The following is a 144,179-nucleotide window of genomic DNA, read 5'->3' on the forward strand; positions in this document are numbered from 1 at the left end:
GACTGCTCAAGGTAAAGCCGGCCCTAATAAAAAGGATGTGGTGCGCGCTAAGGTCGACGGTGAGCAACAGTGGACTTCTAGGCGCTTTATGACATGGTCCTCGCGAGAAGCTTATATATCTACAAGCTCGCTCACCCTACCTCCGGAGTTGGGATAATGAAGTTTATTTCACTGCGTCCTAACAGGGGGAAGTGTACTCCATACCGTCAGGTATGCGAGTGCATATATTGCGCCAACTTTCACGTGGCCCTAGTAGCCCTCGAAAATGCAATTGGACGTTCGTTTTCACATGAAACCATGCAGGATATTTACACATGTTCGCAGCCTACAGCCACGTGTTTTCTCAAAGGTTGTGATCGCTTCCCGAAAGCGGAAGACTTGACCTTGGATAAGCTCCATGTTGACATTTAAGAGGAGGTGGAAATGGCTTCCTGGGAATCTGGCGAGCTTGTTAAAAAAACAATGACCGCCCCAATATTCCTTGAAGAGCTCCAAAGATTGACCGAGAGAGAGAGAGAGAGATAAGACTTTATTTGATCCATGCCGTTCAGGTGGCGCTTGTAGCCGGTGGCATCCACCACTCACCGGCGACTGCCACAGCCCTATCGATTAAATGAACCTGAAGGTCCAGATCGGAGCTGCGGAGCGCGGCCTCCCAGTGCTCCTCAGAGGTGATAAGTGGGAATGTATTTTGTGGACATGCCCATATGATGTGAGAAAGGGTGGCGTGATCTCCGCACAGGCAACAGGCCGCGGTTGGATAGAGAGTTGGGTGTATGTGTGTCAGACGAGCTGGGTTGGGGAAGGTATTTGTTTGTAGTAAACGCCAAATGTGCTCTTTGTGGTTATCCAATTGCTGGTCCGCCGGTGGGTAGATCCGGCGGGAGAGGCGGTAGTGTGTTGTGATGTCATGAAATGTGACCAGGCGATCCCTCGCAGACCGCGCCCCGTGATAGGGATAGAGGTTAGGCCCTGCCCGGATCGTGAGCCCTCGAAAAATGGTTGCCACACAACTGCTAAAAATTAATCGGCGCTAAAACAGGGACGAGAGGAACACGTAACTCACAACACGGTGCCGAACCGTGTTGTGAGTTACGTGTTCCTCTCGTCCCTGTTTTAGCGCCGATTAATTTTTAGCAGTATGTACCAACTCGCCCACATCAAGCTTTTGCCACACAACTTCACGAGATATCTGCCAGCCAGACCAATACGGGATGCGAAGCAGAACTGCAAAAGGGGCGCGGTAGTGCTACACTTTGATTTTGCCGAGAACTGGACGATTTTGCCGCCCGACGAAGTACAAGGTTACCACTGGCACAAGAGGCAAATAAATGTACTCACTTGCGTTGTAACGTCGAGAAAGACGACGAAGAATTATGCCATCATCTGCGACAACATTATTCATGACTCTGCCCATGCATGCTTGGCCCTCGCCAAAATCAAGCAGCATCTCGAAGACAACGCACCAATATACGCTATGCTTACGTATGTAAGTGACGGTGCTGCCGCCCATTTTAGAAACAAATACCAGTTCCACGAGATGCGGAACAGTGAATCTAGGGAGACGAAGTGGATTTTCTCCGCAACTGGACATGACGAAAATGCGTGTAATGGCGTGGGTGGCCTTGCGAAGCGCCAAGCTACGGCGCAGAACTTGCGTTCAGCGACCGATGAAGCCATACAAAGCGCAAAGCAGTTCGTGGACACGCTTGTATGAAAAGTGAAAAATGTCGTCATGATGCATATCGACAGCGAACTTGCGAACGACAGCGAAATTGCCACATTCAGAGAGATGAAGAATGAGGACTGGAAGAATGTCAAGCCTCAAGTCGTCTCACATGTGGAAGAGTGAGAGTGTGTTTCGACACATTTCACTTTTCTTATTGACGAGTGCAGTCGTCTGCCATTCCGGAAACGTCAAAGAGTGCTTTTTGAAGGTGGCGTGGTGGTCTGTCCGCTTTCAGAACGACAGCGGTGTGGGCGTCGACGGCTTACTTGAACTCCTGGGGTCTCATCTCCAGTCTTCAATTGTGGAGTTCGAAGGAGCCTACTACCAGCAGAAGCAAGGAGTCTGCATTGGCTCTTGCCTAGCCCAGGCGCTCAGTGACATGTTGATGGCTCGTTTTGACCGGCGGTTGGAACACGAACTTGGCTACCTAGGTGTTGTGCGGGTGTTCCGGTTCGTGGACGACTACCTTGTTCTTTTCAAGTCGTCAGCCGGCACATCGGACAAAGACTCTGCTAGACGGGTTCTGGCAGTTTTTGAAGGGGCGCTTGACTGCCTCACACTGACCATGGAGCTGCCACTTGAGCGTCGCCTGAGGTTCCTCGACCTGGAGCTGACGTTCTTGAAGGACCAGGTTCGCTGGGTATACTCTCCCCGCTCCAAGAAAGCCTTGCTTCCATTCACCTCTGGTCACTTCAAGTTGGTCAAGCGGGGCATAGCGGTCGCTGCCTTGAGGAACGCCCTTGTAAGGTCCTGCCAGCACCAGATACAGGAGAGTTTTGTCTCGCAAGTCGGGAGATTGTTCCAGGCGGGCTTCCCTGCATCAATGCTTTGCGGCTTGCCGGGAAAGCTTTTAAATGAGCAGCCCGAAGGAACCAGCCAGTTGAACATCGGACAGAAGCAAAGGCAGAAGATTGCCGTCATCCCATACATACATGGGATATCGCATCGCGTAAAGAAAGATGCGGAGCGTGCCGGTGTGCGCGTGGTCTTCAGCGCTCCCAACCAACTCGGAACTATGTACCTAGGCCTCCTGTCTGCAGCAAGAAGCATGCCACTGCGTTTGTGGAGTGTTCAAAAAACGCAGTGTATCAGATCCCCTTGAAGTGCGGCCGCGTATACGTAGGACAAACGGGGCGCTGCCTCAACGACCGGTTCCGTGAGCATGCGGCGACGCTGAATACGGGAACAGGAAGCAATCTGGCGCTTCACTGTAAGACTGACTGCAAGCCAAGGGGCTGCAAACCAGTGTTTGAGAGGACCAGAGTGCTGCATTCATATCGCAAAAAAGAAGAACGGGAAGTGTTCGAGGCCTACGCCATAAAAAAGATGGGGGACCGATGTGTCAGCAAGCCTTCAGTTGACCTTCTTACGAGCGAGGTGGATTATCTGGATGATTAGTTAGGCGAGTGCGGCAGCCGTAATCGTTTTCACACGTGGTGCAGCTAGTATCACATGGTGTTTTTCGTGCCATTATAATCGCTTTCGGAGCGAATAAAGCTCAGTTGTTAGTGCGCTCCTTTGCTGTCTATTTTGCTTCCTACAGCTGTGCCTGGTGCTTAACCTGTTCCCATGATGTACTCCGAGTGTTCAGGGGACTTTGCACTTTGTCGTTGTTTGGCTGGTTTAATGGCACCCTTTCTTCTTTCTCGTCACCTCAAACAAAGGCGCAGTCTTTTACGAAGTTTACCGAAAGCCAAAGCCAACTTTGGCTTTTGACTTGGTCAGTGACCGCCACTGTTACGAACTCGCAATCGGACGGACATCCGCCTAACACTAACTACTTCGTTGAGCTAGGTACGGCGATTGATGTCATGGCCACCTGGTTCAGTGGTCCTACCTTATACTTTTCTTACGTGTCACCATATTTCAGAAGGTCTTCAGTCTTTCAGTGCGACCGCGAGGACTGACAATTCATAACAAGGGTTTTCTTGGTGCCTTCTGGATACGGCAGCGCCGCACTAACGGGAGAGTAGCGCCCGGCTCAGTGTGAACATTTTGTGGCGTGCTTTTCAGCGCCAAGAAAATGGAACAGACACAAAACAGAGATATATGGCCAGATTTAACGGTATATACTTCTTAAAGAGACACTAAACAGTGAAAAAAAAAGTTGGCCTGTATTGGTAGATTACGGTGCCGAGAATCAAAATACACCATTCTCGCCACCAGCAGATGTTTAATAAGGCAGAAAATGTCAGAAACGTGAAAAAAGGCGACGACCCCCAGTACGCTTTTCTGTGCTACGGTTTGCGACGTCACAAAAGCTGTGAACGGCGAGAGCTCAGTGGAGGAGCATCTATAGATGGTTTCTTCAAATAAACAGTCCCGAAGTGGTCGAGCATGTGAAATAAATCTAAATGACATCTTTCTGTGAGCACACCTTAATTTAAAAAAACACGGACTACAGCTTCTATTAATTTACGCAGGCTGCTTCCCTCACTATTGGTCCGCAATTAGCCAAGTGCATAACCTACGGCGGTGAACGCCCGAAATTCTGCAGGCATTATCGCCGGCAGGAAGCAGCTAAAGTTCCTCTATTAGAACTGGAAAGAGGAATAAGGTGCATTGCAGGTGGTTGAGCGACCCGCCCGAGCTTCCAGTCGCCCGTTCTACGCGCGCGGGTGTTGCTATCCGTAAAGCCTGCCAGCGCCAGGTTTGAACCTTACTTGAACCTTAAAGGATGCTGCGATGGCGTAGAGGTAGAGCATCCGCCTCGCGTGCAGAAGGACCGTGGCTCGAATCCCGGTGCCGGAAAATTCCCACCGGAGTAAAAAAAAAAAAGGGAAAAGGACCCGCGTATTGATAGAATTGCACAAAGGGGCTTGGGGTGAGGCCTGACCTCGGCGACCATTGCCGGTAGTGCACTCGCTCACCAGAGAAGGATTGGCCACCCTGGTGTAGTAACGGCCACAACCTCCCATGAATACGCGAATTAACCCTCGGCCCTCAGTCCCCAGCGGCTGCGAAGCAACTGACCACGGCGGCGGTCAGACCTGTGACGCAGCAGAGGGTGCTAAGAATCCCTGGATCCGGAAAGGCCGCCAATGGAATCTGAACCTGGCAACGCTTAACGCGCGAACCTTATCTAGCGAAGCGAGTCTAGAGGGGTTGTTCGAGGAATTAGAGGGCATTAAATGGTATGTGATAGGGCTTAGCGAGGCTAGGAGGGCAGGCGAGGCATCTACGGTGCTGAAACATGGACACGTCCTATGTTACCGGGGCCTAGAGGACAGAAGAGAACTGGGAGTGGGACTTCTAGTCAATAAAAGCATAGCTGGCAACACAGAAGAATACTATAGCATTAACAAAAGGGCAGCAGGTCTTGTAATTAGGCTCAATAAAAGGTACAAGCTCAAGGTGGGGCAGGGCTACGCGCCCACATCCAGCCACGACGACGAAGTAGTGGAATGCCTCTATGAAGATGTGGAATCGGCAATGGCCAAAGGAAAAACGCAGTATACCGTAGTTATGGGGGACCTCAATGCTAAAGTAGGCTAGAATCAGGCTGGAGACAAGGCAGTTGGGAACTATGGTCAGGGTTGTAGAAATAGCAGGGGGGACCTACTAATTGAGTTTGCAGAACGTAATAACCTACGCATAATGAATACTTTCTTCTGTAAACGGGAGAGTCGGAAGTGGACCTGGAGGAGCCCGAATGGGGAGCATAAAAATGAAATAGGCTTCATATTATGCGATAACCCTGGCGTCGTGCAGGATGTGGAAGTGCTCAGAAGGGTAAGGTGTAGTGGCCACAGCATGGTAAGATCTCGAATCAGGCTGGATTTGAGGAGGGAACTCAACAAGCTAGTACGAAAGAAGCCGATAAATGAGCTAACAGTAAGACGTAAAGCAGAAGAATTCAGGATCGCGCTGCAGAACCGATATTCAGCTCTTAACGATGAAGCCGAGCTTACGACACAGGAAGCCAGCGGCAACCTTACACTCATTATCACGGAGTATGCAGTAGAAGTCGGGGGCACTATGGCTAGACAGGATACTGGTAAACCTTCAGAGGAGACAAAAGATCTAATTAGGAAACGGCAAACCATGACAATCTCTACCGCAGCTCACAGAATAGAACTAGCGGAGCTTTCGAAGTTAATCAACAAGCGTAAGACAGCTGACATACGGAAGTATAATATGGAGAGGATCGAATACGCTGCAAAGAACGGAGGTAGCCTGAAAGCAGTGAAAAGGCGTCTTGGCGCGGTGAAAAATCAGATGCATGCACTTAAAGATAAGCAAGGCAATGTCATCACAAATAGGGAGAAAATAGTCACAGTGGCCGAGGAGTTCTATAGGGATCTGTACAGCAGCCGGGACATACAGGATAATGCCGAACGAGACAGTAATTCAGAGGAGATAGACATCCCACCAGTAACGACCGAAGAAGTAAGGAAGGCTTTGAAAGAAATGAAAGGGGGCAAAGCACCTGGTGAGGATCAGATAATAGCAGACCTCTTGAAGGATGGCGGAGAAATTGTACTTGAAAAACTGGCAAACCTGTATACGCAATGCCTAATGACCGCAATGGTACCGGAATCTTGGAAGAACGCGAACATCATCCTAATACATAAGAAAGGCGACATGAAGCACTTGAAAAATTACAGGCCGATCAGCTTACTGTCAGTCGTCTACAAGGTACTTACCAAGGTAATCGCTAACAGAATTTCTGCAACTTTAGATTTCAGTCAACCTAAAGAACAAGCAGGGTTCCGTAAAGGTTATTCAACAATGGACCATATCCACACGATCAATCAGGTGATAGAGAAGTGCGTTGAGTATACTGAACCCCTATATATACCCCTGATAGATTGTGAGAAAGCATTTGACTCGGTCGAAATCCTATCAGTCATTAAGGCATTACGGAACCAGCGGGTAGATGAGCATTATGTAAGAATACTAGAGGATATCTACAGTGGGTCCACAGCTACCATCATCCTCCATAACGAGAGCAGTAAAATACCTATAAGGAAGGGTGTCAGACAAGGAGACACAATCTCTCCCATGTTATTCACAGCATGTTTACAAGAAGTATTCAGAACGTTGGATTGGGAACAGGTGGGAGTAAGGGTTAATGGAGAATACCTCAGTAACCTCAGATTTTCTGATGACGTTGCCTTGCTAAGTAACTCGTGGGGGCGAATTGCAAAGCATGCTTTCCGCACTGGACGAACATAGTAGAACCGTGGGCCTGAAAATTAATATGCAGAAACTAAAGTAATGATCAATAGACTCGGGACAGCACAGCGGTTTGAGATAGGTGGCGAGGCTGTGGAAGTGGTAAGCGAATATATCTACTTAAGCCAAGTTGTGACCCCAGATCCAAACCATGAGGCAGAGATAATTAGAAGGTGTGGGCATATCCTATCCTATATTCTTACTTAATCCCTGCCATTAAGGAATAGAATAATAGAATAATAGAATAACGCGCCGTCGTTATTCTCACTTCTCTCGCGCAGCACCGAACTGCCCTGCCGAGAGACTCTGCCCACAACGGGTTCGAGAGCGAGCCACGACTCTCGCCGCGAGTGTACGTCGTCAGTCACTTCACATGGAAGCGATACATTTCATAGTACAGGGGTTTATTACGCGGGAAACCACGATACAAACGCTACACTGCACTACGCACCTAGCCCCTGGGGCATACAGCCGTCAGCGTGTGCCCAGCCCGTAGTCGGGCAGCAGTTAGCGTCCGCCGGCGTTGGCCGGCCGCAACGCTCGCTGACGTAGGGGAAGGGGGCTCTCTGTGGCCGCTACACATTTCCAGCCACTCGACCGGGCGGCATCGGCGCTCGTCCGCTGACCTTAGACGGCGCAAGCCGTCACATCGCGGACGCGGGGGCAACCCACCAATGAGTGTAATATGCCCGCTGAGACTCGCCGGGCATCCTAGATAAACGCACTGACGCAAATCGAGGCATGCGCTAATCGACACGGTGGGTGCCGTGACCCACGGAAGTGGGAAATGACGGCCAATGCAAGAAACGACCAGAAGTGGCCGAAAGGCATTTAAGGGGTATTTCTTTTGAGTCCGACAAGTCGGATCCAACATGTCGGGTCCGACTTGTCGGTCCGACACGCGAGTTTGTGTCGGGCGGCCGTTTTCTGTTGCGTTCGTCGTGCGATCGCTCCGCGTCCCAAGGGCGGTCTCCCCCGGGAGTCTCCTGCGCGCATCCCCGTCACCTCGTAGGGAGAGGAGGGAGGCGCGCGAGGATCGCCCTCACCCCACCAAGGAGGAGGACGTCGCTAGCGCCTCCTCGCCCCCATTAAAGGGGCTTGGCCCCCACAAAGGATAAGAATGGGGTGGGGTGCATATGGCAGACATTCTCAGATAATGAATGGCAGCCTACCATTGTCGCTGAAGAAGAAAGTGTATGACAGCTGCGTCTTACCGGTACTTACCTACGGGGCAGAAACCTGGATTCTCACTAAGAGGGTTCAACTTAAATTGAGAACGACTCAGTGTGCAATGGAGCGGAAAATGATAGGTGTAACATTAAGGGACAAGAAGAGAGCGGAGTGGGCCAGGGAACAAACTAGAGATTAAGAAAAAGAAATGGACGTGGGCAGGTCATGTAATGCGAAGGCAAGATAACCGCTGGTCATTAAGGGTAACAGAGTGGATCCCTAGAGAAGGCAAGCGTTGTAGGGGGCGGCAGAAAGTTAGATGGGCAGATGAGATCAAGAAGTTTGCGGGGATAAATTGGTCACAGTTGGCACAGGACCGAGGGAATAGGAGAATAATGGGAGAGGCCTTTGCCCTGCAGTGGGCGTAGATAAGCTGATGATGATGATGATGATGAACCTTAAAGGTGTACATACTTACTGCGGGTAGTTAGCTGACCGATCGGACCTTGCGGTTCTTCCTTTCGCCGCAAGCCGCCATTGACCATCTGTAAAGCGTGCGTCGCTCTGCCCTTGTTATGTTTGGGCCAAGGCGAGTGCGGGCAGCGACGACTGCTCGACACAGCTGCCGAGATTAGAGTGTTTATTTCATGCCAGGATCGCGCGAGAGAAGATACTATGAAACGGCTGTGATCGGCAAATCAGGGAGGTGAAGGCGCCCGCCTGAACCGCGCTTGCCGGGACGCCGCGCTTGATATTCGAAGCGGCGCTTGTCGTTTCCCAAGAAGTAAACATTTGTTTCGTAACCCATGTTCGGGTCCGCGCTCCATGAGGTAGAGATCAAACCGTGATCAAGAAGGGTTGTCCTCGACGAGGTCTCCTTGTCCAGGTGGGCAACCCAGGCTTGGTTTCGCTCGCAGTCGGCTCCATAGGGTCTGGGAGTCCGCTACAGGCGCGCATACTTGCCGACTGAGCATTTAAGGGCATTCCTTATTCCGTGGGTAAAAAATCGTGAGTCCAAGCCAGCTTCCTCGGCCATAGAAACGCTGTCGGCGTCGGCCATGGTTTGGAGACGTAAAAGGTGCCGTTGCCAGCGTGAGAGCGCCAAGACAGCACCGGTTCATACTCTGTGACGTAATGGCACGTCACTAAAAAATGAAAGGGAAACGAAAGAGAGAAATGCCAGCTTTATTTACCTATGTCTCAGCAAATACCGCTTGCTGCTAGTCGGACAAAAGCCGAGACGAAAGATGTGATCTTTAATTAAAAACAACATTTCATTGAGCCTTTAGTTTCCCTTAAGCGAGGAAGCGGAAATACAAGAAAGGGGCAAGAGGTGTGACCTTTTTATTAAAAAAAAAACAAATTCAGCTTGTGTCCGTTAACATCCTCGTGAGAGAGCCACTGTCGACCTTTTCCAGGTACACGGAGTGTGAGGCACAGCACCTTGCTTTAACCGCTCGCTTAAGTCAATAGTACTCTTTTTGGCCTGCACTACATATTTAGGCCATTGCCATAAGAGAAAAACGAGAAAACTGTTGTGTTGGTGACGACAGGTCCAACTTTGCGAGCTGCGGCTGTATATCCCAGACGAAAAAGACGACAAGAAAAATTTTTGTAGTTTGTCGCGTGTCGTACTGTCGTTTGTCGTATCGTGGTGTGTCTTATTCCTTTCTGTGGTGTGTCGTATTCCTTTCCTAAGTTTGATGTTTCTTCGGGCTGAATTTCTGTCTTGTCGTGATCCTGATGTTGCATCAGTAGTTGCACATTGGTTTGAATTTTATTGCCCGTTAAGAAGAGTAGCGTAAATGGCAGTTCTGTTGTGACTACAGGAATGTTTGTCGTTGAGAAAATTGACTTTGTCGTTACGACAGAAATGTTTGTCGTAGCAACAAATGGCTTTCTCGTAACAACAGGGCTTCTGTTGTCACAACAAAGTTTTTTGTCGTACGACAAAAAAATCTTGTTAGGCTTTTGCGGTATTTCTGTTGTGATTTTAGACTAGGATGCGCCAGTGATCGGTGTACCGCGAGAGTAAACAAAAGTCGAACAATGTAGCTCAATTGTGGCCGACATTAACTTTCTCTCGTGGGGTTTAGCCCTGTCCTGAAGAGACAAAAAATTGCACGCGGGCCCGCATTATGGAGGGGAAGAGGAAAAAGAACGAGGAAATGAATAGACGCACCACGCGTATAGTTTTGTAGCGTGAGCTACACTCGCCGAGGATGATCAGTTTCGCGTGGCTCCTGGAGAGCCGTGCTGTGCATGGATGCGCGAAGAGCAGTGACGTCAAACGGCGCACCGCTGGCGCGCCGGAGCCGCCACCGCCGCGCGCGCCTAGCCGGTCTGCGCATTCCAGAAGAGTGACGTCATAGCCGCTACCGACGCACTGGCACCGGCGCGTGCCCAGCTGTGCGCCTCCGTTGCGCAGTAGCCAAGTCTGACGCTGCGCCGAACCACCGAGCCGTCTTTGTTGCAATAGAAAAGCAACCAGACGTTGAGCAAAAGTAAATATACACGTGTCACATAATGCGTATACCGTGTGTGTGTGTCATTGAAGCAGCAGTAAGCATGATAATCAAGCTAATCCTATGACAACCAAGCTAATCCTATACAACCAGGAAAGCTAAGAATAACCAGCTGAACCTTAGCTCTCGGTACGTATATCCCGGCATAGCCGAGCTAAGCCACTACTAATGTTTTCCGTACTCGTGACTCCGTCGTTTTTGCTTGCTTCGCAGTTTTCTCTACGCAGTTGGCGAAAAATTAGACCGCGCACTATTGAGACGAGAAATTGCGGACAAACGAGCCGAGATTTTTGAGATCAACGCAAGTATACCACAGAATTTCCGCCCAGGACGAAACTCTGCTCCGTGGCGAGTGCACAGCGAAGTAATTGAAGACCAGTTGAAAGACAGCTTTCGTACAACCGGCGGTAATTACATGTTTTTTTCCTCTTTACTGACGACGGAGAGGTAGTTAAATTTGGCATTTGAATATAAGGAAACGAGAATAAAGGAAAGGCGGGCGGTTGTCCTCATGTACGGCCGTACGCATGTGCGACGGTCCCACGTGCCCGATTGTTTGGTCTTGGCGTGGTATATATGTGCTTTCGATTTCAATATAACTTTCAGTTGATAGTAAGCGCTGGAGTCGTTTCCCTTTCTCGTCCCTGTGTCAGTTTGCGCTTAAGCTTCACTCATGAATGTTCACCAACTAGCTTGTCTCTCCATTTTGCTTCTGCTAAAGGAAATTGCTTTTTCATTTCTTTAGATAAAACAGCCGCTGCGGCCGGAAATGGAACTCACGTCTTCGTGCTAAGCAGCGCAATGTTTCTGCCGCTGCTCCACAACGGCCGGTTGTGCACAAAAAGCGCTCACAATAGGAGCTGCATAACACAGTTGTAACTCAAGCCAACAGGCTTACGCGTTGAACATTGCTTAAAGCCGTACAACGGGGTAGGACGCCCTGCATGTGGTGCTGGTGCTCGACATGTCACCGATCAAGGTGTCCCTTCTTATGTGAACGTCCGATTAACTACAAAGAGCAATAATTACCAGAGGAAGCGACTGCGTAGAAATGAAACAAAAAAGCAAGCTATGGAAGTACGCGTACCTACAACACGGTGAAAAGGGTTCGCCAAGCTTAGTAATGGCGTTATGTCTAACGCGGCGAAAAACTGCGCTTCTGTACGGCACAAGAAATCGACCACTATATTTGGCACAATGCTACAACCAAGTTCCCTATTCTACGGTAATTCACTAGCGCCATTGAAGAATGACGCCTTAAAAATGTTTTCCCGCACAAAAATGAAACCTTTTCGCCTAATCCATTGTTGTGAGCAGTGCCCAGCCGCCCCCAGAATTCTTACAGTTTTGCAGCCACCGCTATTTCACCGTCCGTCGTTATAAACTTGATTATGGAGGAATTGAAACGCAGGACAGATTCCTGGGGCGGTATTCTCGAGTTTGTCCCTTTCGCGTCCCTTTCAAAAGTGTCCCTTTTGGCGAGCCCTGGTTGGCTTAAAGCAAACTACCGGAAGTGACGTAACGCAAGCGTGGCAAACCTACTGTTAGCGCCCATTGCTTAACCGGAAGTACGTCACGATGAAAGGGACTCAAAAGGGACGTTTTCAAAAGGGACAGTTACGAGAATACCGCCCCTGGTGTGCTAAACGCCACACAAGATTTGGCGGAAGTGGCGCTAATTTAAGGAGGTTCACAGACAGTGTTGCTGAATTTTTCGCAGCTATGGTGGCTGAATCTGGCTAAATGCCACGAACAATTTTTACTGCGCTACGTCATAGCTACGGGTGTGAGCAAGATAGCGGCGGTGGAGGCGGCGAGTACAGCTATATTTTCAAAGATGCCTCGCGCGAGAAATGACCCACCGGGCGTCAGGGGAAGTGGACAGAAAGAGCCAGGGTGACCCCAAGACATCGGCTTCCATCATCCCATCCCACGAATCTCTCAACTATACACTCACACTCGCCTACTACCGCACACAAAGAAAAACACTACCCCCACCCCACCACTCCCTGTCCCGCGCCGACGCCACGTCATGGCGGCAGCTCCAGGCACACGTCCCCAAACTTACACCACAAATACCTCTTCTATATACCCCACCCAATACGCTGGCAACTGCCCGGCTTTCCAGAGCCCCACTCCCACCCTCTACCACTCTGTATGGGAGTGTCCGCGTCCACCAGACGGGCTCACCCTTATACGCATCCCCACCCTCTCCTCTTGGGAGGCTGCTCTGTCCAGCACTGCCCCGCAAGACCAGCAACGGCTGATCGAGCGGGCCCGCCGGATAGCGTCCGCCATTGGAGTCCTGGACTGAGGAGCCCACTCACCGAGGCTGCTGTTCGACCAACAAATGAGTTCAATAAATGTTTTCACTACCATCACCTCACGGCGTCGGCAGGTTAACTTCGGCGTTCGCGTGCCCGATCGGCTGCCGTTTGAAACGGAAGTAGCGGTGGAGAGGGCGACGGAAGCAGAGGTGTACGGGAAGCGGAAGTGGGCTCCGTGCACGCCCTGACATGGCGGGAGCGGCTTCACGAAGAGCGACGCCAGGATATGTCCTCCGCTTATTTCTTTGTCGGAAGGCTTGCACGTCGGTGTCGGCGGCGGCATTCTGGACGGTAGTCAGTGTCACTACCAATGCTAGCACCCCCGCGGCGTCACGTTGCGAAGTAGATTGATACAGCGTGGCATTTCAATGGACAAAATGAATCTTGCATAAGATATCACAGCTCTCTCTGAGTCGACTAGACGGCAGTGTTGTGTATGCACTGTGGTACGCCATCGTCATTGGTCATTGCGTAGTTCACGTGGCCATTGGGGTAGCCTCGGATTTCTTGGGTGTTCTCTGGTGTCGGGGCTGGTTGATCCTTCAGCGAAAAAAAAAGTAACAAAACAAAAATGAAAATCAGGAAAATTCAATACCTTTGTTTTTCGACGTTGGCTGCGCCGCTATTATATAAAACTAAATATGCGGCATAGTTTTGAATACGGAACATGACTAAAAACTGAGAATGAATTGAGGGGGAGCACCCTGACGGAAGCAATACAAAAAAATGGCATTATATACGTGAAAAATGATAAAATGATTTAAATAAATTCGTCTCTTGCCGCGTGCTCAGACGGGAATAAGAAATATGGCAATTTGCAGTATCCTTGAGGAAGGATGTGTTTAAAAGTACGTAGAATGGGGCTAGTTGCTGATGCTTCATACTGAATTACGCTAACAATACACACAAATAGGACGCTAACAGGACTGGGACGAGGCGCAAACTTGCAACTGTTTATTTAAAAAGACTACAGAAACGGGGGACACCTGAATATACACACAAGAGCGACACTCTGCGCTTGCGCAGTAAAACCGATAAAACCTAAAACCAAAACATGAAGGTGCAGTAACAAATCTGCTCAGACGACCACGAAATACCAGAACACTGGCAGGAAAAAGTGGGAGTGTCTGCTCGCAATATGCTATCTTTCTTGTCATGTTATGTTATCTTTTGTGTTATCTTTTGTTATCTTTTGTGGCCGTCTGAGCAGATTTGTTTCTGCCCCCTCTTGTTTTGGTTTTAGGTTTTATCGGTTTTACTGCGCAAGCGCAGAGTGTCGCTCTTGTGTGTACATTTAGGTGTCCCCCATTTATGTCGTCTTTTTAAATAAACAGTTGCAAGTTTGCGTCTCGTCCCAGTTCTGTTAGCATGCTATTCGTGTGTATACTTAGCGCAATTCAGTATGAAGTATGATGTGTTTAAGCATGGACTGCCCAATGGACAGCAAGGCAGCGGTCAGCTGTGCTTGAGAAATTGTTCAGTCTGCTGGGTTTCACTGATCTCTAACAATCTGTCAGACGCAGTCAACAAAAGTCCTCCATAGAAATGGTGCAAATGCGGTGCTTTTGTGAGCTTGACAAAATAAACTCAGATATGAAAACTAAACCCCGAGGAAAAGACACGTTCGCTGGTACACCCCAGGGAGGTAGGATTTCTCTTGTACGGTGAGTTATCTTATCTTTACCTATCTCATAACAATAAGTTCACATTGTTACTATGCATCGGGAAATACTTGCGATATAGGAATACGTGCACGAAATGCCTAGCCTCGAGGAGGAGGAGCTTAGCGTGCCTTTTTATCACCGCTGCGTGTAACTCTGGCCATAGATGGGGCAGGCTGAAATTTATTGAGTGGTAGTCATACACCAATGACAGCAAGGTGTTCTCACAGAAGAATCAGTAATTGTTGAAAACGGGTCCTATAAGCAGAAAGCTCTTGCGCGGACTCGGCTGTACTATTTTCTTTCCAGTGGGAGTGAAGGCAAGTCCAGTTGGCATTGAAAACCAAAATTACTGCTCAATTTCCAATTTAAAGTTTGATGGAAACTTGAAACTCCACAAGGTCTACAGGGCCAGACGCTCCGCGAGCTGCCCCTGCCTAGTTGGCGCCATGACCTCCTTCTTTTTCCCCGCAACTGCCTTCAGTGTATCATGGTCCGGAAGATTAGCGCTGAAAGACGAGGCACGAGATAGGGATACACGGGACGAACGCTGGACATAAACGCTAGACAAAGGACGTACAGCGTTAGTCGCCTGTATTACTGTCATGTGTCCTGTCTTTCAGCGCAAACAGTATGTCTCCAGTATCACGTATCCCAATAGCGCAACTTTTCGCCATTACAGCGTCCTCCTGTAGCATCAGTGGTAGCGGGAAGTTCGAGTCTAGGAGAATTCATGAAAGCTACGAGCAGGACGGGAATTGAGGAGGGCCAATAACCCACTGCAACTTGGCCATAGGCACACAGCGCTACCGCGCACTGTGAAACGAATGCTATCGCGTTCAAAACAATCATATTTTCTTACACAACAGCCAGTCAGTCTGTGTACTTCCGTTTGTAATGCGGTAGTGTTTACTGCGAGTGTTTTAGTGGTTTTGTGCTGATACCATTCACTTTGAAAATTTTAAGTGCCTTCTGTCTTCAAACTTTCTTACTCCCCTCCCCTTCAATCTCATGGGCTTCAGCTAGCTGAAATTATTGCGAGCCTAGCATGAGGAAAGGGACCAAGAGTGTCCTAATTCCCCCCGCTCCTTCTTCCCAACGCAGCGGTCTTCCAGGTTGTCTCCCTTCCACAACGCCCCGTCTCTGGATTTACGTTGAGTAGATTGGGCAGGACGGCGGAGGGCCGAGGGCGCCTTGTTCTTCTCTGAGCATTTGCTTCCTCAAACCAGGCGGAAATGCTCTACAACATCGCCTCAGTTCTACAATGGACTACCACACATCCACATCATCATATCCAAGATTTGCCACCACCTTGCGTTGTTACTATACCCTCAAAAAGAAAGAGCGACCGAATACTGGAATAATAGTATGTGTCATCGCTCTGCCCAAACGTGGCACTGACACGTTTCCAGACATTAGAGAAGGAGATAAGGTGCATCCTCGCACGCACGCGCTCACAGACAGACAGACAGACAGACAGACAGACAGACAGACAGACAGACAGACAGACAGACAGACATACAGACTAATTGAAACAGCGCCAATAGATTACATCAGGAAATCAGGCATTGAATTTTTGACGAATGGAACCACTAGCTTCAGGTTAATACTTCACCGTTGCGGTAGCTTGTAGCATTATCGCAACATTCACTTCACTGACCTCTCGTCTCGTAGGCGCATAAGTGTGTTGCTTGTCGCATTCTTCTCTCTTTTTGTCGGCCTGCGTACTCTTGTAGATATTTCGCAGGACCGGTGCTACTAGGCTGGGCTCCACGTCGTCGGCGTTCTTCAGGCCTGAGTGCAAACAAAAAATTCCCGCATCTCCACGAAATAAATCATGTCGAGTAGGCGAAGCACTGGGGATCGTTGTTACCGGAAATCACCCGTGGCATTGCCCACTCGCGCATGTAAATAAGTGACAACGCGTTTGAACAGTACATACCACTCCAATCCAATCCAATCCCATACAATTTAATTTAATGCAATCCAATCCAATCCAATCCAGTTCAATCTAATACAATCCAATCCAATGCTCCTCGCGCATTCGCAACACTGTATACGTGGACGCCAAGCCCTGACAAAGCGACGTCTTCTTTTAAGGTGCTTCGCCCTTAAAAAAATTTCGCGGGTTTAATTAACCGCAGATGTGCGAACGATGGTGTAGCCGTGGCTTCTGGTAACGCGTAGGTCGTTGATGCGATGAAAATTGACATAACGCGCATCACATGACGGCTCGTAGGTGGCCTGCTAAGCTTTCTAAAACTCAAAGCAGAACTTAAGTGTGTGTGTGTGTGTGTGGGAAGGGGGGGGGGGGCAACTAGAAACGCACAACGCACTTCATATGTTCTGTCGTCTTGCTCGGTGTATGCGCTATTTTCAAGTTACGAAATCATGTGCCGTTTATCCCGCTTCTACACGGTTCTGCATTTGCTAGCTCTGTAGCTTTTGTGTTCATTCAATTTAACAAGTAATAGGTATTTTAAAACCTCACATGAGTTATATAAGGCATTGTGATCTCAGAATACTTAGACTATTTTGGCATTCTGGGCAACAATAAACGAAACCCGTGCACGAAACACACCAGAAAAATGCATCTTTTTCCGCAAACCTTAGGAACAGAACGCCGTAGACTTACATCTGTAGCCAGGCAGTAGTTGAGCGGAGTAACAACTTTCGTAGGTAACCATTAAAATAGCGAACACGACAGTGCAATATTACCAAACCTCATGGGAAGAATATCTTAGGGGTCATGAGCTGAGTGAATTATTTGTTTTGGTACTCTGTCCGTTATGATTCCTTGGAAAAGGGATTGATTGATTGTAGGGTTTAACGCGCCGACGCAACGCAGGCGATGAGGCGCGCCGTAGTGGAGGGTTCCGGATTAATTTTGACCAGCTGGGGATCTTTAACGTGCGCCGAAATCTCGTACACACGGGCGTTTTTGCTTTTCGCCTCCATCAGAAAAGCGGCCGCCGCGGCCGGGAATCGAACCCGCGACCTCGTGCTCAGTAGCGCAATCCTTGGGAAATCCATGCATTCCTCGTGACTTTAAGTGGATCATATGGGTCACCCGCCTGCCTGCACAACTTGCGGTGCATGCTTGCTGGTAACGCGTGCGGCCATTTTGCAATATTCTGCTGGCACTTCTCGTGTCCCGGAAGGCCTCTTGTCCGACTCCTCCAAATGAAGCGAACACACGGGATGCGCGAACTGCAGGACATGACCGTCCTTTGTGTTACCGCAACGATCATAATATTAAGTCCCCAAAGCGCCGAACCAAGTGTGCCGCGCAGCTGGGAAACTTCGGGAGTTCTGTCCATCCACGCGTTGAAACCAACTTCCGGACAACACGGACGCGCACGTGACAATGGACGTAAAGAGTAGCTTTAGGTGCGTTGACATCGTCATCAGTATCGGTGTTGTCAACTGCATAACAGGGTCCAAGTAGCACCATTAGAAATGGTTGCACTGGCGTCAGGGCGACATGTGTTGGGACAAAAGCACGCGTGGCCTTTCTGTTGGCCTTGATACCAGCCAGCACACCCAGCATGCATTAACGTTCTGCTCCACGTTTCGCGGTCACCAAAAACGTCCATGTATTGCGTGACCATGTTTGTGGGCCTGGATGCCCAGAAGGCTGCGGCGGCAATGGTCTTAATAGTGTTGCATCACGGCGGCCGTGGGAGAGGTCATTGGTGATTTCACCCAATCGGCCGAACCGATTCTCCTCACTGACTAGCCAGAGTCACTGTTAATTATTGATATGACGCTGGCTAGTCGGTGAGCGGGAGCGGTTTTGCCGGTTGGGTAAAAATCAAGAAAGACTGCTCCCATCCAGTACAGCAATCCTCGCTGGTGTCGTTTCGCAACTGCAAGTATTAGTCTGTCTTGATTTTACCCAGCAGGACTAACCGCTTCCGCTCACGGACTAGCAAGCGTCAATATCAATAATTAACAGTGATTCTGGCTAGTCAGTGATTTGTCACGATTTAGCCCCGCGTTCGTGAACCTGGGAGGGTAGGGGTACCCTCCAGCCGAGAGACGACATGCAGCGTGCTGGTGGTGACGGTGACTGACCGCGAGCGCTGTGCTCGGCGGTGTTTATTTGCCAGCCACACACAATGTTGCCCACCGAGCCTGGTGGGGCCACTGGACCTAGCGGCCAACGAATATCAGGGTTGGGGGGCGGCACACACTTGTCAGATGAGTGGAAGCGGTTAGTCCGGCTGGGTAAAATCAACTATCACTGCTCCCACAGCGGCCATGATGGAACACTAATTAGACCATTACAGGCTGCGGCAACGTTTTTCAGCGATTTTGTTGGCGTGTGTTCACGCGCTCTTCGGACGCATCGGCGGCGGGACCGATACTCGCAGAGAGCAGCGCTCTGTCCGCTGGCTTTACTGCGTCTCGTCACAGGAGCGGCGGCTCCCACGGGGCACAAGCGCTGCATTCGGCCACGGAGCTACAGCACCAGCGGCATCTGCTTGAAAAGCCACGAGAGAGGCAAATAAAGCTTCGCTTTAAAAGGACGTGGATATATATGTTCACACGAGCCCCCGGTGACGCAGTGAGTTGCTGGCCCCTGTGGGACACGGAATGTGAATAAGCTTCCGGGCGTTCTATCAGGCTACTTTAGCGTTCGGCAGCAAACCCAAACTTCCTGTAGCAGCAGGATGGTCCCCAGTTCAGGCTGGCGTTAATGGCACACAAGAACCGTTTACCCTGGCACAATTTATTGTCGCCGTCGACCACTTAATGCTGCGCGCACCTCGAGGACCACGTTGTGTCACATATGAGGTGTGCAAGAAGAAGGTCCTGCTCTCCAGTGGCCAATTGACTCACCCAATGCCATCTGAGCCTCTGTAGAGCCCCCAGCTTCCTGGAAACATGCGGAGGTATATACCAAACCAGGCAAGCCTGAATACCTTTAAGTCAGCCACATTGACATTAAATGCACCCCCTGCAATCCTCAGAAAAGCATGCTCCTCACTCACTCGAGCAGAGAATTTGCGCTTACTATGCGCTCATCCGGCCGAAATAGGCTTCTGCTCAGACCTCGGAATAGATCGCTCAGAACGTCTTTGGAATATGGTGCGTATAGGCGGCACACGCTGTAGCATTCAAAATCACTAAGTCTTGGATGTCCAAGAGAATTGTGACCATGCAGTCACTCGGCCAGCATTTCTATCTTACTTCGGCTGAAAAGTCCCAAGCACCTGACACCCACTTCCGGACCGTCTAGATGGCCAAAAGCGTCACCGAGGCCGAAGGATCCTTGGGCGTCGTATAACGATGAAGGTGGTTTGAACGATCACACGTTTCTCTTTCCTACCACCATCTGGAGATTAATAAAGTTTAGTGCTAGTAGTACTACTGAAAGCAGCACTAATGCAGCGTCTTTAAATTATATCGAACAATTTTTTATACATATCGCATTCTTTCATAATCGAAGAAGAGTAAATTGTGATGACAAAAAACAATAAATACTTGAACGTTCATTGGTCGATCAGAACATCGGCGTGACCATCTGGTCCCTCTCTCAGGGGACTTCGCTCGACGTGCGCGCCGTTCTCCGGCTATTGCTTGTATTCACTGACGAGGCGCGCATACAGGCAACCGTGTAAGTGCGCCGTCACTGGTTACGTCGGGCTCCGCGGGATGGCGGTACTTGTCCGTGCTAAGTACATGACTGTGTCGCACGTTACAAATTCTACCTCACCGAACGCAAAGTATTGCCTCGAGTCCACTGTGAGTGCGATTAATAGCATCTCTGTTGACACCACCGTTGATAATCTGCTTGAAACGGAGCAGACGACGCACGCCAGTGTTTTTTTTTCTTCGGCGTGCGGGCGCAGTGGCCCAAGCCGCGCCATCTCCGTGGCGCATCGGCCATGTCTGTGGCCGTTTCCAGTGTTGCCAAGCAAAGAAATTGACAGCTAAACTTTTCAACGAATACCACCTATAGCAGTCCACTGTGCGCCGCGCCAACCGTGCCTAGCGCTGTAACCAGCTCAGGGGTCACGTCTGTTCTCTTTAGTAGCGGATTTGGCTGCCTGGCGCTCCATCTGTAGTCCAAGAGTTTCGGAATATTGTCGCCCTCATTGCCAACTCATTCACCTTTTGCCGCCCACACGGCTGCACACTCGATTTTAGAACGCGCGCCAGAAGTGGCGGGAGTCGCAACACTCGTCAAGGCATCCGGCGAGCCGCGCTTCGGCTTTTCAATGGAAACGTGCCAGCGTTGCAAAGGCAGCTCTCTCCACTCTGTTATTCTGTGATCGTCTTTCGCTCGCTTTGTTGACAGAGTGACGAGAAAACAAATAGAGCGTCGTATAACGTTTGACGACATGCCCCGTCTACTGCTCACGCAATGAAACTGCATCTCGCGCGTAGTGACTAATCGGCTGTTCAGCTGCGCGCCAACTTCCGTGGGAGCGAAGAAGATTGTTACAGTGTTCGTGTTCACATTGAAGAACTCCTTCGCATAGCGATGCTACCACAGTGCCGACTGAGCGGGCATTCGAGAGAATCCTTCGCGTTGGCATGTCATGAACCGATGGTCTGTCCAAGTTATGTTCCTTGTTGTTTTTTTAGGGGCGAAGCACCTCAGGGGCTCGGGCTGTCGGCGTCTCTTGTCGCCTCATGTAGTCACGGTACTAAAACACCAGGACACTCGTTTTACAACGCCTCGCGCTAGAACGTTTCATCTCCATGGGCAAGAACGCGTATTAACAAAACACACCGGGACATTCGTTTTCCAACGCCTCGCGCTAAAACGTTTCATGTCCGTCGGCCAAAATGCGTACTAAAAGAACACACCGGGGCACTCGTTTTCGAACCCCTCGAGCTAGAACGCATACTGCGGCGTGTGACATGAAGACAACTTACGGCTAGCCTGTCTCTCATTTGATTGCTTATATCCGGTTCAATGCAAGAGAGGGCGCCACCGCTTCAGCAAGCGCGCGATTGCTCCTCCCACCGGCACTTCTTCAGCGCCCAATCAGCGCGCCGTGTGACAAGAGAGAGATTTACAATCTTTTAATACACTTCTACACTGCATGCTCCGCCCCTCCCCAGGTTTCACGTTAGTTGAGATAGCCAGGGACATTTTGGTGAGCTTCTCAGTCACCCTTAAGCCTCTTGTATACTAGACTGCCACACGACCGAGAAGCTCCCCATACAGCACGGCATAATGTTGTATGGGTCAGGATGGAAACACTCACCGAGCAAGAGCGTGATTACTACAGCGAGGAGGAAGGTGGCCAAGAAGCTGATGACAGGGATCCACAGGTACGATATGTGGTACAGCTCCAGTACTCCTCTGGAAACGTATGTAAGAAATCACATCGCCCACGTTACAGTCCATTAGTGGGGAGGATTAATACGAACGCGAAAGGTAATACGTGTGCGTGCAGGAAAAAAACAGGCACAGATCGTATATATATAACGATATTTATTCTGTGCCCCGAATCGATGACACCCTCGACGCATTAAATGGCGCAGAGTACTTTTCGAGCCTTGATATTCGGTCGGTATATTGGCAGATACTCATGAACGAAGCCGATGAAGAAAATACAGCGTTCGCCACACAGGACGGCCTTTACGAATTTAACGTCATGCCGTTAAAATTGTGCAAAGCTCCGGCCACCTTTGAGCGCGTGATTGATACTGTCCTTCGTGGTTTGAAATGGGATACCTCTCTTTATTATCTTGATTACAATGTTATTTTTCTTCTACTTTCACTGAACATCTTCAACGTTTGGACGAAGTATTGACCTGTGTAGTTCAAGCCGGTTAAACACCAAAAAATGCAATTTCGCCAGTACCTGAGTCAAAGCCTTGGGCCGTGTTGTTAGCAAGGAAGGAATGCGCCCCGACCCTGAGAAGATCGTTCGAAGAGTAATTTTCACCGGCCTTTTAGTCAAAAAAAAAAAACAAAAAAACTGCAGTTTCCCTGGATTGGCTTCCTACTCTCGACGCTTCATATAGCTTCGCCACTTAACGAACTGGTCATATCCGGAACCAAAGTCCTCTGGACTGAAGACTGCGAAACAGCTTTCAAAACCCTAAAACAAGCACTCACTTCTGGATCTGCACTATAGCATTTTGACGAGTCCGCACCCACGATTATTTATACGGACGCCAGTGGGCATAGCCTTGGTGCTGTCCTTCTACAGAGTACCGTGTCCTCATCAGAATGTGTTGTCGCCTACGCGAGCCGCAATTTGTCCCCCGCTGAAAGAACTATACCATAACCGAGAAAGAGTGCCTTGCCGTTGTCTGGGCTGTGCAAAAAGTTCGGCATTATTTGTACGGGCGCCATTTCTCGGCTGTAACGGGCCATCACGCCACTTAAAAACGTATAGGGACGTCTTGGCCGCTGGATTCTGCGCTTGCAGGAGTATGACTTCTCTGTGACCTACAAAGTCGGGCAGAACCCACAAGGATGCTGACGCTCCTTGTGTCATCACCACCAGATACTTTGTCGTCTTAAGGTTCGGCTGCAGCGGCGCCTATGGCACCTCTGCCCATAACCGGACAAGATCTCCCTTCTAACATTGTATTTTTACAACGACGTTCTGCCGACAACTAATGAACCAACTGGAAGGTTCTGCACCGCCACCTGATGGACGTTCCCGCAGGCAAGCCAATTTCGTCTTCTGAATGGTGGAGCTGTTTACCGTCTCCATTATCATCCAACCGGCCACAGATGGATTCCAATCATCCCTCGCTGCCTTCGGAACCAGATCTTTGAAGTTTTTCATGGCGAGCCGACCGCTCGACACCTTTGTTTCCACAAAACGTACGACCGAATCAAATGCCGGTTCTTTTGGCCGGGCCTTTCTGCCAGCGTCGCTAAATATGGTGCGTCATGCCCTTTGTGCCAGTTTCGTAAACGCCCAACCTCGGCCTCTGCAGGGATGCTACGACCTTTTCCCTGTCCTCCTGCTCCATTTAACGTTGTTGTCATTGACCTGAATGGACGTCTGCCTTCAACGCCGTCTGGTCATCGGTGGATTGTGCCCGCTGTAGACCACTTGACGAGGTTTGCGGAAACTGACCCTCTCCGTACGGGTTGCGCTTCCGAGGTTGCAGATTTTTTCCTACAAGCTCACATTTTGCGCCATGGATCTCCTCGCACTCTTATTAGTGATTGTGACAGAACATTCGTGTCGTCAGTCGTTGCGGAAATCCTTCGATCGGCCAGTACTGTCCACAAACAACTCGAAGCTATCACCCTCAGACGAATGGACTGACAGAACGCTTCCACCGTACCCTCTCCGATATGATTTCCTCCTATATCAACCGCGGCCAGAAGAATTGGGACGTTGTCCTTTCTTTTCTAACATACGCCTACAATACCGCCGTTCAGAGTACCACCGGATTTTCACTGTTTTTTCTTGTTATGACCGCCACGAGCCTTCTTTTTGGAGTCCTCTTTCTTTTCCTGCCCGGTATCTACAACGGACAACGTGCCGGCTCAACTAGTTTCCCGGCTAGCAAATCGTCGGAACCTCGCCCTACTCAACACCGAGTCTTACCAGAACAACCGGAAATCTTGCTATGACGTAGCTTACCGAGATGGCTCCTTTCGACCTGGAGATGATGTGTTGCTTTCGACGCCTCTGCGTGCACAAGCGACGTTTCCATACCGATCGCTACAGGGTTCATTCTCCCCACTCATAACATTCAGAAACACTGCCGTCAACAGCATCATCTTCTTTCACGCGCCACCGGCTGTCAGCCTAACATCCCGTGCCTCGCGCGACCGTCATCTTCGTCGGAGGCTCTGCTGGTTGCTCCTTTCGCAAAGCCGGAATTAATGGTCTGTGCTTCCACGTACCTGAAGAAAGGAAGTACTCTTCTTGTTGAAACGTCAGTACACTTTTATTCTTTTAATGTTTTCACGTGTGTCTCTGCATCTACCTACCTTATATATATATATATATATATATATATATATATATATATATATATATATATATATATATATATATATATATATATATATATATATATATATATATATATATATATATATATATATATATATAGGGAGTAGTAGAACTTTGAAGATGGTAGAGAACACAAGAGAAGAAAAACTTCGAACAAGGTAAAAGCACGATTGTGGCCTACGTTTCAGCAAAGAGAACTTGCTTTCCTCAGGGCGGAAAGCAAGTTCATATATATATATATATATAAAGCAAATATATATATATATATATATATATATATATATATATAATAAAAAATAATAATGTAACGTCACTAACGGTAAAAAATTGGTCTAACCATTCCCCTATGCCTTCTTTGGCGTTGTAGACTGCCGGCATTTCTTTCTGTATTTCCTAACGAGCCCCTCATTTCCAAACCCTATTATCGTGCGAAAGCTTAGCGAGGGCCTCGGTTCTGGCAGCCTTGATGCCAAGGTAGCATAAGAGGGGTTCCCGCCAGTTACCCGCTTATGACAGGCTGTAGACGTTCGCGTCACGCCCCGGGGGTTGAAAAAGAACGTCCCCTTCTCCCCGTGTAGTCTGAGTGGCGCTGGCTACCACCCTCAAGCGTCAGATACAGTTGTAGTAAATATAAATACCCCAGAAAGTGAAGGAGAACACAGTCGCCCAGATAGCCGAATTGGTAAGGAATTCGAGATCTAATCGAAAGGCGTGGGTTCGGTCCTTACTCTGGGCGCGTGTTTTTCTTACTTTCTCACGTAAGTAATAAAAAATAATCATGTAACGTCACTAACGGTAAAAAAATAGTCTAACCATTCCCCTATGCCTTCTTTGGCGTTGTAGACTTCCGGCATTTCTTTCTGTATATATATATTGGTAGACGACGATTCAGGGCAGCCTGTTATTTGGGCGGTCAGGCCGCAGACCGCCAAATCACACGAGGATGACGATAATCTACACAAATGAAGAAGTGGCTGTGAGGCCACTGTGTGATGCTCGGCTTTGACTGTATTTCTAAAAGGAGTGAACTCGCTATCGACCCCCTAGTTCAGTAAGTTGTGCAGCTAACTTCATGCCTTGCCCTTTCCCTCCTGCCATACTACCCAGGGACGCCGCCGATGTAGACACACAATGCGTGCATGTGGGAGCCCTCCTCACCCCGAGTAGTAGGTGCGCGGTGGTGGCGCCCTGGAGGTGTAGTTGTAGGAGCACATCTCCAGACTTGTGCGAGCGCCGACTGGCCGGCCGGGGTAGATGATGCCTCCGATGGCCACCCAGAAGGCCAGCCCCAGGCCCGCGCACATGGACAGCAGCACAGTCTGCACGCAGAAGCAGAAGAGGTTAGGTTAACGCAGCGGGTCCGGCTGATTGTTGATGAGGGCCGCAGAGAGTGGCTTGAACAATAGCTGGTGTCAGTGACATCTCCTTGGGAGAGATCAGCGAGGTTCGAAAATGGTCTTTTCGGAGTAACATTAATTTGAGTGTACGTGCGCAAAGCAGTACGGAACTCGGCATTCGCGATGCCATCAAGTTTCAGACGCTTGTGACTTTCTTAGAATTTGGAATGAAACGTATAGCGTTCCATCAGTCTCTTATGCCTTGCCGTTAGTGACGCAAGCGTCAGTGACACATCAGTGCCACATATCAGTGACACAGTGAACTGGTTCCAGCATGCAATTTGCTTTTAAACGGTTTGCTAAAAAATGTGCCGAGCCTGAACTTCTCTTTCTTTGAGTTACATAAACAGAACATGCCAACAGAATGTCTGAAGGAAACTAAAACCAGTACCGAGAAACGAAAAAAAGAACCATATCTTTTCGACAAGGCCCGCCTGCGCCTTGTCGACCGCAGGCTGGGTCGCCAGTAGACATTAAGGTCTCCCATTGCTCTCTAAAAGAGGGGGGGTTTCTGAACTGAACTCGTACACCCCAGGTATGTGGCAGAGTGGCGCGGCTTTTTACATTAAACCGCCGCCATTTTTGCATATTACATTTTTTGCATATAAAATTTACATTCGGAAGCGTCTGCTGCGGGAACATGCGGGTGAACTATTGTTGGGTTGAAGAAGGATCCAGATTCAATGAGGCGTAGGACTGTCTGTTGCTCTCTAGAGGGGCTGGCATAAGGTGGATGCAGTGTCTTTCTTTCAAGCCGAAAGAGGTGCGTGATTTCCCTGAAAGTGATGAGCTCAACTCAGCTCAGCTAGCACTCGATAGGCGTGGCTGGAAATCTTTAGGAGAGGCTTTCGTCCTGCAGTGTACACACAGAGGCTTATGACTATGATGATGAGCTCCACGACTTCCTCCTCCACATGGGGTGCGAGTGTGATGCCTCGTTGGTGGGCGAACTGTTTTCCCTTCATGGAGGTGTGAGCGGGAGTCCACGCTAATTTTGTTTTGTATTTGGCGTTTTGTTTTGGAGCAATCTCAGGGTCGCTGGAGGCACCCGACCCGACTGATAGCTTCGATATACTTGCTGAAGAGAGGGTGCGAGCACTCGCGCAGAAATTGCCCATACGCGAAGCCATCATGTCTACTAAAGTACCACAATACCATTACCATTATGGCTACGCCCTCGCGGCACTGAACAGCGCGGGTAGTCTGCTTGTTACCGCTCTAACCACGCGGGCCACCTCCGGGGCAGCGGCGGCGGAGGAGGCAGTAATAGCGCTCGCGTTAACAACCCGACTGTCTGCAACAGTGATAATTAATTATTCTAAAACGGCCATTCAAAACTTTGCCCGTGGGTGCGGTTCCCTCGTGGCACCCTGAATTCTCTTCAAAAATCCCCCGACTTATCTGGTTGGGCTCTATTACGATCCCGTCGCACACTGGTGTGGGAGGGAACCAGACGGCCCATGATGTGCTCGAGATATCACTACCCGTACCAGAGCTAGCCTCATACCCTCCCACGGTGCCCGATCCACTAGGAACCGACTGATAACCCATAATGGCATCGTAATGCATTACCGACTCGCCCGCCACCACTGGCCTTCCCGCCCATCCAGGTTTTACCAACTAGGAGGAATGCCTTTTTCAAACTCCTTCAAACCAATACCCTGATTTGCCCTGCAGTGCCGCACCTATATATCCATCACCCGATTGCCTCCTTCGGGTGACACGGCCACACTTGTTGTTTACTCTGCGTGGGCATGCCCTCAAGCTGCCTTCTATGTGTAAGTTGTGACAAGCAGATGCAGGCTGAGTTGGGCAGCTCTGACTTGGAAGTCCGAGCCCTCCTGGTCACTCGGGCTGCAATCATCGCCGCCAAACAGAAATCAGCGGCCACTATGCACGACTGACCCACAGAACGGAGTAAATGTCTTTCTGCCTCTTTCATCGTCGAAATCTCTCGCAACCTAAGCTGCTCATCTAATTATGCAGAAGATGCAACGTATGAAAATCAAGCTAATTTTGGCGCCATTTAGATGCTCTTGCATCCTATATAGCAACACCGAGGTACCCATGGTCTGCTGACCGAAACCTGTGGTAAACCTCTGGGGCCTACTTGTAATCTCGCGGGTCGGTGAGCCCGTGCCTTACTACTGCGTGTCAAAATTTGAGCCTCTTTCTTCGCACTGCCGAAATACCACCGAAACACACTCAGGCATCTTGGTGTGTGATTTGTATGTGCATTGTCAGGCAGTGTAGAACAAAGGGACGTTCTTTTTGAAATGATGGTTGTTGTGGCGCACTTGTGCTCTGCTATAAACAAACACCAACAAATGTACGCGCCGAAGAAGCAGTCAACGGGGTGATATCGCACAGTCGAGGGTTGGGGAATGCAATGCCGTGGCGTTTGTCCTGCGAGCATTTATCTCTCAGCGCTATTCTTTCCGGAACCATCGAATTAGATCGGGAACAACATTGCCGATCAAACAAGAACGATGCGGGCAAGTGACGACGGGGTGAAGCCTTGTAGCCCCTTTCAAGCAACATTGCACGGCGCTGAGTACGACAAAACAAGCAGGTGCGCGCTCACCTCGAAAAGCATGAAATAGCCGGGTGCGGCCATGCGCTGGCAACAAACTATAAGCAAACACATGTAACGGGGCAATGTATATATAAATATGTATGCAGTACACTTTTAATTTCGGAGACATCAAAAACAACTGATTCGTAAGACCCCTGCTAGAATAGTGATCGATGCGAAAATTGTAGGGCTTCGCTGTATGCTGTGATGGCGACGCACCAAACTGGGAGCCATCAGGCCTTGCGCCAGGCAGCCGTGGCCAGAGTTACCTTGATATAGGAATTGCGAAACTCCCCATAGGCTCCATGCATCAAAAAGTTTTTTTGATGCGGGCCGTTTTTTTTTTTTATGCGGAGTTTCGCAACTCCTTACATCGAAGAGCTGTGGCCCTGGCAGAGACAAAGGGATATCCGCCTAAGCTGGAATGCCTCAGTTCATTCAGGGCTGGCCGTGTTCCGCGCTCACCTTGCTCCCGCACCACGGGAAGAGAACACCGAGGAAGAACACGGCCCCAGATGCGCCGTCGAAAGAGCCGCTCATGACGAAGGACGCCTGCGAAGAGAAAGCGGGAACCGGCTTTGAGACTCGGGCACCTTAAAATTAAACACGAACGTTCTGCAGGCATGGTAAGAAATGGATGTAAGTTCGAGCCCTCATACGCTAGAACTGCGCACGCGGAATATTTTAGCGGTGGGAACTTGAATGGCGTTAATCCTACAGTTTAGAAAAAATTAGCGTAGCCCTTTTCCTGGAAATCTACCTACCAGGCTTGGCAAGATGTGGTTCCAAGAGTTGTACTGCGGCCAGCCTAAGATGGCTTCCTTTAGATGGCCTTCGGGTGTGGGTGCTGAAGCATACGAGGTTTTAACCACCACCCACAATGAAATAACTCCAGAAATCAAACCCGCGTGCTTTTTGCCGATGAAAAGGAAGTGACACGTATCTGAAGCCTTGGGGACCGTGATGTGGCAACCACGTCGGCTTCATCATTGAAGACACGGGAACAAAGCACAGGCAACGTTCACATCTAACGTATTTCTCATCGGCCCAACGACGGATCCTGCGAAATTAACTCCGAATTCTGATCGCCCTCCCCCATTTTTTGTAAAATCTTCTTAAATGCCCCCAAGGCACTGGTAAGGCAAGGAGTTATCCATAATAGGCGCGCCATCAACAACGCGTTATAAAGAAGCGGCCAAACTACTGCTATTTTGTAGAGCTTATTTCGATCCCTTGGCCGAAGTTGCTTGGCTGAAAGATTAAAAAAAACTTCAGACGAAAAGCGATCGAATCACTCGACCAACTATACAGTTTGCCACCCTCGTACAGATATTCTCTTTTAACGATTGAGTGCCTATTATCATCGAAGAAATTAGACTCACACGTTTCACGTATCGATGCTGAACTCGACCAAAGAGTCGTGTCTTACACGGCGGCTCCGCGAACAGCTAAGCTAACTGCTAGTTGCACGTGCAAGCTATCGCCCGGGCTATATATCCGGCATTTCGCCTCAACCAAAAACTGGTTCTTTAGCTGACCGTTTTTGATGGCCCGCTCCAGTACCGGAGGCCCGCTCAGCGCAACCGAAGCTACAGCCGTTCGCGGCCAAGACCACCACGCATGCGCAATGGCGAACCCGTTTGCTATCGGAACGGAGCGGCCCCGTGAAAAATTCCCCGCATTTCCCCGAGGGGAAGAATGTGAAAGTGCGAATGCAGGAGTTGAATTTGCGCGGTTCGGTAATGTTCGCGAAAGAGAGATCACACACACACACACAACTACAAAGAAAGAAAGATGCATTTATTCACAGACACCTATTTGTGTTGTCGTTGTACTTGATTGCTAGAGCAGATCTCAGCTTTGAAATTTCGTGTCAGTACTCCTTTGAGCGGGTGCATTAGCCCTTCTCACGCCCGATTCCTGGCCAATCCCCCACGTGGGTATGTGCCATGCACAGACACCTATTTGTGTTGTCGTTGTACTTGATTGCTAGAGCGGATCTCAGCTTTGAAATTTTGTGTCAGTACTCCTTTAAGCGGGTGCATTAGCCCTTCTCACGCCCGATTCCTGGCCAATCCCCCACGTGGGTATGTGCCATGTCAGCGGCCAGGCAGCGCGCGCCCATCTCCCCCCGTTGCCAAGGAAGACGAGGAGATTCCTGGCCAATCTCCCACGTGGGTATGTGCCATCTCCCCCCGTTGCCAAGGAAGACGAGGAGCGCGCGCACCCGCAGCTGTTGCTATGTGGACGGACGGCGGTCAACGGAATTCAGGGTCGCTTATAAAGCGCATTCGCACTTAAAACGTTGAGCTAGAACTCGGCAATACCTCACTGACACATTTTAACTATTCCCCACTTCAGAGCCCATGGAAGCTGCAACCGGTAAAGAACCCTGCCGCTACGTAATGCGCAGCTCAGTAACCATGAGCGCCTCTTAGACATGGCCTGCTCGGATGGCAACCAGCCGCCACTTTATAGAGCTCCCTTACCTCCATAAATAGCCGGCAGGTTTATCCTAAATAGGCCAGTTTGCACAATCACTATGACATTACGAGCCATCGGCCAACACTGACGTGTTTCCGTTCGAAACGATGATCGATGTTGTCATTTAAGGCTAGGGAAACAGTGCTAGGGTGTGTCAAGCATCTGGAGCACGGACATCGCCGGGCTGCGCCAAGCTAGCTTTGTTTATACGTTCCCTGCTAATTCATTTCACTGCATGACACTGGCGTCACCAGCAACGGCGTCAGCCATACAGCTTCTCACAATATACAAACTGGCGTCTATGCGGCTCACACCAAGCGCGTCTGTGTGGTCATGGGCCGCCATCAAACCGTACGCTGGCCTTAGTTTCATGATTGGCTTGGATTGGAACATTTTAGTGGCCGTAAATATATATAGAGTGCCACAAAAACGCCAAGAAGGCGGTGCAATTGTATGAGTACGCTGGTTTAAACCTAAAGAAATGGTAAGTAAATGTTTTCCTTTTACTGAGAGTCTGCCGGAACGGTAGCGTGCCTGCTATTCTGCAGATCAAGCTGGTAGTCAACAATAACGCAAAAATTTGGGTGAAGACTTATTAAAGATTTTTATTTTGCCAATATTTCAATAAAATACTGTTTTAAAATCTCAGAAAGGTTTTCTGCGCGTACCTGTAAAAACATTGCCTTCGCGGTAAACTGGTGCACAGACCGTCTGCTACACTTTCGCGGCAACTAATTACCCGCTCAGTCAAGATGTGCGGGCGCTGTTAACATATGTATTGATACTGCAAAAAGGGAACCAGGAAATGAACTCACCTTACCAAAAACTATACCGTATCTCCATTGTGGGTTCGTACTTACGTAAATATGTACCGATGGTCGCTCGCCGCCATTACAGTCCTCCCACTTGCTTATAATGAAGCACAGCGGTCTTCGCATGAGCCAACAGAGCGAACTTCCAGTTTCCAAGGAAATCGAGAGAAGCGAAGCGAGTTTCGACCATTTCGGCTACTTCGTAGACATACATAAGCATAGTGAAGAAAGCAAACCCAAGAAGACGCTTAAGAATCCGATAGACATGCCAAGCCAGCTGCACTGACCCTCCCATAACCCCCCCTCCCCCCCCCCCCCCCCCCCCCGACATGGATTCCCAGGCGCAGTTTCCTCTCTAGTATACGTACTAAGAAACTCTGTTTATGGCGTTATCAGGAGTGACGCCGCAACGGGAAGCTTTGTTAAGACGCCAGTGGTGACGCCAGTGGTATTCATGAAACCGTTTCCTTGCTCTGGAGGTCCCGCAGAAGGCGAGGCGCCTACCAGAAATGCGCACCAGTGTTCGACGACGTCGGGCAATTATCTAAAGAACAGCCGCAGCATCCGGCAACCAATTCTTCCATATCTACAGCAGAGCCCATTTAGAGGAGCACGCCTTCAAGGTGCGTACAAAAGAACGTTGACAGATGATGACTCGTGCTGTTTGCCTTTGCCGACACCTGGCTCTGCGGATGGTTACAAAAAAAATGTTAAGCTTTGTGACATGTGTACTTACTTGCATGATTGAGGGCAGGCTGCCGGCGAGGAACGCAATGACTATGGTGAGAAGTCCATATCCAGCAGCTGAAACATGGTACGAATCGCGTTTTCCCGACCGTCACAATCAGCAGGAAGAAACAACAGGGAAATCGAGCTTTCGAAACTTGAGCGAGCATTTATAGGGGAATAACGCAGTTTGAACCAGTGAAAGGGTGAGCTGCCGTTAATATTGAGGGCATTTGAATAGGTAGCCTTTGGAGCTTACTGGTGACCACCGCTCAAGTATTATAAAAACATTTGTACTCCTTAGAATCTGATAAATGTTTAACAAGATAATGACTCATCGCGTTCGTTAAAAGTTCATAAAAAGACCCATAAAGAGTGTGTTCTCTGAGACAGATGTCTGCTAAAAACAATACTCGTTGAAAGGTCCTAACATCAATTACATGTTGAATGTCATTCCACTGAGGCGGCAATTTTCCTTAGTCTGAATTCCGTTGGGCAAGATTTAATTTTGCAGTGCAAAAACAGTCTTAAAGAAACCATAAACGCAACATAAATTCGTTATTTGTATGAAACATGTTTTGATAACTTTTTAAACTTCATTCTGGGCTCCAAGAATGTTTTTGCCACAAAAAGATTTAATATTGACAAACTTTAAATTTTCCCACAACACCGCGCCAGGACTGACGCCATTGGGACGGCACCAATACAGATGAGCCGACGAGCTCTATGCTGGCATTAAAGCAGAGCGATGACGCGGAACCAGAGTTCCACTGCGTAACACAACCGTGTTTATTTGCGGTTAGTTTGCTCGGAGGAAGTGCGTGAAAGTGGGGGGCGACGAATCGCCCTTGCATCCTGTTTATTACTATCTAGCTTAATTGTAAAAATTGATTAAAAATTTCCACGCTCATTACTCCGGCATGTCAAGCTTTCGGATGAACCCAACTATTGTTTTGTCTTCGCGATCCACTCAACAAATACGAATACCGCAAATCAGCCCACATATCAACAACGTAAACACCTTCACAGAAATTGGGGAAAAATGTTTTTCATCTTCCTACGTCTATCACCAGGCGAAATTGTTCCTGTCGGTAGTGATGACGTTGCATATTTTGGTACAGTGGGGTGTGATTGTGAACACTCACCAAGGCCTTTTGTCACCCACATGACACCCGCGGGCGAAAGGTTGAGCCTCGGCTCTAGGAAGTCCTCCCAAGTTATGCCAGCCAGTGCGTTATAGCCGGAGGACATCGTGCTAAGGTGGAGAGGGAAAAATAGAGGTGGAATAGAAAGGATATTTGTTAACAGTTTTCCCTGTCACAACTTACTTTAGCACTACGTCACCTTTTTCCCTTCAGCTTAGCAAACAGTATGACTCTACAGGTAAAAGAAGTTATCAAACGTCTAAATATTAAATAAATCTGGGCGCATGATTCAAAATGAAGTAGGTGAACCATAGACCTCTTTTAGTGGTGAAGCATCTTAGGACCTCGCTCTGTCCGGGGCTTGGCGTCCGCGTACAGAGTGTTGCGCATGCGCGAGGAGCATTGGATTGGATTGGACTGGATTGGATTTGATTGAATTTGCATTGGATTGGATTTGGATTGAAATGAATTGGATTGGATTGGATTAAATTGAATTGTATCGGATTGGATTGCATTGAAATTGTATATACTGTATGTTGAATCCCCCGCTGGGGTATGCTTCCACATTATCGTCATCATGTACATAATCAGGTCATTAAAGCACAGAACCCTGCTCCGGTCAGCCATGACACCTAACCCCGCTGCCTGTCTCCTCTTGCCGTAACATTTGGTGACGACAAGCCCGGGAAGAAAACCAGGGACCGACGGGGACAGCAGGGATGCCAGTGGCTGCAGGCAACTGAGCCCCAGAATCGCTCACCGCCAACTCACCCTTAGCCACCTGGCACCATGGGTGACAGTGACCGTATTCCGAACACGGACTCCCTCGAAGGCACCCACGCCAACAGTGGTGTTCCTTCCACCAGCCTCGAGGGACGGGAGACAATCCAGACTCGACCGACACCGGGCGTGGCAACCCCCGGTGCACCGACGAAAACCGGCCGCAAATGGCCAACCGACGCAGAGAAGCCCCGTCCCGTCCAGCCCTCCATGCTTAGCACGAACGCTACAACTACCGAGATGCAAGCTGGTGAGCTGGATGCTCTGCGTCCGTTGCGGAACCATATCCGTACCGACTTTAAGAGAATTTTGTCCAGTATCGACCGACTGTTAATTTCAGAATCTTGCGACGTGATGAAGCTGAAGGCTAACTTGGAAAACCTGCATTAAATCAGAAAAGATCTTATCGAATTGGATTCTGATATAGTCGCGAACCATGCATTGGGTTTGTTTATTTATGTTTTGCTTTTACCGCCCGGCTGCGCCGGTCTGTGTTATCTGTGTACCAAGGAAAGGGCGTGTTCCATTCTTTCTTTCTGTGCCGCATGTGTTAGCTCTTCTGATAGGGAGAGCGTTCCGAACTATCGTGAACAGCCTAGAATAATCCTCTTTGTTATGGAGGTAAATCGACTGTTCGAGAAACGGTCGCGCCTAGAGATAAAAAGCCTGCAGAGCAGACGCCGCGGCATTCCATTCCACTCTCCGACGCTCGCCGACGCACGTCAAATTGTTGACTGCTGCTTCGCCACCTGTGTACTTTTTGAGTTGTTAGGGGAGCGCAAGTTCGCTTCAATAGACTTGTTTTCCTTGAAGACAACTGCGTCGTCTTTGGCCACGTGACAATATATTTCATCTGATTGAAGAGGAAATTGAACAGGAGACTGAGGAGCAAGATGGATACACTCTCTGCTTCTTTAGAGCAAACGCTTATCTCAAACATTGGTTACAGTGCCTCAAAACCAAGGAACCTTTAAACATGAAATCGACATCATTTTCCGAAATGGCCGCATTTCTCAAAACGCCCAGAGACTTGTACTCCTCCACCGAAAGCCTTCCAAAGGCTGCCAAAAAGGACAACCAGAACTTATCTGCCGTGGAGGTTGGAGAAACTCAAACGGTTGCTATCGAATTGAACGTAGCGCAAGCTTCTGAAAAAACGTGCATTGAGCCGGTACCAGACAGTTTGAGTACCTCTTACTTCATGTATGGCGCCTGAATATCTCGAAGCCGTACCTACGCACGCATGCGACTACTCGCCAGCTCCTTTTGCGTTTCAAGAAGGTCGGCTTGATAGCGTAGGCCCAGAAGCCGTGGCATGCGTAAAGGCTGTCCACACAGACATGGTTACCTCTAGGCAAGAATAGTATAGGAGAAAGCTTCGTCGACGTGTAACCTTCAGTCAGTAGAATGTTGCCAACACCTAGACGGTGCCAAAAGGTGATTACAAGAGTAAAACGCAGAGATCGAGAACCGTGAACTGCGGATACAGCCGACGTTTACCACTGAAGATAACCTACCGTACACTCAGGTTCAAGACTCAGAGGAAATTTCGGAAAACAGCATTTGCTCCTGCCAGAGACGTGCATCATCAGCGCCGACCTCGAGGAAATGTGCAGTCTGGCCTTTTGAACGCCAATACAAACCGTCTGTTGTTCGTGTCATCGTTACAACACTCAGCGCTGCTGAAGCTGCGACGACGGTTAAAGCACCGCTGGAAGCGGAACAGGCGCCCAGACTTGAGACCGCAAGAAAGGATCTACATTACATACTGAAAACCAGACGTTAGGACTGCGGATTCATTGCTTGTCTATTGGTGATTTCGCGGGCGGGAGAAAAGGAAGCCGTTTCGAGCCGTTTCGAACTGAAGAAGAATTTAGCGGCCTCTCGGTACCACGAAGAGCATCAGCAGAGACACGCGTGCTGGTTTACCGACACCAGTCCCATGCATTGCTTGCAACACTTTTGATCGAGCCGCGGCGCACCCGAGAAAAGGGTCAACTACGGCAGGTTCCTTGGCATCGTGTGTTTGGTGCCTCAAGTCTCCAGCGGCAGACGTGCGAACTGCGGCAGCGGGAGGATGTTGAATACCCCGCTGGAGTATGCTCCCGCATTATCATCATCGCGTACATAATCGTGTCAATAAAGCTGAGAACCCCCTTCCGGTCAGCCATGCCACCGAACCCTGCTGTCTGCCTTCTCTGGCCTTAACACTCTACACACGCGTTGTCACTCGTTTACATGCGCGAGTGGGCAATGCCAGGGGTGATTTACGGTAAGAACGATCCCCAGGGCTGCGCCCACTCGTCTTGATTCACTTCGTGGAGATGCGTGAATTTTTTTCACGAGATCTGAGTAGACTGTTACTTATTGCGACTCGGTTATTGCTGACTACAATTATGTGGGTTCACCAGCAACGTGGGATGGTTTATTTATTTATTTTTTTATTTATTTAGTACCCATAGCGCTTTGCGGCATTACAGGGGGGGGGGGGGGTGTACAAAAAGGCAGTCACAAGAAGTACTTATCAGCAAGCAAGAAAGCAAGTTATAAGAGAACGCATATATACATTTCAAATAGCTGAAGACATGCCACGAAAGAATACTGCATTATTACAATAATTCATAAAAAGGCACTCACAAGTACTTTACACAAGCGGGAATCGAAGGTTCAAAAAACGACAAAGCAATGGAAAGGGCATATAACATTTTCGATAGCCCTCAGACACACCACGTGAAAAGACAGCATTGGTACGATAATTGAAAAAACAGTGCGTTCGGCGAGGCTGCAAAAATGCAATTCATGTATTAAAAGAAGCAATTGCAGAACAGTGAGCGGACAGGTGATTTGAGGAAACAGCAAAACCTGCGCTGTAGCAAACACATGACAATGTTAGTTTAGGCCTTCGGGTGACGTAACTGTGGACAGGAACGTGTTACTAGAATGGTGTACAAACACAGAAGAAGGTAATCTGTTCCACTGACGAATGGTTTTAGGAAAAAATGAGTGAAGGAACGCACTAGATTTACAATCTCTCACGAACTTTATAAATATGGTCTATGCGGGCGGATATGTGATGAGGCAGGAAAATATACGATTCGCGCGGCATACCATTCTGTGAAAAATAAACTTAATAAAATAATTTTAAGCGAAATACAGTTCTGCGATGCTCAAGTGATTCCCAATTTAGTAAGTTCAAGCGGGTATTTTCTAAAACTTGTCTCTTTTGTCAACTTTCCTAACACATACCTGGTTGCGAGGCTTTGAAGTTTTTCCAATTTAGCTTTATCAAGCAGGGTTGGCGGGTCCCATACCGTGCAAGCATATTCGAGTATAGGCCGTATGTTTGTTTTGTACAATCTTTCTCTGGCAGTTTGCGGAAAGGTTCTTGTGTTGCGGCGCAGAAAACCTAATGTCCGTGAAGCCTTACGGGTAATATAATCGATGTGTCTGTGCCAGCATAGTGTTGATGTAAACTCCTAAGTATTTAAATAATGAGCAATCTGTTATTTTATAAGTTGGGTAGTGGACATTTTCTTTTCGGGTAAACATGATAAAGACAGTTTTTTCCAGGTTTATTGACATGCCCCATTTTTCGCACCAAGTATTAATCTTGTTCAGATCATTTTGAATTACGTGGGTATCACTTTCACAAGAAATTTTCCTGTACAGCACACAATCGTCAGCGAAGAGCCTTATTGATGATGTAATGTTATCACTGATATCATTTATGTAAAGCAGAAACAACAAAGGCCCCAAGACCGATCCCTGGGGCACCCCTGACGACACAGCTGAGGTATGAGAGGCTGCACCATTGATAGACAACATATTGTTGTCTACCGGTAATGTACGCTGAAAGTCATGACAAAGTCTTAGGGGTGATACCATAGAAGGACAGTTTTTCAATAACAGTTTATGTGGTACTACATCAAATGCTTTTCTAAAATCTAAGAAAATGCAATCAACAGATTCACGACCATCGAGTGTTAGTGCGATATCATGCGTGAACTGTATTAGTTTAGTGACGCAAGATAAACCCTTCCGGAATCCATGCTGCGATGGGTTAAACAAAGGGTTATTTTCAATGTGTTTTACAATGTTGCTATACAAAATATGTTCTAGGACCTTGCAGCACACACTAATAAGAGAGATGGGGCGGTAATTTGATACAGCAGAACGTGGGCCGGTCTTGTGAATTGAAGTAACACTCGCTATTTTCCATTCGTGTGGAAGGACACCCTCTTGGAAAGATTTTTCAAAAACTATTCTTAAATATGGTGCAACAGAAGACGCGCAAGGCCTTAGCAGTGCATTTGGTAATTGGTCTGGGCCAGGTGCTTTTGAAACATTTAAGTTCTCCAGCAGTTGTTCGATTCCGCGTGTGTCAAAAAGTACATCTTCCATTGGTTTTTGAACAACGAGGGTACATATGCTATGTTGATCAGTTGGCGATAACGCCGATCGAAATACAGAACTAAAATAGCGATTGAAACATTGCGCTTTTTCGAAAGCTTCCTCCGTAACACTGTGACATTCAACTATAGGTGGAATCGAGATGCTGTCTTTTTTGCTACTTTTCATGTATTTCCAAATTTATTTATTTATTTATTTATTTATTTATTTATTTGTATCTGTTTTTGTTTACCGTTTCTGAATTTCGTACCTGAGCGATCCGCTGTACACCGCGGTGACGAACAGCCCTGTCAAACCAGGCAGGTGGCCCAGGGTGTCCATGACAAAGTAGGGCATTAGCTGCATTTCAAAGCACACACATCTTTGGACAGCCCGAATCAAGTGATTATATTAAGGCGAAAAGCTTACATGACTGGTCGTTCACTCGACTTTGAACTTGTTTGGTGTTTATACTCATCGCATAAAAAAGAAAAGCCGTTGCTATGGAACGGTTTGTTCTGTGGAATCCTTTGAACGCCTCGCGCTTCCCCGCGGACGCTGACATGCACACCTTGCTGCACCGAGATTTCTTTTGAAAACGCTCGAAAACGCACAAAAGGACCTCCGGCGATGACAAAGGTCAAGGCACGGAGTGTAATTAGGATTATTACAACAACACAAAAGTCCCTACAGTTCCTTTCGATGACTGACTCTCGCGCTCTGCATAAACTACCCGAAGAGTTAGGGCGGCTGGCGGTTCAAAGACGCGTGAACCCTCTGGACGCCTTCAACAAAATAGGGGGATGACCAGACAAATTAGCCAACTAACTTGGGCTAATATATGAATAGCTAACTCATGTGGAAATTCAGATGGCTAATTAGAGGGGGGATGTGCATGGCAGGATGAGCTTGCGTGGACGTCAATATTTATTTATTTATTCAAAAATACCCCTAAAGGCTTCACTAGGAGGGTATTACATAGAGGGCGGGATACATTGCAAACGAATAAAAAAGAGTGCTAACAGCACGTTAATAAGCAAACAAGTAAATACAAGGGGGTGTGAGGCAAAAAAGAAAAAGAAAGCAAGAAAGAAGGTAAACAAACAAAAAATCTGAAAAGGACTGAAACAAACTTACAAAAGCACTTTTTAGTAAAGTTAACATACAAAATGGGTGCGTAAAAGTTCTTGGAATTTGGTCAGATCTGTTGCATTTACAATGTGAGATGGTAGGGCGTTTCAATGCACAATTGTGAGAGGTATGAAGGATTGTGAATATTTAGAAGTGTGGCATTTCACACGTGTCATTTTTAAGGCATGGTCCCGCCGGGGAAAGATGGTCGGTGTCGAAGAAAAGAAATCAGGATGCTGTACAGTTATGAAACGATGGTACAGTTTATGAAACGATGATAAACGTGATAGCTTACGGCGATGTGATAGGATAGGTAAAGATGCGCGAAGTTTTAGAGCCATGACGCTGGTATGACGTGAATAATCTGAAAAGATGAAACGAACAGCGCGACTTTGAAGGAATTCAATTTGGTCAACTAAGTATGCTTTGTCAGGGTCCCAAATGGCAGATGCGTATTCAATTTTAGGTCTTATGACAGTTGTGTATGCAAGTTTGCGGAGGTTTGATGGAGCATGTTTGAATCTGAGCTTTAAAAAACCCAGTGAGCGGTTGGCGGATGCAAGAATGATGATATATGATGATTCCATGTCAGGTCAGAGTGCAGGTTAAGTCCCAGATACTTGCAAGTGTCTGATAGCTCAACAGTTGTGTTATTTAAAGAACAGGAAGTTTAAATGCGAGATGCGTGGTTTGTAAAGACATAAGTTTAGTTTTAGAATTATTCAGCGAGATTAACCACGTGGAACACCAAGTAGATATTTAGTCAAAGTCAGTTTGGATGGCCAGTTGGTCAGTAAAGCAGCTTATTTTACGCTAAATAACAAAGTAATCGGCAAACAGCCTGATCCTCGAAGAAACGCAATTTGGTAAGTCATTCATAAAAATTAGAAAAAGTAAAGGGGTCGGGACACTGCCTTGTGGAACACCAGAGTGTACTTGACCAAAAAAAGAATTAACGTTATTAGCAGATATGAATTGAACCCTTGACGACAGAAAATCTTTAACCCATGCAATTACAAGAGGGTGGATATTAAGCTGTGTAAGTTTGATTAGCAATCTGTGGTGGGGTACCCGGTCGAAAGCTTTGGAAAAATCTAGAAATATTGAGTCGATTTGAAGCCCAGCGTCAATGGACGAGTGATTGCCGTTAGTGAAGCCAGCAAGATGAGTGTCACAGGAGTACCATTTCCTAAACCCGTGTTGCTATTTAAAGATGATTTAAAGATACCTTTACGTGTGCTTTCGTAACTTCCACTGTTTGTCCCGCCATTCTTACTGATATAAAAAGAATGTGCCCTAAATTTAAGCGCAAATAGCTCGTTCGGAAAGTTCTGCCTAATTGGAGTTTGCTTTTTCCGGCCTCCGCCAATCGCAGAGCTGGCTGGTATGACGTCATAGGTTCTGTTGCGGGAAATGAGCTAGTGGGTTCCATGGCCATTCCCTTTTTTTCCTCATTATACAGCTTATTCGGGCAAAGTTTACGTTAAAAGTGGTGTCAGCACGATTCTAACGAGGCAATCTTTTGAATAAACCAAACTTGTATTTTGTCTTCATGGTCCCTTTAAAGCACTGCCCAATATTGCTAAAAAAGAGGTAAATGTGGCTAGAAAAGGCTCATAAATGTATGTAAGCGGCTTATTAAGGCTACTAAATATTACTTGATGATGATGGTTGGATGTTTATGGCGCAAGGCCAACTGGGGCAAAGAGCGCCAAAACAATAGTCATATATGAGGGGTGAAACCTTAAACACTAAGTAAAGTCAGCAAAAACAAAAGTACAATCATAAAACGACAATGAGCATAGCTGGTGTATAGGGCCAGATTTCATTATGCGTGATGGAAATGAGGTTTAAAAACTTGACGTCTGACAAATACTCAAACACACGTTTCACGGAAACAACGGCATCGTCACCTAGAGAAAACGATGGCTGTAGGGGAATATGTTGTCTGTAGAGTTCTCTGAAGTGTTTGTGTCGTGTTGTGTGAAGTGCCTTGCATGTGATCAGTATGTGCACTACGGATAGGGCCTCTCCGCACCTGCTGCACTGGGGTCTAGAAGATCCCGTCAGCAGATACGAGTGCGTTGCATGCGTGTGCCCCATCCGCAGCCTACCCAATGCGACTTCCGTGTGTCTGTTGTGTGAATCAGTTGTGTATCGTCCCAAGTGTGGCTTTATTACATGTAGTTTGTTGTCTGTCTGTTCATTCCACTGTGCTTGCCATTTCCTACGAAGGTATTGTCGAATTTGTGGCTTAAGGTCACTCTGTGGTAGTATTGGTATATCTACTGTGTCCCTGAGTGCAGCAGCTGCGGCCTTCTGATCCGCAACCTCATTGCCAGCAATCCCAGCATGGCCTGGAACCCAACACAACACCAGAACAAGTTTTTGGGCATATATAAACATGATAGTGTTGAAAACCATATGGACAATTCTGTTTTTGCATGGCTTGTATGATGCCAATGCGCGCACAACGCTCAAGGAATCTGTATATATGATGGACTTCGAGATTTTGTGTTCAAGAATGTGTTGTGCAATGAGTAAGATGCCATATGCTTCAGCTGAGTAAATTGTGGTGTATGTGCTCCTGGTTCTGCATGCATCAAAGTTTGGTCCATGAGCAGCGCAAGACACTATGGTTGCAGTTTTTGATGCGTCACTATAAAACTCTGCACATTGATACTTGTACTGCAGGGAGAAGAAGTGCTGCAAAATTGCAGTTTGTGGTACCCTGGTTTTATCAATATTCATGAAAGACAAGTCACAACACACAGGTTGAAGCTGCCAGGGTGGTAAAACGTCAGTAAAAGAAGATGTGTAAATGTCTGAAAAGGAGATGTTGAAATCCGAAGCTTCCTGTCTCACTCTAAGTGAGAATGGCAAAGGAACGGATGGGCGATTTACAAACACTGGTGCTGTGGATGCATCATTAAAAACAGGTTTAAAAGGATGGTTATTTATCGATGAAATTTTGAAAGCGTAGAGCAAATCCATGTACGTTCGTTGGTCCTCAAGGCACCATTTGTTACATTCAACGTATAGACTCTTTGCCGGGCTAGTGCGGAACGCACCCGACGAAAGGCGGAGGCCCAAGTGGAGTACTGGGTCAAGCATTTTTAGTGCGGTTTTTGATGTCGACCCATACACGACAATTCCGTAGTCTAACTGAGACCCGACTAAGGCGGTAAAAACCCGGATAAGTAGTTCTTTGTCTGCACCATAGGATTGGTGGGAGAGGACCTTGAGAATGTTTAGTGTTTTGAGGCATTTATGTTTAAGTGCTTTGATGTGAGGTATGAACGTGAGCTTGTTATCAAATATGACACCTAAAAACTTGTGCTCTCTTTTAACAGGAATAGACGCACGGCCAAGAGCAATCTCAGGGTCCGCATTAAGCTCGCGCTTGCGGGAGAACAGAACACAAGTACTTTTGCCCGGGTTCAGTTTAAAACCGTTAAGGTCCGCCCATCCAGCAAGCTTCTTAACACCGAGCTGTACTTGACGTTCGCAAATTGACAGGTTACAGGATTTAAAAGATATTTGAACATCGTCTACATAGATGGAACAGGAAATGGTTGGTGGCAATGCCTTTCGGAGGGAGTTCATCTTAACTATAAACAATGTGCAGCTAAGAACTCCTCCTTGCGGCACACCATTTTCCTGCACATGTATCCCCGACAGGGATGACCCAACCTTAACACGAAATGTCCTCGTAGACATGTAGCTAGAAATGGTATTTAACATGTTACCTGACACACCAAAGGACTTCAGGTCGCTAAGGATGCCATATCGCCAGGCTGTGTCGTAAGCCTTTTCAAGATCAAAGAATACCGTAAGGCAGAACTGCTTATGAGCAAATGCATCTTTTATGAAGGATTCCAACGCAACAAGTTGATCGTTGGTAGATCGCCCCACCCTAAAGCCTGCCTGGCAGCTCTCGAGAAGACCGCTGTACTCAAGGAAGTACACGAGCCTGCGATTTATCATCTTCTCGAGCAGCTTGCACAGGCAGCTTGTTAGAGCGATGGGACGATAACTGGCGGGAGAGGAAGGGTCCTTCCCTTCCTTCAGGAACGCCACTACTATGGCCTCCCTCCGAGAGTGCGGAATCTACCCAGAAAGCCATATTTTATTGTATAGGTGTAGGAGTGTTTCAAGAGTGTCTGGGTGTAGGTGTTGTTTCATGGTGTATGTAATTTTATCTGCCCCTGGAGCTGAAGGTTTACATGTGCTCAGCGCAACCCTCAACTCATAGAGTGTAAATTCAGAATTGTAACCAGATTTTGACCTGTTATTGTCATGTAGGGACTTTTTTTCACAAGCGATTTTATGTATCAGGAAAGTGTTTGTGTAGTGTGCAGAGCTGGAAACGTGTTGGAAGTGTTGTGCAAGTGTGTTAGCCTGATCTTCTAGTGTGTCCCCTGTTGTACTGACCAGGGCCAGGCTGTGTGTCTGTTGTCCTTTTAGTTTTCGTATTCGTGTCCAGACTTTGCGTGTGTCTGTGTAAGAGTTTATGGATGTCAAGACGGTGTGCCAACTCTCTCTTTTTGCCTCACGGCGCACACGTTTTCCTAACGCCTTGGCCCGTTTGAACAAGAGGAGGTTTCCCGACGTGGGGTACCGACGAAGGATACGCCACGCCTTGTTCTGGGCCTCTCGCGCCCGCCTATAGTCCTCATTCCACCACGGCCTCCGGTGGTTGCGCGGGGCACCAGAGGCGTGGGGAATGGACTTTTCGGCGGCGTCGAGGATGTGCGCCATGAGGAATTGGGTAGCTTCTTCATCGTGTAGGTGTCCTATGGATGTGTGGTGTAGTTTCGATGTCTCTGTAAATATGTTCCAGTTAGCTAGTGCCTCATTAAACCTATTATGAGAAGATGAACTGCTTGGGCCTTTACCTATATATGTCAGTGAAGTGGGGAAATGGTCACTGCCATATGGGTCGGTGCCCACACCCCACTCAAGACATGGAAAGAGAATTGCCGAACCAATAGCCAAGTCAAGATTTGAGTATGTGTTGTGTCCTATGTTATGGTATGTAGGCTGTTTATTGTTGAAAAGGCATGCTCCAGAGGATGTAAGAAACTTCTCTATCAGGCGACCCCGGGCATCCGTACGAGAAGAGCCCCAAAGAGAATTGTGAGCATTAAGGTCGCCTGTTAGAATGTATGGTTCGGGCAGCTGGTCCACCAGCGCCTCGAAGTCAGAGCTCAACAGTGTAATATCAGGGGGAATGTATAGGGAGCATACCGTTATCAACCTATTAAATATTATTAAGCGTATTGCTACAGCCTCAAGGATAGTGTTTAAAGTGACAGGGTGGCATGCTAAGGATTTCGGGACGATTATGGCCACACCGCCAGAAGAGTGTGTGCAGCCATCCCTGTCTTTCCTGTATACCAGGTAACTATTCAAGAAATTTGTGTGTTTAGAATTCAAATGTGTTTCCTGAACACACATTACACTTGGCTGATTGGTATGCGGAATCTCATACACGTCGTCAAGATTATTCAGAAGGCCTCTGCCTCAGAAGGCCATTGAACAATATTTTTTCTTCCCATTATTTAGTGTAAGAGCTACTGGAGTGTGTATGTTTATGTGTCGTCTTTCGGGGCTGTGACTCTGGGATTTGGCTTTTTGGGCGGCCTGTCTGTAGGCTTGGACGTCGGAGGCCGATCCTTGCGCTGCGTTGCAGGAAAGAATGGCACGACGTCCGTCTCGTCGTCCGATGTCTTGGGTGTGCCCTTCGAACCAGGCCCCCCGGACTTGGCCCCCCTTCGGGGGCCCTTCGTTTGACCCGCCACCGCCGCAGGTATCGGAGGCACCAGAAGTGGCACTGGCGGTGCGGTGGCGGTGGGAGCCGGTGCGGAGCCCGTGGTGTCCATGGCACCCTCCAACGCACTGGAGGATGCGGAGGCAGGGACGGGAGCGGCACCGGTCCCGACGGAAGAGGTTGCCACCACAACCGCTGCTGGCTCAGCGAGTGGTGCGGAGGCGGGTTGGGCTGCCAGAGGCAACCCAGGGGGGGGGGGGGGGGGGCAGGGGCAGGACCAAGTCCGACTCGCGGTACTGGGTCCCCGCCGAAACCAGACGCCGCTCCGCCCCCCGTCGAGCTGCGTCGGCGTAACTCCCCAGGGGGAAACAGGCAAACCTCTTTCGCGCCTCTGGGAAGGTGATGTTTTCAGTGACCTTGATGTTGATTATTTTCTTTTCTAATTGAAACTTTTCACATTTTCTGGAGTACGCCGCGTGTGGGCCCTGACAGTTTACGAAAAGAAATTGTTGAACGTTACAGTTGTCGGACGGGTGGTCGTGCTGGGCGCATTTTGCGCAGGTAAGTCGGCCGCGACAGGAGTTTGTGCCGTGCCCGAACCGTTGGCACTTGAAACAGCGCTGCGGGTTCGGGATGTACGGCCGGACTGAACATCGGATGTAACCAGAGTTGATGAATTCTGGAAGGGTGGACTTGTCAAAGGTTGGGATGAGGTGCTTTGTCGGTATTTGTTTATCGTCTCTGCGGATGGTTATGCGCCTGACCACTGTTACGCCCTGACTACGAAGGCCCTCCAGCAGGTCAGCTTCAGATTCATTTAGTAGGTCATACTCGGAAATCACGCCCTGGGAGCTGTTTAGGCTGCGGTGGGGCGTGACTCGGATTGGCAGATCGGCGATGCTGGTTTGTGCAAGAAGTTTATTGGCCTGGTCCTGGCTACTGACCTCGACAGGAATTTCACCGGTTCGATGTTTTTTGGCCTTATACAACCCTCCAACCATACCGTCAAGAAACTTTGAAATAAGAAATACCGACTGCGAAGCAAGAGGTTGTGATTGGTCTACATATTCCATCACGATGAAGCGAGGATAGTTGTTCGGTTTCGGAGGCCTCAAGTCAGGAAGTGGTGGAAAAGAAACTTCGGTGCGGCCCCTTTTCGGGGGCCGATCACGTCTGGGGGGGGGGGGGGGGTTGAAAATGCCATATAGCATAGTATAAAAGCAGGGAGACGGGGGTACTTTCTTCTTTGACCTTACCCTGGTAGCCAAAGAAGTCCCGGATTTCCCTGCCTGGTAGACAGGCAGGGAGCCCATCGGCCGGAGCTTGACCAAGGCTCCGACGGCCACCGTCACGGCTTCTAACCCTTCACCTTTCAACTTCTAGCCACGGTAGGTAACAACTTAAGTATGGGGGGATCGCGGTACGCGGTGTCGCCACTCACCGTCACCAAGATTGCTCAAGCTGCCCCGTGCGGGAACTAAATATTTAGTCCCCGTGCGGGGACTAAATTACTTTACAATACTTGCACTTCCTTACATTTTAAATACAATCCGTGTAAACAATGTCTCGTGCGGTAATTTTCCATCCGGAAAATCCTGCCTCGCGGTATGCAACGGCCTTTTTCTCTTTGCACACTCCCTCCTGCTTAATTTAGTAGCACGCATACCTCGTGGGCAATCACATTGCGCTTGTTTGATTAGTTAAATAGTCCAGGTTTACTACCGTATTCTACTGCACTCACCTCGTCGTACTTTTTGATCACAGACGCCTTGACGGGGTCGCACTGATGGTAGAGTGCGAAGAGCGCCAGACCGCAGTAGGCCGCAGTCGTCAGCGTTACTCCAATGCCCAGCATATTGATGTACAGTGACCTGCAAACGAGAATTTTTAATTGCGAGCAACACTTCGCGTGCAAGTACGACAGGGGTAACCCATAGATAATGTTCCCTGCACGGCCTAGAGAAAAGAGAGATTGGAAAAAAGATATTCAACCGCCTTTCTTTATGCAGCTGCCCCCGCCGGTAATCGCTTCGTCGTGACGTTTTGTCACTCTGCAATCTCAATTGCGTCACATGGTAAATTGAGTAGCAATGAGTAAGAGTATTTGCGACAAATAAATTGTGCAACGCAGCAATTTCCATAATAATAATTGTGCGTCTAGGTTCTCCTGATTCTCAGGCTACTGCGTCCGGAAAAGATCAGAACCATTGCACAAGGCCCGAGCTGGCTGGTTGTCTCGTTCTGAGGGCCAGGAAGGGAACAGGTGTGTTTGAATGAATTTTCGAACCCCTACTCTTATGGTCAAACTTTTGTGTGGGGATTGTCTAGGCGGGTTTTTGAGAAACATAAATATAAATATGAATCCCTCTGGACTTTCCTGCGAATATGCACGCAGTACTAAAAAGAAATTCACATTGTTTAACGTCATTTAAGATTTTTTATTAATTAGACCGGACATGATACGAGGGCCGTTGAGCATTGTACCGTGCCGATTGGGAGCACTAAGAAGCATACCGCGATTGCTAAATAATTTTAAATGCTTAGAACTAGGCCTTCCTGAATTTAACAAATTACATAATTTCCGTACACTTTATTTATTGCATTTTACGGGCATTTCGTATACTCTAATCCAATTTTCTGTAGCGGTATTTTCTAGGAGAATGCTTACTAATATGCTTGATAGGAACTTATTCTCTTAGTCGCGGGCCCGTTAACATGCCTGCGGCCGTCGACAAGCTTATAATCGTTTCAAACTGTCTCACGCTTGCTAAACTGTGCAACAGAATGAATGGACACGAACAATCACGCACTACCCTTGTTCCATTACGTGTATTGTGTATGTTTATTTATAAATATATCACTAAGGCGTAGTGCGTCCTTTTTCTTGTTGACAGATATATTTTAAAGGTTGAAAATAAAGAAAGGAACAAAGGAAGTGGAGAAAAAGACGTCTGCCGGGTGTGACCCGAACCCACGAACTTCGAAACACCAGTGCGATGCCATACCAATTAGGATACCGGGGAAGCTACGCTCCCCTTCACTTTCTTTGGAATTTTTGTCAGTGTGTTTTTGTCCTACGTGCACTTGTCTTGTGTTTTGGACGCCCTGGGTTCGAATCGTATGCAGGCCCAAATTTATCCAATTCTCTTTTAAAGTCTATCAGTCTTATACGTTTCGTGCCATTTAGCAGCTTGTGAAGTGTCACTGGGCTACAACGCCGACGATGACGTCCAATTTTCTGTCAGCGGAGTTAATAAAGCTTTCGTATTAAATATGGGCAACAATTTTACGTTGACTATCGTTTTCGTGCCACAAAAGAACGCCACAATGTTTGTGCACTCTGTCACAGCTCCGTTTGAACAATGCGTGAAAAGTTGTACACGGGGTAATGAGAAACATCAAGGAAGCATGGCTAACCCGCAACTGGGGGTTTACCGGAGGTGAGATGCCATTGTTGAAATTACGGGGCTGTAAATTTTAGCTCTGTAGACGTAATTCAAGAGGTAATTTCAGCAAAAAGTTACCATATTCATTATTTTTCATACGGACCACGACCAGCCTAATGTGTCGCAACAAATCGACTACCGAATATTGTACCCGCTTTCGCAATGGATACCACGGCTGATTCGCCCCCTTGAGTGGAAACGAAGTCCAAGAGGAGGTTTCTCACGTGCGAGCTTTGCGTATAGATCGGAGGGCGCAGAACCTCTGTATCATGGTCTGGTTGGCGCCGAATATGGCGGTCCACATGACCGCGCACCCGATGGTGATGCTCCAGAAGGTGAACGTCTTCTGGAAGTTGAAGCTCACACTGGCCGACGAATGCAATGAAAGAAAACAGCGTTAGCATTTAAATGTCACGAAGGTATTCAGAATGAAGATGCTAATGCCGTCGCAACATTTGCTAAAGCCAGATACAACTGAAATAACAATGGCATAAATGTTTCCAGAAATTCATGTTTAATCAAGCGAGTTTAGCCCTAAACACAAATACTCCTCAGTTATCATTTGTTGAAATAAAATGAGCAGCACCCAAAGCAGTGCACCTTATTTAATGATTTCATTTACAAGTGAATATCGCCCAACAGAAATCGCTCAAACATAACTGTGGCATAAGTGGAACATCATTCACATGGTTGGTTGTCTTTGCATTCATACAATTTTAAAAACGCTCGTTGTGCGGTACTATCATTTTGGAAGCTCTGTATTAACAAAACTATGTGCATTAACACAAGCGAAAGGAAACAAAAAATTCATCCGTACCGCCATATGCATCAGTACTTATGTACATTCAATTTCAGGCGCATGTGTACCATGGCGGTACACAATGGTTGTACAAGTTTCTTTATTCCTGGTCAAGGTGGGACTTTGCTTCATCAAATTGGTGAGCAGAGGTACTCCACAAGGAGCAGTACTCTCCCCAATGATATTCAATATCGCCCTAATCAAACTGCCACAACGCCTTGCAGCTCTTCCAAACATCAAGCACGGGCTTTATGCCGACGATGCGACAGTCTGGACGGGCACAAGCCCATGGGGGTACAAGCCCATGGAAGCTCGCCTTCAAGAAGCGGCCGATGTGGTCAGTGAGTATGCCAAGTACTGCGGACTGTCGTGTGCCCCCCAAAAGTCTGAACTCCTTGTGGTCTAACCAAGGAGACCCAAGCAATACCCACCCTCACTGTTCAAAATATACCTCGATGGCCACACTACTCACCGCACTCCTAAAATCAAGATACTTGGGATGGTCTTCCAGCGAGATAAACGGAACTCAACCCTCATAACTCGGCTAAAGCACACTATAGGAACCAGGTGCCCCATATGCTGCGCCGAATCATCACGAAGAGGCGCGGGTTTGGGGAGAATGCGGAGCTACGTCTCGTGCACGCCTTCATTATTTCCCACTTCACGCACGCACGCCCATATGCTCTACTAATCAAGCACGAAGAAGAAAGCCCCAATACAATAATCTGAAGTTCACACAAGCGTGCACTGTGCTTTCCCGCAAACACATCCCATTGCTACTCCTTCATCTCGGTATCCATAATACGCCGCCGGAACTAGTTGAAGGACATGTTTTACAATACCAACGTCTCTTACAACAATACCAATACCTCACCAAGGCGGGCCGCCGTGTCCTCTCAGAATTGGGAATAAATACACCGGGCTTAATGCTTAGGCCAAGTTGTGACCCCGGATCCCAACCATGAGGCAGAGGTAATTAGAAGGATCAGAATGGGGTGGAGTGCATTCAAATCAAATCAAATCAAATCAAATCATCTTTATTTTTCCAAAGAACATTTGGAAGGAGGCCCGACCAACAATAAGTGGAGACTAGTTCACTTGACAAGGGTGCGGTCCCCCCTTTACAAGAAGGCATGTTTAACATGTTATACATGTTAAATCATGTTACGTACATAAAAAATCAGCAAAAAAACATACAGCAGAATCAAGTGCACAGAGCAAGAGAGTAGGCACAACAGCGGAATCCATTTCACCGAGCAGAATGATAAATTATTCACGACAACACCGCCATACAAATGAGGAGAAAACATTTCCCCAACATATGAATAAATTCAAAATTTCTCTCGAGATATCATTCGGCATGTACAAAAAATGTGCGCAGTTTTGCTCTACTAGTATTTTCTATTATTATCGTCTGTTTGTGCGGGTAATTTATGAGCGTAGGGAGAGAACAGCGAAGCATTTGTTCCCCATAGGAAGTTCTCGAAAAAGGTATTACGCAAGGTTCTGTGTTACGGGTTTTGTATATGGGCATCCGGTTTGTCAGATTCGGAAGGAACTCTCAGATAATCTATGGCCGCCTACCATTGTCCCTGAAGAAGGAAGTCTATGACAGCTGCATGTTACCTGTACTCACCTACGGGGCAGAAATTTGGAGGCTCACTAAGAGCGCTGTTCAACTTAAATTGAGGACCACTTAACGAGCAATGGAACGGAAGATGATGGGTGTAACATTACGGGACAAGAGAGCGGAGTGGGTCAGGGAACAAACGCATAACCGTTGCTCATCAAGGGTAACAGAGTGGATCCCTAGAGAAGGAAAGCGTACCAGGGTGCGGCAGAAAGTTAGATGGGCAGATGAGATCAAGAAGTTTGCAGGGAAAAATTGGTCGCAGTTAGCACAGGACCGGGGTAGTTGGAGATTAATGGGAGAGGCCTTTGCCCTGCAGTGGGCGTAGATAGGCTGGTGATGATGATGACACCTTGCTACACGGGCCCACTTCTAGAGCCTCTCCCCCAACCTACTCAAGAACACATTAAAGTAGGACCCTTGGTGCGTGACATGCACCCTGAACACCACAGTGGACGGCGTAAGGTTCGCGCGGAGGCCATCTCACGGCAGTACAGTCAAGATGCTGATGCTGTCTTCACAGACGCGGCAAGCAATACCCCTCCTATATAGCGTTCGCCTTGGCAGTAAGTAAGGAGGACAGGCTATCACTGCCTCTGTCAAAACACTCTCACCAGCTGAAGCTGAAGAGGCTGCAGTTACCCTTGCCATCTCCTTTGCCCAGGCTACTACTGTAGTGGAGGACAGCCAAACGGCCTGTCGGTACTCCCAGGCCGGAATGGTTCACACTGCGGCCCGGGCAGTGATACTCCGCAACTCCCGCAGCGACAAATCCGGATCATATGGACTGCAGACCATCTGGGAGTGAAAGGAAACGAGACGGCGCACGCCCTCGCGCGAGAAATGACACGCCGTACGAGGAGCGAAGAAAACGCCACCTCGGAAAGATTTACTCCCATCCTGACCACGGTTGCAGGCCTGCCGATTTTTCGCCAAACTGGCTTATTTTCGAGACTCGTGGCGACAGAAATTTCAGTGTGGCGACCTGGGTACTTTTGGACTTTTTTGAGCATTGCTGATTTCATATATTTCCGGGCACTGCTGACGCTCCCTATTAAGAAAAGGGGTCTTTTGTGACCTTTCAGTGCATTTCAGCCACCGAGACAAACTGAACAAATTGAACAGAACAAACTTTTAAGCAGACGATGGCGCAGTCTACAATTGCTCCCAACGAATCAGTCACTTTTAACCAGGGTGTCCAGACGGAACCAGCACCAAACCGAAAAAAGGAACCGAACCCAAATTTTTACCCTCAACCGGAATCGAACCAAATCTGTTTTTTTTTTCTCGCAATTTTGGAACTGAACCGACCCGGGACGAATAGAAGGAACCATTACGAACCGGTTCCGGGAAAGGGTTACAGTGAATGAAAAAAACATCGAGTCAGTTGGATCAACCCAGATATTATTAAGATCCTCGGTATTTGCAAATTTAGCGGCATTCTTTTCAACCAGTCAGAAAACTTGGTTGCACCAGAAAAGCCGGAATTTTTCCGAGGATGACAACTTAACTGCTATAAAATCTCCTTCTTTAGCAGGTATTGCGCTATGAAGTTGTTTCTAGCGTAAGATTGACATCTTGCAGTGAAGTTGCCTAATGCATACTTTCTATTCATCCAAGAATTTACAAAACAAGTATTTATATTAGGTAAGACAAGGAAGCAACTTAACTGAAGGAAAAAAAAAGCGATCAACTGGTTTGATGCGAAGGAAATCCGATAGCTTTCTTCAATGCCTTCTCTCCCTTTGTGCTAACGTTCTGCAGCCTTGAGGTACCGGCGACCACTACAGCTGCTTGTGATCTTACTAAGTCATATTTCATCATCATCATTATCATCACCAGTGTTGCGACCGAGCGGGGGCACCCGATCCGGTTTCCGTGATCTCCAACATACGATGGGTAGCGTGTATGGTGCGAGCGGCCAGCCGCTGTTGCAGCCGTGAAGAGAAGTCCAGAGCAGTAGGATAACGTAACTGTTTACTTCATAGCGAGAGGTGAGCCGAAGCCAAAAAAAACATACAATGCCCTGACGGGCGAGGTTACAATACAGGACTCGAGCAGAGCGACCGCATGGATTCGCTGCTCAGACAGGAATGAATTTCAGCGTTTGTGCTGCTTCTATTTATACCCAAAAAACGCCCCCAAGAGTAACACGCCACGAACATCACAGACACCCACACGCTCTTTCCATAGTTTGTGAGTCATCCATGGCTTCGTCCCACGTGGCGTCCGAGAAGGAGGGAGAGAGTGTCCTTGAAAGGTGCTGGGGTCGCGCTATCGAATGTTGATCGCGCCGATAGCGAAACGTCTGAGCCGGGGATGTCAAGGCGGGACTCACCGACGCGCAGGTGCCTGAAGGGTGTGGCGAACGTCGTGAAGAATGCCTGGGCGTGCCGCTGGCAGCCGCCGGAGGCGCGTTGCAAAGCGAGGTGACTGACCCAGCATGGCGAGACACGAAAGTACGATTCACCGACACGCGGGCGCACGGGGTCGATTCCCACGTGGTGGCTGATGCGGGAAAATACGGCGGCGTTGGCCGATTCGTAACACCAGCCTATCTTACGCCCACTGCAGGGCAAAGGCCTCTCCCAAAATTCTCGAATTACCCCGGTCCTGTGCTAACTGCGACCACATTTTCCCTGCAAATTTCTTGGTATCATCTGCCCATCTAACTTTCTGCCGCCCCCTGCCACGCTTGCCTTCTCTAGGGATCCCCTCTGTTACCCTTAATGACTACCGGTTACATACCTGCCAGATTTGCCGGGATGGCATTAGGGAGATCTTACCGGGAGGGGGAAGGCGGGGGGGGGGGGGGCTAGTAGCAACAAGAGAATGGGTAACTACACACATTTTTTTATTCACTTACAAGATATCAGGAAATGAACTATTTCTTCGCCCAAACTACCAACAAGGTACACCACTTAAATATTCGACGTTGCTAACGCCGCCATTTTCAGAAAGTCCTGGAAATAGTACTGCAAGCGCAATACAAAACAGCAGGAACTGAACTGTTTGGTTGTTTCGTCTAAACTAACAACAAGCTACACCACTGGAGACTTGCTAAACCTTCAGAATGGCCGTGCTCGTGCGTAAATGAAAGTTGCGGCGGCGCTGCGTTTCTATAAACAGTAAACTAACAATGGGACAACAGGGTCACCGTGTGCGCATGGCGGACTACGCTTTTTAAGCACTTCACTGATAGCGATGCCAACTGGTGTCTGGTTGGATTGTCAGGTATACCTCCGGCGCATTGTGGCCATACTGGGAAAAGGATTAGGCCGCAGACGGGTGCGTTTTCGGGAGATTTTTGTTTCGGTCGTACAATCGTACAAAAGCATGAAAATTCGGGAGTCTCCCGGAAAATTCGGGAAGCCTGGCAGGTATGCGGTTATCTTGCCTTCGAATTACATGCCCTGCCCATGTCCATTTCTTCTAATTTCTATTAAGATGTCCTTAACACGCATTTGTTCCCTGACTCACTCCGCTCTCTTCTTCTCTTCTCTTTCTTCTTCTTCTTGTTACACCTATCATCTTCCGTTCAATTGCGCGCTCAGTCGTCCTCAGTTTAAGTTGAACTCTTTTAGTGAGCCTCCAAGCTATATTTACTATACCCCAATCACTGTCACCTGTCGCTGAAGTATTACTATCAAGTTGGTATCGCCGGTGTGTGAACTCACTAAGCTGCTATCTTTACTAGGTGGAGTTTGACACAATGTTTTTCGGAGCGTAGAGGGTAATAACCTGTGTGGTTTCGGCTCGTTAAACACAATAATCAGCAGTTTTCACCATCTAGCACTGATAATGCTCCCACGTTAAAGATACAATGCCGCTTAAACTACAGGTACATATACAGCATAGCAGACCAAACAATTTTCTTTTCAGTGCGACAGCATTGCCTGCCTTATTGAGAAAAATAGGCGCGTGCGTGTGTGTGTGTGTGCGTGTGTGGGGGGTGCGCGTGTGCGTGTGTGTGTGTGCGTGTGTCTGCGGGTGTGTGGGGGTGCGCGTGTGCGTGCTTGTGTGTGCGTGCGCGCGTGTGTGTGTGCGTGTGCGTGTGTGTGGGTGGTGCACGTGTGCGTGTGTGAGTGTGCGTATGCGTGCATGCGTGTGTGGGGGATGCGCGTGTGCGTGCGTGTGCGTGTGTGGGAGTGCGCGTGTGCGTGCGTGTGTGTGCGTGTGCGCGTGTGCGTATGCGTGTGTGCGTATGCGTGTGTGCATGCGTGTGTGTGCGCGCGTAGGGGGGGTGCGTGTGCGCGTGTGCGTGCGGTGTGTGTGTGTGTGCGTGTCCGGGGGGGTGCGAGTGTGCGTGCGTGCATGCATGCTTGCATGCGTGTGTGTGTGTACGCGTGCGCCCGCGCGCGCGCAGGTGGGCGGGCGGGCGGGCGGGCGGGCGCGTGAGTGTGCAACGTTTGATCGCACCAAAAAGATGGTGGACGGGCAGGCTCTGTGCTGTCCGCAAAAGTTGCCTGCCCGCAAAGACGCTACCCAAGGATGCATTATTTGGAGACGAGGTGAGGTCCGTCACTGGACACCGATGGGAGAGGAGCACAAGGCGGAACCGCGACGGCTACGTAGAGTCAGTGCTGTTTACCTCAAGAAAGCAACTGCGGTCTATGAGAATGCGGGTTTATGAGCCGACAATAAAATAAACTTAAATGTATTAATGAAATAAAATAAATTATAAATATAAGCTCTCGGCCATAAAGAGTAATGCTTTCACACTCAGACACGTAATCGTGTTAAGTGTCCCTGCTAACCTTTTATTTCACATAAGTTTGCGTCGAAATCGTTGGCCTCCTTCGTAAAATATTTTGCGGTGGATCGCACAGTGAAGTTGGCCAAGTCAACATTTACAAACGAAACCTACATTATCAATTGAACGAAGAAAGGAAAACCCATCACTAAAACCGTACAAGAAAAAAAACTGCTTTTTTCTCCAAACCCATTTGAACCCTTTTGAACTGGTTCGAACGGGTACAGAATGGTGCTGCGCAACCGAACCCAGAACCTAACCTGAAAGGCTTGAGCCCGAACCCGAACCAAACCGGAAAAAATTCCGGTTTGACACCCTGCTTTTAACACACCACTGTACAGGACTACTTACCGGCAGAAATTGAAATTGGCCTTGGTCTTTATAGTATCCGGCACGTGCACGTGTCGTATAAATAGAGGAAAGCCTTGAAGCAAAGCCATCGGTTTTAAGTGTGACGCTTCAGTAGTTTACGGGAGCTTGAGATTGCGTAATTTGTATGACGAGGCATAATAGGCACGGGAATGCAAAGAGGCAGGAAACGTGGTAAAACATAATGTGCAGCGAAGGACCGTTCTAAGACATTCATAATCTTTGAATGCTTTACCGAAACTCGCATATTTTAGCTTTTTTGTGGACATCAACCGCTGTTTGTTTCCCGCACCACAGCAAACGAATAAAATTTGTAATACAGTATTATCCTTCTTGGAATTTGTGAATTGTTTCTCCGAAGGGGATCTGAAAGCATCGTCTTGCTGAATAAGGAGACTTTTATGTGCTTTTTTTTTGAAAAGTCACTTTACTGTGGCGACTTTTCTGGCTACTTTCGGCAATTTCCTGGTGACTTTTCCTTCAGAGGACCTGGCCACCCAGCTCCTGAGACACACAGAAATTACCCCACATCTACGTCTGGCCCGACGCACCCGTCCTCCACCCCACTGACACCTATCTATCGAGCAGGCAAACACTACCGTGCCTTGCAAACGAGCACCTTTCCCCACCCTAAAAGAGTCTGCCACTACTCTGCTGAAATTCCCCTCCCTTAGCTGCCCCTTCTATGAAGCAGACTGCACTCTTTTCCGCATGATTGGTGGATGCCTCTCCAACCCTCTGCCTCAACCAAATCCATTTACCTATCCCGAGCTTTGGAGGCGCGCCCTGTCCAGCTCATGACTGTACGACCAGCTTCGGCTGCAGGTGGGGTGGGCTGTAGCGGCTGGCAAGGCATATGGGTTCCTGAACGGCGGGCTTAACCTCCTGAAGACGCCATGCAAATTTTGCAAACAATAAAGATGCTTACCCTCTTCTCCCTGGCCAAGGCTGAGCCTTGATTTGTAATGCTACATTTGTAGTCCCAGTTGACTCTGTTGTATCCGGTTTGTAACTTTCGGTTGGGTATGGAAGTGCCAGCACAGTGCGATCACGCTTGAGACAAAGGTTGACGTACTAAATGAATTCGCGAGTAGGGGTATAATGGAAAGGAATTTCCGGCAAAGTATGGCGCTTCAAATAGCAATATCACACAGATCCCTCCCCCCACCCCCCCCAAAAAAAAACAAGCTGTAGGGCCCCTCAATACGTTTTTGTGCAGAATTGGAGAGATTTAGGTTGGTGACCCATTGGCACCTAGAAGAGTTCTTGGTTGTGAGGCTGAGAAGGGTCCCTAGTGAGCACGTTTCTATCAGCGGACCCATCATTCGAATGAAGGCAGATAAATCCTCCGTACCAACAAGGAGGACTGCCCATCTACGATATATGGCTGAGATTTAAAGAATCAAAGGGCCATGTGTGCCATGTGTGGGGAAAACACGGCTGTTGATACGAATGCGTCCAAGAACTAGCAAGCACAATGGGTACCGGGAATTTTGTGTGCTCTCAGCCCAGGTCATGTGAACATCGCGGACGAAACTGCTTTTTAAACTTCTTCCGACTAAAACTGCACCTTTCAAAGGCGAGAAACGCACTGGCTGAAAGCTCAGTAATAAATGAGTGACGTGTTGGGCGAAAATATCGCAATAACACAAAAAATCACGCGCTGGTTATGGACAACTCAAAGGGTCCACGCTATTTCATGAATGTAACTATCTTGGCTGTGTCGTACACATCTAACAGGAGTGCCTCAATGACGAAATCAATATTCGCTGATTGCCGAACTCACTGAGAAGCCAAGCCCGCAGGACGCGCACTGACGTGGACAACGTATAAGCAGACCCGACCAAAATGTGTGAAGCAAGAGGCATCTGATTTTATTTTAATAAATAAGCTCCGATGAACACTTATTTTGGTACCTACACAAAAAAGCAGTGTGGAAGGAAATGTTGCTGGACTTGCTGAACTTGTTGCTGAACAAGAGTCAATACGAGACATAACCAGACCCCGAAGTGTACCCGACCTTGTCAACGTGAATGTAGAGCAAGCAGAGACGGCAGTGAATGCACTTTGGAATTATTCACTTTACCAATACACACAACTCTGCAGCAAAAGGGCATTTACTGAGGAGGTGCGGCTGCCACATATGGAGCAAACAATGGTGCAGATATTTTGCACTTCTAAATGCAGCCAATGTAGGCCTGCAAGATATCTTTACTGTTTGCTATGTTTTTTTTTCTTTTTGCTTCTTGATGACATGCCTGTGTTTGATACAGTGATAGTCACTGGCTATCATATTATTCAGTTCGAAAAGGTAATCGGTTTTATATCAGTTGCTATCAGTGGAATATGAGTCATTGACTAACTACATTACTCGTTTTTATTATATGCAGGGTCTCCATGCAATGCAATTCATTTCTTCCTGATAATAAAGTAGTTGCCTCTGTAAAGCCATTTTTCTGTAGCCTTCAGCTTTGTCTGTCAGCAAATGAAGCCTGTGATAAACAGAAGAAATATTCGTGGTCGCGTGAAGTTCCTTATAAAGCTAGTCCAGTGTATGTTGTAAAGGCAGTCCGAAATAGCGGGACGTCACGAGTTTCTTCTTTTTCACGTAAACCCTTTCATTTCTGCTTCCTTTTCAATTTTGCGCGTCGGAAAAGTCTCAGTGCGGCAGAGCATGAACGAATAATTGGTAAAAACCACTTGACATCAAGACTGCTAATTACATCTCAAGCGAAAATTATGACCATTTATATTTAGGACGCCTAACTTCTCCAGAGCCATAACTTGCGAGGTGTAAACTGACATCAGTGAGTTAGACTAGAACTAGAATGCGCTGCAAACAGTTCTTGTTTTCTTGTTAGAAGTATACTCGTGGTAACCGCCTTCTTGTGTTTCTTGTGCCTTGTGTTGCGGTACGTCCTTTCTACTGGGTCCTGTTAAAGTACAAGATAAAGAATCAAAGCCCCTTTATTCAGAGAAAAGTGGTGATAACGCGAAGCTTTCTCACCATTTTCGCAACGTGAGCAAAAGTCGTAAATTCAAACTGCTTTGATCGCGGTTATGTTGCGGCATCGAACGCTATCGTTGTGGCTTAGAAAGCTTTAAAACAAAAGTTTGGAAAACAAAACAGGTACGCAAAAGTATCATATGTGAGTGTGTTGCACTGATCCAATAAGCACGCACATCCCGTTCGAGAAAATGTGCACCAATTTTAGTCTGTTTTACCTTGCCAACGTACACAGAATATCCAAAGCCCATTTTGCCAGCTAGGCCTTTTGGCTAACAGCTGTAAACAGAATTCATTGAAGCTTGACACAAAATACTGTATGGAGTAGGTTTTACTTGCCTACGCTGCTCTGCATTTGTGCAGAAAGTTACAACGTAAATGGAAATTAAGATGAGAGCCGGCCTTCAAGCTCACCTTTGAGACGATGTGCTTTTGATAAGAGGATGAAGTTCAGACCTACGGTGCTTAACGTGGGTCGAGCTGAAGACGCATAATCAGATACAAAAACATAATTTATGGGTTTAAGGGAGGTTAAGAAAACTTGTCAAAGTAGGGAGCAGGGTCTGCGGTCAACTTCAGAGAGATAAAAGATAGCAACTTCACTGCCCACAACCGATGCGTACTTACTCAAAAAACTCCAGCAGTCCTTGCTTGTCAACAGCAGCGAAAACTGCACCGACGCCACCGGCCATGATAGAGCCCTGCGTAAAGCGGCAGCACAGGAAGACCGCACAAAAAAGCATCAGCCATCACATTTCTGTTTTACAACCGATACCAGTTATAATCCTAGCCCTGCCAGTACAGACCATTCCGTCAGTGACCGGATAAGGCTGTCTCCATGTGATTGATTTGAAGAGACATGGTAATTGATAGAAGGTCGTGGAGCAGAAACAGTAATGGATAAGAACTTTCGTAAGCACTCGTAGTAAAAATGACACACTGCTTGCTTACCAAGTAAGGCTTAATGTGGCTTGCGTATGATGTGTACAGATTGTGTCCAATATTTCAGTTCTTTCTTTTTTGTAGGACGTTATTTTCCCAAACGGACAATGCAGATTTGCGCCCATCCTCTAGTTTTCGAAGCCTCCGTGACTCCTGGTGATCGGCCGAGGATGGGTTTGCCGACACTCCCTGTCGTACTATGTGCGCCTGTTGACTAATAACTGAAAGTGATTGATAAGAACACACAATTCGAAGTGGACCTACGGATGCACACCCCTGAACACACACGCACGTACGAACAGACACAACACACACATACACACACACGCGCGCCATATACACACAACACACACACGCCTACGCACACGCACACACAACTCACACACACAACACACAAGCACACCCGCACATAGACACACAAGACAGCCGCACAAACAAGCACACACAAGCACACGCACCTACAAACACGCACACACACGCACAGGCGACACACAGACACACGCACGCACACAACACATGCACACACACGCACAGACAGAAGCACACAGACACACACACACACAGAGACACACATAACACTCATGAACATATAAACACACGCACACGCATACACACACAACACCACACATACGCACACAGCACACGCGGACACGCGCACGCACACGCACACCGACACACTCCATATACAAAGACGTACACGCATACGCACGCACACAGATGCACACACATACACACAACACACACACACACGCACACGGACGCTCACAGCCCCCCACGGACATACACAACAAAGAGACACACAATGAAACACGCCGTCACATACACAAACACACACAAGCAGGCACACACAAAGAGACACACCCGCGCATATACGCACACAACACACACACAGACAGACGTACACATACAACACACAGACACACACAACACAGACACGCAGATAGACACGCACACACACAACACACACACACGCACACACACGCATATACTCACAACACACAAAAGCGCATACACACACAAGACACCCGCTCACACACGTACACGCACATGCACGCAGAGCACACACACGGACACGCTAGCACAGGCACAGACACATACTAACACACAAAGACACCCACACACGTACATACCGACGCGCCCAATGCACACACACACACGTACACAACATGCACACACACATACAGAGCCGCCCACGCCCACATACATTCCGAAACACACGCACGCACACAACACCCGAACACACACGCGCACACGCAACAAACAAATACATGCGCATACACACACACATGCGCATACACACACAACATAAACGCAAACAGGCACAACACACTGACGCACACACGCACACACACATACGCACACATAACACACTCACACACACAAACATACAAACGCAAAACCACGCGCACCCAACACACACACATACGCACGCACTCGCACACGCACACGCATATACTCACAACACGCACAAGCGCATACACACGCAGGGCACACACAAGATTGGCTTCATTTATATGTATGGTGTAGTGTTTGTGGGCCATTGTCGCTAATAATGTAGGAATTGTTTTTAACTGTACCAGCTTTCTTATTCTTTTTTATTTCCATTGTTTGCGAGTAGGTGTTGTATGACCTAACCTTCCCCAATACAGCAAACTTCACCAATGCGTGAAATGTCCTTTTTGGACCCTATGTAAATAAACATGCATAAACAAAGCACCACCAGTCAGAAATGGTGCGCACGCGGAGCGAACGCGGGAATAAGTGCCGGCCTGACAGGCCTATCGTTACCCCTGGAACCATGACGTCGTAAAAGGGGAAAGGCGGTTTGTCGTAAGAGGCTGATGTAGTTATAGGTTGCGGTAAGGCTGAGCGTTATCGCTACGTGGCGTTAATCCTAGATATAAGGCTAACAAGGGCGATGGGCCAAGTCTGTAGATCATAGTAACTGAAGGAAGAAAAATTCCCAGCATTTCTCCGAGGGGAAGAATGTGAAAGTGCGAATGCACGAGTTGAATTTGTGCGGTTCGGTAATGTTCGCGAAAGAGAGATCACACACACACACACACAACTACAAAGAAAGAAAGATGCATTTACTCACAGACACCTATTTGTGTTGTCGTTGTACTTGATTGCTAGAGCGGATCTCAGCTTTGAAATTTCGTGTCAGTACTCCTTTAAGCGGGTGCATTAGCCCTTCTCACGCCCAATTCCTGGCCAATCCCCCACGTGGGTATGTGCCATGTCAGCGGCCAGGCAGCGCGCGCCCATCTCCCCCCGTTGCTAGGGAAGACGAGGAGCGCGCGCACCCGCAGCTGTTGCTATGCGGACTACGGCGGCGGACGATTCAGGCTCGCTTAAGAAGTGCATTCGCACTTAAAAGACGCGAAGCGAAAAGAAGGCGGTAATGAGAGGACAGGCTTGGTAATTGAAAATGCAGCTTCCACCTTCCTGCATCTTGAGGTGGGCTTGAATGTAATTGTGATTTCGATAAACAGCATTCTCCAGCAATAAGAACACCAAACAAAGCCACTGCAGGTTAAGTGCAAGTAGAATGCTTATGAAGATAGCACGATTGCGCGAACTCAAACACAGCTCATAAGTGAAAATCTCACGTTAAATCCAGGCATTAGTCAATGTTGATCAAAGTAGGATGCCATATAAAAATGGAATTGATTACGCACTGATATACAATTAAAAAGTGGCAATAAGGTAACATCGAGGGTGCTTAGCAGAAGAAACTGCGCAATATTGTTACGTGGCGGCAGGACAAAGATGAGGCGAACCATGGGTGACGATGAAGTTATGTATTTACAAGATGTTGCCGCAGAGCGATGCGATCTATTTACAAGCGGCCATGATCACTCGGGTGAGCCGAATCCTCTTTGTCGTCTTCGGTGACGGGTTATGGCGCTATGGGGCATGTCCACATAGGTGTTCCGTGACAATATTTAGTCATTTCTATAAAATTGCAATTTTTATATCGGCCGGCTTTTCCACATATATCTCATGATAATATGCATTACTCCAATGACATTATTCATTATCGGCCGTTATAAGAGCAGTAGGAACGAATTGCGACTGCAAATAAATTAGGCAAAGCCATAGGTGATGCGGATAGACTAGCTTACTTTTCAAACGGCTGTGTTCAGAGGTGTAGCATGACGGCGAATCAAAACGTGCTTTAATAAAAAATATCACTAAGAAGATGTTACTTTAATCTACCCTATGGAACATTTGTCCGCGTTTTATGAGCGTGAGACCTCTGCCGCAAGCTAATTCGCATTTACAAAGAGAGTTCGTTCAAAAAAATCGCTTTTATATCACATGATACTTAACTGACGCAGTGCTTTGGAGTTCTGGTCACAGGGCATAACTCACTGAGCGATTCTAAGAAAGATTTTAAATTTTTGTAAATATGTGCCAGTAACTTATCAAAAGAAGGCCTTAAACACTTCCGTTTTCCTTCTCTAATTCGTCCCAGATGAAGGTCACATTACCTTGATGGCAACAACCAGGAACCCGGATAGCATCAGCAGCATCTGCACGACGTCGGACCGCTTTGATGCCTCCCTGCGAACAAATGTTGCTGTACGTTGCATCCATCTGCATTCGGTAAATTTATTTTATAACAGGAAGTCAACTATAAAATCGATTTAACAAAGTTTTAATTAGACTTTCGCAAGGGAAAGGTGAAACGTGTCAAATCTACGCCTAGTAATGCCGTATGGACAGAAGAAAATGACGGACAGTCATGCGTTCATCAACAGCGCGACACCAATACACTTCAATCATGGTGTCAGTCCAGTAAGTGCTGAAAGCAGAGTGCAATCTCACTAGAGATGCCATCCGAGCGATGCTGCCTCTTTCACGCGTCACGCACTATTCTAGAACTTTTACGCTTCCAATGCCTAATTTGTTAATATTGTGGAGCGGGAACATTAGCCCCTCAATGCTCCCGATTACTGGCCCTTAGTGGCAGTGGCAATCTCAAAGCGGGGCGAAGGGGGTGATCAGGGGGGGCGAAGGGGGTCCTCAGCTTTTTTTTTGTTTTTTTTTTTAAGCATTTCACTTGCGCGAGGTCAAATCCCACTTGTGCGAGGCCGCAAACGTGTGGTGACCGTCAGAAATGCGGGCTCGAGCAAGCCGTTGCACCGCCTAAGGGGGCGCCAAAAACTACTGTGTCGCTAAGTGATTTGTGCGCAAGCGGGTTACACCGCTCACACCCACACGCCTGCATGGTTATCACCTCCTCCGCAGAACTGGCGCAAGGAGGGGAACGCCACCTGAGCTTGCCAGTCGTCACAGCCAGCCGTCACCTGAGCTTGCTTATGGGGGTTATATCACAGCATAAACGTACCTAAAGCATGGAAAACCACCCGAACTGAAATAAATAACAGCCAAAACGGACCTGCAATGATTCAAAGCCACGGTGTAGAAAAATATTCAACAGAAATAGCCGAAACCGAACTAAAAGGGGAAAACCCGGAAAAACGTAGCAGATGCAGTAGCTAAAACTGACCAAAAGGCAACGAAAATACTTGAAATCCCATTTACAATGCATAAAGAGGTCATAAAGAGATTATATGCGGGATAAATGTTAATATTCAAATATAAGTAATCCTTGGAAATAAAAAAACAGCGTCGACGGGATTACAACCCGGGTTACGAGGTTTGCTTCGCAGCAGCGGAACTATTACACTACGAGACCAAGCAATTCTGAGCGATTAAATTGAGGGCCACATGCACATGGACATAGCTTCAAACTAGCCCCTAGATGGCGCCATGCGTCGCTTGGCTGTGCTGACTAGGAAACGCCTATACGCGTTCACGGTGTACCGATCTTCAGCGACGAAAGAGACCTGGCCCCCAACATCGACGCGCAGTGGAGGCGGTACGTCATGATGGTAACGTCATGGGTAACGTCACGACGGTACGCATGACAATCACAGGTACAGGGACTTTGCAGGTCCTCCCATCTTTGGGTAAGATGATCACCGCACTCAGTTTAAGCTCCGGTGGTGGTTGGCGCCCGTAGAAAGGAAGTTCACCTTCGTCTTATTGCTGCTTGTCTAGGCCTCACTATTCCGATGCGACATCTTCCTCGCTGGTGCAACAGAGAAAGGCGAGTAATACTGCAAGACGATTGCAACCAACTTGTCAACATTTGTCAACATTTTACATCCTTAGAGCACAGAAAAAAGAGTTGCCGTCGTAGGAATTCTCCTTTTTCCTATAAAGCAAGGAAGCCCCATATCGCGGCGCGTAATCCTGCATTCCCAATTATTCCTCTCGGGCGCGCCTCTTAGCACAGGCTACTCGCGCGTCTTTGACACCTGCCAGGGGTAGCGGTGGCACGTTCCAGTGAATTGATTAATTGCTTGTAGTATTTAACGCGCCGACACAACGCGGACGATGAGGCGCGCTGTAGTGGAGGGCTCCGGATTAATTTTGACCACCTGGGTATCTTTATCGTGCGCCGAGATCTCGTACATACGGGCGTTTTTGCGTTTTGCCTCCATCAGAAAAGTGGCCGCCACGTCCGGGACTCGAACCCGCGTCCTCGTGCTCAGCAGCACAACGCCTTAGCCACTGAGCCACCGCGGCGGGTGCGTTCCAGTGAAAGGCACATATTTTAATGTAGTGTGTATTACGGCAAGCAATTATGAATTGCTTGAAATATTTTTCGCGAGGCCATATAATGATCAGTGGGCGCAAGTAGCCAGCACGCCAATTTTTAAAGTGCAATATTTGAGCTTTAAGGAAAAAAAAGCTTGAGATACTATGTGAAAAATCTCACTAGCTCAACAATTGGCTTTTCCTCTACAAAAATGGTGTAATATTTGTCCGAGCGAATCATATGTAAGCTGAATTGCCCAATAACCGCAAGAGTAGTATTTCCGTCTTTGCAAGTTTACCATGTGGCTGGATAGTTTGATGGAATAATTGCGCATACAGCGAGGTAGTATTTGATGGTACTCACGATTGTCGTGTAAAAGGCGCAGACCACTCCGTTGACTAGGATGGACATCCAAATCGGAAGGCCTGTCACTGTGGGAAACACATCGCAGAAGATTCGTTCACCAATAGCCCCTCTCGCGGCACTGCACTCAAAAGTTTTGGTATCTCGCTAACCTGAGATGTAAGGGGAACAGGATATCTTCACCCCGGAGAGTAGAGGCACTGGACAACTTATGCGCCACTGCGTGCGCTTATGAGCACTGTTCCCGATCAATCGCAAACAAACGCATACGCGCGTAACACGCATTCACGGTGGCGTAACAGCAGCGCATATATCAGTAGCGCGTATACCTACCATGGCCACGTGTGTGCACAAGTGGACAGAACGTAGCCTCACACGCACATAAATAAATGTATGTATACATATGGCTGTGCGCGAGTATGGGTTCCCGTAGTTAGGGGAAGGGGGACGGGTTTAACATCATCCTCGCCTGCTAACGTTGTCCACTGGTCATCATCGACTGTCAAATCACGGCGTTTTTGAATGTCGCGCCCGTTCGGTCACGACATCGTGTCGTGAGACTAATCGTGAGTCATATGCATTCTCACACTAGGTGCGCTTACAACTGTGCATGGCATACTTTCCGAATAAAAGGCAAGGCTTTTCAGGCTCTTCGTTCATTTCAAGGCGTATGAAACACACATACTCTACACGCGCGACTACGTCACCAGGCAAAGGTATCTTCCTCTTGAATCTTCGTTTGACGCACTCGTCGATTGGGAAAGTGTTAGCCGCCTGGCTGCGAACCGGAAGTACTAAAGCCTATATTTGGCGTGATCACGCTCCAAGACCTCCTCCAATAACAAGAGAAAGAAAAATAAACAAAAAATCTGCAGAAATTCCGAGAATTGTGCACTAATGCGTAGCATTGTTATGCCGCTTGTCTATAGAGTGCGAGTTCTTTATAGCCAAATATGGCTATGAGAAGCGAAAGACGTTGGTATAGAGCATTCTTTTTAAGTTTTTTTTGTTTCTCTTCGCCAGTACTGTGTACGGATGCAGTGCCTTTTATTTCGCTAATTGTTTTTTTTTGAAGAACCAAGGCGTGCTGCAGGGTTGGTCTGTTTACGCTGTTTTTATACGTATTGGCAACGTTCTCGTGCATGCTTTTTTGTTTAGTCCGGTTTTTCTGGTAGATGTATAAATACATGTTTTTGATTTTCTCACATCATTTTGATGAACATTGAATTTTTTTTTTCAGAATTCTGCCCGACCAATTCTCACCATTTACGCTATTATAATGCGTTATGCGTAAAGGTGTTACTTCCTCCAAATCTTCATTTTGTGCAAACGAAAGGCAATACACGGTTCGCCAATTTCGCTACTTTTATTAGTACTTTGAACGTTCTTTTGTGGAACTGTTCTGGCGTGAGCTACACTGGCCGAGGTTGAGCAGTTTCGCGTGGCTCCTGGAGAGCCGTGCTGCGCATGCGCGCGGAGCAGTGCCGTTCCAGGGCGCATAGGCCCCGCCGCGACTGGATTGGATTGGAAATCGTTTTAGCAGTAGTAAGCATGATAATCAGCTAATTCTAGACAACCAGGAAACCTAAGAATAACCAGCTGAACCTTTGCTTACGCTACGTATATCCTGGCATAGCCGAGCTAAGCCACTGTTTTTTTTTCGTTTATCCCTGGTTGGGGGAGGTATGTGTGTCAACACATTTTTTTTTATTTTGTCACATCATTCTTGTAAAAATATTCTTTTAACTGTGAAGCACTATGCCTCTAACAAGCCAAGGAAATTTTCGTGTCATCGTCAGCAGAAAACCCCGAGGCTACTACTGGCTACTACTGGCTACTGGCTACACTCAGGCTACACAAAGAAACTACTGGCACCGTTAGGGATTGAACCTGGGCCCGAACAGAGAAGCGGAGCCAGAGCCCGTCGACTTGCCGGCTAAGCTACGCTCACACGTGGAGACGGAGAGACAGACGGTGGTTTGTATTCAGCGTCTGGGGAGGGGAAGGGCGCTTTTGGAGCCGACACGTGAAACAAGAGGGAGGGGGATGCAGTGAGAGACACGGTGCCTTAGCCACGCGTGCTGCCATCCTTATCACCCTTCGAAAGACGCTCCTCTCCGTTGTTTTTTTCTGCCAGCGCTGCTGCGTTTGCGACGCCGCCCCGGCGAATCCCAGGGAACGAATTAAGGACGGAAAGTTGGGCTAGTTGGTTAGACGATACTGGGTACATTTTACTAGCGCAAAAGACGGACCACAACAGTAAGAAAATCAGCGATCGCCCTGTGATTTTCTTGATATTGTGGTCCGACTTTTGCGCTAGCAAAATGTACCCAGGTAACGGCTAGCACAGTCTCTGGTTTCACTGTTTATTTCGCGGGTTCAGAATGTTTCACGGTAAAATGAAGTTCTAAAGTAAAAATAAACACTGCTGCACCACATACAGTGCATGAAGCTAGAACACCCAGTGTGGGAATTAAAAAAAACAGATTCCTAAAAAAACCCAAGGGAAGTGACAACCGTATGCGAGGATTAATCGGTTCTCGTTTGTGTATCTATTTGTAGGCCGCTTTTCTGCGTTTTTCCCACAAAAGCTTTGTAATTATTGTTTTTTTGGTAGGCGGTGTATCAATAAAATTGTATATGCTGCCGACGTCACTCAGCATTGCGACAAGCTCCGTAAGCACCAACCTGATTTAACAGGCACAAAATTGGAAGATGGGTAATGCAGGGTACTTACCTGAACCAAGGGCGAGTGACGGACCGTAGAGCACGATTCCCATGTAGAAGCACTGCGATGGGAAGTTGGAGTAAGGCGAAAGTGGTTCCCAAGTGACAATTGAAGCGAAGTGAACACTGATCAAAGCTTACCGTTCGGACGACAGTCACGGCGCACACGACCTTTCGCAGGACCACAGATTTGAATCGTTTTTCCAGGTACTGCACACAAGACAGAAAACAAAAAAAAAATCAACTGCAAAAACTGTGCTCAATGTCCGCGAAGAGGATTGTCCAGCAAAAAACCATGACTAATGCTGGCACCTTAGGGCATTACAATGACGTTAAGCAGGCAAGGTTATATGATACCCCGCAGATACATAAATGCAAGAGAAGTTTTAAATTACACTGGCACGGTTCCCATACCGCAGTTTCAACCGACTCTGAAGAACCCGAACAACATGCCTCAACCAAACATACCTCAACCAAACATGCCTCAACCTCAACCTACCAAATTACCGCTAGGCAATTGCACAGGATACGTGAGACATGTGCACCACAGAGCAGTGATGATAGCACAGATGGCCCAAACCACTCATAACTGCGCGTTTCTCCAAGATATCACACCCGTTGTAACCCCAGTCTAGTCCCATTGCATCCAACAAAATTCCGCGCTCATCCACCGGAAGTATTACCCAGCAGCCGTAGCAGCGCAGGTGACGTACACGTCACCAAGCAACAAACAGCGGTGTCTACAGCAGTTTCACGCCTATTTTACCAGATACATTTACCATACAGGAAGCGTACAACGGTTTCAGCCACATAGGCTACCGTGATCGGTTTGTGTCGCATACGTTTCATCGTCAACTCTTCGCATACAGAAACAATCAAACTTCCATCGCAAGGCCAATTGGGGACACGCCCGACGATGAACTCAAATTCAATCCAATTTTATCCATTCCAATTACTTCCTCATTTCCCTTTATGCATTGAGAACTAGCAACCGCGGCGTCCATAGCTACCCGCATAACGCCGACACCAGGTCAAAATTGTCGCTTCTACAAGCATGGCGCTCATGATCCTGCACGGGATATGGAGGCCACGCATGGCTTTTCGCAAGAGCTGTGTCAATGTGATGCACTTCCTAAGCGAGGACGTCAGGAGGACTGCAGACGTGTAGAGGACCCCGCCCCGGGTACTGGACTGGTTGCCGTGAATTAAAAAAGCGTAGAACTTTTTTGCCGCATTTATCATCATGCTACGCTAGCTACTATTGAGCTAAAGATGTTACCTCTGTGTCTGAAATTTGCTGATGTCAAAACCCGGCAATAAAAAAAGGCTTCGTGTTAAAGGGGACAGCGCGCTCGATTTAGTACAGGCTGAGGTGTAAGGTTCGAATCTCACCAAGGGGAGAAAATTTTTTTTTAACTGTCAACCATCTCATCAGCTCCCGGCTAGGGCCACCTGTTTTACCAGTTGGCGAGCCACGGCGTACCACGAAATGGCTCTGCGAGCAGCCTAAGAACGTCCCGCAAGTACCGCCGCCATATCCACGTTCGGACACCAGGATTTTCTGAACCACAAAATTTTAACTGAAATAGGATTGGTGCTGTTAAACTATGCGTTTTTTTTACAACTGCAGGGATGCGACACCTACACCCAAGACTACTAGCCGGACGGGAGCTCTAACGGCCCGAATGCTTGTCGTAAAAGCATACCACCTCATTTTCCATCGCTCATGCGTTCAACTCAATAATCCCACAGAAGTCTGGGAAACCCAGTCTCTTCATTCTGAGCACGTAGAGTCCTCCGCAGCAGCACCGCCGTGAAATTCGCACCCTACGTTGTGATTTGCTACAGGTCGCCAGCACTAACCCGCTAATTAGAAACACCAAAATAGAATATTTTTCTCTTGTAGAGTAGAGTACAGTAGAAGAGAGGAGGCATGCAAAACAGCTGCAAACAACGCAGCTTAAAGGCCTCGTACCACCTGACCCGACAGCAGTGCTTGTCTACACTTAATAGATGGTCTAAGCCACAAATCGATGCATTTGCTTAATATGATCTTTCCTCACAACGGTGACAAAAAAATCAAGGACACCCCCCGGCCCCCCCCCCCCCCCCTAAGAAAAAAAATTCACGCATCTCCATGAAGTGAATCATGACGAGTGGGCGAAGCACTGGGGGTCGTTCTTACCGTAAATCACCCGTGGCATATTGCCCCCTCGCGCATGTAAATGAGTGGCAACGCGTGGGTACAGTATATAGAATTCCAACTCATAAATCCGATGCCATTCAATTTAATCCAATCGAATCCAAATCCAACCCAATCCAATCCAATTTAATTCAATGCTCCTCGCGCATGCGCAACACTGTTTACACGGACGCCAAGCCCCGGACAGGCGAGGTTTTAATGTCATTCGCCCCTAAAAGAAACTGGCGAAGTTTGCACTACGTCACGCAAGGCTTGAACCACAGCAAAGCTGGAGGTTTTCTTTCTATATAAACCCTGAAGGACACACCACCACTCATTCATTAGGCTTGAAATTGTTTATTTACATGTTCCGTCGACGATTTTCGAGTCGTAGTAGTAGTCGTGGTCATATCCATCTATATTGTCGTCTCCCTCATGCACGATTAGCGGGACCGGATCGTTTTGTCCGCAGGCTTTCACATTTCTCCCACGAGCCATTCACCCCATATCGAGACGGTGAGCACTGGGCGAGGGCGTTGGGCAGCTCTGGTTCGGTTGTACAAGAAGCAATCGTCGCGATGCCAAAGTCACCACGGATCTTCCTGACTCATCCCCACCCCTCTCCCCAATCAGCCCTTGCGGCAATAAAAGCTCTCTCTCTCTCTCTCTCTCTCTCTCTCTCTCTCTCTCTCTCTCTCTCTCTCTCTCTCTCTCTCTCTCTCTCTCTCTCTCTCTTCCAAAGTGGAAACGTCAGTACTCGCTAGAACCGGCGGCAACCGGCTTCGCCAACTGTGCGTCTGAAGAGCGAGCTGTCTTCGGCTCCCCCCTTCGGGAGCGGACGCGCGTGAACTGTTTTCTTAGCTTTTTTCTGCGAGCTCGTAAAGCGCGTGCTCACGTGCGCGGGAAGCGGTGGGGGTAACTATAACCCGGCACCAACCGCGGTGGCTCAGTGGCTAAGGCGTTGCGCTGCTGAGCACAAGGTCGTGGGTTCGGTTCCCGGCTGCGGCAGCCGCTTTTCTGATTGAGGCGAAAAGCAAAATCTCCCGTGTGTGCGATATTTCGGCGCACGTTAAATATCCCCAGGTGGTCAAAATTAATCCGGAGCTGGCCACTACGGCGCGCCTCATCGCCTGCGTTGCGTCGGTGCGTTAAACCCCACAATCAATCAACTATAACCCGGGGTTTTATGATGACTCCGCAATCATTATGGCCAACAACAACAGCAGCTCCGCTGTTAAAAAACAAGTAAATGGAAGGCAGTGACTTCAACGTCCCACACCATTCCTTGTGGCAGCCCAGTGCCCACAAAAAGGTACAGCATTGGTTCACGCTGCCTCGCATTCTTTTTTTAGTGCACAGCATTTTGTGGGTCGCCAATGTGGTTTGCCGCGGCGTCGTAACCGAGCGAACGATGGGAAGACCGAAGACTGAAAAGTGTCGCGAAACTGCGAGGGGGAGGGTGGTTTGCCGAGGCAGCGCGAGACGCTTCTCCGAAGGTGTGAGGGGGAGGGCAGAGCGCGGCGCCCGCGCCAGACACGTGTGCTAAAAGCGCCCTCGGCGTCTAGTGGTGCCAGAGAAAGGAAACGCAAAACCAGGCATCCATGAAAGCAAGCTTCTTGTGCTTTCAAGTTTATAAAAAGGCCAGGAGCGCTGCGTGCTGCACGTTCATCGGTCCTTATGGTCTTTCGTCGTCGTCCTCGTCGCGTGGCTCATCCGAACCACGTGACATTTGCGCGGGAGGTTCAACCACGATTTGTGACAGCATTCTCGCTACTCCTCCGTGCGTGGCTAATCTGAACCCCGTGACATCTGCGCGGGACATTCAAACACGATTTACAACAGCATGCTGGGCGGCGCCGACGCGCTGCGAGAAAACGCCAAAGTAGTGTGCGCCGCCCTGCGTTCGATGATCACACGATCACTTCATGAGACACAGCGGCTACGCGGGACGACTGCAGTTCCCACTGCGCAAAAATTTAGCATTAGGGAATATCGCAATCGTCTGGCATTTTTTACCTTGTGCAATGGCTCGACGATGCCGACAAGACAGGGCAAAAGCGTCACTCGAGACACCATCCCGGACCTCGCATTCACACACCGAGCACCACACTTTCAGTACGTGCGTCTACCACATACGTTCAGCTCGATATTTCTCAGCTCTTCGGAAAAATCGGCGAGTCTTGTGTTTGCGCAACTACAAATGGCAGCTAAATGGAAGTGGAGTTCGCCCTTTCTGTTTACCATAGAAACGCCCGATGCCTAAGCACGAAGACTAATGAATTCTTTTGTAATGTTTTAGGTTCCTATTTCGATATTATCTGCCTGGAGTTGCCGAGGTTTTTGTGGCTCCCAATATTTCACAAACTGCTATTCTGTTCTTCGTTGCGATCCCAATTACGAAGCTACAGGCCAGTTCGGAGAAAGTGTCCTTACAGCTGTCTCCAGCGTGCTAATGTCTACTCGGGGATATCACCTTCAGACGTGCGACCATTGTGTATGGGTCAGGTGCAGGCTAACCAGCGCAGTTACATTAAGGACAATTGTTATTTCCCTCCTAAATTGGACAGCTCTTCTTTTATTACTGATTTCGGCACACTCTCCTATTTGGCTACCATTACGTACGTTCTATGGCGACTCCAACCTTCCAAAGGTTGACTTGTGAGTTGCTAGTGCAGACAACTGAGATTTTGTTACGGCAAGGAAGGCGTCTTGGTAGACTGATTCAACACAACATAATAAAAAATGTCGTCGGGTACACCATTGATCTCATGCTGTGAAATTTTGCTATTGAGGCATTGCTACTTAATCTCTTTCACTGTTGGCGCCTTCCATCAGCCTTTTCTGGTCTCCTTTAACGCAACACTCCTTTCACGAGACATTTCTTAAACCTCTGGGAGGAAGAAAAAGAAGCAGAAGCAAAGTCCTGTTCCTTCAACTCTCTCGTTTTTTCGTAAGTTTAACTCTCTTAAAACCTGTGTTGTCGACACGATGCCTTCAAGGATGGAAGATAAAGTTCCGCCACGTACGCCAGACCCTGCACAACGGTCCGTGTCATCACCGCCATCAGGACCCAACAACGTGTAACCCGCTGGCTGCCAAGAATCTTCAGAAGGCTCCAGGACTGAGGAAGTGTATGCGGACGGCGAATTCACCATCGTCACAGGGCGTCGTTTGAAGAGGAAACTCCACCGCACCTCGACGACAAGTGAGATGATGGGCGCCGGGACCTCTGTTCAGAATGTCTTCACTGTTGGTTATGTACCCGCCAAGGACACCGATAACCTAAATATCTTGAACCGTCAGAAACTCACAGAGTACTTTCGCCGAGTTGCGATTAACCAGGGTAACGAAATCAGGATTACTGCCCGAATGAACGTGCTGGGCGTTGATGTGACCACTGACGGCATTACAGACACGTTGAAGGCCATCACACTCTTAGGAAACATCCAAGTTCGTTCTTTCTTGGCCCACTGGAAAGAAACAACGACTGGTGCACCCTGACATGCCCCGGCCCCTGCAATGCCACAAGTGTCAGAAGCTAGGCCATGTCAGTGCTGCTTACAAGAATGCCGTGGCATGCAAGCGGTGTGGTGATGCTCATGACCATGCTAGCTGCAAGGGCACGCGGAAGTGTGCGAATTGTTCCGGCCCTCACGAGGCAACTTCTAGTAAATGTCCAAAAATGATGCATTAACGTCGAGTTCTGCGTACTATGGTCAGAGAAAACTCTACCCACAGAGATGCTGCAGCGTCCGTTCGGCGACGTCGTCGAAGCTACCGTCGGAGGCGTCGACAATCACGCAGTACATCCCGGCACAATGACTTGCAAACCATGCCGGCGCCACCGTTACCACCGCCACCGCCAACATTAGTGCTGACACAGGAAGTATCCCGATCCACTCTTGCTGCTCCTCGAGGGGCGAACACTGCATCCGAAACTGTACCCACAGAGTATCCACAGAAATAACAGAGGAGACACCATCCAACCCTAAGTTACTGTACTATATGTCTCACAAACAAGTGTTTAGAGAACAAGCACTTCAAACAAAAGCGAGGATCGTCTTTGACGCTTCTTTAGACGCAAAAGGATGCAAGTCACTGAACGAGCGCATGGAATAGGCCGACAATTTGTGCCAGGGCATCGAAAATATACTACTTGGTTTTAGGACGCATCGTATTGCCATTTTGGCAGACATCCAAATAGCGCTTCTACAAATCTCTATCAAAGAGGAAGACGGAGATGCTTTTCGTTTTCTTTGGTTCAAAGCAGGAAACCCTCTGGAGTTCTCTATAAGACTGCCAGAATGTAGGATGACGCGCGTGGCCTTTGGCGCTACGTGTAGCCCCTTTTTAGTAACCGCCACGTTGCTTCATCACTTGACACCCGTGACTGCAGAACAGGCTCACACGGCTAAACTTCTAAGCGAGTCGTTTTATGCCGATGACCTTTTTTACAGGCGCCGACTCCGTAGAAGAAGCGACAAGGTTGTGCTCTGAAGCACGTGGAATCATGAAGGCCGTAGGTATTACTCTCAGAACATGGACCACCACTTCGTGCGAGTTGATGCATCATCTGGGACGTGAATATCATGTAACGTGCAAAAAATTGTTGTGCTTCACGAGTCCACGGTGAAAGTGCTAGGCGTCGCTTGGGACCCTAAAAGAGACATGTTTTGGTTCCAGATGTCTAATCTTCTAGCCTTCCTAGAAGCAAAAAGTTATGCAAGACTCGTTATTTTAGCGATGTTATTGATATTTAATCCACTATGTTTTATGGAACCGTACACCATGTCAGCAAGGTTGCTGTTCCAAAAGCTTTGGTCTCGAGGAATAGGCTGTGACGAGAAGCTACCTGAAGATCTACAGAATGAACGGGACAGTGGGTACTGCAGCTTCCCAGCTTGCAAGAAATTTCAGTTCCCCTACAGACGATCCGAGAAGAAAAGTTTCCCAGTGTACTGAAAGTTCTCGTCTTTTGCAGTGCAAGCCCACCGGCGCATGGAGCGGCCATATACGTCTTCACAGAGGATGCCAGTAAGTGTCACCTGCTGATCTCCAAGTTCCATGAGGCCCCACTTATGAAAGGCGCCTCACTGCAGTTTAGCTTCCAGGAGCTGTATTAGGCTCAATGCTGCTCAGCTAGGTGAACACCAGGGTCACGAAAGTGGTGTTCGCTACCAAGACAATACACCCGAAGAAAAGACACAAAAGCACCGGTGACTTCATCCGCCCTGGTGAGATGAAACTGCAAGATGGACTCACAATTGTAACCACCAGACCCATGGAGAGGCTTTGTTCTTTGAATTTCGCGCCCAGCCATTTTTTAGAGGCCCGGAATGTGTGGAAATTATTATTGCCATGTTTCTGCGGCCCACGAAGGCGACAAGAAAGACCGCTAGTTGCGATGGATAAGCTGAACTCACAGCTCGGCCTGGGAGCTCGCTTGTCGTGGCACGAGGCTCGCCCCACCGGACAGTCCAACATCGAACGCCACAGTTGGGTTACACGTAAATAAACCGCCTTCCTCTCCTTGTTCCACGACGAGCTTAATTTCTCGGTTCCCTCGTACGCCTTGGCTCAACACATCATCGGTGACGCCTAAAAATACAGACACTACTATAACACAACAATTCTATTTAACATATCACCAACCGCGTATCCGTACGAATGCCAATTTAGCAAAACTCCCCACAGCACCCGACCTTTAGTCGTTGCTTGCCCCTGACACCCAAGCCCAATCGCTTGCCTCTCCCTGGAGCAGTGGGAGCACGAGGCGACCAGCCTTGCCTCCCGCAGAAGCGGCTGCCATGGCTCGCGGCATGCCGAACTACAAGGACGCCCACAACAAAAACGTTCGCCCAATTAACGTCCATCAACAACAGCACAACCTGAAGCACGTGTACATGTAGTACATGTAAAACAAACGTGCGCGGTAACTCCCTATGAACACAAGTTTTAAAGCGAGAGCTTTCTTTGTAGGACCGAGGGCGCTCTGTCAAAATACTAATGCCTTTCCCCATAGACCGGTTGGTCGACCGAAAAGCTCTGATGAGGCCTCTGGACACACGGCATGCGCGGGAAACCGGGCTTTCAATCCTTCGTGCCAAAACGGCTACTGGAAAATTGCGGAAAAGGAACGGTTATAGGTAAGACAGCACTCGCATCGATCATGAACGAGGAGTACAATAGCATACCTTCACCTCATAAACCACGTGTCGGTATGCATTGAGATCGTTCTTAGATGCGTTTCCTTAGTGCGCGAAGAATCGTCGCGTTGGTTCGTTCTTCATTTGCAATTTTGGTTTTTGAAAGTTTGACAATCGATTGGACGCGCTTGCACGTAAGTTTGGTCGCCCTTTTTGCTTTCGCGCTTCTCTCAACATTCTTGGAGAAGGGATGGCACATTTTTATTTTTAAATAGATACACCATACCTCGGTGCCGTCGAGACAGCTTTGAAATGCGAAATCTTTAAACTCAAAGAAAGCCTTTGTGTGAAGGATGTAAATATTGTTGGTGCTACTCGGCGTTTTTTTTTTGTATGAGAGGGTGCTTTCTTCTGCTACAAAACATAGCCTGATTTTCTTAAACACCAATTTTTTCGTGTACTATAAAAACACTGCCGGTAATACTGGGGCGTTTATTGTAGGATATTTGTTTAAGGAATCAGGTTGAGCCCCTTATGCCTATTTTTGCTTCATCTGCGCGAAGTAGACGTCTATTGCTGCAATACTAGAGTTGTTGTTAAAAACCATTTCCACCGCACAAAAAAAGGTCTTCCTTGGGCCATCCAACGAAAGCATCTCCGACCGTTGACTACTGGTCATAGCCGACGTAGTTTTCATCCTTGCAAGAGAGCCTACGGGTTGGGTAAAGTCTACCAGTATGTGTCGCCCTAGGAATACAGCTGTTTCCCCTTACGTGTGAAGTTTACGGGGGCGTGAGAATGAAAACAAAGGCATTGTTCTCGTAAGCACTGCTATTCGCGGAAAGAGAGCCGGGATCAAACCTTTATCAAGCAAAGCACTTCTCTTTACTCGCCCGAATTTCGAAGCTGAAATATGACTTGTCAGAAAGCTATGCTTCTTTGTTCAGCAAATGAATTCTCAAAGGGCACGTTGTCAATTAGTGTTTGGGCTTTTCTATGCGTCTGCAAGCAAGGCAATCCGCCGCTACGGCTGCGGCGTGGGAGACACCTATGTCGCGTTTATCCACACGTCGCTGCAGTAAAAACTTACCTGGTTGGCACTGATCATATCGATTTCGTAGAACACCGGCAGGAAGACGTTGGCGGCCAGACAGACGCCGATGATGAGGCCGATAAAGTTGACCATGTACTGCGAGCCGTGGATGAAGTTTTGCGAAGGTATGCCCAAGATGGCGACCGAAGACAGGAAACTAGCCATCATCGACATTGTGACCGGGAGCACCTGCGCAAGCACCAACGAAAAGTGGGGGCTATCCGGGTGACAAGATCGGGCACTGTGATAGGGCCTAAGCACTTATCATAAACGAGGTTACCATTGAAGGGAGTCACTTTAAAGACGACATGGATAGGTAAGAGACGACAGTTTGGGTATGCGTGTCAGTCTCTGACACCCGAATCAGCCACACAAGTTACTGTTGGGTCGGTTGTCTAATGTGTCTCTGACTCACTTCCGATTTGTGAATCACTCGCTACTGTTACGAATCGGCCAGCGCCGCAGTACTTTCCCGCATCACTCCTCGGCTGTGCGGCGAAGCCCCTGCGTGCTCCTTGGAAAACAGGCACAACCATGTCGGTGGCAAGTTGCGACAAGCCGCGTCAGACGCTTCGCTCTCAGCGCATTTCAAAACTTCGGCGGTTGGCGATGAGGCTCGTCTCCACGCTCTTCAAGGACACAGAGGCCCCGTCAATCGCAACGGAGTCCTCCTCTCTCCCCTCTCTCGGACTCAACGTGCCCGAGGCTATGAACGGCTTACGAACTCTGGAAAGAGTGTTGTGCGTGTTCCCGCTTGTTGCGTTTGACCGTTATCGCTTTTGGGTATAAATAGAGCTGCCCAAGCGTTGTAAACCATTCCTGTTAGAGCAGCGAATCGATGTTGTCGCTCTGCTCGAGTCCTGTATTGTAACCTCGCCCGTCGGGGCATTGTTCTTTGGCTTCGGCTCACTCTCGCTATGAAGTAAACAGTTACGTTAGCCTACGCCTTCTGGACTTCTTCACGGCTGCAACAGCGGCTGGCCGCTCGCATCATACACGCTACCACTCGTATGTCGGAGGCCACGGAGCTCGGATCGGGTGCCCCCGCCCGGTCGCAACACTACCTACTAGTAGTGACACGTAGCCATAAGTTACGAGGCCCACGGGAACGTTACCAGCCGTTTACCAGTGGCCCACGAATTACTAATGATCTGCAGGTGAACCACCAGTAGGTCACCAGGGGGTCTCTTGCGGGTGACGTGACCTCGAGTGAGGAGACTGGTAAAGAGAGAAAGTGGGAGGAGGAAAGGCTGAATAGAAACGGAGATGCGAAGTGAAGGATGGAGAGGGTTACGAGGGTTGAAAAGAGTAAAAGAATGACGAGGAAAAGGTGAAGTGAATGACATGTCAGAGGGGGCGAATGGGAGCCAGGGAGGAGAATGGCAGCCAAGGTGAATAATGTGGCAAGGTGGGCTTACCTGGGTGTGTGGAAGAAGGAGCAAAGCAGAGATGAAAAGATTAGAAAGGGCGCTTTGAGGTAGGGGATAAAGGTTGTGTGGTAAAACGATAAAGCAAACCCTGCCCTGAAGACATGTGCTAATGATCCGCAATGTTAGGCGGTGAATGAGCACCCCTGTGATGGTAAAGTAAATGTAGTAATGGTTTGGAATGTCAGGTTCTTATTTTCCGGACATTTAGTGTGATCTTATACTAGGACATTATAGCTACACGAGAATACAGCTCACGCACGCTTTCCATCCAGCAAGTCGACGCTCCCCGTTCAGTGTTGTTACCTGCGCTCACACTCATCATACACTTACAGCCCTGCTCACCGCCTTCCACCGACCTCCCACTGCGGTGCACTCACCCCAATGGTGAAAAGCGACTGCGCAATGGGAATGTCGAAGCACCGCGCAGAAATGCGGAACGTTCACTGAAGTTCACGCGGGAGTGGCAATCGTGCAGGAAATATGCCAGCCATCGGGCGTCCCAAGAATCGCACAGAACTGGTAGCTCCTAATTATTAAGCAAGATACCAAATCACACTGCCGCAAGGCTGTAAAGAGCAGCGGAACTTCCTTCCGCAAGGCTAAACCGAGGCGCAGATGAGTGAGTTCGACGTTTACGGCTTACCAGAGCACCACACAAACAAAATCCGAGCTGTACGAGCTGTACGCTTATTGTAGAGTAGTCGCGTTATTGAGCACAACGTTTTGTTCAAAGGGGACCATGCACTCTTAGTCAAAAAGGACTAAAACAGGCACTAAAATACAGCCGTTAGTCTTCGCGGGCAACCGTTCGTCTTCGAGGGGAGTATCTGTGGCAGAGTGTGCCGTGTGCACAAATGAGTTCGTCCCCGCCGATCTATAAGGAGTAACGGAAAGACGAAACGCATGCATTTAGTCTCTTTGCTGCGCCGTTAATCCCTTGTAATGGCGTCGCCATCGCCATTTCGCGCATATGTCTGTGGACAGTTTTAGATTTACAAAACACGAGTGATTGCAGTCAGTGGGTCCTTCACATGGTGCCACAGGAGAAAATAATGATGTTAATTATCAGAAAAGTGCTAGGGTTAATCGAGCGGCGCATAATGGCAAGGAGCGGAGAAGCGCGATGGACAAACGCTTCTCGGTGAGGTTATCTTGATGCCCTGTTTTGCATACGATTTTTTTTTTTGCGATAGTATGCCCTTCGGCATAAAGTCTTAGAGGTACAAGTTGGCACCCGTTTCCCGGAGGAAATCCAGAAGACAGCGGTGGTGGGGCCCCCACAGCCATCGTTGGAGATCAGGGGGTCTCCCAGGATGCAAGTCTGTGCCGCGAAGGTGTCTGGATCTCGCTGCACTCAGGGAAGGGCACGTCCATAGCAGGTGGTTGGTGTCGGCGTCTTCGGCAGGAACCGTACAGAAGGGGCAGGTGTTGGTAAACGGGGCATGGTATCGTGGTGGCCACGCCCGGGTTACCGCAGGAGATAGGGCCACCCCAACTCGAAGTCTACGCAGCAGGACCTCCTCCCAGCGAGCGAGCCCACTGGGAAGGTCAGTTCCACACGGTGGGATGAGAGCGCGTGTGGCGCGACGTAGATCTTCCTTTAGTTGGACAAATTGTTCATGTGGGTCCGTTGTCAGCAAGGGCAGCGGTCGTGGAACCGAGGAGAGGTGACAGGAAGTATCCGCCGCAATATGCGCGGTGATAGTATTACGCCGGATCTACGACAGTCGGAGAGGGCAGGGGTACGTGTCCAGCAGCTTATGAATCTCTCTTGAAACGGACGAGTTGGAGGCTACACGGCGCAAATGTCGTATGGCCGCCGTTGAGTCCGTGTACATTTTGTACAGTAAAACTTCCAGGGGCTTGAAGTGCTGGTAGTAGCGCTTGCAGTCCGTCCCGGATGGCTGTAAGCTCCGCCAGCATAGAAGGCCAGGTGCGAAGTGATTCATAAGCGCAGTTTTGGTTCGCTTCTGAATGAGAGGGACATTGGATCGCGCGAGGCCAGTGAAAGATTTCAAGCGCGTCAACAATAACATAGATAGTAGTGGCAATAGCAAACATTAATCCCCAAGCGTAATGAATATGTACATGCTTAACAGACGAGAAAAACGCATTAGTTGCTGATGACAACTGCAAATTAAAAATGCTCGCTACAGCTAAGCGTCTTGAAGTTATCTTTTACACTCGGTACATAATGGCCTTGTGCACCAATGCTACAACAATGCTGCAGCTGCTGTAAAACCCAGTTGCATTTCCCAGTCGCGATCGTCCAGCAACGCTAACTTCACGAATTCAGGGTAAGCAATACCGAATTTGGTTTCGCCGATGCAGGAGAATATGGTCTGTTTCCCCATTCTGACGCTCACACAGACGACCGCTTTCACATACGATACCTAGAGACATATGTATCGAACACTAAGAATACACTTAGTTTACGCTAATTTGTGCGGAAAGAAATGGGTCGTCCGATCACCCAGCCACCTGTCTCCACTAGGCGACGAGTTGGTCGTTCTTTACGAGAAAAAAACTCGTTGGGAAGGCTGTCTTGCTCCGTGGGCTGTACTTACAATCGAACTGTACAATAGTCCACACAGTTAGCAAAGCGCTAAGCGCCAATCGCGGGCGCGGTCGCTTGCACGGATAGAAATTCGGACACTAGTTACAATGAATCTGTCGTGTTGTGCACAGCACTACACGCTGTACACGTCAACATTATCTACCGGAGCTGCCATCCAATCTGCTGTAAATTGTCAAAGGCAGATAATAAATAAATAAATAAATAAATAAATAAATAAATAAATAAATAAATAAATAAATAAATAAGGCAGCGTGGTGTAGTGGTAGCGCGTTGGGTTCCTTGTGTATAGTTCGTGGTTCGATCCCTGCTGGTGCTACGGTTTTTTTTTCTGCGACTCTCCTAGCAGTTTGTCCTTGGGGAGTATCGGAACGGACGAACCGGGTGGCGGACTAACCGTTTCTTCCCCTCGCATTTAGTCCCCAAACGGAGTAATGATTGCGGCAAAGGCCCTTAGTCAACCAGAGGACGAACTTTTAGTCCTTTTGCCTCACTTTGTACTGCATCGAGTACTCGATGCCGTACATAGGGACGGAACCATGCCAGATTTTAACAAAGAATCATTTATAACAAAGCTGGTTTCTTTTCCCCTAGTCTTCGTTATAAGGAGGTTTTACGGTGTTCCTGAAGTGCCGGCAACGTCGCAGGTCTGTGAACCAATGCCATCGTTCCCACAAGAGAAATAAGGCAACAATAAAGAAAGAAATGAAATATCGCCGCGTTCGTGGAGCACTCGTAGGTTGCTTTAACGGCAGAAATTCGGAACACTTGAATAAATGACCCGGCTACCCGTGCAATCTGTAAATCCCTAGCCTGAACATCTTACAAGGCCACTTGACAGGAATATAACTTCAAAGGAAGTGCAGAAACAGAAAACAACCAAAATTTGTAATCTAGAGTGTTCAACGCACCGGAGCTACACCTGGGACTGATGCGTGCCGTAGGGGAGGGCTCCGGATTAATTTCGACCCCCTTGGGTATTTAACCAGTGCGGAGATCTCGACACTCTGGCGTTTTCGCTTTTCGCCTCCATCAGTAAAGTAGCCATTGCGGCCGACATGGCACCGGCGTCCTTGGTCTCAGCAGGGCAACGCCTTGCCACTGAGCCATCGCAGCAGGTAAAACAAACTCAGGTTGCGATCTCTTTCTCGGGGCTAATAGCCGGTCGACGTAGATGCACGAATAATGAGCACCGAGACAACGCTTCCCCCGACGCGGTGTAAGTCATGGGTGCAGTCAGACCTGCCAGTACAACCATACCTCGTATTGAGTCATTTGAAGGCCCCTGCAACACTTCCGATAAAGCCTTTCCCTTTATCAGTCACGTCTGGAAGCACTGCGAAAGCTATAGGTATCGCCAGCACGGACAGGCACTCAGTGATTTGCTCGTCGCCGCAGATCCGCTTTCCGTTTCTGCTTTGTTTTTGTGGCATTATTGTTAAAGTGGCTACCGAATGCGCTCATTGCTCCAATTGAGACAAAGCCGGCCAATAGCCGCTACACCGCTGTAAAGACGTAATTCGAGCGCTACAAGGAAGCCAAGTCCGGGAAAGAGAGAACGCTTTCTTGAGCAAGTTTCTAAGCTAAGCCTAGAGCAGTAATTTTTGGCTGAGGTACTTTGGGACCACCTACTCTAAGAACCTGTTTTTGTTTGTTGAAGCAAAATGGAGAGACGAGCTAGTTGGTGAACAATTTCCATGAGTGAAACTTAAGCTGAACTTAATTTGGCGCAACACAGCTTCAATGCACAAGTAGTCCGGCTGGAGAACGCTGGGTTTCCCCTCTCCGTCCTCCAGGCAATCTGTCAGCGTCTTGTGAAACAGTTGAAAGGGTTCACGCATCACATAACAGATACCGACCAGAGTAAAAAAGTGGCAGTCATTCCCTATGTACATGCGCTGTCGCATCGCCTCAAGAAGACAGCTGACAGATTCGGCGTCAAGGTGGGGTTCTCAGCCAGGAACAAGCTAGGCAGATTATGCGGCATGGTGAGCAACAACCTCGATTCCCGAGGCAATTCCCCCCCACGAGGCTGTTTGATAAAACACAGGCTCCAATTTGTTCGTTGCATGACTAATGTTGTGTACTGCATTCCCATGTCCTGTGGCCGGGTGTACGTCGGCCAGACCGTCCGCTGTCTTAATGTACGTCTGAGGGAGCATCATTCCTCTTTGAAAGGAAAGCCCTACACACACCTGGCGCTGCACTGTTCTAAATGCGGTTGTCAGCCACGCTTCACAGACATGGAAGTTGTTTTTAAGCACAGAGACCGTGCCACCAGGGAAATTGCAGAAGCCTTCCATATCCGGATTAAGGGTTCCGATTGTATAAGTCACCCGTCGCTGAGTATTTTAGATAAAGAAGTGCAACTTCTCAAGGAGAGGGGGTAGAGGATGAGGGAAAGGAGAAGAGAAACGAGAAGGGAATGGGGCGGTTGTTCTCTTGTACAGCCGTACGCATATGCGAAGTGCACACGTGCTGGGTTGTTCGGTCTGGGGGTGGTATAAATGTCTTTTCGTTTTCAATAAAACTTTCAGTTGATAGTAAGCGCCTGTGCCGTTCCCTTTCTCGTCCCTGTAAAATTTTTGCGCTTAAGTTTCACTCATGGAATTTGTTTGTTGACTAAGTTCTGAAAGCATTTAGGATTTAGAAAAAAAGCTGAAAAAAAGTGTTGCAGGGGCACATTTCACGCCACTAAGTGCAAGACCCCCGCGCACCACCAGTCCATTCCAGAAATAGAACTGCCGGATGAAGAATGCTATCTGCGAGTAGGGCGCCTTAATTACAGCGCCGCTGCTTTCGGGATGCACGGAGCACATGGACCGCGCATCTTCGCATGGAACCACCTCAAATCGAAAGGGTCTGCGCCATAGAGTTTCTTACAATATACACAAGAGAAGAATCTGGCGCTATACTCACACCAAGACCGTTTGTGTCGTCATGGACCGCCATTACATCATGCGCTCGCCTTAGTTTCATCATTGGCTTGGATTAAAACGTTTTAGTGACCGAAAATTAAACAGTGTCACAAAAACACGAGGATAGGTGTGCAATTATGTGAGTGGAAAATAAAACACGCTGCTTTAAAACTAAAAAAAAAAGGAAGTAAAGCGTATTTTTGTCGGAACGGTTGTGCCTGCTATTCTGCAGGCCAAGATGGTAGTTCCGAGCAATGTTAATATTTGGGGTGGAAACTAGGGACTCTTATTTTTATTAATTTTGCGATTATTTCAAATAAGTTGTTTGAAGCGTTTGGAAAGTTTTTTGAGCGTGCCTATGAAAACGTCGCCTTCGTGGTGAACGGGTGCACCGACCGTCAGCTATATTTTAGCAAGAAAAAAGAAATGTGGCATTAAGCAGTCGTGGACGATGACAAGATAGGACGGATGCATTCGCCCGTATCTGTTGTATCTTGTCTTTATCGAAGTACAGTTTTTTTTTCGCCAGCTACAAATTTTACGGCTGCACAGTACTTGCTCAGTCATACGTCCTTCGACTGCGGCATGACCAACGTCAGGTACGATCACGCACTGCCTGCTGTTTCACCGAACACGGTCACCACAGAACAGGGGGGATTTCAAATCCCCAAAACCGCTTAAGAATCCTGTTATCATGCCAAGCCCAAGCCAAAAGTGGAGGTCTTCCCATAAACATCCACGACGACATGGATTACCAGGCGCAGTTTCCTCTCTAGTATACTTACTAAGAAACTCTATGGTCTTTGCGTTACGTCGCGTTTCGTTGCGCTGAAAAAGCTAGCACCGAAACGGTGTCGTAAACGCGTCGGGATTTGTTTGAAACTTGTACAGTGGCTGCTGAATGAAGGCTATGAAAGGCGGCTGGTTGTGTTCCACTGCGTGCCGTGGCATGCACGCGAGGAAGGGCAGGCGAGGTTTTGCTTTCACAGGAACAGCGAGCGAAGGGAAAAATACGAGGCGCCAGCCAAACGCCACCGCTGACACCGCTGCCACGTGCATGCGACACAAAGCACCGAGGTATGCCAGGTGAGTTGTTAACTTCTCGTGGCATACGGCAACACCTTTTTGTTCTTTTCCCGTGACGTTGTTTTTAAGCTTGAGCGTTCTTCGGCGACGCAAAGAGGGGAAGCCTTTGCAGTGTTTCAACAGCGCTCATTTGAACACAAAGGATCATGAAAGATCCAGGGTTATTAATGATGAAGCTGTCTGGTGGCTGCTGAACTTTTATACACGCATTATATACTTACATTTCCCGCCATGCGCAGCTGACTTTTATATTTATTGTATGAATACGCTTATTTTATGGGCGGAAGTATTATCAGCCCCATAACAATGCATTTAAAGCTCCGAAAGTGAACCTGAATAGCCGCGACGGAAGCAGATGTTGGGTATCACAGTTCGACGCTCGCGCTGTAGTTTTAAAATGCTTCTCAATCCGCTACACGATTCCACCTCCATTGCGACAACAGCCAGTTTGAAGCAAATCACAAGCGATGTTTAACCTGCCGTTAAAGTTTGCTGTCGGGCCGTTAGTTGTCGGTTTCGGGCGTAAGTAACTGTTATTTAATATCTCGGAATTCTTAACCTGCTCGCCCATGCCGAGAGCAGCTGTCAAAAGGAATTGGGAGATTTTACGTGTCTAATCTACACTTGGGCTATGAGGCCTATTTTAGTCAAGTGTTGCTGATTAATTTTTACTACCTGATGATGTTTAACCTGCGCCTAACTCTCAAGACACGGTCGTTTTCCTTTTACGCCTCGAAGACAAACCGTTCAAATCGGCCGGACTACAACTCGCGTTCTTGGGCTCGACAGCACAACGCCCTAGCCACTGAGCCACCACAGAGTATCGAGAGAAACTGTCAAACAGATAGTATGACGTTAACAAATGTAGCAAACGTGATCTCTCCCGCAACAGTAAGTAATTAATAGGCGTGGCTGTACGCTCGTGATATGAACATGCCTGTGGCTCGTATAGGGAGCCTTTTTACGGCTTTGTTTATTACTTATGCTATCTTTATTTTGGTTTGTCTCCACCTATGCTTTATTCGCTGAGAAATCATTCAATTTAGGTTAAAATTTTGATTCTCCCGCCAAATCATGTGTTAGTGGCGTCTGCGATGACGTAACCAGGACTTCAAGGACGTAAGGACGTAAGCAGGACGTGACCAGGACTGTAACCAGGTCTTCAGGAGAACGTTAGTATGCTGTTTAGTCTGCCGCGGACTGCGGAACGCCTTGTTTACCGTAAGACCTCCTAGATGGCGGTATCATACTGCACAGGACCGCTGTCTGCCCTCAGTTTGTTTTCGACCGTATCTGCAACTGGCTTCTTTTTGTTGCGGTTGGTATTAATCGTTTAGTGAAACGTTGGGTAGTTGGGTATGCTCGACAAAAAGGGTCACGTAAGACAGTGTCACTTACGGCAATCGGCCAGTGTCATGCGAGAGAAACCCTAAGCGCCGGACTGCTTTGAAGTTATAACAAGCAGACTCAAAAAAGTTCCCACTAAGAACTGCGTTTCTGTTATTCACGTGGTTAATGCCAGTGAAAGCTGTTACCTTACCACTACCTTACCAGTAATGACTCGAAAATGAGCAACTCTGAATTGTAGTGACTTCGTGGAACCGGAAACCAGAAGCCCCGCTGGCTCACAAGAGGTGCAGTTGACCCGTGTTCGCTTTCGCCTATTAAGAGAAGTGCCTGAAACCTTTGAAGATTTGCAGAAAAAGCACGCATCGCTAAAGAAACATTGAATGACACCAAACTGGAAAAAAAGAGAACGAATGGCCCAGAAAGGCGCTCGACAGTTCGGAGGTTAAACCTTTCCGAGTGAGTTCATCTCTACAATAAACAATGTGCAGCTCAAAACTCCCCCCTGAGGCACACCATTTTCTTGTACATGAACCCGACAGAGCGCACAGCTTGCCTGCCCGAAAAGAAGTCATGAAGGTTCCACTCCGATGCTCGAAGGAGTGAACAAGGCACTCCAGCAGAAATTAGCCCGCGGGTCTACAGGCTGCGGTCTTTGGCTGCGACAGGGACCTCCTAAACCGTCACAAAGATCTATGCAGAACTCTTTATTAGCAGTACACAGCGGTGGACTGCGGAAAATCTTCCAAGTAGAGAGACATAAGTTGCCACAATCAGCGGCGTAGAAAAGGACGGCGTACTATTTTAAACGCATTAAAGTAATGCGAAGCTGCGTTGGGCATGGTGGTAAAGCGAATCTTCTGGTGGAACACTTTCAAAGAACAACCAACTGGAATAACACACACTGGTCTTCCTCTGGCGGCTGGTATCAAAAGACACTCTTGACAGGTCATCGCATGTGACTTTACGCGCGTTTATGCACCTGGTAACAGCTCAAACGACCTCGTTTCGCACCTCAGCGAAGTTTGCACCGAAGTTTCATGTCGTTTGCAGAGACGAGCATGTCACGCGTGACGTAAGCCAGCACAGTCGCGTGATGTGGTGAACTTCGATTTTGTCGAGCTTACGCAGTTCAGTTACCCTGTGCACTGTGAAGCTTTGCGCGCCCACGAGAAAAATGAGTAGCAGTACTTCTTGCGGGCTACAGCTCACGTGCAAGAACATATAAGAGGGCGCTTTATATTAAAAGATGTCTTGCAGTCAGATGATAAGGTTATCCCAAAAATTTCTGATGTTTCAAAATTCTAATTAGCGCGGTCCAAGATTATTTTTTCACGAAAATGGAAGAGGAACTACAAGTGGCCTGAAACCTCATTGAAGAACACTGTCTTATGAGCACCTCACAAAAATTGAAGTGGGTCTAGCTGTTCGGTATTCAGAGTCCTCGGCAGTTATCGGGTACTTATTGGAAAAAGAGATACGTTTGCAGCTGGGTAGAAGCAACAGCCCGTGTTCTTGAACTTGTGTTCAAATTGTATACAGCAAGGCAACCGTGGGTTCTCTGGTGCATTTTGCTTCATGAATTGGCTAAAATTCACTAGGAAGCAATGTGCGTTCCCAAACAAAAATGCCTTATGGTCGTCTATTGAAAAATGTATGGTGAGCTATGGCCACCTACGGATCTCTATGGTCACTCATAAAAAGGCATAAATTAGGCTATAGCCAGCTATTGAAGTTTTTATAGATCCTGCACTAAAGACTGTAAACCATTCAATTCTCTTTAGCCGATTATAGAACATCCTAGTGTCTTTAGTCTATAGAGTCACATCTATTCAGGTTACTGTAGCCAGCAAAAGAAATATGTATGGCTTTAGTTCTATAGACCAGCCGCGGCAAAGCTCTGTTGGCTGGCTATAGACCATTGTTTAGCTTGAAGTCTACAGACTTGAAACCATTCAGCTGTCTTTTGCCAGCTATTGGAAAAAAATATGTCCTCAAGATAAAGAGAGACAGCCACAAAAGCTCTTTTGGCTGACTATGGGCTGTTCTTTAGCTCTAACTCTACAGACTCAAAACCATTGAGCTGTCTTTTGCCAGCTATTGAAAAGAGTTCGTCCTAAAGCTATAGAGAGAAAGCCATAAAAGCTCATTCGGCTGGCTATAGGCCGTTGTTTCGCTCTAAGTCTACAGACTTCAAACCATTCAGCTGTCTTTTGCCAGCTATTGAAAAGAGTTCGTTCTAAAGCTATAGAGAGAAAGCTATAAAAGCTCATTTGGCTGGCTATGGGCCGTTGTTTAGCTCTAAGTCTACAAACTTGGAACCATACGGATGTCTTCTGCCAGCTATTGGAGATAATTTGCTTTAAAGCTAAAGAGAGGCAGCCATAAAAGCTTCTGCGGCTGGGTACAGTACAATATATAACTGTAAACCTTTAGACGTGTGATAATTAGGCAACATTTTGCCGGCATTAAGAAAGCGTTTGGTGCAGAACTTACAAGCCTGCATCCATAAAGGCTTCTTTAGCTAACTACATGGTAACATAAGGCTCTAAGTCTTCAGCCGCTAATCGAAAAGTGTTAGCCTATAACGGTATAATTGGAGCAACCATTAAATCCTATTCTGCTGGTTTCAATATGACTTATGACGCGAAATTCATATACTCATGATTTACCTAGCTACATCTACAACACAGATTGGATAACGATGATGAGGTTGATCGGCCGACTATATGAACATATTTGTTCAATAGGGTAAGGTACTTATTACACCAACAATACGGAAAAAGTACAATTAAAAGAAGCTACTGATTAACGCTCAAATTCAGGTTGCAACTTTGGATACTGCGCGTCGGCAAAGCTTGCAAATGAACGTTGACCGAAAGACGTATAATTTCGGAGAATTCTTCCTCTGCGGCCCTTCGCTGCCGCGGTCAAGTGAAAAAGCGGGCTTCTCTGAAAACGGCCGTCACAGCGTGGACACAGATTGGAAATAACTTTCGCGGCCCACGGTACGCTCTCTCCGAAATATGGTGAAAGCTGCGAACAACCGCATTCTTTCTCCCGCGGAGCCCACTTTCAGATTAGTCATTGAGAAAGGGGGAGAGCGACCCACGCCAGACCGAAGGAGGCGCGGTGAGGAAATTTTGGGAAGTGATAAAAAGGTAGCGCGGGCACCCCTGCTTCCTGTTTTATTTTCTGTTGTTTCTTTGGCATACTGGTTTTGGCGATGGGTACCGAAGGACATAGCCGTGCGGCCCGCGCTGTGTTAGTATTCCTGCGCGCAGCAATGCTAGTGACAGACAATTGTCCCTGAGTACTGAGAACAGATACAACTTTTTCGGATGAAGAAAACAAAACGTTAGGCGATCTTGTATTTTCCAAAAAAAAATAATTACCAGCGTACAAGTTAGAAAAAGATCGAAAGTTGGGCACGTATCTCCACACTATTTGCTATCGCGATGGACCTGCTTATACCTGGATGTTGTTACGAATCGGCCAACGCCACGTGTTTAGCGGTTACGAATCGGCCAACGCCACCGTATTTTCCCGCATCAGCCACCACGTGGGAATCGACCACGTGCGCCCGCGTGTCGGTGAATCGTACTTTCGTGTCTCGCCATGCCGGGTCAGTCACCTCGCTTTGCAACGCGCCTCCGGCGGCTGCCAGTGGCACGCCCAGGCATTCTTAACGACGTTCGTCACACCCTTCAGGCACCTGCGCGTCGGTGAGCTCCGCCTTGACAACCCCGGCTCAGACGTTTCGCTATCGGTCAACCTTCGATAGCGCGACCCCTGCACCTTTCAAGGACACTCTCTCCCCTCTCTCGGACGCCACGTGCGGCGAACCCATGAATGACTCGCGAACTATGGAAAGAGCGTGTGTGTGTCTGTGATGTTCGCGGCGTGTTACTCTTGGGGGCGTTTTTTTGGGTATAAATAGAAGCAGCACAAACGCTAAAATTCATTCCTGTCTGAGCAGCGAATCCATGCGGTCGCTCTGCTCGAGTCCTGTATTGTAACCTCGCCCGTCAGGGCATTGCATGTTTTTTTGGCTTCGGTTCACCTCTCGCTATGAAGTGAACAGTTACATTATCCTACTGCTCTGGACTTCTCTTCACGGCTGCAACAGCGGCTGGCCGCTCGCTTCCTACACGCTACCCATCGTATGTTGGAGGCCATGGAGAACGGATCGGATGCCCCCGCCCGGTCGTAACAACTGGTTGGCAGCGGTCGGATGACAACTTCGTGACACCTGGAGCCAGCGGTGCGAGACCCAACACCACGGACGTCAAGGCGGCTTCGGACTTCGCAGAATTCACGGCGGTCAAGGGTGAGTGCGGGACTTTTCTTCACTTAGTTTTACCAGGCTTCTGAGGATAGCTGGTAGGGCGTGTGTTTTTGTCACGTGGGTTATTCGCGCAAAACCATTTTTTTGGAGCAGTGGGAAAGCAGTACTCTAGACCGGCCATGAATTTGAAGGCATTGAAAAAACCGCAGTTGTTGGAGCTTGCAAAAGAGTTGCGCTTGGATGTTACGGACGCACTGAGAAAGCCAGAGCTGATACAGGCTATACTCGCTGTTGGGGCTGACGATGAGGAGCTGTCTGAGTGCATTGAGCTGATCAATGACAGGGAGACCGCTAAACGTCAGGCTGCAGAGGCTGAGCGCCAGCGTGAGAAACGCGAGGAGAAGAAACAGGAACGAGAACGGGAGCGACAGCATGAGCTGGAAATGAAGCGTTTAGACGTCGAGGCGTCGCGACCTAGACGTCAGAGTGGCAGCAGCGTGCAGTCTGCGGCGACTGAGCGACCTACGTTGCGAATGTGTGACCTAATGCGACCCTACAAGGTAGGAGAAGACATCGGTCTTTTTCTGGTCAACTTCGAGCCTACGTGTGAGAGGGCCCAGTTTAGCCGAGACTCTTGGACGCAAAAGCTGCTTACGCTTTTGCCAGGTGAGGCATCCGACGTGATAGCCCGCTTGCCAAAGGAGGAGGCGGAGGACTACCAGAAAGTCAAGTCTAGCCTCCTGCGTAAATACAGGCTGTCAGCAGAGGCGTTTCTCCAGAAGTTCCGGGAAGCCGAGAAAGCTAGAGGCGAGTCGTACTCCGAGTTCGCCTACAAGCTGAAAACAAATATGGAAGAGTAGCTCAAAGAGGCAGAAGCTTTCGGAAAGCACGACAAAGTAGTTGAGTGCTTCGGTCTTGAACAGTTTTACCGCCGTCTACCAGAGAACCTGAGACTCTGGGTGCAAGATACGCCAGGGGTAAAAACTGTGGATCAGGCAGCTCAGCTAGCCGACGAGTTCGTCGCACGTCGAGGTGCGCAGGGGCCGAAAGACGGCCATACAGAGTTCAGGCCGAGGCCTGATAAGTCAGGGCCGAAAGGCAGAGCTCCCCGGGAAGACGGTGGAGCAAGGGAAGTCGTTCTCGTGGATAGAGAAACTGGCCACGATAACGAAGAGAGAGCAGCAGACGCTGAGGAGCAGCGCAGAAAGAAAGCTTTTGAAGCGCGCAGACAGGCTGCGTGTTACAACTGCGGCGAGACGGGACATTTCGCTGCCAGTTGTGAGAAAGGAAAACTCGTCTTTCACGTACTAGATCAGAGTGAGGACAGCAGGCAGTTTCTAGAGCCGTACGTACGGGAGCTAGTCGTCAATGGTAAACCGTGCCGAGTTCTTCGTGACTCCGCGGCGACGGTAGACATGGTCCACCCTTCGTACGTTGAACCGGATCAGCTAACAGGGCAGTGTGTTTGGGTGAAGCCAGCCGTAGGTGCACGAAACGTGCGTCTGCCGATTGCTAAGGTCAGCATCGGAGGTCCGTTTGGTGAACTTGTCACGCAGGCAGCAATATCCCCACAACTACTTCCGGAGTACAGGTACCTATTCTCGAACAGGTCAGATCAGCTGTTAAGGGAAAAGGGGTACAATTTTGAGAAACTGCCGAGGAAAGAACCAGCTGAGCTCGCTGCAAAGAGCTCGAGTAACGATAGGGTCGCCACCTCTGTGAGGAATGGCGAAGCTCAGACGGAAAGCGATGATGTGGCATTTCTGGAGACTCACGGCGGAGGGCAGCGTAAGTACACTGTGTGTAAGGCCCCTACGGTGAGCGGAGATGTTTCGTCACCATGTTCGAAGTGCGCTAGATCACGGGAATCCTTGAAAACGGCTGTCGACCCGAACGCGCGCAGTTCGCGACCAACTGAGCCGTCTTTTGAGACAGGGCAACCTGGATATAGTGTAGTTCTGGCAGTGATAAAGAACGGGAACCCGCTTCAGTCTTCGCCTGCCGAGGCTGTCGCTGAAAGCGCTAGTGGCGACGAGGTAGTGACGGTAGGGAACTACAAGGTGTCTAAAGAGCTCGTCGTGCCCGTTTCACTCCAAGCTGATGCTCCCGACGATAGGCCAACATCGGCTGAGCTAGTTGAGGTTCCGGGGTCGCCTGTGGCTGAACCGAAGTCGGGAACCGACCAGCCTAGAGGAGAGAACGCAAACGCGTTCCGGCGTTTGCTTGCCGAACGCGTTCGTAAAAAGGCGAGCAACGAGGAGGTAGCAAAAACTTTAGCGCGTAATTGTGGCGCGTGTTTCAGTGCGAGCAAAGCCGTGAGCTCGCATCGCGTCGATGGAACGCCGCCTAGAAGCAGTGCGCGCCTGATGTATGAACGGGGAAAAATCCCGCTCGATCCTCCGCGCGGTCGACCTTTGTCGAACAAGACGACCGGTGTCATTTCACGCGGTCACAGCAGCGTTGAGAGAACGGCTGCACCTAAAGTGCAGTACCGAAAGGGAAAAACTGAGGGCATTGACGAGAGCTCAAATCGCAGCTCTCGGCGCGAGAAGTGGCCTGTAGACTGTAGACGCCTGACTTTCTCAAATTTCTTTGTTTTTTCTGAAGCAGGTTTCGCCTTTACGATCACGTTTTTTTTTGTGTGGGACGTTTCCAATCACGCGAAATGTCACCTTTCAAGTGTGTGCACTTGTCTAAAGTACTGCTGGGCTAAAATATAACTGGTGTAGTTAGTTATTAGCGTATTTTGTTTCGCAACTAAAAGCCTGGTAGATCTTCAGTGTGGATTTGCCTTCGCACTTGCCGGCGATGCGGTTGTGTCGTGCTGTGTTGTTCTGTTGCTTGCCTGACCAATCCAGAGACATTCTTGGGGAGCCACTTCTCGTCCAGTGATCGGCCCTGTGAAGCTCCAGCACGGTGCCGTACAGCCCAGGCCTGGAGTCGAGCGTCTGCTGAGCACTTCACTTCGAAAGCATCCCTCCGGACAACGGTTGAAGACCCTTATCCATCGGGATCTCGGACCCCCGGCGGAGAAGCTGTTACGAATCAGCCAACGCCACGTGTTTAGCGGTTACGAATCGGCCAACGCCGCCGTATTTTCCCGCATCAGCCACCACGTGGGAATCGACCACGTGCGCCCGCGTGTCGGTGAATTGTACTTTCGTGTCTCGCCATGCCGAGTCAGTCACCTCGCTTTGCAACGCGCCTCCGGCGGCTGCCAGTGGCACGCCCAGGCCTTCTTCACGACGTTCGTCACTCTTCAGGCAACTGCGCTTCGGTGAGCCCCGCCTTGACATCCCCGGCTCAGACGTTTCGCTATCGGCGCGATCAACCTTCGATAGCGCGACCCCGGCACCTTTCAAGGACACTCTCTCCCCTCTCTCGGACGCCACGTGGGGCGAACCCATGAATGACTCATGAACTATGGAAAGAGCGTGTGTGTGTTTGTGATGTTCGTGGCGTGTTACTCTTGGGGGCGTTTTTTTGGGTATAAATAGAAGCAGCACAAACGCTGAAATTCATTCCTGTCTGAGCAGCGAATCCATGCGGTCGCTCTGCTCGAGTCCTGTATCGTAACCTCGCCCATCAGGGCATTGCATGCTTTTTGGCTTCGGCTCACCTCTCGCTATGAAGTAAACAGTTACGTTATCCTACTGCTCTGGACTTCTCTTCACGGCTGCAACAGCGGCTGGCCGCTCGCTTCCTACACGCTACCCATCGTATGTTGGAGGCCACGGAGAACGGATCGGGTGCCCCCGCCCGGTCGCAACAATGTACTCAGTCAGCCACATTTCGCCTTCTTGCTCATGTTCGGGGGCATGGCACGTGTTGCCTGGTGGTGGGAATTTACGACTCGACGGCAATGTGCTCGTGTAGATGGTGTGACGCCAAGCAAATGTGTCGCTTTTCGGTGCCGTAAATTTCGGTGTTTACGGTGAGAGTGTTACGATTAATTCAACATCAACTTCAAGTCATGCGAAAATGAATACCTGCGATACTGTGACAGGAATTTCGTCGTACGCAAAACTCCAGGGTGAGTGATCTTACGAACTGAAGAGACTCTATAATGCGAGAAATGCAGGACTTTTTTGTGTGTCCACGAATACTTTTCTAAACTTCCCTACACCACATGGGCATTGCAACGTACACAGAAGTGAAGATTTGGCCGCGGTGATCGATGTGACAAAAATAATTATTTTTTCGTAAACTGAGAAAGCTTACAAGGAACTAATTCAGTGAAACTAAAAAAAACGTTTTTTTATCATTGCATTGTGTGCGACCGTCTTCATTGTTTCATTGAGAGTGCATTTCCATTTTAGCCACCATACTTGCAGCTGTGTGCGTTGAGTACTGAGTGTAATGAACGACTTCTGAGTGCTCTCTTTTCTGTGCACTACCCAGCACCTGTAGGTATTTATGTCTCGGCGGGCGTTCGCGGGGAATGTGCCGCATAGTGTGGCTGTCGAGCGAATAACGTAAACGTGAGCCCGAGTGTTGGAATGCGTCTGCTGTGTTTTTCAATCGGCGTATGTGAACAACTGTTTACTGGCGGCGAAGTAGCGTAGATAGTAGCCCTTTATGCAATGAATGGAATGAATAAACCCCTTGATTTTGCTTTCCTTGAATGCCTGTGTTTAAGCCTTTCGTGAATGAAAACTGGCCAAGTGTTTGCAATCGCATCCTCGCACTTCCCCTATATCGCTGAAGTGTTCACGGAGCATATATTACAGAATGCAGCTAGGCACACAACCTAAGTGCCACAGGAGAAGTTGTAGAGATCTGCAAGGCTCTATGCCGGCATGGCAGCATGCTAATAATTTCTCAGCGTCTGTTGCTGTCGCCGTGTTTCAAGTAGTGGTGATTCTCTTCTGGCTGCAGCCCATCCAAAAATATTGTGTGGTCGGCTATTGAAAAACCTTCTGATGGTTGTCTTTAGCTATTTGGCCCAATTATCTTTAGACATTTCTATGGTTGTCTTTAGCCATTCCTTTCGACATTCCTATGGTTGTCTTTAGATTCTTCTATAGCCATAGCGATATCAAAAGAAGAGCTAAAGACAGCCATAGAACCGGCTATAGAAGAAGCTAAAGACACCCATAGGGATTTCGATACGAATAGCTAAAGACAACCATAGAACCGGCTATTGAAGAAGCTAAAGACACCTATAGGAATATCGATACGAATATCTAAAGAACCACAGAACCAGCTATAGAACACGCTAAAGACACCCAAAGGAATGTCGATACGAATAGCTAAAGACAAACAAGTTGGTGTAATAACCTGGACCGATACCTGTCAAAAATGTTGCACCTATCTCTTCACGAAATTAGCGAGCCATATGTTCACGGACTTTAATTAAAATGCAAGTGAATGAACTTTGAACAGTGTTCTTCTTTCGATTCTTTCCTACCTTCCTTCGTGTCCCTCTCCTTCCCCAACAGGGCATTCATGCCCCCTCTGCTTATTAATGGCATTCCTCCTCCTGGTGTCCGCAGTTCAAAATCCCAAAAAATTGCCGAGCGCGCTCATGCGAGCGCGGGCCTCGCGGTTAACGCTCCGCAGTTAACAAAACCAAGGAAATGCCGAGCGCTCTTGCGTACATGCCTCGCGACGACCGCCCAGCTTCCCTGGCGCATGTTGTCAAGCCTGGCATACCCGCTTTGGGAGATTGGCCAAGAGTGGCCAAAAATGCACCGTTCGCTGTAATCTTGACAACACTTGCTCGGAACGAGAAAGACACGTCGTAGCGTACGCCCTTTCAAGGTGATTTCCAGTGATTATCACTCCACCAAAAAATGAAGGTAGCTCACACTTATAGCAACAATGATGGAGTAAATGTCGTTGCGGCAGCGAAGCAGAAGCAAATTGGCTGCAATCCTGGAATTAAACCTTTGTGATGGTCGTGAAGGTTGCGTGCAGCCTCGCTACCTTCAAGTCTTACGCGTTAGTGTGAGCTTCCTTCATTTCTTTTAATATTAGGTGATTTGGGCAACAACTTTGCAATCACAGGCAAGGTTGCACAGGAATATTTAGAGTACATTTTTCAGTCATTGGAAGGAGGTCATCTGTAGGCCGCGGGTCTCAGTTTATTCTTTATTTTTTATTCAACGTATACCTGCAGCGCCCGAAGGTGCTATGGCAAGGTTATGACAGGCTTCAAGAAAACAAACTTCCATTCACAGAGGACCTCGTGAATTTGAGAGCAGACTGCACTTGTGTGTTGATTTATCAAAAATCGGAAAAGATTCCAGCGCTAGGGCGGTATTTCCTGTTTGAAGAAATAATCAATTCAATGTGACACATAATTTGGTGTGTGCAAGTGAGCAATTTTCTCAATTTCGGTTTTATTGTTATATAATAAATAGGAAAGTTTTATTCAAAATTTTGTTCGACGTGAAGAAACCAGCTCCCAATTCAATTCAAGAATGTCCGCCGCTGTAAGCGAGTTTGTGGGGTTGTCGAACACTTCTGACGAAGATAATCGTGAGCCAAAAGGCAGTCAGGACAGCACCGAGGAAGGGGTCGAACCGGAGCCAGTTTTCTCAAAAGAGGCAGACACCCAGACGGTGCGAGGGTGAGCGGCGTACAAGGGACGGCCGCGTTCCATGCCCGTTACTTCGTGCCCACACAGAAATACCCGGGGGGGGGGGGGGGTGAGAAGGGTCATGGCTAACAGAACGCGTCGTTGCCCATGTCACCCAATTCTCCGTCCGCAGTTCACCACGGCACACTGGCACATCATCCAACCTTTACAGCGGTGTTAAATGGCTATGCAGTTATGAATAAATTTGCCCTTCGTACTTACGACCGCAGCCGGGAAATCAAAGTCATCGCCCCGGTTATATGCTAACGAGCACATCTTTTGCGATATATTTGAGTCTGTTAAGAAACGCTGTCAAGGGCACATTACGTGCTGTATCTTCAAATTTGTTGAGAACGGTTGGGAAAACACCACGTATTGTATGTTTTAATGCTGTAATAAACGCGCAGTAGTGTTGCATTAGTTTCTTTCACACCGAATAGATCCCTTTCAGTCTAGTAAATTATACAGTATGCGACAAGGGATGTGTCACAAGTTCAATCAGAGTTCTCTGAACCGAAGGTTTGTTCTTTGATGTTTATCTGTCTCTTTTTGTTTCCGCCATGGCGGTTCATCCTTCGATAGCACTTAAAATGTAAGCGTCTTTTGAATAACGCTTCGGAAGAGGCGTAGCTCCAACCACCGCAAGAAATGTTTGAATTCAAATTGCCTACCTACGGAACCAAAGCAGCGAAGGAGAAGACCAACACTTGACGAAATGCCTAACCTTATCATTTTTGTTCACGGGGGGATTGTAGCTAGAATAAATACTAATCGTAATTTAGCAAGAACGAACACCATTAACAGAATGTGTTTGTCTTCCCATGCCATATATCGCTTGCTTTTCAGTCCCACGGCCCAGTCCCACGGAATATCATTAGTAGACTGTAGTTTAGCGAAATTGGATAGCGTTCGGTCTATTGCAGTTCCAACTTCCCCGAAACATTCGTGTAGGACCTGCAGAAAAGAATTTGTAATGCCTGTTAGAAGAATCAAGTTATCTCGAGTACATTTATTTGCCTGTGGTCGCATTCCAACTTCGTAAAGTTCCTGTAGAAAAACTTCATGGCAGTATTCACATCTAGCTTTCTCTGTCTGCATTACATAATTTTCACATGCTGGCATTTGTAGCAATCTGTCCATTCCTAAGTAGGTTCTATTGGAATAACTTGGTCAGGCAATAAAGCTCCCTGTGTGGGTCGCTACCGTCCCCCTTAGGTGCCTCAACACACTACAGTTCTCTACTTAATAGCGGCATCGAGAGGAATTTGCGAAAAGCGATATGCAGTCCCTGAGTTTACGTGAAACGAATCAGCTGCAGTTCAGCCTAGAATTCCGCTTACGCTGACGTCCATTTAGAGTGAGCCGATGTTAATAATTATCTCTCAGGCATTCAGGAACCGACAGGCAAGCGAGGGAGGGCGACGCGGTCATATACTGAACGACATGAATAAAGATACAGCAGATTTATTAAATAGTCACTGTCATAATCACTACGATATTATTACTACGATATTATTTGGACACCAGCTGGCCACGCGAAAATGTTTGGCAACGTTCGGACAGACACGCTCGTCCGTGAGTTAAGAATCCGGGCACCGAACATCTCCCTGGAGAGGTCCAATTGTCGTGGCATTATGAACAATACACTAAGAGACCTTAAACTGAACAGAAGAGAATTACCTCCGGCTCACCGTAACATAGACAGGCAGCAATCAATATTACTGAGACAAGTACAGACTAACACGACATGCACCACAGCTAGACGATATCTTTTCTCTAAAGGAAGAGCACAAGAACCACCAGCCCGCAAACACTGTGGTGGATATCCTAATCAGCAACATGTCCTATGGGAATGTCCGTACACTATTCCGAGCATTCCTTACTTACACACACCGACGCAGCTGCCATATACCATTGACCAACCTGGCTGACTCTCGCCTCCACTTTCGAGGAGCAGCTAGCTCTACTGCAATACATCAAAAACGCACTAGAGCTGAGTGCAGAATTCACTGAAGACGACCTGTAAATGGGTTGTCTGAACCGCCTTTGGTTCTAAATAAAGTTTGCTCTCTCTCTCTCTCTCTCTCTCTCTCTCTCTCTCTCTCTCTCTCTCTCTCTCTCTACCCCCGCGCTCGCAGGTACAAGATAATGGTTGCTTGCCTGTAGCTGCCTATTTCCTACGAGGAACTCCCTGTTGTTGGTGCTGCGGCGGTCCTTCCACGCGAAGAATACGCCGATGAACGACGACAGCCCCAGGACAGCCACAAGGACAGCGTAGTCCGCCGGATGAAAGGACTGCACCGCCATCGTTCACCACCACTACGAGCTCCAAGCCTCGTGCACCCGCGGCGCTTCAGGACAGCAGACAGCGGTCCTTAGGCTCCTGTGCCCGCACACGTGCCGGCGATGTCTCTTGATCTTGGCGCCTCGCCTGCGCCAAGGGAACAAGATACTTCACTTCTCTGCAGCGCCTTTTCCCAGCTGATAGGGGTATACGTAGGAGGGCTGTCGGCACCAGCCATCGCAAAGGCTGCCGCGCGCGGCCGCAGCAAGGCCACGGGCACCGCGACTGCCGCGCCCGCTGTTGTCGCCGTTCCATGGCGTGTACGGGTGACAGCTGCGTAGTTGATTGGCACTTGCGAGATGTTCTGGTTTTTCTTCTCCTGTGTTTGTCTGTAAGCGTCCAAACTTGTTTTCGTCACGTATGCAAGCACGCATTACCTGTGTAGAACACGCCAAAAAACAGTTGCAACTTCATTGTGCGCGAGAACGCCAACAAAGGCTATTCAACGACGTGGTTCTGCGCCTTTCCTGGCTGCCCGAACGAGCGTCAGCGACAACGCGAGATCACAACTGTCCCAAGTCAGTCGAGAGTACGTTGTACTGTCAGTTTGTTTAGACGTGTCAATTGAATATGGGTGTCGGCGATGTGACAGGTTCGAGTGGTAAAGATAATTGCGGCATATTTTTGAATGTAGACACCGCAGAAAACCGCATTTCGAGATGAGATAACCCGTCAACTGACAGTCACCTGTGCATTTTGTGTAAGTATGAGCCACTCTAAATGCTAGCCATAATGCAAGGCCCTGCATCTTTTAATATGTGCACGCTTTTGTGCACTTTTAATATGCGCACTTTTAATATCATACGCGCCCACTAATGCCTCAGAGCAAAATGCAACAAAGCCAAAAAAGTGTGCCAAAAATAGCCTAACTGTTATTACAACCAAACGAAAAAAGCTTAAATGCATTTTGAAAAAAATCTCACGCAGCCTAATAAATGTAGGTTTTAAAAACAACTACCCTCGGATACAACTCAAGAAAAATGCGGCTTTTTGTCATCAAGGGCCCCCATCCAGCCAATGGTTTCGCCGTATCGACGTGACGTCGCGGTAGACCGCCTCCACGCAGCGCTCACGGGAGAAATCACAGAGCGGGTTCTTCCACGCTTACGGACTTCTACCAAAATGGCCGCCTGCGCTGTTCGCGTCAATCCATCGGCGTCGTCGGGCTCTCTGAGGGTGATTTTTAGTATATTCCTTGTTTGCGTGTTGTGTGCAGTGTTCTTAGGTAACGACAATCGCTATGGTGTTCTTTTTTTATAGTGTTTTATGGTGTTTGTGAGCACTCGGCGTTGCGGGGAAACAGCCGCCGCTGCAAGTACTGGAATCTGTATGGTGTGTGATACAAAGCGGTCGTCATCATCGTGTGCGGGCGTTTTGTCTTGAGCGTGAAGTGCTTCTCGTTCTACCGTTTACTCCCTCCTGTGTCTGTGATACCCACGTTATCGCACCAGTGACTGCGACAGGGGGCAATAACTCGTAGATTACGCCAGTCAGTTGTAAATATTACTGCTGTGCATAGCGCACGACGTTCACGCCATGGAGAGTATGCACGGGGTGAAACCAGCGAAACGCAAACAGCGGGACGTCACGCGCTGCATTTGGTTAGAGTGTATGTCGAGCCGTGTGTCCCAAGTCCATGCCGGGCGAAGCGTATTCGCCCAAATTGTGACCAAGTCGCGAAATATAAAAAGCTGAATTTTCGCGCTTTTTGACCGTTAATGCGTACGAGCTGTAGATTAGCTGCGTGGTGTGATTTATTATGTCCCCTTTTCTATTTTGATTCTCGGTTGCGCTGATATTTCATTGTTAAAAATGTTAATTGTGACTCGTATGTTTTCGTCGCCTGTTTATTTTTTTTTTTGTTGGAGTGCTTCAAGTTGTCGTTTCTGACAAAAGCATTCGTGAATTAAAAACGAATAGGGATGTGCTTTGAGTTTGCATTCTCTATGATAGTAAATATTCCACATGAGTATTACCACAGTATGTTCAATATAATTGTCTTGCTTAGGCTTCGTGAATGAGCTGTGCTTCGTGATAGTGAAATTTCATGAGCTAGATTTCACCGGTATGACCAGCTGCAACAATGCATGTGAAGACATGAAATGCAGCACTAAAAGCAAATAAACTTCCTTCCAGCTTTTCGTACACATGCGCATGCATATCTTTCACCAAATCAAATTCTTGTATGAGTGCAGGAGAGATGTGCTTTATTGAAGCTATATAGACGCTCCTTGCCTTGTGTTTATATCACTTAAGTAAGAAGCTGCTGCTGCAATGGTCATCTGCATGCGCGTGCTGTAAATTTGAAATAGAGCATTCAGGGTTGAATACGCTAGCATTTCACCCATTCTGGTTGTTGCTGGAGCGAGAAGCTCGCTGCTCCAGCAGTGCTCAATATCGTGGATGCCAAGTCGAATAGTAAGCTGCTGTTTGCCGCAGCTATGTTCACAACTGAACACGTGCAATGTCTACACATATATTATGAGTGTAAACCACAATGACAGCACATCAATTGATGCCCAATTCATACCACAGACAATGAAGTATGTTTGAAGGGTTACTTTGTTATCTCTACCACAAAAAGTTGTCTGCACTGGTTGATATATGACATGTCGGTTGAATGGATGCATGTAAACACACATATGGTACACATCGCTGCGCTGAAACTGGTCAATGCATATTATACTTTTCGTGTTACGCAAGAGCCAGAATCGGATCATATGTTCAGGAAGAAATTTAAAATCTTCCCAAAGATGCATTACATGAAATTATTCCCATACATGGGAGGATAGATTGCAACGAACATTGTTTCACGAATTGTTTTTATTAACGTCGTGCTTCTACATGGTATCCAGGGGATTAGACAACAGATAAAACCTATTATCCTAATGCGTAAGACAACAGATAGCCAGATGGAAGCTAAACATAATCAAATTAGAAATAAAACACCGAAGCAACTTTTATTGTCCTCAATGCTGTATCATAAGTCAGATTTGGCTGAGACAGCTAAACAGACGCACTGCTGAATTATTCAGAGGAAATGAAATAATCAATAAGACTCTGAAGCAGATTTATTTGTTCTTAATCCTTTTTAAGACAACTAAGCTCAGCCAGCCATACGGACACACAATGATCAGTTACATGCTTATACGTAGGTATTTAGTTTGCTACTGTTTCTGCATCCCATACGTGCATAAGTGTCCAAACAATGTAAAAAACTTGCAGTGAAAACTCGAACTAGCATATTTTCCTGTAGGTGAAACTTGCCTTTATCGCCATTTACAGCGTCGCACAAGAAGCCCTAGCGCCACACACAGCAGAAGTGATTGTGCTTGAAGTGAGTGTGAACTCGCTTGACACGGCTTGCACACATCTCATGCTATACATGCGAATAGTCATCCTTCCCGTGCAGCGAAAACTATCGCACAGTTCAAGCGTGGCCTTGCTTCCAGAAAATAGTTTGGAACTTTGGAAAAAATAGTTTGAAAATAGTCTGGACTAGGCAGGAGTATCTGTGCCAGAAGGCCACTCCGTAACTGTGCGCTTCTGAATCCGCAGGTTAGTGTTTAGTTGTCTTGTGTGTTTTTTCGCGTTATTTTTTCCGCACATTTGCTGCTGCCAAGATTTGTACATTGCATTTGTGATGAAGACTACTATTGCAGAGTTGGCACGTGAGGTTGACTTGCTTCGTCAGGACGTGGAAGAAATGAAAGAGAGCTTTAGTATGTTTCACGACATTTGTGAAGCCGTGAAAACGAAACAGATGCGTCTAACATCGGAAAACAAAGAACTGAAAAAAGAAATTGAGCAACTATCGAAAAGACTTGGCGAGACTGAGCAATACTCACGTGTCAATAACGTTGAGATAAAAGGGGTTCCGTGTACCAAAAATAAGGACTGCACTGCAATCTTGCAAGCAATCGGTGACGAAATCGGGTGCCCTGTCACAAGTGCTGACATCGATGTTGTTCACCGCGTACCGGCTAAGGAAGGTAACAATACAATTGCTCGGTTATGCTCTCGTGCTAAGAAGGCAGTCGTCGTGGCCAAAGCTCGAAAATTCCGCTTGACGACAACTGCTGTCGGCTTTCCTGAGACGGAAGAAAACGTTTTTGTCAACGAGCACCTCATGCCCGAAAACAAGCCTTTGCTCATTCAGGCGCCCGCTTTGAAAAAGGGACACGAATGGAAATTCCTCTGGACCTCAAACTGCCGTACCAAGGCAAGAAAGGACGAGGACAGCCGAGTGCATGTCATCACCAGCGTCCACGACCTGAGCGTCATTCACTGAACCGAGTACTGTTGCATCCCTGTGAACCGATGATAAAATAGCCTGTTACTGCCTCGGTAAGCTTAAATCTCTGCTTAACGAAACCCGAGGCACTCATAAGTAGTTTATTCAATTTGATGCCCGCAGTCTTTCAAAACATTGTCACAACATCACTGACTTCTTTAAAACTGTCTCATTGTTTCTCTGTTGTGTGTTTTTATGAAACATGGCTAACTCCAACCGATGCAAATTTGTATATCCCCCAGTACAATTCCGAATTTAGCTTCCGCGAAAACAGTCGCTATGGCGGCTCTGCAATATTCATCCTTGATAAGCACTCATACATTTGCCGCAAGGACAGTTCATTCAATTGCGCTAACGTCGAATATGTGTGGTTAGAATTCGATCAATCAAAGTACAATAGTCGGCACAATATACAGATCCCATCGTCCAACTACAGCGATTTCTGCTTACAACTTCAAGAGATCTTAGAGAAGCTAACCAACATTGACACCACCAATCCAACTAGTTCTGGTTGTTCTAGCTATGTAAACTGCAACCCAGGTTATGGTCTTGAGTCACTTGTAGCGGTCCCCACAAGATGTTCGCTAACCGGCTCACAAACTATAATAGATTACGTACTGTCTAATTTAACAGCCGAATGTTCTGATGCTGTTGCTAGTGTTTCCCTGACCATTATCCTACGTTTCTACTTTCGAAACCGATCAGATCAGAGCAGACGCACAAGCAGATTAAGCATTCTTTCGGTAACGGCAAGTTTAGAGAGGCTATTGCGGATACTGAATGGCATCCCGTTCTTTCCGAGTTTAACCCAACCATTGCCTTTGAAAAGTTCACTTCGCTAATACACAGTTTCTACAACGTTGCAACTTCTACCATTCATACCACGCGCTGGTACTCTGCAACAAAAAATTCATGGATAACCCGGGCCCTTTTTCGCAGTATAAATAAGATACACAACCTGCATTAGAAATTAAAGGGACACTGAAGTGAATTTGTCAAGCTCACGTTTTTGCTTGCACTGCGTAGACTGGCTCAAATTAGCACACTTTTCATCGTTCATCCGGTTGACAAATCGGTAATTATTTTACAAAGCGCGAAAGAAGAAAAACTACCATGCGCGGTTTGCGGCGGCCGCACCAACTAAGGCTGTGACGTTGAGAGGAGGGGCGCCGTGATTGGACGATGCCCAAGGTTAGCAATCACACAAGTTTCGGTTTCGGTTCTGTAAAACATAACCAATGGCTTTGTTGGATGGGCATTCTCAATATCTCAGTAATCATCGTACCGCGCTTCTGCCATGTTGTCGGCTGTAAAATGCACAAGATAAGCCTCCCAGGACGGCTTGTAGTCGTAGCATTCACTAGCCGAGACCTACGCAGTGCATGAACGCCCTCCGCGTACCCGCAGACGCCCAAATGTCATGCGCTTTTCCCCCATATTTGGAGCTTGCCTCCCTCATGCCTGTATCGTAAAAAGCGTGTTCGCACCAGGCCAAGGGTCTGTTGATTCTGGCCTGTGCCCACTGCCTGCAAGCAGTCGGTGCTTATGGCAACAGCACGCCAACGAGAACTCGCTAGCGCGCCAGTGCCAGCCTGCGCGCGTTTTGTGAACTAGTTCGTGTAGCCATGAACGTTGCGGCCCAAAAAAAGGTGAACTCAATATAGAAAACATCGGCGGAAAACAAAAAAGTTAACTTACAAAAAAAAAAGCACGTACCCGCGGGGATTCGAACCCGTGACTCGCAAAACATTTGCAGTGAAATCCCAGTGCCCCAGACCGCTAGGCCACGGAGCGGGACGCGAGTGTCTTCCTAATATAGGGTATATATTGTACAACCGGTTTACACTTTTATTTAATTTTGGCATTTCAAGCCGCTTAGGTGACTATTTGTTGTACTGCGATCGTGCAGTAAGCGTCGCCCGAGTTTCCACAGTAGCTCACGTCTAGCAATTGCATTTCGTAGACGGAAAAGCGTTCGCAGATGCGTAGTCGTGCTGCTGACCGCTGTGCTTGTTCGCCCAGCGCAAAAAAGTGCTTCCCGCGCCCTAGTTTTACGCTGTACGGTAAAAATATCAGTTGATTTTATTTGCTTAGTACCTATATTGACTTCGCTGACTCTTCTCCCGCCTTCAAGAGGCCTTATATTTTCCTACTGGCGTACCAGTCATCGAAGCGTCGCATGTGCAGCGCTTGTGTGAAGCGACCTTGACTTGGAGCTAGATACAGTGTACAAACAAACCAAGTAAAGAAAGGCACATTCTTCCATTCACAAACGTGTCCTGGCTTCGTTTCAACTAAGCGAACGAATTGCGACCAAGCAATTTTTTTTTAACCTCCTTGATTGCGACGACCCGCCGGCGGCCGGCGGACGAAACGCTGGGCTGACTGACTCTGTCGGCCGGGGCTCCGTGCAGTAGCGCAGCCGTGGCGCAGCCAATTGCCAGCTCATCCCCTCCTGACGTCACACGAAAACGCCACAGAAAATGGGCGAGCGTAAAGAGAGGAGGACAGCGTTTTCGAATTAGTTTTTCTACTAAATAAAATCGCGTAAACGCGCCTAGAGTGGTCGAAACATGGCCTGGGGACTCCGGACTACAATTTGCGCTAGTAATCCCGCAATGTTTACATATCACTTCAGTGTCCCTTTAAAGCGTCTACCCTTCAACTCAACCCTAGGGACACATTTCACTAAATATTATAGCATGCTTAATAAGCTCTTAAAAGAGGCGAAGGAGGCTTATTTCGAAAAGGAAATCCTAAAATGTCACGGCGATACTAGAAAAACTTGAGAACTTATCAAAACTTTTCTTAATCAGCCTACATCACAGCACTCTGTATCAAAAATTACTACACAGTCCTGTACGCTGACTGATTCAACTGACATCGCCAATGAATTTAATCGATCTTTTATTGGTACTGACGTCAGGTCCTTATCAACTTCTGGTGCAGCATATACTGGCCCCTCTCCACTTGTGCACTCGTTTTACCTTTTTCCGACTGACGCGCAGGAAGTAATCACTACTATTTTAAGATTGATTGATTGTGGGCTTTAACGCGCCGACGCAACGCAGGCGATGAGGTGCGCCGTTGTGGAGGGCTCGGATTAATTTTGACCACCTGGGGATCTTTATCGTGCTCCGAAATCTCGTACACACGGGCCTTCTTGCTTTTCGCCTCCATCAGAAAAGCGGCAGCCGCGGCCGCGAATCGAACCCGCGACCTCGTGATCAGCAGTGCAACGCCTTAGCCACTACTATTTTAAGCCTAAAAACGACGGGTCCCGGACTTGATAATACACCCCTTAAATGAAGCTTGTAGCCCATTATATTGCACCCGCTTTATCTCCCATATAAACGGTTTATTTAAATTTGGCACATTTCCAGAGGCCCTGAAGCTCGGTAGGGTAACTCCAGGTCTTCAAAAAAAGAAAATTCTGAAACAGTCTCGACCTATCGTCGTCCTTTAGCAAGGTAATCCAAAAATTAATTGTAACTCGATTTGCTGAGGTATCTCAATAAATTTAACATTCTAACACCGCATCAGTATGGCTTCCGCCCAGGATGTTCTACTGAGCTATCTTTAATATCTCTTACTGACAATATAAAACGCCCCATTGATGCAGGTGACAATGTTGGAGCAGTTTTCACTGATTTCACAAAAGCGTTCGATACCATTTGTCATAATAAACTCTCTGCCAAGAACTTGAAAACATTGGAATTAGCGGTCCCGCCTTATCATTACAGCGCAGCTACTTAACTAACCGATCTCAAGTCGTCAAAATTAATGATTCCCTTGCACAGCCACTCAGTATCAATAAAGGTGTCGCTCAGGGTTCTATCCTGGGACCAATATTATTCTAATCTATCCTGGGAGCTGAGACCAATACTGCTATGCGCACTTCGTGAAATCGCCGCACACTTCTGTGCGTCGTCTCTTTCCAGCGATTCGCGGGCGCTTTCGGGAGGGCGTCGCAACGTTTCCACCGTTATGTTTCATCTCCTTCTTCACGTCCATCACCAAGCTCACGCCGACTTCAAGAAGATCGCTCATTGTCGCGACCGTTTTGTCAACTTTGCGCTCTGGCGGCAGTCGAGACCTACACTTCGTCAAGCCAGGCATTGGTTCCTGCCCCTGGCAAGGGACCATTGCAAGCTAGTCCTAATACCCCGCGCCGGGCTCAACTTGAAGCGCATCTTACCCTCACAACTGACCCTGGCCCTCCTTCACGCAACCAGCACAACCTGGCGTGAAGCGAACATACGCCTGCAGATCGACCAAGTCTAGAATACTGCAAAGATAAGCACGCCGTCTGTTCTGATTAGCGAGAAATTAATCGGTGTAACTGACATCAAAATCAAGGATGAAAAACATTCTGTGGAGATACACGGGCTTGCACCCGACGACTCAGTCAAGGAGGTCATTCAAGGAGTTCCGGAATAATTCACAATTCAAGAAATCATATGAAACATCTAGCAGGACGGCTTCGAGTTGTACGTAGCAAGGCGGATGGGTAAAAACTCAACTACTGGGATCCTGACGTTCGCAGGGTCAGAAATTCCCCGTTGCGTCTGTGCGGAACGGCACACCGGTGCACGTTCACAAGAAAACAGTAGCAGTGTGCAGTGTATGCTACGAGGTGGGCCACCGTAACACGGCTTGCCCAAGCCCAGGAACACGCGCCTGCCACTAGTGCGGCACGCGCAACCCAGGTCCCGACCACACCTGCGTGGCAAAGTGCTCCCTGTGCGAAGGCGCTCACGTTACGGGCGCCAAAGGAGGTTCGAGAGAGAGAAAGAGAGGGAGGGAGAGAGAAAGAGAGGGGGAGAGAATTAGCAGTTATTTAAAGAGCTCCCCCTTATGGGGTGGTGGCAGCTGCCCACAGGGCCGCAGCGACCTGGAAGCCTCTTGAGGTGACTAGCACATGGTCCGAAACCTTGGAGCTCCGCATGACCTGCTCCCAGGCCTGGGATTGGAAAAACATTTATTGTTTTTCCAATCCCAAGGATAGGCCTGGGGGGCAGGGAGGGGCGAGCAGGGGTTATTGGGGCACTAGCAGAGGGAATGAGAGTGCGTGTCCAGTGCACCACAGTGCGGGAAGCGGGGTGAGGGAAGGGGGTGGGAGTGCTGTAGGGTTGTGCGGTGAGGGAACGTGTGCGTTGGATGATGCGCCACATGTGGGCCTCCTCTGATGACACGGAGCTGTGGGGGTGGGAAGGTTCGACGGTTCAGTCTGTGGTGCAGTGTAATGTCGGTGTATGCGACGCGTACAGGGGGTGGGGATGCTGTGGTTAGGAGCAAAAGAAGCAGGAGCCCGGGTAACGAGTTCTCGAGCATCTGAATGTACTGCCTCATTGCCTCTTAAGCCCTTGTGGGCCGGAGTCCACAGTAGCTCTACAGGATCCTGGGGAGGGTGTCCGAGGATGATACGGAGAGCTTGCCGCGAGATACGTTCCTTAAGGTAGTTGGAGAGGGCATTCTAAGAGTCCATTACTGACCAGCCGCCTTATGTACGGGACCCCATACCTGGCCATCAAATCTGCGGAGCGAGACAAGCTCAACGTGATCATTCGCCAGGCTTATAAGACCGCGCTCGCCCTTCCGCCCACTACATCCACCCGCAAGTTGCTCCAATTAGGAATCCACAACACCTGGGAAGAACTTCTTGAAGCGCACAAGCTGTCACAGCAACGACGCCTTCTCCTTACATATACGGGGCGCTGCACTCTTCAACGCTTGGGTTATGCCACTCCCCCAGCCGACGACTGCCCGGTTGGCATACCGCCTGATATCCGAAATCGAATCACGGTGGCTCCTGACCCCAGAAATATGCATCCGGAATACAACGTCGCCCGCCGAGCTACTCGTGCGGCCGCGTTGCACCGGCTACATTCCACTATACTCGGGAACAAGTTAAGAACGGCACCAGCTCATGTACGGTATATCACTCCGCCTAAGCGACGGACCCGGATGTCAACGGGCGCGCGTGTTTTGAAAGGAGACTGCCACGAATGCGTGATAGCGTCTGCCTTTTCTCACGTAGTTTGTTTGCCGTCGCTGCAGTAGTTTATAAGCATATTAGGTCCAAAAAGATACAAAAACGGCTCGTGCCATGTTCAAAATATTCCCAGTAACGCGCTACTTGTGCTGCGCGGAGTGACATCCGGCTGCGGTGATGAGGCACAGCGGCAACTTCGGTCGCTTCGGTGCCGTTCTTAAGTTGTAACCGAGTATAGCTCCATCACTCGGTACACGGACGCTGCCCGCTACTCCACCCAGCGAGCTTTCGCCGTTGCCGTTGTCGACCACCGCGTTCAACAGCTTTCGGCAGCCACTATCCGCACCACCACTGCCACAACGGCCGAAGAAGCAGCCATTGCACTAGCAGCCACTACAGCCAAAGACTACGTCACCGTACTTAGTGACTCGCAAGAGGCATGCCGCCGATATCTTCGCGGCCGAATTACTCTCACAGCTCTCCGCATCCTTCAGGCTAATAACGAACTACCCGACATCCAACTCATCTGGGCACCCGGCCATGCTGACCTCCCCGGAAACGATGCGGCCCACGCCGCTGCCTGCCAGTATGCACGCCAGGCCGTCTCCGACCGGCAGTCTCCTTGCCCAGATACCCCTCTCACCCCCCTTATCTCCTCACCCACTACCGCCTCAGCCGCCGCAGATATCCTCCCCCTCACCCTCGCCTTAGTCGTCTCGAAGCCACTACCCTCCGAAGGCTACAAACTAACTCTTACCCCCACCGTACACTCCTCCACAAAATGTACCCTACCCAATACTACGCGACCTGTGCCTACTGACCATCCCCTGGCACCCTATACCACCTGGTATGGGAATTCCAGCAATCCCCGTCTTTATCTCCAATCCCCAACCCTACTTACGAGCAGTGGGCGGACCGGCTGACCAGCTCGGACCTTGCGGTGCAACAAGAAGTCGTCGCCAGAGCCCGGGCAGCCAGCCAGGACCAGGGCATCCCGGACTAAGGTTGCCCCCCACAGGGCTGGTGCCCCTGCCATCTAGCACCAAATTTGCTCGTTTTATTAAACGTTTATTTCTCTCTCTCTCTCTAAGAGTCGGAGAGGATGGTGGTGGGCTGGGGCTGTTGAACTATGACGAGGGCAATGGCATCCTCCTCTGCCACCGTAGGAGAGGGGGTGAGGACAGACACGGTTGTGGGGTGGGAAGGACCGTGCATAGAAGTGGCGTAAGCCTGAATGTTCGGGTATTGAGCCGCGTCCACATATATGGCAGTGGGGGAGGGTAGGTGGGGGATAGCGTAGGGCTTGGAACGTGCCATGCGCTGGCCTGTATGGTGCAGAGGGTCCATGTTGCGAGGAAGGGGTTTGGTGAGGAGTAGGCGTCGTATGTGTGGAGGTATAAGCAGTGGGGGGGAGGGAGCTTGAAATGGGCTGATATTGAGAGACGCTAGGATGTGGTGTCCAGTGGAGGAGCGGGAGAGACGTAGTATTTGGAAGGAGTGCTGCGCTTCGATGAGTTCCTGTGTAGTGTTGTGGAGTCCCATAGCTGTAAAGCACGTGGTAGAGGCATGGGGAGGTAAAAGCAACGCGTGGCGGTAGGCTCTGCGTATAAGGCCGTTGAGTTGTGCGTGCTGGGTTTGTGTGAGAGGGGTGAAAGAAAGGTGGTAGGTTAATCGGCTGATTAGCAAGCTTTGGAGAAAGCGTATGCGGTCGGTCTGTCCCATGCCGTGTTGGCGGTTTGCCACCCGGCGGATAAGGTGAGAGGTTTTGGCTACGTATTGTTTGATATGTTAATTGGCGTATTCATTGGCAGAGATATTAATTGGCAGAGATAATTAGAAGGATCAGAATGGGGTGGGGTGCATATTGCAGGCATTCTCAGATAATGAATAGCAGCCTACCATTGTCGCTGAAGAAGACAGTGTATGACAGCTGCATCTTACCGGTACTCACCTACGGGGCAGAAACTTGGAGGCTCACTAAGAGGGTTCAATTTAAATTGAGAACGACTCAGCGGGCAATGGGGCGTAAGATGATAGGTGTAACATTAAGGGACAAGAAGAGAGCGGAGTGGGTCAGGGAACAAACACGTGTTAAGGACATATTAGTAGAGATTAAGAAGAAGAAATGGACGTGGACGGGGCAAGTAATGCGAAGGCAAGATAACCGCTGGTCATTAAGGGTAACAGAGTGGATCCCTAGAGAAGGCAAGCGTTGCAGGGGGCGGCAGAAAGTTAGATGGGCAGATGAGATTAAGAAGTTTGCGGGATAAATTGGTCACAGTTGGCACAGGACCGAAGTAATTGGAGAATAATGGGAGAGGACTTTGCCCTGCAGTGGGCGTAGAAAGGCTGATGATGATGATGATGTTTGATGTGGGTGAGTACTATGTGAGGGGAGCGAGTGGAGGTGATGTGGAGCCCTAGAATACGGAGATGGGTGGTTTGGGGGAAAGGTGTGTTCTGTGCAAATAAGCAGATTTTAGGGGGGGAGCAATTTGTGTGGTGGAAGGACGAGTAGGGCTGACTTGGTAAGGGAGCAGTTGAGTGATGTATTGCAGGGTGGTAGTGAGACCTGCCTGTAAGGTTTCCTCGATGTGTTCGTTGCTGCCTGAAGGAACCCAGAGAGTTATGCCGTCTGCATAGAGAGTGCTGCGGAGGTGTGGGATAGTGTGGAGGGCTGTAGCTTGGAGGATAAGAGGTATGTTAAAAAGAACAGGTAGTAGTACAGCCCCTTTGGGTGTGCCGCGGGGTGGCATAGAGGGAGAGGGAGGGGGGACTGCAGGGTGCCCAGGCGTATCGTTGCCGCACGGGGGGAGAGAAAGTTCCGCATACAGGCGTAGGTGTTGGAGCCGAGGCCGAGTGAAGTGAGTTGACGTAATATGGCGGTGTGGGAAATATTATCAAATGCTTTGTTCAGATCTAAAGAGAGAATGGCCGCATTGTCACGTGTAGGGCGGTGGTGTAGAATGTCGTGGTGGACCTGTATAAGAGCGTCCTGGGTTGAAAGATGCGGTCTAAATCCTAGCATATTTGGGGGAAAGATGTTGTATTCAAGGTAGTCGGTGATCCGGGCATGTATAACATGTTCCCATAATTTGCCGAGACAAGAGGTCAGAGAGATTTGACGGAGGTGCAGAATGTCCAGAGGCTTATTAGGTTTTTGATAAGTGTTATATCGGAGTGGGTCCTGCTACTGGGGAGAGTATGGTTGTGCCAGTGTGTTAAGTACGGTAGTGAGGTGGTCAATGGTGAGGTCGTCAAGATGGCGGAGGAGTGTATTTGTGATCCCATCCGCTCCGGGAGCAGTATGGCGATGGAGTGTGAGCAACGCGGCTTTCACTTCTTCGAAAGTGATGGAGGCATCGAGTTCGTCATTGGTTGGGCCAGGGTATTCAGGCTGCTCAGTTACGTCGGAAGCAGGGGGGATATTGAGTTGTTTAACCCTGGTATTCTGAATCTTTCCTCCACTCGAGCCTTCAGTGGAGCAGGCCCTTGAAATCGATTTCCGCATGCATAGGCAATGGAGAATCCTTCCCTTCAGCCAATTGGAGGGAGCAATCGGAGTCGAGGAGGGACTCAGAATACGGCCCCAAGTGTGCTAAAAAGTGTGTCGGGGTCCTGATTGAGGGAGTGCATCAGTTGTTGTACCCGGCCGTTAGTGTGGTGCTTGGAGTTTTCCGGATTTAGGAAGTGACGTAGAATGGCCCAAGTGCGTTTAGTAAAAAGCGTTTCGTTGAGGGAATCACACAGCTGGTTCCAGTTGGTGCGGGCAAGGGTTTGTGCGTGTTGCTGCATGTTCAGTTGGAGACGAGCTAGTTTACATTTAAGGGTACGATTGTGCTTCTGCTGCCTCCAGCGTTTTTCTATGCCGCAGTAAGCTTCCCATAGGTGTTGCATGCGGGAGTCAACATATAGGGATGGGGTAGCGGTGTTTACAGGGTGTTGATGTTTGGTGCGGGTGGTAATTAGTGCTCCAAGCCATTCTTCGAGGGTGTTGGGATCTGCGGAAGGGCGGGCTGGGATTTTGTGGCTGTCCTGGCGGAACGCTTCCCAGTTCGTAATTGAGGTTTGTTTAGATTTAGGGGGCGGGTAGGTTAGAGAGGGAAGGGCGAGTTCAATAATGTAATGGTCACTGCCTAGTGTATGTGGTAGTATTTGCCAGTCTGCTGAGTGCATGTTATATGAAAAGGTGAGATCTGGGTGGGTGTCTTTTTGTGTGCTATTGCCTATGCGGGTAGGGGTAGAAGGGTCAGAGTATGTGGTGAGTTGTAGTTGTTGCGCGAGTTCTCAGAGAAGCCGACCTTTGCGAGTGGTTCTCAGCAAGCAAGGTGGGGGGCGTTAAAATCTTCGCATATAACAATCGGGTCCTCCCAGCAAACGTTAGTGCCTGTTTGAAGAGAGAGGCAAAGCTATTATGCGGGTCTTTAGGGGGGGCTGTATATGTTAAGGATGTGCATTTTGGCTTGGGGTGATTTTGGCGGTAGGATGGTGACGAGGAGGTGCGGGATTGGTGAGGTAAGGGTATGAGGGGTTGCTACGGGGTTGCGGTGGGCAAAGGTGTCGCAGAGGGGTGCAATGGGGATTTATGGACAGTGTATAATTGAACAGTTTAGTGGGGGTATCTACCTCTTGTAGTGCAATAAGTGATGGAGGGGAGGTGAGGGATTGAAGAAGTGCTTGGAAATTCATACGCTTTTGTTTGAATCCGCGGCAGTTCCCCTGCCATTAACATGCTGTTTTTTCTAGATCTGCATCATGATCGATATTGGCTGCTAAGGGCATGCTTTCTGGTGAGACAGGTGGGGATGTTGGAGTGAGGGCCATTAAATGCCTGGCCCATTTCAGGAGCTCACTGAGTAAGTCCTGTACTGCTTGTTTTATAGCGACTATTTCATCATGTGTTTGCTGTTTGAGTGTAGTGAAAGCATTTTCAAAATCCGTGCGGAGGGACTGCATTTCGGGCGTGAGTGGGGTATTAGTAGTTTCCATAAGGTCCTTACGTTTAAGAGGCGGCTCCGCTTGTGGTGCATCAGGTATGGAGGTTGGGGTGGTGGCTTCGGCTTTCAGAAGGGCATTTTCTCGGCCGAGTCGCTCATTCTCATGTTTGGTTTGGAGGAGTTCGGAACGGAGGTTTTGTATCTCTTTAAGCATGTTCTGCATTTGAATTTGCCATGAAGGCGGTGGTTGGGAGGTATTATGAGGATGTGTGCGTGCGGAAGGAGTAGGGAGTAGGTCTGCGGCGCTCACCTGTCCTCGTATGGCTTGACTGTAGGTGCCGGGTCCCCTTGGTGGTCGATGGGGTCTTGGAGGGTGGCATTCCGCGGATCTTGGCCGTTGGAGACCAGCTGGGCATACGAGGGCGACCGCTTGCGAGGCTGGAACCGTCGGGGGCAGTCCGCAGAGCCCGTTGCGTGTGGGCCTTCGCACACGATGCACGGGGGGTTGCATGGATGGTCATTTCGGGGGTTCAAAGTGCCACAGCGGGAGCACCTTGGGGACGGTTGTTCACTGGGACAGACATCTTTTCGGTGTCCGGTTTTCCAGCAAAGGGCACACGCTTCGGTATTGCGCCGTAGGGGTTTGCACCTGTACGTGGTGGATCGATAACGAATCAAGAAGAGGACCTTTGTACCATCAAATATGATTTGCGCCATATTCGATGTGTTTAGGCATTTCGCCTCTAGGATGCGAAGGTCTGGATTGAAGTTTCAGATGCTGTCCCGCACCTGCTCTGGCGTGTCTTCTTCCGGGATGTTAAAAATCACCCCAGCAACGGTGTTGTCGGGTGCCGACACATGCGAAGCCACTTCGTAGCACTGCCTTCGAATCGTGAGGGAGCTTACCGCCGCATACTTCGCGCGTTCCTCGGATGGGGTGCTGATGAGCATGTAGTTGGCAGTCTGCTGGATGCGGACTTGATCGACTGGGTTTGAAGGTATGCCCGCTTGGCGCATGACTTGTGCCACTGACCTCAGGTCCAGTCCACCACGCGGGCGCGGAACGATTTTGATGCCGGTGGCCGGTAGTGGCGAAGTGGGAGGCTGGCGGGGTGGCGGTCGATAGCCGGATCTTTTTTGGGGCGAGGCAGGAGCCGAGTGAGGTGGTGTTCTTGGTGGGGCATTTGCAGCGTCGTGGAAGAATCGCTGTCTGCGACGAATTTCCGCCCATCCAGGTTGGCTGAGTTCCGTGGGGTCAATTTCTTCTCCGGCCACAGTAACCTCCATGGTCGAAGGGTTTTCAAACGGCGCCGCGGCTGGCGCGTACACCTGCGTTCCTACGCCGGCGACGCGGCCTGGCCCGGTGTGCTAGGCCTGAGCAGAAATGGCTCGCTGTGCGGTGTGGCTGGAACTTCAAAAGGCTGTAACTAACCGTTGAATGGCCCTATTTTCCTGACGTTGGTGTCTGTGCGATCCGTACAGCTTTACGAACCCGGCGGTGCAGGGCTGGTGAGCGGTGGGGCACTTTAAGCGATGAAACTGGCGTTCAAATGCAGAGCCGACGTGAAGGCGTGCTCATCGCTCGGCCCCCTGGCGGGCTTTTTTCAGGAGGTTCGAGGCGTTTCGTGATTCCGTACGTTATTCGCCGGAGAGAGCAGCAGCAGCGGCGACAGGCGCAAGGTTAACACCAGGCGAAGTCGCAACAAGGCCTGCAAGAGAAAGCGTCGGTGGAGCAGCAGCAGTTGTCGTGGCGGGACCGCACATCGAGCCAAAGTCGAAGGGACCAATCGGCGACTCCAAGAAGAAGGAGGAGGAGAACTTCCAAAGCCGGTTCAACACGTGGCGGTGACGACAGCAGACGGCAGTCGAGGTCCAGCTCAAGATCTACGAACCTGACTCCAGCGAGGAGCAACCTCAAACAGCTGAGCTGGTCAGACAGATCCTCCATCATAGATGAGAACCAATTTCAAGCATCATTGCAGGAGCCTCAGAAGCAATGCAGATTGGGAGTAATTGAAGCCATTGGTAGGAAATAAAAATGAGCAGATAGCTAAATTAACTGCACAAATACAAAAGCTAAGTGAAATGTATAGATCTATGTTAAATAAAAGCGAGATTTAGAGCTGTTGCCAAAGGGTGGACACCAACGCAAGGCGAAAGGTACCCAAGCGGGATATCTAGCCAGACGAGCTGGAACACCAAAAGTAACCGATGTCATCCACAAAGGACGAACCAGAGTGGGTGAACCCCATGAAAGAAATGAACAACACCATTGCGCAGCTCGTGAACAAGGTATCACAACTGGTGACGCAAATGACCTCAAAGGTATCTAGAATAGACAAGCTCGAAGCTAACGTTATTCAGCTTCTACTGACGCAAAAGACATGAAAGGGGGTACCGTATGCCAGGACGGGATCTGAGGGTGGTCACACAACCAGCAGCCTCAGCCCAAATCAAGATGGGGTGTTGTACTGAAAAGCAAACTGAGACCACGACGATTCTCCAGTGGAATTGCCGTGGCTTCAGAGAAAAGGCAGGCGAACTACAACAATATGTGGACTCTTTTGACAGCAAGCCAGACATCTTAGTCATGCAGGAGACAAACAAAAACCCCAATTCCCGGGCTCCGTAACGTACATCGATCTGACGGAAAGGGCGATGGCAGTGCTGGTGCGGAATACAAAAGCGGCAACACAACATCTAACAACACAAAGAGGGTACGAGCACACCTTGACTGAAATCCACAGCCGAGGCATAGGAAGTGCATAGAGCGTTTTTATACTTAATATGTACTGCAGATTTTCCAAGAAGGACCTTGACCTCGCAGGGACAATTGAGGATGCCATTGACAAAGCCGGCTTGAGACCTTTGCTCGTACAAGGCCGCGCATACGACGTGGGGGTATAAATTCTGCTCGAAAATAGGGAGGGGACTAGCTAACCTCATGGATCAGCATCATTTGGCCTTGCTCAATGAACCAGGCACTCAACAGGGATGTGTACTAGCACTGCCAGAGATACCACGCTTGACCTGTCGCTCTTGGCAGGCATCCTGGACGCTACGTGGCAAAACACAGGACTGACCTTGGGGTCCGACCACGTCATCCTGAAGATCCCAGTCAGGGACCCCGCCTTTAGGACGAAGTTCGAAATAGCACGAATTACGAACCGGAACAAAGTGAGGAAGGAACAGGAGGTGGGGGCCGAAGAGACAACGACGCAGAGCAACCCCTACGAGCACTGGGAAGAGGAGCAGCCCTCCTGAGCTGTTTCGGCAAACTGATAGATGGTGCTTTATCGCTTGGAATGGGATCTGACTGTCAGAAATGTATACCCGGCCCAGATGTCTGGCATCCGCAAGGGCCATAGCAGCATCGATAATGTCATTGCCCTTGCAACCAGCATCAAACAGGCTAAGTGTCGGCGGAACATTATCATTGCCGTGTTCCTGGACATCAAATCAGCCTATGACTGGGCAGCGCATGATGCTATTCGCTCGGCTATGAAGTCTTCAGAAATATGAGGCCGCATGTATGCATGGCTATCAGACTATCTCTCCGATAGGTATGTATACATGTCAACAAACAGCGGCGACTCAGCACTGTACAGAGTGATTCGAGGTGTTCCCCAGGGCGGGGTGATAATGCCCACGCTGTTTAACATCTCCATTATAGGCCTGGAAAAATGCTTGCCGCAGTCGGTCGAAATCTCCTTGTACGCGGACATCTGCATATGGAGCTCTGGTCGTAACAGACCTGTGCTACGGTCGAGACTGCAGCGAACAATCAACTCCATTTCATCGTTCTTGGCAGCACGAGGATTAAAAATCCCGGCAAGCAAATGTGCTGCGTTGGCTTTTACGAAGCCGGACCTCACGCACTACGGGCTCACTGTTGGAGGCAATGTCATCCCATACGTTTCCAGCTATATATATATAGGTTTCTGGGGGTGACACTCGACAGGTCACTCATCTGGTCACCTCATGTCCGCCATCTCAAGGAGAAGCTTACATCAATCGCCCGCATATTCAGTATCCTCTGCAGAAACTCCGGCGGTTGCTCCATGAACTCTCTCCGGCTGTACGAAGCGTTTCTGCGTTGGCCTCATACGCTACAGCATCGCCGTTTTGATCCCTCTTTAAAGGAACGATCAAGGCTCCACAGTCGATGCAAGCACAGATCTTGAGGACTTGCATTGGTGTTCCAACAACTACCTTACTGTTGGAACACTCACGGAATGCCGGCGTCTGTCATCCTTGGCTCTCGGCGCGCAGGAGCTTCTTTGCGTGCGACTGCGGATTGTGGCAAGGCAATGTGGCCACCCTTTAGCGCAAAGTTCGGCAACTGAAGTGTGTGGCTTCCTGCCGCAGCATTACCAGTCGCCACCACTTCATCTCCACCCGCCCTGGATGTTCCCGCCCATGAAAATAGTGTCCACGGTGCGCGGAAATAAACGCAAGGAGCATATTCCACCTGTCGTTCTACGGTTTTTTTGCTCTTGAATATATGTACAAGACATACGGAGGTCATACACATCTGTACCCTGACGGATCGGTGTCATCTACATCATCCACTGTCGCAGTGTGGATACCCTCAGTGCCATGCTCAGGCACAAAACATCGTCTACGGCTGCCGAACTTGCAGCTCTGCAGATGGCCTTGGCTCACATCATCGAGCAGCCGGCACGCGTGTGGGCCATCTTCACGGACTCTCGGGCTGCACTGCAATGTCTGGCGCCTTTCCCCAAAGATCAGCTTGTGCTTGATGTACAAGCTTTGGATCTGCAAGCCCTGCAAGCGCACCATCAAATAGCACTCCAGTGACTCCCTGCCCATTGCGGGATAACTGGAAATGTGAAGGTGGACGTTGCGGCATCCACAGCGCATGACCAACGTGGATCAAAAATACCGGTGCCATTTTCTCGGAAAGATGCTTCAGCCCTTGCATCCAGTGGGGCATGGAGCATGCAGCGATCACTTTGGGCAGACGCATCCCGTCATTACGCGCCCCTCTACTCTATCGACCGCATTGTAATTTTAAGATGCCACCTGGGCTATCCAATCATGATGAAGCAGTACTGCACCATATGTGGTTGAACGTCGCCTACACGCGATACTACTGCTACAAAATCAACCACTCCACCTCGCCTCTGTGCCCACAGTGTGGTGTGCGTGATATGCAACAGGTCATTTGTGATTGTGCACGCTTTAGTACACAAAGAATGTATCTCGCAGTGTCCCTGGGCCGGCCACTCTCCGTAGGACTAGAACTCAAGGACATATTTGGTTCTTGGAATTCTTCCAAACGTGCCGCTCGTGCAACGAAAGCCTTATTGCCGTGCCTAAAAGACACAAGACTTGATCAGACTTTGTAAATAGTTAAAATCATATGTACTCCTTTTCATCATTACAATCATCATCGTCATCGCATTCATCTGGCGTAGCAAGCCAGGCAGCTTAGCTCGGCTGACATCGCCAGTTTCATTAAAGATCGTTCTCTCCTCTCTCACAACTCGCCTTGGTGAAAAAACACACCGAGAGATTTGCCACAACAAACCAAACCCCACTTGTCGACGCAAAACTGGCACATCTCTGGGAAGCTCGGCGCGGTCTCACCAAACGCTGTAAGCGGCCGTGACAGAACAGAAAGCTCCACAATAAATCCAAGAAAATTCAACAAATATGCTGCGGAATGCGCTGCGGAGCTATCCAGAGAGAGCTGGCTCAGCATGTGCGACGAACTTCAGGGAACTCTATCGGCTCGTAAGACGTGGCCGCTCCTTAGACACCTTATTGATCCAGTGACAAGCAAGAGTGAGATAAACAGAAATATGTCGAGAACGCTGAACAACTATGGCGGTGACGTGAAGAGGCTATTTGGGGATCTTAGAGATAAATACCTCAAGACGGGCAGGAGTGTAGAGCGGCCAGGATCTTATCGGGGAGCACCCAATGAGACGCTGGACAAACCGTTCAGGGACTTCAAGCTTAAGGTGTCAATTGCCGAGAGCCGTCAGAATAGTGCCCGGGTCCAGATATGATCACGTATAGACTGCTTAAAAGCTTGAGCGACAGAGCCAGGAAGAATCTCTTACGGGACATGAACGAGGCCGGGGTGAGCGGCAACTTGTCGAGGCGATGGAAGGATGCGGATATCAGATTCATACAGACGCCCAGAAAGTCCCCACAGATTGGCAATCTAAGGCCCATTTCCTTCACGTCTTGTGTGGGTAAACGGATAGAGAGGATGGTGCTAAATAGGCTGCAAAAGCATCTAGACAACACGAATCAGATTCCGGATACCTTGTCTGGATTCCGAAAGGACCTCGGAACACAGGACGTGTTGCTACAAATCAAAGAGGAGGTCATGAAGCAGGTCACGAGACATTCTCCCAGAGTCATTGTAGCGCTTGACCTCAAGGGCGCATTTGATAACGTCTCTCACGCCAGTGTCCTATCGAATGTCCAGGGCACCGGATGCAGAGAGCGGGTGTACAATTATGTACGGGACTTTTTGACTGACCGCAAGGCGAAAATCGAAGTGTGGGAAGAGGTACCCACTCCCGTGAAACTGGGAAGCCAGGGGACCCTGCAGGGATCCGTCTTGTCACCCCTTTTGTTTAAAATGGCACTCCTGGGCCTGCCAAAGGCGCTGGGAGTGATCGAAGGTTGGGGCACGCGCTATATGCCGACGTCATATCGCTCTGGACGACGCAAGCAGGCTCCTTAGGATGGATCCCAGACACGCTACAGGAAGCTGCAGATGTCGTCGGCAAATACGCCACAGGGTGTGGCCTCAGATGCTCCACAGCTAAATCAGCACTTCTAATCATCCGGCTAACGGCGCCTGTGAAGCTTAGAGGGTGTAAGTTATCTTAGCTAGCTTAGAGGGTGAAGACATCCTCCCATACCACAGCACAAAAATTCTCGGATTAGTCGTCCAGGCCTACAACAGGGCATCTATAGCCGTTGAAAAACTAAGGCGTACGTCGAAAATCCTTCATATACTCCAACGGGTGGCGACGAGAAGACGAGGCCTCAAGGAGACTAACACACTTAGGCTTGTCCAAGCCTTTGTGGTGACCAGAATCATGTATGTAACACCTTATCTCCTCCTGAACAAAGGGGCACACAAGAGCTGGATGTCATCATCGGCAAAGCCGTCAAGCAAGCTATTGGAGTTCCTATGAGCACGTCTACATGCAAACTCTTATAAATGGATTTGCATAACTCGGTCGACAAGCTCATTGAGTCCATCTCGCCAGTGAGAAACAAAGGCTGAGCCAGACAAAAGCGGGTAGACGCATGTTGCAGAAAATCGGCTGGAGGGCGACGACATCTGAGTACAGAGACCAGCTGCCAGATGAATGGCTGGAAGCCATCAAAGCCAAGCCGATTCCCAATAACATGAACCCAACGTAAGACGGTGGCAGGCGAGAGGCAAGAGCTCATGCTCTCAACAGGCTTCTGGCGAAAGAAGAAGGGGCTATCTTCACGGACGCCTCCATGAATGACGGTACGAACCGGTCAACAGCAACGGTGACGACCACGAAAGAGATGTTAACGTGTGCATCCGCTGTAGTTAATAGAATTGAAGAGGCAGAGTTCGCGTTCCTTTTTCGTGTTTCTTTTCGATTTATTGCTCAAGTACGCCCTCTAATATTTGTGCTTATGGTGTGTAGCCAGGTCTCTGTTAAGTACATATAACAACCAGTCGCCGTTCAAGAGCAAAGTAAGACAAAGAATGCTTCGGCTAATGGAAACTCTCAACAATAATGGCCAGAGTTAAGTACGACACCTTTGATCAATTGAAAAATCAACCAATCCTATGTGACACATTTTTTCGCTGTTTCCACCTCAACGTGCAATCTGCTGTTAATAAGTCGACCACCCTCGACCAACTGTTTAGTGAGCTTGGACATGATGGATGTTTTTATGTTAACTGAATCTTGGTTTACCTGTCCGGAACAAGTTATTTAGCTTCCAAATTATAACTCTCATTTTTTAAATAGAACAGTTGGTGCCGGTGGTGGAGTTTGTGTCCTGGTTAAAAAATCAATTGCTTGTGATCCCTTGGTTGAATTTGTGAACTTACACCTGATTATGAATTTTTTGTACACTATCGGGCTGCATGGTCATTGCGGTTTGTTACCCTCCTCCTGCTGGTCGTATCATAGATTTCCTTTAATTTTTATAAAAAATTTTTAACTATGTAAATCTCAAAAAATATTACGTGGTGTTAGGAGGCGGTTTTAATATAAATTTGCTTTCTGATAGTAACGTTACCAGAGATTTTCTTGCAGTTATTTCAGCCAGTGGCTGCGTCAATTCCATTACTAAACCAACAATAATTACGCCTACCACTGAAACTCTTATTGACCTTTTTATTACACACTTTGATGAGAATCGTTATTTAAGTTCCTTGGTTGGCTACGGTATCAGCGACCACTTTCCAGTTGTATTTGCAGTTAAAACACTAGTAAACAAAACGGGGCCGAGGCGGCGTCTAGTACAACGCGTTACCGGAAATGGACTTGAGGCCTTTAGGGAGGCAGTTGCTTGTGTGAATTGAGCTCACGTCGTCGCCATGACGGATGCAAACGTCGCATACAACACTTTTTTTGGAAAATTTGTAGAAATCTACAATACTTATTTTCCAACCCGCGCTTCTTTCCCATCAAAAAAGGGTGGATTATGTCGAGCTTACTGAAAAAAATTCGGAAGAAAAATCAAATGTACAAGAAATTTGTTGAACAGCGTAATCAAGAACTATTTTCACAGTTCAAACTATAGAGAAATAAACTCAACAAAGAAATAAAACAGGCAAGTGAGGCGTACTATTACGCACTGTTTGAATCCTGTCATGATGACGTGGGAAAAATATGGACACAAATAAATACAGTAGTTCTGCATTCGAACAATGTCATAGATCCCGTTGAGATAACTGTTGATGGAGCTAGCGTCGCGGGCATCGACATGTGTGATGCCTTTAACGATTATTGTGTTAGCCGAAGGACTGAATGGGCTACACCGCCAAATGAAACTTCATATTTTTATAACAGTAATTGCATGTTTATGAACCCAGTGACATGCTCTGAAGTTTATTCTGTTTTTATAAACATAAAAAATTCTCAAAGCCGGGATGCAGATGACGTCCAGATAAAGCCGGTGAAATACGTCCTTGATATATTAACCCCTATACTTACAGACATATTGAACCTCTGCCTTAATTCAGGTGCTTTTCCCACCAAAATGCAAAAGGCAAAAGTGTCCGCCCTCTTTAAAAAGGGAGATAGGAGATGTGTGTCAAACTATAGGCCCGTGTCAATATTGCCGGTATTTTCTAAAGGGCTTAACAAATTATTCAAATTCGAATGTCATCATTTTGTAAAACTTATAAATTGGTGTCTGATGATCAATTCCGTTTTGTGACACACAAATCTACGGAATTAGCACTACTTCAACAAAAACAATACGTATTACGCTCCTTCGAAGAAAAGAAAGTTGTTCTAGGCGTGTTTATAGATTTTTCTCAGGCATTCGATTGTATTAATCGCAACATACTTTTATCGAAACTTCATAGGTATGGTTTCCGCGGTTGCGTTCACTCTCTACTCGCCTCTTACTTAGCCAATCGTACACAGTATGTTTGCACTGACACCCACAAATCATCTGTTAAGCGTGTAATAGCTGGCGTCCCACAGGGTAGTATATTAGGTCCTTTGTTGTTTAATGTATAATTAATGATATTTTAAGCTTATGTCAACAAGCGAAGTGCATTTTGTATGCCGATGATATGACCATACTTTTTTCGTTGGAGTCGTCAGACAAGATCGGAAGGGAAACTAACGCTGTCTTGCAGTCTATTCAACGCTGTCCAATTACTAATCGATTAAAAATAACCGCAAATAAGTCTAAAGCTATACTGTTTCGACCCCGAAATAAACAAATCATTGTTCCGAAGTATGTTAAGTTTGGTTCTGACTCAATAGAAATCGTGGAATGCCTGAAGGTATTAGGAGTGCACTTCAGTAGTCACCTTACTTGGGGTGACCACGTTAATTCTGTAATAGTAAAATTGTCTCGCATTGCAGGAATTCTGAGCAAACACCGTGACTTCATTCCACTAAAAGATAAGTTACTGCTTTATAAATCTTTGTTTGAATCTTATTTAAATTACGCTCACCTAGTTTGGGGAACTACTACACTTGCTAATAAAAATAGACTTCATGTACTGCAAAAAAAAAAATCCTTACGTTCCATTTGGAATCTCAGCTTCTCGGCCCACACTGGTCATTTATTACAGAAATACTGCATCACAAAAATTTTTGATCTTTATAATGTAAGATTAGCTCTTAGCTTTAACAAAGAATTAACTAGCGAAAAATTGCACAAATTTATCTGAGCTGGTCTGCCTTCGCCCGAATTCACCTGTGTACACTTGCAGAAACACTGAACGATGGCACGTGCCCACCTTTCGTACATCCTACGCTCTGTAAACTTTATCTAATACTTTACCGCGCTTACTGAACACACTGGAAGCAACAAATATAGATATGAGGCGTACTTCCAGAAAGGAAGTGTCTAGATTTATAGCGTCATTCTGGTAATGTTTCTTTTTTTTCTTTACGTCGCCAATCTTGTTATCGCCAAGCTAGCGCCTATCAATGCTGCCTTGCAAAACACGTTCTTGCGGGCCTCCCTTTTAAATGCAGAGCATTTCTTAGCCTCGCCTGTTCCTGCGTCGGACGGTGTCAACAGTTTCGCGTCCGCAGCAGGTGCACCTCTCCTTCCCTCCTCTCTCTCAACAGCAGCTGGCGCGCGCATGCGTCGTAGTCAGCCCGTTCGCTCCGTCGCGGTCTCGGCGTAACAGGTGCGTGATAGCAGCGCGGTGGGGCGTGGAAGGGCGCGCGCTGCTTGCGCATGCGCGCTCTCCCCCCCGTACTGCTCTCCCTCTACTGCGCGCGCTGCAAATATAGCGGCTAGCGGTCGCTCGTGTTTCAGTCACTGCGTTGCTCCTTCCTTCCTTGGTTGACGCTCGTGCCCACGTTTACTCGTGTCTGCTACTCCAGCATCACGGAAGAAGCGATGGAAGCAACACTGCCTTCAATCAGTACTGAGGCCCCAATGCTCTGCATTTACTCGTGTTCTCCTCGCGGGAAGGCGCGGGAATTTTTTTTTATTTTTTCTCTTCTTTGCTACTCTTCAATTTTTCGGGCCTTCAATAGCTAGCATTACTTTTTCTACGTGTACCGTTTTAATGCACTGTGCATCCAATTTTTCGGGCCTTCAATAACTAGCATTACTGCTTTTCCTATGTGCAACGTTTTAATGCATTATGCATCTCACTGTGGGTAATACTCTGATTGCTGTAACCATTTTTCTTGAAGGGCTTATCCCTGTTCTGTTGTATGCGGTAGCCTATATGTATACTTTTTTGTTATCACTTTTTTTTACCGGTGCATTTTTGTAAACTGACACTATTTGCATTTTGTATGTTTCCGTATGTGCCTCGTCGTTTGTTTCTCTTTTTCTTGTTTGTCCTTTTTTCTCAGCAAGAATATGATTTTTATGTAGCGTTCTCATGTTATACAATATCGTTTCTTTGTTTAGTTGTTAGCGTGCATATATCTTTTTACTTTGCATATTTTTGTTATCGCAATAGAATTGCGATACTTTGGTGTGATTTGTGTTTATTACTGTAGAAGCTATACAGCATGCATATTTGCCGTCTGCTGCTTGACGTTTGAATTGGGCTGACGGGCTTATCAAGCTGCTTCTATGCAGCTTTTATCGTCAGCCTTGCGATGTAATAACGATAAATTGAAATAAAAAATACCTCAACTCAAAAAAAAGAAAGCTGGCGATTGCTCTGGCCCTTACTCTACCGGACAAGACCAAGGTGGTCACGGATTTCCAGCAATCCTACAGATGCTTCCGTATGGCTAGATGTCCCGTTGGTCCCCCGAGTACTCAAAGAAAAAAAACCTCCGAAGGAAACAGTACCACTAGTGTGGGTACCGGCCCATTCTGCGGTAAAGGGTAAAGATTTTGCCCACCAGCAGGCCCGAGCACTGACTTACCAGGCCACGTCCGCAGTAGAGGCAAAAAACCAACTATTGCTTACCTACAGGGACATAACCACTTATTACAGGCATGACAGGAGGAAGCTCCTAGCACCACACGCAGCACTCACGAAGGAACAACAAAGTATATACCGGCAAATCCAGACAGAGTCCCTTTCGCACCCCTGTCTACTCAACCACATGTTCCCAAACCAATTTGAAAAAGCTTGCCCAATCTGCCAAAAATTAGGCACTCTCCAGCACATGATAGGAGAGTGTAGGTGTAGCCCGAAGCACCCGCCCACCTTACCTGAGTCTCGCCCAACCAACCTCACCCTACCCTTTAACGAGAGATGGTGGATCTTGCTGAACAGCCGCGCCCTGGAGGATCAGCTACGGTTGCCCATCAGGGGCCAGGCGGCGAGAGCAGCATATGGATTCCCGCTAACAGAAAACCACCTCCGTCCCGTGTGGAGTTCGCAATGAACGCCTCGTAAATAAAGAGTATTCCTTCTTTCCTCTACTAAACTGAAACTCTAGTCCGCGCAGGTTTCATTCAGCTAATTAATAAGACAGTAATCTCAATCGTAAATTATAAACAAACGTTTTGATGCGCGCTGGTCATTCTTCTTCGCGGAGTGCAATCAGGGCACTCAATTTTGTGTTCAAAATTTCTTGAAATCACAGGGTTCGAGGCACTCCGACTGCCCAATACCCCATGCAAACAGATCGAGGCCCCACGCTCTTTGCAACGAGAACGATTAACCTACAGACCGACTGGCACCGCCTGGCACTCGCTTGGCACCGCCCATCCGAGGAGCGTCCCACCAAAGTCACACTACGTCCCGAAGTAAGAAAAAGCGTACACGTTCTACCTATCTCTAGAAACATGCACCCCGTGCACAACCTAGAGCAATAACAGGCGCGGTCCAAAGCCCTGCACAAACAGCACGAGAAATCAAAGAACGTGACAAGCGGGGGCGCAGCCTATTTCGAGGGCCGCGACGCAAGGGCGTTCGATAGACAGAGAAATTCCATCGCTTCAGGCAAAAATCACATACGCAGTGAGTGATGCGAAATCGGCCATTATAAATTTTTCGAGAGGGCCAATCTCACCAGAAGAGTCTGCAATACTTAAATCCGGCTTCCGTCGCGATGCGCGGACCGACAGAATCTACCTGATATGGTCACTTGCTCCGTCTGGCCTAACAGCGAACGAGTGAGCGCACTATGCTGCTCGACGATTCAGCGACCGACCAGACGTCGACCTTAACACCACATTTGCTCACTCACCCGATATTCAAACAGGGATCGGCTTGTATCCTTCAGGGACACGATAAGTCACTACCGCCTCGAGCCGGGCTGCTTTTCCCCCGCTCACCCGCCACACAATAGGACGCAATCGGTCGCATGGCGACTCCTTCAGAATAATTCGTGTCGAAGCCCTGTTACGTACAGCTACTGTTACCCAAGCCAATATTTTGACAAATGCCACAAGCGTGATGGTTCTGTGACGATTCTGTGACGGTGATACGCAGACGACATTGTTCTTTTAGCTGATAACCAAAGAGATATGCAGCGGCTAATAAATATTAGCGGCCAGGAAGCCACTGACCTCGGGTTAAATTTCAGTACAGAAAAATCAGGAATAATGGTTTTCAATGATGCTACCACCGACGTAGTGTCTATCCAGCAAGGCGAATTACCTAGAGTGAAGGAATATAAATATCTGGGAGTGTGGATAAACGAAGGGGATAACTACTTAAGTACTCACGAGGAGCAACTTAAGGTTAAGGGAAAGCGAAACGCAGCTATAATGAAGCATAGAGCTCTGTGGGGGTATAAAAAATATGAAGTAGTAAGAGGAATGTGGAAAGGAGTAATGGTTCCGGGTCTCACGTTTGCGAATGCTGTACTCTGCTTAAAATCAGACGTTCTATCAGGCCTTGAAGTAAACCAGAGAACGGTAGGACGTTTGGCCTTAGGCGCGCATGGAAAAACAACTAACGAAGCAGTTCAGGGAGATATGGGCTGGGCGTCGTTTGAAGTTAGAGAAGCTCAGAGTAAAATGTGCTTTGAGATGAGGTTGAGGGCAATGGATCAACTAAGGTGGGCAGCTAAGGTTTTTAGGTACCTATACTTGAAAAGCGTGGACACGCAGTGGTTAAGAAAGACTAGAATGCTAACGATGAAATACGGAAAGAACAGTGTAGAATCCAAAACATCCAAGGTAACCAAAAAAGAGGCAAGGCAGATTGAAACGAATAAATGGAGGGAAAAAATGGAAGCTAAAACGTCGTTAGAGATGTACAGGGCTGAGAAAATGAACATCAGAAAGGAAAATTTCTACGACAATTCCCAGGGCAGTGCTTTCCTTTTTGAGGCTAGAGCAGGTTGCCTGCGAAGTAAGAGTTTTGTGGGGAAGTATTCACAAAATGATGGGGTATGTGTGGTCTGCGGAAAAGAAACAGAAACTATGCGGCACGTAGTGCTAGAATGTGAGGGTATCCATCCAAATCTACATGAAGGGAATATTGGGCTTCCAGAAGCCGTAGGATTTAAGGGTATCAGAGAGGAAGTTAACTTCAAGGCTGTCGAGGGGACGAAAAGAAGATTAGAATGCTGGTGGACGAGAAGAATATTGCCTAGGACAGTTACCGCCTGTAACAGGGAAAAGAAAGTATTTCGGGCCTAATAAGCTTTTGTGCCTGCCCTAAGCACCGCTGTATTAAACCAAGAGTGTAAAACATGGTTATATTAGTCCTTTTTGGTAAGATGACATGTCATCACCCCGCTTCAAAGGGGAAACCAATAGCAATCATCAATCATCATCATCGTATAGCCGTAGCATAAACATCTGAGGAAACGCTGGTTACGGAGACACTGTTAGTAAATTTCAGGGCAGTATACAACTGCAATCAGCTCCATGGATACGCCGGTTCCCCGACGCTGGCCTGTGAAACACTCTTGGCGGTTATGCAGGTCGAATGCACCACACTAAGATGGTGCCAGAAACATTTACACTCTCGTAAAAACACACCATTTCCGAACAGATTGACTGCTCCACATAAACATGGATTTCCAACGCCCACAAACGGTAAATCTCAGTCGTGAACATGCCGCAAAAGCAGCGGTGACCGTGCGGAGTGGGACGGAGACTCCCGCGGCTGTTTTCGAAACGGGCCGCTAAGGGGATTTCAGTGGCGCCCCTGAGGCAGCGCTCGAGGCGTATAACCGGATTGAGTGAGTCGAAAGGCCGTTGTGGGAGGCCGTTGGATCCGGAGACGGGGGCTAGGGCCCCGGATACATGGACTCTATTACGGAGGACGAGTCGACCGGCGGGTTCAGTTTACCTCGGCTCCTCCCGCGTTTATATGAACTCCATGAGAAGAGTCCAAGTGAGGGGACCGGAGGGGTTCCCGGAAAAGGAGCCATGCAGCGCCCCACTGGCCGCCGACGCAGCCCCACGAGTGAGTCAACCTGTCGGGGCGCGTCGACCGCCGGACTCGCCCCGACGGCTGTTCGACTCACCCAGTCTGCTCATACACGAGCGGATCGAGTCGAAAAAAAAATGAACGGAGCTCACACTAACGCGTAAGACTTGAAGGTAGCGAAGCCGGCCGCAACAGTAGCGTGTTTCCTCTTTTTCGCCTCACGGCGTTGTTTGAGCGTCGCCGCTGTGCGAGCGACCACAGCTGGATGTTCGTCCTACGCCATCGCACACGGCTGTGCGCGCACGTCGCCTTCCTTCATCTCGCGGAATCATCGCTGCGGCGCGTCCTCGCCTTCGTCCGCCTAAGGTCCCTAAAATTACTAAGGTAGCGCCATCTTTAGATCTCGCCGCCTTTCGCCCTCGCCCGTGCCGTGCTCCTTTCCTACTTCGTTTTTTGCCATTTTCTTGGCGAACGCCGCGCGCCATTGGCCAAGAAAAAAGTCACGTGGTTTTTTTTTTTTTTTTGCTCCGCCGCCGGGTCGCCTCGCCGATGCCTCGCCGGCTGGGACATTGCGCAACGCCGCCGCTGCGACGCCATTGCTGGCTTCCGAGCCACCGAGCTTCAGTACCGGCTTTATCGTAGGCGCCAGCTAATAGCAAAGTAAGAATTAGCTGCTCGTTTCGAAAAATTGTCGTACCGGCGTCGTTTTATGTTGCTTCTCGGTGCCGATGTGTTGTGCCTTAGGCAGCGCGAATATCGTCAGGCAGGGCACAAGACTTCGTTATTCCGTCCGGGAAACGCGACGCAGAAAGGAGAAAAGTTTGGTTGCATAGATTTGAACAGGCATACTTCAGGCCGACGCTGCCATCACTCTTTAGCGAGGTAAGTTTCTGAATGTTTGTTCTTGCATGCTCTGTTAAATTCTGCGCGAGCTTGAGCGGTGACTTGCGAAGAAATGCGTATTCCCTTCGCGACCGTCGTCCACGCTTTGTTCTGAGTAGGCATTGCGCGCAGCGCCGAGTTCGTCCCGTCGTAAGCTTTGCTTTGGATAAGAGGCCGTGTATTTGCCATGTGCGCGCTTAACTTCCAGCATCAATATCAGCGGCGTAGCATGTTCAGTCAGTTGTCGTAAGGTTTTCGTGACGCGAGAATTGTTCACCTGAATTCATGCTTGTTTTGGCCGACGGCAGCTTGCGTCTGACCATGTATCGTGTGCGTTCCTAGTGCGTGTACGCTCTTTTTGGCGTGAAGTCATGTTTTGTGTGTCAGCGACCCGGGTGGTATTATAATCCCGTTGTTATGACATTGGAGTGATTTGCTGCGTAATATGCGCTTGGTCGGTGCGGCGCAAATTGAGGCTGTTGCGAGAAAAAAAAAATTGCGGCTAGGTAAAACAATTTAAGGCCAGCTAATATAGTGACCGCGCCGTTGACGTACGTTTGATTCGCAATTTCTGTTATCGCTTTATTAAACTCGTGCACGTTTGAATGAGCACTTCAAATGCATATTCGCACCGTAACGGCTGTACGCCCTTTCTTCCGTGTATGCACAGAGGAACGTTAATTACAACTTACGTTTGCATTACACGTGATGCCGTACATTTGCAGTTTGCTATCTTACTTCACCTTAGTAGTCAATGGCGCAGCGTATCCAGTCATTGCGATTTGAACTAAAACACACTGGGCGACTATATTATTTTCAGCAGACGTATTTTTGTCCAGCAAAGCGCTTGCTAAACGGGTTTAGTGTAGCGAGTTGAGCGGACGCGGCACTGAGCAGATGCGCGAACACGAATTTGACCATGCTACGGTAGAACGGTCACTAACTCCCTTCGGCAATGCATTATTGCCTATATTTGCGGAGTGTTTGTGGCGCATCTCAAACTCGGTGGCGACATATTTTTCCCTTCTCAATAGGATTATTTCACGGATCAATTTGAGCAACGGATATTGGAGAAGCTTGGCGTTAAAAAAACTAAACCCAAATGCCACTCCCAACATTTTTTCTCACGGGAAGCCACGTCAGCAGCACAAGCCACCTGCACGACGTCATCACGGACGTTTGTTTCAATAAAATATCTATTTGGTGGCACCAATTCATTTTTGTCATTTGTTGTTTTCTCTTGATAATCATCGTGACATTGGTCCTCTTTCGAATTTATTTCGGGTGTATCCCTGTGTTAGTGCAATGTACAAATATGCCAGAATATATCCCAGCACAAAACAATTCTGCCCAGGCGCCTCCATTAATAACGGCTGTAAACGACCGCGCCCGGTGAAAAAACGTATTGCATGATTAATTAACTGCAGTAACTAGTTACGTAATTTGTACCTAGAGGGACTCGATCTCTGGTTCGTATGAGAAATAAGAGGCCACAAATCTGTAATTTCAGTTTACCCGATCGATTGATCGCAGTCTTCTCTGGCGCGTATTCCCAGAATTACAAGTCTGCGTTTTTCACTCGGTTCGCACATGAACGTACGGCCGCGAGTGCAGTTTAGTGTATCCGGCTGCGAAGTCGGGGCAGCAGGGGCTTTTCACGTCGCTGTACGTGCACACACGCACAACAGCATGTGTATGTTTTTAATCTACTAACAGCAGCCTATAACGACATGAAGGTGAAGGAAACATTTCTACAAAAAAGGCAAAGCACTCTAAACTGCGCGGAATTAAGGTAGGATGTAGGTCGTTAGTAAAAGCGGGCGCAGAGTGAACGCCGCTGAGGATTCACAATTATCCCAAGAAAGGCGAGTGCAAGGACGCCAGCGCAGCGCTCGAACTACGGCATTTGCGAATGAAGCGCTCTGTATACTGCCGCGAACCGTGCGCAAGACCTCTGTGCAGTGATTGCACGACCACAGTCACGCGAATGCAAGAACGGAACTACCGTAACAGAGCAGTTTGAAATGTCCACGCTCGATCCTTTCGCATTCACGAGCTATCCTGAGGTGTTACAGGATGCCGCACACGTAAACAAAAACCGCGCTGTGCGTATGCGCCAGCGGCATCCGCTGCGCAAATATCCCCTTGTAGACAAAAATATAAAACAAAACCCTATCACTCAGTGCGTGTTGGTAAAACGGGGCTCTAGAAATCCTATAAATGCTACCAAAGAGCGATTTCGGCGCGAAAACAAGAGCAAACTGCAGCGAGCGCCCTGAAGCGTAGCGAGGGCGTCTGCTCTCAAGTGGCCAACAAATATGGCGGCACCGGCACAGAGTTAAAGGGACCGCGGCGCCGCGGATGAGGGGAAAGAAAAAAGAGGAGGGCAGCGGTGAAGGAGGGAGCAGTTGGCGCTACCTTAGTAATTTTAGGGACCTTACGTCCGCCAGGTGGCGGCATGGGTCCCACGCGCTTCTCCGCTTCCCTCCTCGCCTATCTCCCTGCCATCGGGCGCTACTCCAATCCGGGTGCTTGCGGAAGGGGGTGGGGTTTGACCTCTAGCTCTCAAGGTCAATACTGGTCACCCCGCGAAGGCTGCCAGAGGTACTGCAGCGTACTGCAGATTTCGCTTCAAAAAAGGTTTTCCTTGAGTCAACTCTGCGTCGCCGAGTCTCGGGTATACGGGGCTTAGGTTTATCGTTCATCGGGCTGAGTCGGTGGGCCATGGCAGGGCGATGGCTCCTTTTCCGGGAACCCCTCCGGTCCCCTCACCTTGATTCCTCTCATGGAGTTCGTATAAACGTGGTAGGCGGGAGGGGCCGAGGTAAGCTGAACCCGCCAATAGACTCGACCCTCGTTCGTCGAGTCCACGTATATGGGGCTATTGCGGTCGGCGGAGTGTTGTAGTTCTCCGGCCATCGATGGGGAACGTTCGAGCTCCACGGGGCCGGCTAACCAGCGCGCGCGCTTCCCCTAGAGCTGCTGCGAGCGCGAAGCAGTGCGCCCAGGTTTGCTGGAGCCGGCCGACCGCCCGCAGGCTGAAATCACTTCACCCTGGTAATGCCCGCGCTCTTCTCAATTTCGGTTTCAAAATCGTCAATTTTGATAGTCCAGTGGACTGTGCGCACGCCTATCTGAGCTGTGATATTTTGTACCTTCCCGTCCTTTAAGGAAGAATATACGGAGATACGTTTTTCAAGACGTCGAAAATTTGAACGCAGTTGAGCTTTGAAGGCCAGCTGCACTTAATTGTGATCCGAATAAGTAGTTAATGCTCGTGAATTCCCCATGGGGAAATCCTAAGCGTGGTAAGCACAGAGCATAGGTACCCGTCGTTCGAAGTAACTCCGAACAGGCGACGTTTGCACCTGGCGGAGAGTCGTTGAAACAAGTTACGAGCGGCCTGTGACGGAAAAAAGAAATCTGTCCCGTGGAGCTCACGATACTCCCGCGACTGGCACGTCGCACTGCCTGGCGCAGGAAGGCGTTCTCCGGGTGTTTCTCTGCTACATCGCCGCGCTGTAGCGCCGTCAGCATCACATGTTTAAAACTAACCGCACAGGTAGCAACACCTGCCATTGTTTCAATGCAATAAAGGAGGTTCATGGTTACAATTGCGCAACAAGGACCAGGAAGAAAACACACAGAGGAGCACACTAACAACTGATTTTATTGTTCCGAGGAAATTCCTAAATACCTAGAAAACTGCGCAACGTCATTACAAAAACCCTTTACGGTGCACACAGCAAACACGGGTAGTATTCGAGACACTAGGGACAAGATATAGCAACGACATTTCTTTATCCATCAAAGTCACGGATGAGTGATTGACATAGTTGTCCTTGTATTTGGAATTTTAGAAGAACTTCTTGGTGGGCGAGTTGGTGCATCTTCAACGTAAAGTAAAAAACTGCGCGATTTTGGACGGCCACAAAAAGGGAGGGAACACAGGACAGGCGCAGACTTGCAACTAACTTTTATTACACCAAAGTCACATCTAAGTACATCCGGAAACACCGCCACTGCGCATGCGCAATACAATAACCAATAGGATAATGATAATAATTATCAACAATTCAAACACCCTAACTTCGGTCATCAATAAATTTCATCTCAGTGTTGTGCAACCAGATCGACGTTTCGCTGACCCACTCATGACCCAGCTTTTTTATGTAATATGCTTCGCGTATCTCCCTCGCCCGGCTATCACGGCACCGACACAGGACCTTAACCTCCTTCCTTCCAGCGTGGCTCACACGGCTTGGACGTGCATGCCGAGCAGTGAGTGGGGAGGTGCCCGCTCGCGCAGTTCTGTATTGATAATTCATGCTCCCGCAATCTGACATTAACGCATCTTCCCGTTTGGCCCACGTAAACCTTGCCACATGTCAGCGTTATCTGATAAACTACCCCCGTGCAGCAATCAACGTATGCATGGGTGTGCTTTTTTCCGCACTCTTTCAGTCCGGCGCGACTTTTGCCGATGCGCGAGCACATCCCGCCTAGCTTGACCGGTGCAGAAAATGCCACCTGAACGCCATACCGTTTCATGACCTTCTTCAAATTGTGGGACGCTTTGTGCACATAAGGCACAAGTTCACGTTTTTTATGCTCGCTTTCCCTTTCAGGTTCACGATTGGTATTGTCGGCTTTCATTTTCCTAAGCACTCCCTCCACCGCTGCTGACACCACCGAATCGGGGAATCCTGCCTCCTCTAATCTTGCAATCTGTGCGTTAAAGCTTCCGTGCACTTGGTGTGAGCATGATCTTTTAACAGCTGACGCGAAGCACTGGGTAGCTATCTCCCGTTTCACCGTTTTGGAATGTGCCGATTCATGCGGCAACAATTCCTTTTTGGACCTTGGGTTATATATCCAGCACAGGCGACTGTCACAGAATGGTATGGCGATGTCTAAAAACTGAATCGTGCTGTCATTAGTTAGCTCATGCGTGAAGGTTAGACCTTTGCCATGGCGCTGAAAGAGATTAAAAGCATCTGCGATGGCGTCGTCATACTCTGAAATGTCTCGCTTTTTTAACAGTACAAGAAAATCACCAACATAACGGAGCACAGTAAGAACCTGGTCACTGTCCAGCCTTTCGCGTACTGTTTTGTCAAATTCAGATTAAAAGACATTGCAAAACAAAGGAGCGACACAGGAACCTATGCAAATACCTTGTTTCTGCACGTAATGGGCTTCGTCAAACTGAATAAAAGTAGATTTGACGTAAAATCCTAGCAGCTCTAAAAACCTATCTACCGTCAGCCCCGCCGAATTCTGAAAAGCTACTTCGCCGTTGAATTCAATACATCTTCTAACAGCCTGAAACAATGGAGCATGAGGGACAGAATAAAACAAATATTCGACGTCAATGGAAAAAGCATGGCCAATGGAATCGTTAGACTGAAAGAAACTAATAACACTCTCCGAGTTTTTTTGTTTCAAACGGATCGTACACGTCTAAGTCATTCAAACACTTCTGCAAAAACCTGCTAACTTCGTACTGCCAGGTACCTCTTTCGCTTACAATTGACCGGAATGGGATACCCTCTTTGTGCGTCTTCGCGGTAAAAAAGACATTCAAACAGTCTCCTTTGCTTCTGTTGACCGCGGAAGCCAATTTGTGCAGTTCCATTTCCTTGCACAGGGAAACGGCCTTTGCCTTAATCTTTGCAGTCTTCACCGACACAGGATTGAAGTTCTTTCTGACGGCGGCCGAAGCCTTGTCGTAAAACAACCCTGATGGAATCACGGCAAAACCTCCTTCTTTATCTTGCTGCAGTAATCTGAGGTCGTTGTGCTGAAAAAATCGGACGATACCTGACGTGGGGTCCTTTCGCTTTGACTGGTCGCCAGACTTCCCAACTGTCTTGGAGAGGCTGTCCACGCCATGCAGTAAGCACCTCTCTTGGTCCTCGGCCTCTGCTTTCTTGGCCAGTCTCCGGTTGAGATTCCTGTGTCGCTCCTTTGTTGTGCAATGTCTTTTATTCTGAATTTGACAAAACAGTACGCGAAAGGCTGTTCCGTTATGTTGGTGATTTTCTTGTACTGTTAAAAAAGCGAGACATTTCAGAGTATGACGACGCCATCGCGGATGCTTTTAATCTCTTTCAGCGCCATGGCAAAGGTCTAACCTTCACGCATGAGCTAACTAATGACAGCACGATTCAGTTTTTAGACATCGCCATAACATTCTGTGACAGTCGCCTGTGCTGGAAATATAACCCAAGGTCCAAAAAGGAATTGTTGCCGCATGAATCGGCACATTCCAAAACGGTGAAACGGGAGATAGCTACCCAGTGCTTCGCGTCAGCTGTTAAAAGATCATGCTCACACCAAGTGCACGGAAGCTTTAACGCGCAGATTGCAAGATTAGAGGAGGCAGGATTCCCCGATTCGGTGGTGTCAGCAGCGGTGGAGGAGTGCTTAGGAAAATGAAAGCCGACAATACCAATCGTGAACCTGAAAGGGAAAGCGAGCATAAAAAACGTGAACTTGTGCCTTATGTGCACAAAGCGTCCCACAATTTGAAGAAGGTCATGAAACGGTATGGCGTTCAGGTGGCATTTTCTGCACCGGTCAAGCTAGGCGGGATGTGCTCGCGCATCGGCAAAAGTCGCGCCGGACTGAAAGGGTGCGGAAAAAAGCACACCCATGCATACGTTGATTGCTGCACGGGGGTAGTTTATCAGATAACGCTGACATGTGGCAAGGTTTACGTGGGCCAAACGGGAAGATGCGTTAATGTGAGATTGCGGGATTATCAATACAGAATTATCAATACAGAACTGCGCGAACGGGCACCTCCCCACTCACTGCTCGGCATGCACGTCCAAGCCGTGTGAGCCACGCTGAAAGGAGGTTAAAGGGGAACTGACACAAAATTTTGAAGGTGAGATAACTTCGGAGATAGATTGGTGTGAACACATATACATCATCTGCAAAATATCAGCGGCGAATACAGCCTAGAACATATTTAAAATCAATTTTAAAGTGTGCTAAACGCAACCCAGCAGCCAGCAGAGGACCACGCGCAATCGACATCCCGAGGATATTTTGTAAATAAACAACGTCCACACACGTCACGAGTTTGTGTTCGCCGCTTCCGCACTACCGGCGTTTTTCGCCGGCTCGCCCGGCTCGTCGCTCCAATCGGAGGGCCGGAGGGCGGAGCTTCTGCTCTCGAGAACGAACGACCCGATCGTTGGCGGCGGAGGCTCCGTGATTTCGTCAGCTCATCGGGCAGCTGGCCGCGATCAAAGACCTACAGCGATTCCAGGCACTCTGTTTCTATTACTTTTTATTTACATTAGACGCGAAAACGCGACGGATACACGAAAAGCCCACTGAGCGAGCCCAGGCCGGCGCAGGTAGCTCGAGTGATAGCTTGTTACCGCTGCACGAAATTGAACCCAGGTCCCGACCATGACATCTTATATGAGAAAGGAATTAATGATGCGATGGCGGGTTGCATTAAAAATTGTCATCTGCACCGCTTACGAGACCGGCAATCGAATATCCGCCGCAGTGCTAAGCCGAACACATCTGTAGGCGGACCTGTAGGCAGCCCGGCCGGCTGCTCCCAGCGCGCGCCTTGCAGCCCTCTGTCTCCAGCGTCGCGCGTCGTTCTTTAGCCGCGGTAGCATTTGCACTCGCAGCGCCTGTGAGTGCACGGTCGCTTTTTAATTAAGCGGCTCACGAGATCAGTACGTGGGGGCATTCGCAGAAACTGCCGGCGATGCGGATTCGACAGTGCTACGGCAGCTCTGCTCTGTGATATCTCTCCAACGGTCACGTGGTCAGCTTTGTTCACACAAAATCCATCGGTTCGCAGCACCCGCTGAAACCGAAACTGCGACTGGCCGCATTGAAAATGCCTCTAATTAAACAATTGCCGCACGCTGAAGCAAATGAGGTTTCTACAGGTGATAAGTAGGTCACTAGCTACTTACCCCAACAAAAAAAACAAGATGCGAAATTTTTGTGTCAGTGCCCCTTTAAGGTCCTGTGTCTGTGCCGTGATAGCCGGGCGAGGGAGATACGCGAAGCATATTACATAAAAAAGCTGGGTCATGAGTGCGTCAGCGAAACGTCGATCTGGTTGCACAACAGTGAGATGAAATTTATTGATGACCGGAGTTAGGGTGTTAGAATTGTTGATAATTATTACCATTGCCCTATGGGTTTTTGTATTGCGCATGCGCAGTGGCGGTGTTTCCGGATGTACTTATATGTGACTTTGGTGTAGTAAAAGTTAGTTGCAAGTCTGCGCCTGTCCTGTGTTCCCTCCCTTTTTGTGGCCGTCCAAAATCGCGCAGTTTTTTACTTTACCTTGTATTGGGAAATATAAAAAATTAGCAGTGGCTTAGCTCGGCTATGCCAGGATATACGTAGCGTGAGCTGAGGTTCAGCTGGTTATTCTTAGCTTTCCTGGTTGTCTAGGATTAGCTTGATTATCATGTTTACTGCTGCTTCAATGACACACGCACGGTATACGCATTATGTGACACGTGTATATTCATCAAGCGGCTCCGGCGCAGCGTCACCAATTGCCCCAGAGCTAAGCTGGTTCCACAGGCGCACGCCGGTGTTGCTGAGACGCACGAGCCATCGGTTCCACACCCGGCCACCCCTCGCATGATCATCAAGTGGGCGCCACGTGCGGAACGGAGGTTGGCGAAGACGCTGGGCGCGTGGGATGTGTGAGAGACGCCGGGCAGGAAGCAACGTTCTGTGCGCCGTGTGACTTCACTGCTCCTCGCGCATGCGCGGCACAGCACGAAGTATGATTACGATGCGGAAACAAAACAGCTGTGTTTTGAAGGAGGGGTGGTGTGCACCCACACTTTTTACAATGCGTGCCTAAGTGAGTGAACGGGCGTCCTTTCAAACTCGATGCATGTTCCCTTAATCTTATTTATTATGTCATCCGGTTCGTCCGATGTACACGTGTCCGCACCAAATGGTATCTTGTGCACCACACTTTTAGTACATTCAACAAAGGTATGCTTGTGAGTAACTCTGCAGTCTTTGTTGACCTTGCCTTTACCCTCGGATTTCTTCTGGACCATATAAATTAACAGACACTGCCTGTTTAGTTTTTCAACGAGAAAACCACTTTTGCTTTATAGTTCGCTGCCACCTGTTCTAGTCGGTGGAAGAGGCCGTGTAGATATAAAATTACCGATACTTGAAACGCTCTTTCTGTCTGCCTTCCTTCTACTCTTATTCGCATCGAGTCTGAAAGGACGCCCGTTCACTTTAAAAAAAAAACAGTTGTTTTGTTTCCGCGTCATAATCAGACTTCGAGGGATATTGCTGAAGCGTTTTATATTTCCCAATACGAGGATAAATGCGTCATTCACCCATCTGTGGCTTTGATGGATAAAGAAATGTCGATGCTATATCTTGTCCCTAGTATCCGTAGTGCTACACGGGTTTGCTGTGTGCGCTGTAATGGGTTTTTGTGATGATGTTGTGCAGTTTTCTAGGTATTTAGGTATTTCCTCGAAACAAAAAAAATAAAAGTGTGCTCTTCCGTGTGTTTTCTTCCTGGTCCTTGTTTGTTTTTGCGCAATCGTAACCATGAATCGCTTCCAACTAGGTCGGCTCGCTGTGTTGCTTCATTTTGAAGGAAATTGGAAGCCTCAAGCTGTACGCGCACTTGCGATTGTTCTGAACTTATCGCAACTCTTTTTACTTGAATATAACGTGTGTTAAAAAAAGCGCGAAACGGGCATTTGCCTGTACATTTATCATTCCTATTGGATCTGTCACAAAAAAAAAGGATCTTTTATAACTCATTGACCACTTGCACTTCCGCATCCAATATTCGCAGTATTTGGGCTGGCCCAACGCCTCCTTCACCCCATAGCCCTGTCCGAAAGTTTGGTGACCCAACTAGAGTTTTTCTGCGCGCGGTACAGTTAAACCTGGATTTAAGGAACCTCTTTGTAACGAATTCCTGGATTTAACCAAGTTTTTCAATTCCCCATTGCCAGCCCCATTAAAACCCATGTGTTTCTGAACTTTATGTAATGAAGGCATTGTGACGGTTCACCTTGAATTCGCCACGCTCATAAGGCATTGTTTCTTGCGGTTTTTATAAAAAATCGGCGGGAGAAATTAACTAATTTAGCGAACTTCAACCGCACCGCAAAGTAGCGTGCGTTTCCAGTGACAGAGCGGTGTCGATTAGGCCTGCCTGTCGGCGTCTATTCGCGAGTATCCCCTGCTGTCGGTGGTGTGGGTACGTCGGTGATGAGTTCTGCTGCGAGGAAACGAAAAGTTTTGTCTTTTCAAGACATGTAATGCCATCTCTGCAGGCGAGAACGAAGAGCGTCGTCGCCCTGGTATACAGTATCCCAGCTAGCAGCATCTCAACAATTTTGAGTGCCGAAAACAACATCAAGTTTCGCGAAAAGGCGCCCTTTCAGAATAAGTTTGGACACTGAAACAGGTTAAGGCGCCGAAAAGTGTCAGGAGGAATAGGTGATACTTAAGTTACGTTTGTGAATACGGAGGTAAGTAAACTTGCTTTTGTGGAGTGCCGTGTAGTGGCTAATTTTGTAGGAAAGCAAGCAGCTGTCGCAAATCACGCAGTTTTTCACGGTGAAATAAATCCTTAAAAGTGAGGTCACCATCACTGATGTCTTTGGTTTCGCTTCTGCTTCATTTACGCGAGCCTTAACTCAAAACCTGCATGTAACGAAAATCTGGATGTAACAAAAAATGGAGACTTTGTCAACTTCGTCATATCCAGGTTGAACTGTATTAACCATTTGTGCGACTTATGCCTCACTCGCTAAGTGAACCAAGATCAGCCTTGCTCGTTGAAACAAACACGTCGGCACAAATATCGGTCCTCGTCTTCATAAAGTGCGACAGCTAACGAAACTGTTCCTCTCCTAAGCGATAAACTATATTTTTTGTCAACCCCGAAAAAAATTACCTACTTAGTACATAAAGTGCTAGATTGAGTTCGCTCAGTACTAAAACGCTATCAACTGCACCTGTCTTTGCTGAAAATAGAAAACAGCGGTGGATAGGTAGCTTTTTTGTGTTTTAGTGCATAATCTAGCTGTGGAAGCTAACATACGGTTTCCGAGCAATTTTACAATTCGATGCTTGATGTGCAGCGAGGTGAAAAACAGTCGGCCGATATTC

The 144,179-nt window shown here is 48.4% G+C and overlaps 1 pseudogene across 1 annotated transcript; it reads right to left on the minus strand.

Annotated features, from left to right (window-relative positions):
* Positions 1-9,242: 9,242 nt before the first annotated feature.
* On the minus strand, positions 9,243-103,569 carry LOC144179572 (sodium-coupled monocarboxylate transporter 2-like; annotated as a pseudogene). The gene is made up of 17 exons (XR_013324285.1): positions 101,223-103,569; positions 78,833-79,024; positions 69,556-69,624; positions 69,425-69,476; positions 66,688-66,755; positions 64,205-64,277; positions 60,393-60,466; positions 49,432-49,572; positions 47,503-47,632; positions 39,129-39,217; positions 33,689-33,798; positions 32,554-32,621; positions 28,987-29,073; positions 25,708-25,868; positions 21,817-21,914; positions 16,251-16,384; positions 9,243-13,469 (listed from the first exon to the last, which is right to left on the minus strand). The product of XR_013324285.1 is annotated as a sodium-coupled monocarboxylate transporter 2-like (transcript).
* Between the last annotated feature and the right edge of the window lie 40,610 nt (positions 103,570-144,179).

This window comes from Haemaphysalis longicornis, unplaced genomic scaffold (genome assembly GCF_048455015.1).
Source record: "Haemaphysalis longicornis isolate Haplotype H1 unplaced genomic scaffold, Haemaphysalis longicornis Haplotype H1 scaffold_4, whole genome shotgun sequence".
NCBI classification, from domain to species: domain Eukaryota; kingdom Metazoa; phylum Arthropoda; class Arachnida; order Ixodida; family Ixodidae; genus Haemaphysalis; species Haemaphysalis longicornis.